Raw genomic sequence first — 144,179 nt, 5'->3', positions numbered from 1 at the left:
TTTGATGGCAGTCTTGTAATTCTTGATCACCATTTGCAGAGGCTTTAAAATTAGCCTGCAGATAACCACCAATCCAAAGTCTAATGGGTGAACAGTTCTGGGTCAGTGGCAAAAGCAGTCTTCTGTCATGTGGCCTCAAACAAGGATGAGTGGTCTTCACTGTAATACCTATATCTTCCCCTAAAAGACATTATGGGATGACACCTTTATTAGGTCTATTTGTTGCAGTTCTTTTTGTCCTGATTTTTTTTCCCCCACTGAGACAGAAAAACAATGAAGACTCTAATACATTGTCTAAGGAGCTCATTTAAAAGAAATGCAGGGGATGATCCACCTGATTTCAGACACAGCGTGGCTGGAATCCCTTTATATGTCAGTAATATATCCACCTGGGATGGATGGGGAAACAGGACAGTATACAAGCTATTGTTTTTATTATTATTTAGATAGTTTTTTCTGCACAAGATTAGTTATGATCATCGTACTGACTACAGAAATAATGTTTTGTTGCTTGCAAGAAGTAAAGAAGAGATGCACGTACTAAGTCAACCTCCTTATTTCAGGACTTGGCTGAAAAGCTGTTTGTAAGTCCAAACAGATGTTTAGAACAATGAAAAGTTTATGGAGTGTATGTTTATCTTTAAAAAGGGAATGTTTCAGAAATCATTCAGGCTCAGGATCCAGTCTTTCCTGGAGGAGCTTGATTTGCCTAGATAGATTAGGAAAAAACTCAATGATCACAGAATGACATTTTTCAAATACCATAGAAGACTTCCTTTTAGTTGGAAAGTAAAGACTACAGCATTGCTCACTGTGGTTTATTTGAAGATCAGAGCTGATAAGAAGTTTTTAAGCCTAAGTTTGTGCATTTTTTACTAGATTTTCAAATATACTTTCTAACTGATTATAGCTCTTGACCGATTTGTAGAAAGTGCAGAATTGTTCCTTACTTAGAAAAAATTCATATTTTGTTCCTGTACTTAGAAATATTTTAAATAGTGTTAATACTTATAGAAATGATCAAATATTTATCACTGAAAGGTCTGCTTTGTGCAGTTCTGTGGTTCAGGCAAAAAATAAAACTACCTTTTAATCCAAATATTATATGCTATTCAAATATAACAGATTAATAGATATAAAATAATAGATTAAAATAATAGATTAAAATCTATTAAAATAATAGATTAAAAATAATAGATTTCTCTGTATATATCTTATTCATATGTATGTATAAAGTGTTCATGTGCCAGTATTGATTTTTTCTTTTCCCACATATTTTCCCTTTATGTGTGATCTTGTTCTAGAGATCCTGCCTAGCAAATATTTCATTCTCCTTTCAAACAATTTAAATTTTAACAAAAATACTCCATCTATAGATAAACATTATTTTGAATTACAATGGCATTAAATAAAGAGTCCTTCTGGCATGATAGCCAGAGTGAGTACTGATAAAACTGTAGAATCAGCAGATCCATCAAATCCTCTCCCCAAAACAATCATTTATCAGAGATTATAGCAGCATCTACTGCCTGTATAGTCTTATATCAGAAAATACAGTTTTCAGAATGAAGTGATTCCATAATAAAAATGTTATTATCTTGGCAAATAAAAATCTGTGTTTCATTGCAGTGTGCAGCAGTTGGACTCTGTGCTTTGTCTTCTGTGAAGAGGAAGCATTAACATGTGACAGTATTATAACTTCTTGAAATGATCTCTTCATTATGTTGCAAAAAAAGTGTATGTGGGGATACAAAGAATGTTTTATCTGCAGAGAATGGGCCCATCTCCGGTGTCAGGGCTGACTATCATGTGCTAGCCATACCCATGCTCCAAGATGGGAGAAGGCAAGGTTCATCTAGAAGGCAGAATTTGTTAGCAAGTAGAAAGATTATTAGCATGAAGGGGTTGCAGGCCCCCTCTGTTTAATAGCCTAAAATTATGGACAGTGTGACACTTGATGTGTCTGATTATTGGGATTCTTAAATGCTTGGGACAGGCACTTTTGAAGTGGGTGGAATGAGTAGACATATGATTCATTGCAATGGGCAAAGACCTGGGAATGCTGGCTGCTTTCTATATCTGAGAGCAGTGCAATTCCTGTGCCACCCTCCCCAGCTCCAATGAGCTGCTTCAGCAGCTTCCTCTTAGTCTGACATGGCTTACAGATGGAGGTGTTGGATTTATAGTGCAGGATAGGACTTGATGTATACTGACCTCAGGCTGCCTTTGGATGAGGTTATGTGAGTAGAAGAGAAAGGATAAAACATCAGGTGGTGCTGCTGCCTCCTTATGCAGGCAAAGGATGTTACATTTTTATATGCATGGCACGTAGGTGACTCTGTCCAAATTACTTTGCCCACAGAAATCCTCAGCCATGAGATGAATACTCTGAAGGTCTCTGTCTTCAGTGATTTCAATACATAGAGAAAGCAAATCACTCAGTAGAGGCAAAGCTCTTATCATTCCAAAGCTGGTGGTAATCCAAAGCATTCTTGGGCAAGGTGCTTAATGGGAGTAACAAAAATACAGCTGAATAGAAGCCAGTAATCCAGGCTCTGGCATCTGTGAAGGGAAAATAATAATAGTATATTTCCTTCTCCAAACTCTTGATGACTGCCAACAAGAATACACTATGTAGGACAGTAATTTAATACTGTGTCATCTTTTCCCCAGATATGTTTTCGTGCAGAATTAACTCATGAAACAGCTATGAAAATTAACAATGTCACACTGTCCACTTGAACCAAATTCAGCCATGAAGTCTGTGTTTTTCACACAGGTTTACAGGACCCTGGGAAAGCCTAGGTTTTTAATTTGACTTGCAGATATATGTGAAGTTTACAAATTCTTGCTTTTTTGGTGAGATTTTCAGTTACTTATTTGAACCAGATATTTTTCCCTTCTTCTTTTAATGGAAGAATGAGGACCCAGAATATGTATTGTAGAAGACTTGGGGAAAAGATTCACAAGAGCTCATTTATCTGTGCAGCTGATTTATTTCCTCTGAGGTGGCCCTTGCCCAGCCCACCAACATATTCTCAGCAATTCAATCCCATTGCTCAACTGCAGATTGCAAACAAACTCAAACTAAGAGGAAGATATAACTTAAATAAACACTCCTCTCTCAAGGTTCACCCATGTGATATATATTATATGTGCCTGGCACAGTGGGAATGGAAGAGAATTCAATTTATGATGGGAACACTGCTTTTAATTCAATAGCCTGGCACATTAATAAAGAATGATTAAATGTCAGTATTTGGAGAAGCCCATGTTATTCTAGAAATGTAACATTCTGGTTGACAGAGTCTTGAACTCCTGTGAAGAGTAGCCCTTTAAATCTTGAAGCCTGACTGCTGTTTGCCTGGTGGGCTGTCTTATCTGATGGATCCACAGCCAACTGAGGGTCTCCTTATTTGACCTCAGCTTTCCTGTTAACCACCTACAGCTTTAACTCAAGATGCCAAGAATTTTCTTGGCATCCTTCCACAGAGTGCTGGGCCAGATTCTGTTTCTAGTTACAGCAGTGTAAACTCTGGAACTGATCTCTCCTCAGCTTCTTCAACCTTGTCTGAATCTCTGAGCAGTTTCTGCCTCCCTATAGATCTGACATCTCTTAATTCATTGCCTAGAATGACTTACAGCAATCTCTCTTTTTTTTTTTTTTTTTTTTTTTTTTTTTTTTTGGTCATGTCTTGTGTGTCTGCTTGGAAATTTTGCAGTGATCCATGTATTCGTGCTGATTTTATGTAGTGGCTGTTCAGTCTGACAGAACTGAGTTTGGTGTGTTTGTATAGTGAATATTTCTTACATTCATAAAGTTTTAACAGGAGTACTTTTTCTACTTCTTTGCCATTGTAGTTAAGGCTGGATAAATGGAGAAAAAATATTCAAATAATACTTTTATGCTAGTTTCCTTCAGCTGTCTCTTTGTCTTTAGTGTCCACAAACATTTGGCCTTCTAAATAAATGGACTTTAATAATCTAATTTATTTGGAAGAGGCTGTAGTCTTATCCATCTTATCCAGATGAAGAAGTACATGACTTATTGTTATTTTAGTTAATCTTAAGAACTAGACTATCAAATATTGAACACCCAATGGGCTCACTGTTTCCAATTAAATGTTAGGCATTTGCATACACACACACACACATACACACTCTCACATAATATTTAAAAATCTAGAATGAAGTAGGTCAGTTTATGGACTAATCTTCCTAAGGCTGTTCCATGGGCAGAAAAGAAAAGCAAATCAAATCAACAGTTATAATATACTTGTTCAACTCTGGTTTAAACTTGAGAATTTCTGTAATTCATTGCTCTGGACTTACTGTTAAAGCCTTTATCAGATAATCTGCAAAACCTCCACTGCCACACTTGCTTCTACAGACTTGGAAATTAGACTTATATCAAAATAGATATCCACTCTGCTATCCAGTGGGGTGCTGGGTTATGAGATTCAAACTTGTGTGTAAATTGATTCAACCTGCATGTCAAATGAAGTTATGCTCTATTGCCAGCCATGGCTTGTTCCTGAGGGCATATCCCAACACCTCTGCACTGCAGCTCTGCCTCAAGGACAGTCTGTCTTCCATTTCATTTGGAGAATATTTTTTTCAGTGGAATAATGTTATCATATCTTCACAAACTGTTTGAGATAGAATTTTATGAGGGAAAAGTTAAAATACACAGTTTCTGTTTCACAGCAGATTTCTGTGGACAGGAATGCTCCTTACTGTTCTGCTTCATTATAACAGCAGAGAGCCTGGTAGTCTTATTTCTCACTGTTGTTATTCCAACATAAATTATTTGGGGGTAAAACATCATGTTCAAGTGAAACCTGAACCTGGAAACTCAGAACTTCAGGAAGATTACAATAGACAGAAACTAAGCTATTTTTTTCTTGGCAATGTATTTGTTGGTTTCATAATTCTTTCTGTTGTGCAAAATAACTTTTTATATTTCTCAGGCATATATAATACTTTGTAAGTAATTAATTCAAACTCTACCTCACTAGACCTGCACTCTATCAACTCAAACAGAATTGCTTCTGTAGAGCTGTTGAAAATGCCATAAAAGTTTGATTTTTGTCAATCTATAACTACGAATAAGTTTTGAAAAAATTGGGGATATTTTTCTATTACTGCCCAGGAATCTCTTCCCATCCTCTTGCAAACAGGAAATGCACAAAGTAGGATTAGAGTTCATTTTAAGGAACAGGAGAGATAAATGTGTTTTTATTGATCCCTCGATGCTCTGAGTCACAATGTTTAAAAGGACTGCTGCCAAAAAGTTAAATAAAAATATCTCTCCCTTCAATGCTTTCTAGCTTTATTACAGACCAGTCCAAGTGGGGCACATGTAACTGAAAATTGTTTGCCTTTTGAAACCATAATAATGGCAAATGCTGGGCCATGTTTATACATGAATGTCAGACTACAGATGAGGGGTAAACAATCAGATTTATGTCAAAGGAAGTAGTTTCCAGTGTCAAAAAATTTAATTTCAAAATTCTAATTTATAGTTGTTGAATCTACCAAGTGTAGTATATTCGTTCTCTCTTAATTGGGAAACACTTTTTTTTTTTTTTTTACTCCAAGATAGTACAATATAACTTTGTGCCACATTATAATTTTAACATATCACATCTTAGAAAAGGGGTGGCCATTTTAGGAAGGGTGACAGCTGAATCTTCTGAGGCAGCCAAAGCTAGATGTTCACAGTAAGGATGAGCTGGTAGTAATGAATAGTCCTTGATTTGTGGGCAGATGGTCTCTGTGACCTACTAAATCCCAATAAATTTTGTAATATATATTTTTTATTATGTTTTTCTGCAGTCTTGGCATGTTATCAGTGAGTTGGTGTATGAGATTAGTTGTTCTTTGGACTGCTCTGAGCATATTTTATTTTTCATCTGTAGAATAATTACTTGACTACGTCAGCCAAAGTTTTTCAAGAGAAGTCCTTAAACCTGACTTCTAAATATATTCTGATGTATTGATATAAGTGTCTCAAGCTTTTAAGTGGAACAGGATTCATAAAGCATCTAAAATCTCTGAGGACCAAGAGAGTTCATCAACTTTTAAGAGCTGAATTCATTCTAAATAGGAAAGATGCTTTCAAAGGACCCTAAATCAATGAGCCTTAGATCCCTCAGTCACATGGACATTTTTGAAAATGTTGTCCTGGATGCTTTTTGGACATGTGACAAAAGAACAGCAAAGAATGAATTTTGTAATTTATTATTTTGAATCTGTACAGGAAAGTTACCAAAGTTTAGTTCGAGGTTCTTTTTCCCCAATTTCATGTTTATTTTAAAATTTCTTTAGAAGTGAATATAAGTATATTGTAGTAAATTAAAAATTGTGTGGGTGCAAGACTGTGGAAACTTTGGTCCAGGAAGACCCAGTACACTGAAAATAAAAACTGTCTGGGACAAAAAGTTTTTGTCTACTGTATTGTGAAAGGAAGATAGCACTTTATAAATCACTTAAAATAATAACTTGATGTGCCATAATGGAGTTAAAATACTGTTATTGTAATTTTAACTGTTCTTTTTCCAATTAGGAGGTGATTAAGAAGCCATTTTAAAAATCTTGATCTCTCTACTTAAAGCAGAGAAAGCTATCATGCAATCATATCCCAGCAAGGGTTTTGTACTTCTGTATAATTTTTGATGCATGCAAAATATGCTTATTCTCCAATTTGCCACCAAACTAAATATTGGGAAAAAGAATCTTTCCATCCTTCATCATATTCTGCTTGCCCAGGGCTTTGTATAGGATTTCTCACAGCTAGTGGCTTCTGCTGTGGCTACTTGCTGTGCCCACCAGTTTTGAACTGCTACAGAAGAAAAGCAGAACCAGCAGTTTTTCAGAAATTCCTGGAGCCCCTTGTAATTCTACATTGCTGTTAGATCTTCTGCTAAAAAACATTCCCTAGAGTTTTGCTGGCTGGGCTTGAAGGCTTTCTGCAGCTTCAGATTCTTCATGTGCTAAAGCAAGCTTGCCAATGGTCTGGGGGCACTTGGAGAATATGTGCAGCTGGAACTTTTGTGCAGCCTCACTGGGGAAAAAGAGAAGGAAAAAGAGAAGGAAAAAGAGAAGGTCCACAAGTGAGCCCTGCTCATTAAACTCCATATCACATTGAAAGGAACATTTTTTCAAATAGTTCAAAGTGCCCACTATGTTTCCTTGGTAGATAGCCCTACCATTGCACTTCTGACCAAACATTTCTGCTGCTAACTACCTGAAATTTGAATTAGTTAAGTATACAAGGAGCTGGCCATGATAAGCTAACTGCTCATGAGTTCAAATTAGGATCACACTCCTAGACAGAAATTCTTGTACAAAGAAACAACCAGCAACATTTTCAGGTGTAGAATAGATTTTACACTTAGATTGCACAGTGGTGTTCAGGTGTATGTGCTGCCCACAGCAGGAATGTTAATTTCAGCATATAATCAGCTGCAGAATTTGGATGGGGATTCATAAAATCCTCATACACCTTTTTTGCCTCTTTTCTTCCTACTAATTTCTTCTCTGCATACTCAAATATGAGAGATAGATTAAGGCATTACATTACCACACTTTCTGACAGTAGCCTGCAATATGGTAAAGGAAAAATTTTAGAACTCTCTGGCCATAATTTCCATATTCTCCCCAGTTGATTTAAACCTGGATCATAGTAAAAAAGGCAGACTAATAAAATACTGTATGATTTATGTTACTCTTCTGTTGACAGCTCTTCTTCCTCTCACAGGCAAGGGTTGAAAGTGCTCATTTTCAGTCATCAAGTAGTTTAAATGTCTCCTGGGTGCTTTCATTAACATTGGTTGTCCTTTGAAATTTTTTCCCTAAGTCCTTGCATGCTGTAAGCCAAGTTTGATGCAAGAAGGAAGCAAGGAACTCAGAAGCAATAAAACTTAAAAACAATAGAAGGGGTAAAAATTACCAAGAAAGCTAAAGGAATGAAATACAGAGTCATGTTTTTGTCTCTGACTGATTCAGCATTGATAGCTGATGGCAGTTACCTTTTTTTGTGATTCTTGAATGCTTGATTTCATCTAAGTGGTGAAACTATAGTGCTGGCCATGATCAGCAAATATAACTTTGTTCTTATGCAGAGCTAGAGGTTTTTAAAATTTTCTGATGTGGCCTCACACTAATTCTGCAGAATGGACACTGAACAATCAAGAAGGCACGGGGAAACCTGGTCTGGATGGAAAAAAAGTCATAAAATTAGTGCACACTAATTAATTGTGCAGCCATGTTTAACTTCCAAATCGTTTTAAGTTTGGCATTGGCAGTAAAGGTGGGGAATGTATCATGTACTTTCCTCCTGTGCAAAGGCTTAGAACTAAGGACAGAGATGGTTTTGCTCTCATGAGCCTTTCAGATTCTGGGGAAAAAAAGACCAAAGTGACTCTGATTTTGTCAGCAGACTTGCATGGAAAAAGGGTTTTGGTATTGTCTGAAGGCAGGCTGGGGTTGGGGGCAGACTGTCTGCCCTGCTGATATACAGCCAGCCTCAGAGATTTTCTTAAACTGAGGTCAGTTCAAGAAACACCTTACCTTTTGGTAAGCTAGGAAGTAGTACCTTCCAGAAAAAGAAAGCATAGTTATTGCTAATCAAAAGAAATAACAATAATAAATGTTCTCACTACTAGGAATAGCTCATACCCATGCTTCAAATAGAAGGTCTATCTTTTCATGGTGTTTTTTTACATGCATATCACACTTCAGCATGCATGGCACCTTAAACCAGTTCATATCACAAATTAAAGTTCTTTACAGTTGTTTATACTCAGAAACAATTGCAAGTTTATCACACATACAAATGCAATAATCACAACATGTCACTGATTAGGTTCAACAATATTCTCCCTATCAGTTGCTCACTCCGTCCTCCCTATTCTCAGTTGTTTGTTCTTGATGTATGATCAGCCACCTGAATCATAGGCATGGAATAATCATTCTGCTGATTAGATGACTGAAGTATATTTAGAAGTATTTTAGTAATGAAAGGCAAATATTTGGTGACAAGCAGAGATTTAGATTATCAGCTCTAGAAACTGGGTAAAATGGCAGATAATATTTCAAGCTATTGCTAGTCCTATATGATCAAGCAGTGCTAAAGTCTTCCCCCTCCCAAGGAACAACAACAACAACAATAAAAAAGGTCCCTAACAGGTTTTCTATATAAAACCATTTGTAGAAAATTAAAAAATATGACTGCAAATCACTAATGATTATGAGATTGTGATTTGTATTGGTGTCTGAGATTAAACATTCTCTGTGTTATGGCTTCCCAATGTTAAGAAAAAAATGGTGCTGTGGGTGGCCTTCTGGGAGTTGATAGGAAAGACTGAGCACGTTCAGGTGTCTCTTGTAAAACTGTTTGGTATCTACATTTTACCATCAAAGGACATTTGTGCGTCATGCAGTAAAATTAATTTTGCTTGTCAGTTTATTAGATTGACTGCAGTGGGAGTCTGAAGGGTCTAATTTCCATCTATCTGACTAATTTTATGATTTTGTTACATTTTCATTATTCTTAGAAGCAAGTAACAAAGGCATATTAGAAGGGAAGCTCTTGCTAGCACGAGTTATTGTCAGGTTTTGCACTGCAGAATGATTCTGCAGATGAGGTGGAAGCAGGGCTATTCTCTGCCTGAAGAAAATTTTCCTCAAATGGCAACATGCACTCTGATTTTTAACACCATGGTATTTGAGCCTCATATTTCAAAGTGCCTTCACAAGTACTCAGATCTGACTATTTGAAATGAAATAATAACAATAATGGCTCTGAATAACATGATGTGTAATGAGAAAGCAAAAAAAAAACCAAAACACTGTGGGGAGCAGATGAGTCAAGAACCTCCTTCAATTAAGGGAAATTTATTTTGTGTGTACAGGGTTGGAGGAAATGCCATGAAAATTTCACTGTCTCATTTGGTGTGTATAAATTGGATTAGCATTTGAGGGTATTAAATTTAAAACTGAATTTAATTCTGTGGATCTATAGAGATCACAAGCAGTACTTTCATAGTGCTGCTAAATCAGCAGATTGAGCATTGTGTGTGCCAGTTACATTTCAACAGAATGATGCAGGAAATATAGTCCTGTAACTTCTTTCTAATTGAGGAGATATCACTGTAATAGTTTCCAAGATTAATTGAAATTTTTCCAAACAAAATATTTGTACTAGAACATTGTGAAATTTGAAACCATAATTATATTTATAGACAAATGTTTCCTGTCTAATAAAATTGGCTTGTGAGGCATTGAATTCCTTCTATGAAATTTATATTGGTTTACATTTGGTACAAGGCACAATGAAGTCTGCAGTGAGAATCTGAAACAGGGTCTAAACTAGGAGGCAAGACAGCTAAAATGAATAACAACTCTTTTCAGCTCTAAGAGAAAAGAGAGGTCCTGAAAAATTATCTGTTGAAAAGTCTTCATGGGCCAGATGCTTCAGCCTTAAGAGAGCAGGTTCACAGAAAATTTTCCATCCAACCATCTGACAAAACTACAGCTTATTCTGGGAGCAAATCCACTAGAAAAACTGCACTTGCAGAGAGTTAAGATGCCTGAGCTTTCCAGGAAAAATTCCTAAGAAAATACAAGCAAGTTCATGTGGACCAAGATACTCAAGGAAATTCTAAGTGTGTTTTCCTGAGTGTAACCAAGGATTCAGTTCCTCTCACCCAGGAATATGTACAACATCACTGAGAATCTTCATATGGTGCAGCCCCAAAGAGGAGCCCCAAGAAGTAATGAAGGTCCAAGGTTTGGTTTTTGATAATCACCAGTGCATGCCCTGCAGCCAACACTCTGCTCACAGAAACATTGCTGCAGTTGACACAGAAATGCCTGGATGAGCTCAGTCAAAAAAGCACATCACATGCTCTTCAGAATGGCACAGTTGATAGAAATGGCTTATCTGTAAGCTGTCCTGTGAATGAGTGCAGTTGTAGTGCTGTGCTTTGTATCAAAACATTCTTGCACTGTGGGGCAGACATGGTTGAGCAGTGTATAATTTCACACATACATAAGAGCTGATGATGTCCCAATTAGGTATGTTGTAGAAGCACAAGATGAAAATCTTAATTTGGAGCTTTTCAAAATTTGTGGCTCACTCTTTTTACTTTTTTTTTTTTTTTTTTTTTTTTTAAGTAGTGTGTTAGTGAGTACTTTTCTACCAGGGATGAATTTTACCTCTATAGGTCCATGGGCTCCTGCATCCTCCTATTCTTAAATGAGAGTGGGGAAAGATACAGTCCCCATCCACCAGTATTAGAGACTGTTTCAGCACTGACTTTGAGAGGAAGGAGGTTGAATTTGGAGGACAGACTGCAAAAGCCATGTAAACTAGATGAATAAGCTGAGGCCAGGCCAGAGGGACACTAAATGTCTTATATAAAGTCTTATCCCTAGATGAAAGCAGTTTCTATACAAGAATATTTTGTTCTAATGGTAAATATGCTTGCTTTTATTTTTATTTTTTTTTAACTGAAGATTTGTAAATTTGAGATTTCCACGCTTTGCATTAGAGAGACCCAAACAGCCAGTGGATGGGAGGATTTGTCAGCTGCATCTCCACAGGGTGCTGCTCTGGGAAACTGCTGCTGGGGCTCATTCTCCTTTCCAGCAGGACAGCCACATGGTGACCTCAGGGGGACCACAAGGCTGACAGACCTCTGGAACATGCTACATGCTGCCCAGCATCCTGAGCAGCTGCATGTGGCTTCCTACAGCAGGCAGTCGTGTACAACAGTGCCACAAGTGAACTCCTGTTAATCTGACCTCTTTTACTGGTGGCAAAATGTTCTTTTATTCACTGTTCCATCAGGACCTGACTGAACACTGAAAGAGGCCCTGATGTGGATATATTTGAATTATGAAGAACATATGTTTTCCATTTTAAGGAATGTCAGTCTAAGCATTTAATTAAGGATTAGGTACATCTGGTGCTTTAACTAAGTATAATGTAGTTGTTATCAGCCTTTTCAAGCAAAAAATTTATTTTTTAAATGGCCACAAATTACAAGCACAAACCATGCCCATAGTGCCTCATAGTTGTTTTAATTCTGAATCCAAAACCATACCATTAGTTTGGGGGTTTTTTCCTTCAGTCTATATTTTCAAAAAGAAAGGGAGAAACAAGCAACAGCACCAGAAGCATACTAAATGTTCTTCCACTTCGCTTTCTACAAGAAAGGATTTTGACTGTTTGAGATCAAAAAAGCCCAGAGCACATCTGTAAATAATAGCTCAGCTGTCCTGAGGAAAATTTGTTCATTGGTCTTATTACCTCAACCCTGTGTGCCTGCCTGTAGGCTAAATGAACAGATAGTTTGCCAAAGTGAAACATCAACATCTGGAATACAGAGTTTGACTTGGTATGCTGTAGATTTTACTCCCAAATCAAGATGGTCTGGTAACCAAGGCTGATAGGACATCTTCCAGGATAAAACATAGTAAAAGCTAAACTGCACAGCCCCTGAAGCTAAACAGACAGACCAGGGGTCTGCATTCTGCCAATTGTTACTAAAAATAAAGTAAAAGTAAAATTAAAATAAGTAATAAAAAAAATTTTTAAAACCTAAGCAGTAGTTTTTTATGGTACTTCTTTTTATGTCATTATTCTCCATCTCCACCATTAAAATTAGAACAAAGCCTGTTTGCTAGAAGACAATCTACTTCATTCCATCCAGAATCATTATAATTATGTTATGTGAGATCCATAATATACATCTATTACCTGGAAGAGAATAGGTCAAAGAATAAGTCATGGCTTTGCTCAGAGTAGAAACTTGACAAAGATTCCCTACTCTCCACAACAAATAAACCTGTTCTCAGTATAGCAATTTCCCATCCTGTTTCTTAAAATACATATATCATTTCACCTGAAATCTTGGTTAATAAACAAACCACAAAATTTCACACAGTCAATGGAAGTAATGTATAATCTGAAGAAAAGCAAGGTCCCTTTTATGTTTATAACTAACAGATGTATTTGGAAGAAAATGCAGCTCACCTCAACGTATATCTTCTAATATTAGATAATCACCTTTATCATTAAGATAAGATGAAATGGAAAACAAGTATCCCAGAGACACAGATTTGGTTCCTATGTTTATGAAAAGGGTGTTCAGGGAGTTTCCAGACATGGAAAATGATTCTTACAAAAACTGAAGTGACTATCTGACTCGAAACTGTATACTATATACATTAATTCCTAAGATTAAACTAGTTACTGTTGTATCCTGAGCTTTTATGCAATTTAATGCAGTTATCTCACATTATCAATCCATAATTTTAAGATACAAAAAATTCAAAAGAAGAGATGCTACCATAATCAAATGATAGTGAATAAAAATCCAATCTGCAAAATGAAACAATCTCTAACAGCTTAATTGAAGTGTGGCCAGTATGTTGGTTTAATGAATTCAGTAAACTCAGATAATAAAGTTTTTATGGATTACAGCTATGAAAACTGCTGTGTCATGAGTACCTCTCTGTCAGTCCAGGCTGGCTTGATGAGACTTGCTTGGCAAGGTGGTAATTAAATCCTAACAGTGACCAGAGCTCACCTGGGGCAATGGGCTGGCTGAGGCCTCAGCAATTACAGGGCTGCAGTGCTGGAGCAGGGGGCTGAGGGCTGATATAGAAGTTGGGTATTAGGAGAAGAGGATATAAACAGAGTGAAGCCCTGCAGAGATGGTAAGTGAGGGATGGTGAGTGTCTTTATGGAAGGGGAGGAGCATGACAGTCAGGTGTGGATTCAGAAGAATCAGAAGTGTGGAGGGTGGTGTTTCAGGTGCATGAGCATCCCAGAGGGGATGGAGTGAGCCCTGTGCTCTGGAAATGTTCTCTATAATTCTAGGTGCATTTTTCCATCTGAAGAGAGAAAGTGTCACAAAGTGTCTCTGAGATACTGAATTGTGAGTGTTCTCATGTTGCGGATACAGAGTCATGAGTCCATAACATGGACAGTGAGTCTTCTCCAAACAGTCTTCACACCTCAAAGACTGAAAAACTTGAACTGAGAAGTGTAAGGTAAAGAAGAAATGTGACTAAATGCAGACACTGAGCCCACTGGCAAAAGTCTGCTTAATCCTTCCAGAGCCCCAGAATGCTGTGAAGGAAGGTAAGGAGAGACTCATATAATAACAGAATCATAGAATGGTTTGGGTTGAAGAGGACCTTACAAATCATTTAGTTCAAATCCCTTGCCATGGGCATGACACCTTCCACTAGATCAGGTTGTTCAAAACCTCGTCCAGCCTGGCCTTGAACACTTCCAGGGAAGGGGCATTCACAACTTCCCTGGACAATCTGTGATGCTGTCCTACCACTGTCAGAGTAAAGAATTTTGTTTCTTAATTACCAATCTAAACCTACTGTCAGTTTGAAGACATTGCCCCTTGTCTTATCACTGACTTTACATGCCATTGTAAAAAGTACCTCTCTGATTTTCTTGCAGGCTCCCTTCAGGTACTGGAAGGCTCCTACTGGGTCTCACCAGAGCCTTCACTTCTCTAGACTGAGCAACTGCTGCTCTTTACAGAAGAGCCCTCTGATCATCTTTGTGGCCCTCCTCTGGGGAAAATGGCAGCTCTAGTGTGAAACTCAGGCTTTCCTGCCTGTGCTGCTGACCTATTTGGATTTGCTTTGTTTTCCTTGCCCACAGTAAATAACACAACCCTTACAGCTCTGTCAGCAGTCACTGGCCAGTCTTGCGTGCCAGGAGAGACCCTCCCATGCATTGTGACCTCTGGGTTTGATTCTTATCTGCAGGAATGAGATGACTAAGCTAAAAATTGCTCAGCTGGTTCATAATTCAGCAGCTGAAGGAGACAGGCTGCTGAGAAGATGGGATCCATAACATCCTGCTCCCTGGAGATGGGTCTCTGTCGAAGACAGCTCTGGACCAAACTCTCAGTACCATCAAGGACCAAGTGACATGTGCTGTTAGCTTTTCTTCCACATTGGATAGTGTTCTACCTGAAGAGTGTGAAGTCCAGTGTGATTTCTGTTGCTGTGAAGGGCAGGGATTCCTCCTCAGCTTGTCTGTGTTTCTGGGTGTTCATCTGTAAAAAGCCAAAATTTCTCTATGCCTCATCGTTTTTATAGCAAAGCACAGTTTATGCTCCTCTGTCGAGCTGCTTTGATTGCAATATCAAACTGACAAAATCTCAGAAGCATTTCAAAGCTGGAGAATAGGAAGAAAAAAGAGATATTATTCTCTTGATGGTGCTCAAATGTGGTAAAAAATTTGGTCCTACTAAAGATGAGGTTGGGTACATGTGTACCTACATTAGCAATTAGCTATTTCCTGCTATGCACTGGACTGAGCCAGCAATTCCCTTCTAAAAAGAAGACCTAGAAGCAATTTGACATGGTAATTTGTTCCAGGGTCTGTTCCTGGATTCAGCCCATGTCAAGACTGACTCCTTCCATCTAGGACATTCCTCCCACATGATCCCATGTGGCAATGCAGCACGTATCCTTGGTGTCATGCTATGAAAAACACAGCTGTGCCAGACTGCATTCAGCACAACCCCCTCATTATTCTAGGCATTGTGAACTGGAATATGATGATGAATAGTATATCCTTGACACAAAGGAATCCCCATAGGAGGAGATGCTTTTACATTACAGCTGCACCCATTACATCCTGGGAAGAATGGTGAGTTGAGTGTTGATTGTCCTGTGGGGACTGTAAATACCAGGATTTCTTGGTCATCAACATGGAAGAGATGGTTGTGAGATCACTTGTGAGATTACCTTGTCAGGAGAAAAGCATCATTTGGTAAGACCATCAGTTTAGTATAGAGAGAGAGAGGAGAACTATTCTTTTCTAGTTTATAGCTGGTGAAAAGTAACTAGAGAATAAAAAAGCATAAGCCAGAAATATCTAATGACACTGCTTTGTAGAATTAATCAGAGAAAAGTTGTTTTCCATAAAAGTTTCCCCATGGATTCTTTTACTAATTTGGTGGGAAAGAGGCATATAATAGTCTATTTTCAATAACCCAACTTCTTTTATAAATCAGACATAACATACTGCCTCCTCATCACTATCCAGTTAAGGATCACTGTAACTGCTTTCAGGAAATGTAAAATAAGCTCAATAAACTTTTTTTTTTCCCTTAAAACAATGTGCCATAGTTCCAAGGCAAGTTTGGGAAAACTGGTGGGTGTTTATAGCAGTAAAATAACATCTTGCAATTAAATTTCAAAATCTCTTCCCCAAGAGATACAAACTCCATATCCATGTGTATATGTATGCACATATTTAGAGATTACTTTACTCATCCTAGAAAGAGCCAGTGTTGGGAACATGGCAGCTGCTGAGTAGCTGATGCTCTCACATTTTACAGGAGGGTTGAAGAAGAATAACACCCTCAGGAAGCATTAGAATTCTATGTCAGAAGTCTTTGTCAAGCATAGAAGCTTACTTGAATCCTGTCAGGGACTACTGGTGGCTCACCTGCCAAACAGAATTGTAGCAAGTGGGTAAGAATTGGTCATTTCAGCATCATTTTACATTTCTTTTTGTTGTGTTATCTCTCTTCAAAATACAGATGTGCCCTTTTTGCTTACAGGTGGGACAGTCAGTTTCACACACATTATTCTCTGAATTCCTGTAGATGTCCTTATACTGGTTTTATATGAATTCCAACATAAAATATATTCTTTGACTGTAGAGTTTATTTTCTTGACAATGTTCTTATTGGCAATAAAACTGAATCCAGTACAGTTTATAGTGATTATTCTAATACTTTTGCAGCTGACATCAGCCAGGACTGTGCCTCTGTAACCACACTGAGGCTGGCCTATTTGTGTAATTATGCTCAGGGAATGCAAGTCTATCCACACTTCACTGAAAATATTGTAAACATTTTTTTTCTTATTTAATGTCAGAATTGTATGTTTTAGATTATGTATTAAAATTTGTGTAGTTACTAGGCTCTTATGGCACAAAGCACAGACCAGCAAATTTCATTAACGTGTTTTGCATTTAGTTTTTGGATGTTCTAGTGGTTTTTATTGTTTTAAAACGTTGGCAAAAGTACAGGCAACAGTATCAAAGCCCTAAAGGTTAGAAAATGCAGCCAAATCCATAAAGCACTCTTACCCAACCAACAAGACACTTAGGGAATATTTTGGCTTACAAAGAAGATGAGCAAAACTTTTTGTATTTTCCCACAAGCTGAACTGATTTTCATTTCAGTCCTTGTGGTAATCACTTACTCTCAGACACAAAAATGGAGCTACACCCTGCATAATTAAATAAAGAAATATTTTTATTTTAGAAGGTAAGGGTCAAGGTTTAAAAAAAATGTAGAGGGGTGAGAAATATGAGGGTTATAATGGTACCAAATAACTACAAAACAAGGTATATAATCATCTTAATGCTAATGAATACAATCTTAAAAAGTTGCATATTGTCATTTTTGTCTACAGCTCCAGAGATGAGAAATAAGAAAACTTGCATATGCAGCTGCATTCAGAGCACTGAGAAAGGAAGCTGGGTAGATTTCTAGGAATGCTGGAACAGACTACTTAACTAAATATATTTCCTAAAGATAGACTTTATTTTGATTTTGAAAACTAAACCAAATTCCTCTTAAGCAGTTTTTTTTTGGTTGTTTGGATTGTTTGGGTTTTTTTTGTTTGGTTATTTGGTTTTGTTTTTTTTTTTTGTTAAAGTTCTAATGTCAAGAACTTGAGGATAATATGAAAAATCTTAATGTGTCAGGTGTATAATTATATATATGGCTTATTAAATTTTCCTACATTTTATTTTCACATGGTGTGTAGCCATTAGCTGAGTGTTCTCTTTGCTTCCCCTTCTTTGGAGTATTCTGCAAGAAGATTTATGACAAGTCACACTATGGGGATGACTGGCTAAGGCATCAAAAGCAATCTTGCCTGGGGCTCATTTCTATATTGCATAAGCTTTGAATCATACCAAATGTTTACCCTTATAATGCAGTCCTTGTTCTCTTTAAACTGCCATTGACTGGTGCTGTGAATGACCAATTTGAGAGCACACTTGCCTTCATTTATGTCAAGAGCAAGCTTGGAATCAAAGAAAGTTGATTCACATCCTCAGATAAAAGGTATTATGTTGCATATGCATGCATTGCCCTTGGTTTAAGGTTAGACTTTATAAAAATTGTGTTTGGATGCAAAGAACTCAAAAGTGAATAAAATTGTTTAGTTGCCACAGATCAGTGTAAAATGCTGTTTCTGTGAAGAAATCCTTATTATGATGTTGCTAATACAAATGTGGCAGTAATACTGTCTGGAGGGTGTTTGAGGAAAAATAAAAATGGTTCAATTGTTTACTTATAAAAGCCTTCAAAATGAGCAAGCAAACTGTTTGATTATCTGATTGCTGAAATTTTGCATCACAGGACTTTGTATTAGTTGTTCTGTCAATAATGTCTTAGTCTGAATGGCAAAATCAGGAATATAGTTTTTTTAAAAAGTTAATTTATGTTTAAATGCAGCAGGTTTAGCCTTATAGATACTTTTCCTTGGCTTGGGTGGGGAGAGGAGGTTATTTGCAAGTTAGTCACCTGATCTGGATACTTGCATCACATTTATTTCTTTCCTCATTATGAACTTTTGAGTTTTGTCTAGAAAGTGTGTGGGCTTTAGGAAATGTACTTTATCAAGGGAGAGCTGTAATTATATGATATGAAGCCACAGGTTTTGTTGCCTTTACTGCTTTTGAGTAGTGAAAAGTTTTCATGAAGAACAATTATTGCAATGTTACATTTTGAGTTTCTGTGGTGGTGTTATGAACAGTAATTTCATGCCTTTGTAAGATATTATTTCTGATTCTTTACATGCTGTTACAAGTCTTTTTTATTTTACTCCTCTCTTTATGACAATTTGTGAATAAATATGCATTTCAAATTTATGGAATTCATGAGTTTCTATAAATATGCAGAACTCCCTTATAAGTGAGAACAGTAAAGGAAAAAAAATGTAGAAAATAGAGTTGGCAGAGGTTTGTGGAGGTCATGTAGCCTATACTGAGCCTCAAGAATTCAGCTCTGCCTGTGCCACCTCTGCAAACATTTGTCTAATTCCTCCTCAGGAGCTCTCAGTGACAGAGGTTTCACAATCACCCAAGGCCATCTGTTCCCACGCCCAGTGATTCTTGCAGATAAAGGGGTTTTTCTGATACCCAACCTGAATTTCTGTAGCTGTAATCTGAGTGTATTTCTTCTTGTCCTCTTTCCAAGGGCATGAAGAAGAGATTATTCCTCTGCTCTTTGCAGCAGCTTTTTCTGTATTTATGGACTGTTATCAGGTCTTCCTTCAGGCTTCTCTTCTGTAGACTAAACAAACCAAATTCGTTTCCAATTACAGTTTAATGTTACTTAGCTGTCTGTGAGATGTAATGTGGAAGAAGTGTTTGCAAAATACACAGCATCAGGACAGTTAGAGTCTCAGAAGACACACATGAAGTGTGCTTAGCTCTGCATTTAATGTTCTTCCATCCAATTTATTTCTTTAATTTAAATTTAGAGCTTTGTCTTGCACTTGTTTTCAAAAATCCAGACTCCAGTCCAGAGCTGAGTTCAGGTTTCAACGTCCCATATAACGAAGAGAGGACTATATTCAAGAATTTTAACTGAGGTCAGCATTTACCTAAGGTAGGTTAAAACTGACAATTAGAACTATCAGAAAGGAAATAACAGTGTCTTAAAATTGATCTGTGGCTGCAAAGGAAGATTCTGTAGTTCAACTTCATAAGAAGTTGTTCTCAGAACAAACAAGAGAGTTCTTTCTATTGACATATTATTTACCCAGATTTGTTTCTTGGGTTTGTTTTTGTTTTCATTTCTCCTGGAAGGAATGAGAGGATTCATAACAAAACTGATATATACATCTAATTTGAAAAGAATAAAAGAGTAAGTCAGTAATCTTCTTAACCATTTTGAAATTCTTTCATATTCATGAAGATCTCAGAAATTGTTACAAAACTTTCTGATATTTCTCATAGAACCATAGGAAACACTAGAATATGCTGAGTTGAAAGGACCCATCAGGATCCATCAAGTCCACCTCCTGGCCCTACACAGGACACTTCAAGAATCACAGCCCGTGCCTGAGGGTGTTGTCCAAACTCTTGAACTCTGTCAGACTTGGTGCTGTGATCATTTCCCTGGGAAGCTTGTTCCAGTGCCCAAACATCCCCTGGGTGAAGAACCTTTTCCTAACCCTCTCCTGACTCAGCTTCAGGCCATTCCCTCAGTCCTATCACTGGTCAGGAGAATGAAGAGATCAGTGCCTGCCCCTGCTCTTCCCCTCTCAGTGAAGCTGTAACTGCAGTGAGGTCTCCCCTCAGTCTCCTCCAGAGCTGAACAGACCCAGAGCCCTCAGCTGCTCCTCACACCTTCCCCTCAAGGCCCTTCCCCATCCTTGTGCCCTCCTTTGGACACTCTAATGGTTTCATGTCTGTATTACATTGGGGCACCCAGAGCTGCCCCAGCACTGGAGGTGAGGCTGCCCCAGCTCAGAGCAGAGCAGGACAATCCCTCCCTTGCTCTGCTGGTGATGCTGTGCTGGTGCCCCCAGGACAGGGCTGGCTCTCCTGGCTGCCAGGGCACTGCTGGCTCATGTCCAACTTGCCATCAACCAGGACCCCCAGGTCCCTTTCCATGGTGCTGCTCTGCAGTGTCTCATTCCCTAGTCTTGTGATTCTTAGCATTTAAGGCTATCTGGGTTCTGTATGAAAGAAAAGATTAGCTAGACACTTCCTCACTAATGTCCAAGTGCTGTTCTTTCTGCTGTTGTTCTTTCTTTTTCAACATGTATAATGAAGGGCTTATGCAGTTCTCTTTGTAAAAGGACAAAACATTTTTGTCACGATCTGTTTGGTTATGGTTAGTGTAAAAAGAACTGACAGGGTGATAGCTTTATATGGCTTCAGGTAAAATAATCTGGAAAATTAATTATGCTCGACTTGCACAAAATATTTTTTGAAAATGTTTTGTCTAAGACCATGTTATCTAATCTATATTGGCAAATAAGGAAATGGTTTGACATCCAGTAATAGATTCAGGGGTGAGAAAATGAAAATTCATAAAATGATATGACTTGTCCACCTTGAGGGTACAAACCCCCCCCCAAAAAAACCAGAAGAGTGTAGAGTGAGGAAATGCTCTTACTTTTGTGCTTTGCATCAGTGAGAAAGAGGCTGGAATTTTACCTTCAGATTTGGTACAGGATTTGGAAGAAGAATGTAAGAAATGGAATCAAGATTGGATTACAAAGTAATTTGTAAAAAGTAAGATTTAGAGGTGGCTTGACTGGTGAATAGGCACGTTCAGAAAACATCATATATTTAAAGGCTCTTTAGAAGAAGAAATGAGAATGCTTTCAAGTCAAAGGCAAATTCAATACCAATTCAAACAGGAAATGAGGCACATATCTTTTGAAATGGGGTAGAAACAACTGAGATCAGGTACAAGAGAAGTGATAGACTTTCCATCTCATTGTGTCAAGAGATGAAGACACCCTGCTGTCCTGTGAGAGGTGTTTCAGCAAGGCACAAGTAACTAGGCTCTGCTGGGGACAGCAGGGTGACATGGATGGGCTTCCAGCATGCAGGCAGGGAGAGCAGATCACAGATTCCTGTGGCTTCTCCTTCTGAGTCCTAGCACTTGGTGCTGAGCTTTAAACTCTGAGTTGTGAAGGCTATGACTAGTAAGATTTCTGTTCAAATACTCCAGATTCTAATTCCCTTCTACAAAGGTGGCAAGTAGATGTTTATCTCTATGCTGGTTGCTCAGTGCCAATTTCTTGCCTTTCACCTTATTCACACAACCACAGTTTTTAATTCTTCTATTTTTTTTTTTTTTGTGAACAGCCTTGCTGAGTACTGGCAAAAAGGATTTGGACAGAGAAAATTCAGGGAGAGATGAGCTGTTTCTCCAAGTTCAGGTGTCAGGCTCACAGGAATGTGTTGTGTACCTCTGTGCACCTGAAGCATGGTTGGTCAGCTGGTGTCACCCACCAGATTCCTCTACTGACAGAATTCCAGGGTAAGGAATGAAGAACCACGTCAAAGTGGCCACTGTTTTGTATAAGGAGGTCTTTTTCCCTTTAATGTGTCCAGTCCCCCAGGCCAAACTGTGTGCAGCTCCTGCTCTAGAAACAAAAGCCACTAGCCAAGTGACAGAGATCAATAAAATGACTTTGTCACCACTCTGGGCAGATGCTTTAGAAAATAAACAAGGAATCCATCAAAGATGTAAATGTTTGTGACACTAAAACAGGAATTACAGGGTATACAAATCTGTCTTGCATTCTCTGTGTTGTGACCATTTGTATAATTTCCTTTGCTAAACTCTTTTTTTGTTTTTTTGTTTTTTTTTTCTCTCCTAAATGCTTTTTTTGGTTGCTGTTGTTTTTTTGGGTTTTTTTTTTGTTTGTTTGTTTGTTTGTTTTTTAGCAAGATACCATAACATGAGTCATTGCTAAAACAGATGATTCTGTGTGCTGAACCCCCCTCTTTTAATCTCAGAAATTCCCTGATGCCTAACACCTGGATGCCAGTTCACATCTCTGCTCCTCAGCAGCCTTGCTAGGGAAAGGAAGCATAACATGATGCCTACTCCTCTTGCTGAAGTGGCTCTTCAAGACAGGATTGCAGCAGAGCTTGGCTCATCCATGGCAATCACAGACATTTTTCCTGTGTGTTAAGTAAGTCTAGAAGATTTGTTTGAGAAAAGAAGTAAGCACTTGGTGGAGTCTCCTTTTACCTTTGCAGAAAGAACTGCTCTCTGCTGCCAGGTAACTCCAGCCAGGCAAAGGCATGAGTGTCTCTGGGGCTAACAAGGTGCCAATCCTCTAATGGGCTGCTCCTCCTCAAGGCTGTGAGGATGCTCGTGGTGTGTGCTCAGGCCACAGAGATCACTGATGAGCTCTTTCATTGCCCAGTGCTCTCATGTTTCTATTCCAGAGCTCTTCATTGCATAACACAGGTTCAGTTCAGGCCACCCTTGCTGTCTCTCTGGACAGAGACCTAATGCATCTGAATCCTTCCTTCTGGGGAATGCTGAGCCCCACATCCAAGGAGGTGCTGTGTGGAGGAGATGGAGCAGCCAGGTTCACATGCACTTCTACCCTCTTCTTCTCTGGACAGGGAAAATCAGCCAGAGGAGACATCCTGGGCAGGAACAACAGCTCCTCACAAAAATGGTCCCTGTAGAGACCATTTCTTCAAGGGGTGTAAAGCACCAATTTTACCCATTTATTCATCTTGTGAAGTCTGTTGATTGTTACCATTCCTCTTTCTCAGGTCCACCTAAAACTCTGTTTCAGGTCTTTGTTGTTGTTTTTTTTCCAAAATAATACTTCAAAAAAAATTATTGGTGTTGTCTCCAGTTTCTGTGTTGCCTCCCCTCCCCCTTTCTCCCCAGCTCTATTTTCTGCTTTTAATTGTGTTTTGCTCTGCAGGAGAAATGAAAGACTGTTTACTGATCCTGTCCCCACCCTTTCCTTTCCTGTCACAGCTGGTCCTTGAAATTCGATGGAATAATAGCTCTGCATGTTTTGTTCCCTGTCCCCTCCCCCCATCTCTTAGAATAAGTTTTGGTATTGTTGGAAGATTCCAGATGAAACTGCCAACCCAGAATATTTTAAAAAAACCCTATTTAAAGAATACTAATTTAATGGCTTATAAAAATATAGTTGCTACTTAATTCTCTATTTTAATAGTGAACGAGGGGTGAAGGATGATTTGGATCATCTTGGATGGACTCAGTAAATGTTTTCTTCTGTTTGGCAGGCTGGTATTTTGATGTTGAATAAATTCCACTTTTTATCCATCTGGAATATTGATGCAAATGGGAACAGACACCTAAGAGAGGAAGCCTTTTTTACTGGGTAGGAGGGATTCCATAATTTCTCCTTTACTCTGGACATTGAAAGTGGAGATTGAAGAATAAGCCCCTGGGAGAGTGGGAGGGATGGAGCTGTGTTAGCAGATAAAGATGCTTTATTTTCAAGTTAAACACACAATTCAGGACATGGAGACTGAGCTATAAAACAGATGAGATGGGGTTTTTACGATCATCTTCAATATTATACTTATTCCATGTGCAATGTTTGCTGAATGGTATTTTAAAAAATGCAAGCAGCTAAACAAACAGATTTTTGGCATCATTTCACACAAAAAAAATAAGGCTGAAGACTAATAAAGCAAAAAAGAAAAGGACAACCCCACCCATTCATATTTCTCAGAATTCAAGTGGCAGGCTGGTTAACAGTTAACCTAGTAATGGCTATAAATGATATATAAATTGATCAAAGGCATACATGATCCCAGTTCTTATTGGAACAGTTGTCTGAGCAACAGCTAGTGACTATGTCCTGGTCTAGCAAGGGGAGGGGCCCTTCCTTTTTGGGAAGGCCATCCAAGGTGTTGCATGGTTACACAGCTTTGTTATTTTACCTGAAAAATAGTGCAAACGTTAGGAGTGTGTCCAAAATCTCCCTTCTCTGTATGTGCCTTAATTTGATGTCATTTTGGGGAGGAAAATGCAATCTTGGCATGTGGTAAGGGCATAATTATCAGGACAGCCTTGTCTCATGGTTAAATGCAAATTAAAAAATCAAATAATGGGTTTTAGATGTTTTAATTGTAATTCAAAACATTTAAATCTTTTTGGCACTGTGAATCCAAACATTGCTTTCAGTTGTACAATAACCAGTGAAAAGCTGAACTTGAGAACATTCACTACTGATCTCATCAACTCATCTCAGGTTTTTATTGTGTATAAGCACAAGCCATTGTGATTTCAAACTCCTTTGTCTACTAATAATTTCAAGCTTACTTCATCAAATTCATACAGCATTGCAAAATTTTGTGTACAACTCAGAGAAAATAAAGAGGTCTTATTTGGAAACCCACATAATTCTGTGACTTTGCAGAAATGCATTTCTGCAGCTGAATTAACTAACAAGGAGTTCTGTGGGAAGCTCAAGGTAGCAGAAGATGGGAAAACTTGTCCACTTTATTATTAACATACCACTCCTCCTTAGCACATGGTGGACTATCTGCTTCACTTGTGTCTGACTTTGGTATTTGCAGACAGAGCTTTACTTCTGCACATGTCTTGTAGCATTCCTTGGAATATTTGGCAGGAACTGCTTAGATTTAACCAGCCTCCATTGAGGAAATTGTGATGAAAGCGTGCTTGTGGCTTGACTGAGGCATTATTTCATCTCCCAGGCACTGTTTGTGTTTACAAATACAAACAGGCTTGACACAGTCTGGTGCAAGATTCATCTCAGGGTCTCCAGAGCTGGATTTTGCTTTTTGTTTGTAAGTAACAAAGTGTTATCACTTACTATATCTACAGCAAAATGGTCTTTAGAAGTTCAGACTACGTTCAAATAGTAACTCAAGACAATGTTTCAAGACAAGCCAATGCTTAAGATACCAAACTTTCTATGCTATATTATATGCTTTATTTATAGCCTAAAACTTGACTGGATAAATAGGCTTTTAGTTTGACTTCACTGTTATTTTTTTTTTAACATGGGTTCTCACCGAGTGTTTATTAAAGAGTTCAAGGCATTTCATAGGGAAGCTGAAGGGAAATGTTAAAGTATTACCGTGGAAAATAACATTAGGGTTAAATTAGGCCAAGGAAAGCACATGTGATTCCTCCCCTTATGAGTGGTGTAGACTTTATCTAGTATCACAATGTTTCTTCATTCCCTGTTGAACTGTTTTATTACTCTGGCACAGATCCAATACTTGTCTTTAGCTATCTGTTTGAACTTCATGGATAAGGAAATAATGCCAGTTGAAATCCAGCTCTAGACCACTGCTGTTGATGGTTTTGTGTCTACATCAAACACTGAGCAAGTTCATTTCCAAGGTTTGTTGAAGTTTTTTGTACCGAGATGCTTTGCTAGGTGATCTAAACACAAGAGAGCTTTGTCTTCATGTGTGTGGACACTTCTAAATATCCCCATGGCTGTTTAGCTGTAAAGAAACCAAGACTAATCTAGTTAACATATTAAAAGGAGGAAAAATCTGTTACACTGCATAAGCTGAACCTTTCTGAAGCTAGTGATTTATTATTCTAATATTAAATTAGTTATGCTAACAATTTTTTCAGAGGGTCCATGCTGTGTCAGAGATGTTCACACACAGGCAACAGAGATTCTATGAAAGAGGGTTTAGGACTTGTTTTAGCAGAAGCTCCTAGAGCTTTTACTGTGGTGGGATTATTGAATATTTATACTTCTCAGTATGAACTTGATGGGCACAAGGCCTCAAGGCTAGAAAGAGATCAGAGCTTGGGACTTAGCTTCTGCCTGACAATTTTGGACAACTAGGGAAACTGGGTCTGTAGACAAAAGGGGAAGACTAAGATTTGGAATAGTATCTCTCTACTTTTTTAGATGGCAGTGGGAGGGCACATGCCCTTTTAGCAAGGTGCCATTCTGATTAGCTTCAATAATAATTTTCATTTCTGGCTTCACAGTGAAAAGTGTAGTGCATTCTACAACGTATGATATGGCAATATTTAGCTGGAAAACTTTACTGCTTGTTAATCAGTCTGTGTCCTCAGAAACCTTCAGCTTGATGACCCCTGGAGATGAAACTATGCTGTTTAAAAAAAATTAAATAAGGTAATATATTTTAAACTCAGAAATGTGTTCAAAATTAAAAATCCTCTTGCTCACCCCCTCTAAAAGACTAAGCCCTTACTTTTTGCCAAATGCTAAACTCTCCTGGCTCCACAGTAATCTGCCCAGCCTTCCCCACTATAGACACCCTTTCAATGGCCACTGCTGGTAATGATATATGCAGCCCTATTTGTTGGAGTATGTAATGCCTTTAATTACTGCCAGTCTTCCCTGCTGCCCAGGTTTGTTCCAGAAGTAACAACACAAGTTGCCAGTTCAAGCACTTCATCTACTCAGACCTCAAAGGTTTTTTTTCTGACTGATTGTTTCATAGCCAAGAAAAGTGTCTTTAGGTTTTGTTTACCTAATTCTAAAATCAGGCATTCAGAGCATGGTATGCATCTTACAGATATGAGACATTGAATCAAAACCAAAAAGTTCCTCAATGACAGTATCTCTGTCTGTATCACAGTTTTGTTCTATATGAACTGTGATATGGTGAAGGCTTTCATTGTTAAGTGTTTTTGAAGGAAATAAAAAGAAGACACCTGGTCCAAAATGTACTATGAAACTACCAGGTAAATACTTCAGAAAGGCTCAACATGAAAGTAAGCCACTAGTGTTTAAAAAGGGTTACTTGAAAGTTCTCAATAGTTTCACTCAGTTATTTCAGATTATATTGCTGAGTGCTTTTCACCTCAGCCTTACAGACCAAATAAATAAAGATTGTGTCCAAGTAAATAGGCACTCCCCTCTAAGAAGAAAACATAACAGATTCAAATCAAATCACTATTCAAAGAGCAAGTATTTTTCTTTTCTATTTCTTCTGAAATACCTTTGGCTTGGAATGACCTTTTTATGCGACATTTATGGCAAAATCCAATATTCAATATTTGAAGCTAGAAGGTGTTCATCCTATCTAACACACATGCTCTACAGCAGTGATACAAATATATCTCAGACAAGCTGCATGACACAGCAGGCAGAGGACAAGGCATCTATTCAGGGGACAGAGCATCTGTTCCTGACCCTCACATAGCTGTGCCATGTGACTGGAGGGGAAACTAATCTCCTCAGGTCTGGTTTCTTTGTGAAAATGGAGATGGATATTCATATCTGCCTTCTGATATGCTGTAGAACCTTGAGGAAAAATATTTTAGCTGTGCTTAAAAGCATTGTGCCCACAATCACATCTAAACTTCTAACTGGAGAAATTAGTAAAGCAAAAAATTATTCATCAAACTCTTTTAGAAAATATACATTCAAGTCATAACCTTTACCTGGTACTGCTTTTCACTGAAGAAAGTAATTGTTTTCCTTTTCAGGCTTGAACTTCTGACCATTCAGATTGACAGTTAACTTGGGATTCTATTTACAGATTAGATTTTATATGTTTGTGAATTACTAAAAGACCATTTATGTGCTGAGAACAGAATCAGCAGGACAGTCGTGAAGGGCAGCCCTTAAAATGCCCTTATTTTTGTTTATGAAGACCTTGTGCAAAAGAAGATATGGGGAGATAAAGATTTGAAAAACGTTGGCATGTCTATTCAGATTTGTATTGATGCATCCTCCAACACCAAACAAAGCCTTTTTTACTTAAAAATTCAATAAATGAGTGATGGGGGCTAGGTCTGCAAGCCAGTTGAGCTCAGAGCTTAATGAAGAAGGAGTAGATGTAACACTAATAAATTGTGAAAAGCCTGTAAAAAGTGTTTTCTATGGATGCAGAAAAACAAATCAAATCAAAACAATACAAAACAAAAAAAGGGGTAGGGGAAGTGTGGAAAACAGTGTTTTGGATACCATCTTGAATAGATATGAGTTGCTGAATTCCTGAAAGCCAGAGAAAAAGAGGTGCTTTGAGTGAGATTGTGATGCCAAAGGATGCAGTGCAAACAAATGGGGGATGCAGACTTTCCAAGGTCACCTGGGTATTCTGTCCTTCAGAAGCCTTTATCTAGATCAATGTTAGTATAACATCTCATTAGAGAAATAAACATATCAAGCTCATTTTTTTTATTCCAATAATTTGCTTATCACCAGAATACAAAATTTAAAATTTAATTGAAACATTGAAATGCATCAAATTATTAATAAGTAAATTGTATTATTACATAGTTCAATGACCTCTTTTGTTTGCCAGCTTCTCCTTTTCTTTAAGCATTTGACTTCTGAATATTCTGTCTATCTGGTTTGGTAAAAGTCTATGTTTAATGCCTTTCTTTTGTTTAGATGAGACAAAACATTTGAGTTGCAGCAAGCCCATGCTGTTGTGTTTTACACTGGTTATATACTGAACTGAAATAGAAATTAATCTCAGATCCTACTAGTGTGACTTTGACGTTAATTTGAAATATATAGACTTCAGGGCAGGGCAAAGACAGTGAATTAAGAGATGAGCACAAAGAAGCTGCTTAGCTGACATCTTTTAATTCACACCCACCAAGCACTGATGTGAGCCATTTCCTTTGGGGTGGTAAAAGGCCTGGGAACCCAAAAGCAACCCAAGGTTGTTCCTGTCTGTGCAAGGTCTTTTGCACAACAGAGAGGAGCAGGAAGCTAGAAGACTGAACTTTTTGGAGTCTCTCCTCTTGGAGAGACTGTGTGGGCACTCAGAGTGAAGTCACAGGTCAAGGCAGTCCTTCACAGAGCACTGGAGACAGGCATGTGAGAACAGCTGATACCATGCTCCAGGGGGATGGAGGGAAGTGCTTCTGCTGCCATAAGGATAGTTTTGCCTTCACAGTAATTGGTGCAGATGGCAGTTAAGAGGAAACTTCTTTTGGGGAAACCTCTGTGTGTGAAGATTATTTATTTGGAGAACCATGGGGATATCCAGGGACAACCAGTCCAAAGACACACACCTGGGGAATGTGCTGCACAGCACCAACCCTAATTCAATGACTGTGGATGTTGTGAGAGCAGGAGGGGAATGGATCACAGGTGGCAGGGAAACCTAAGTGCCATTTCTGTAAGGCATCTCCTGTGCCTGCTTTGGGAGGATCCAGTGCACAGCAGGTAGAGCTGCAGGTAGGTTGTGTTTTAGGCAGCTGGGACTGTGTGTGGCTCTTGTTTGCCTGGGAATCTGAAAAGCAATCAGAATGACCTACTCTGTCTTTATTGTTTATCATTCCAAAGCAGTTGGGAGAACGAGAGTGGTAAAGGACATAAAAGTCACCCAGGACAGAGTTTTCTAAACCAGAGAGTCTATCTAATAATTCATTTAATTCTTTGTTAGAATAAAAACTTAACTGATGCATTTTTCAGCTGATGGCACATAAGTAGTGGCATGAATGTTTCAGTGTCTGTTTCCAGTGTGCAGCTGTAAATATAAAATAAGAATAAGGAAAGTGTTGACTTACAGCACAGGAAAACCAAACCACCTTAAAAAAGATTTTGCTCTTGTGATTCAATTAAACAGCACAACTCTAGCTAGAAGTAATTTTAAGCTCTGGATGTGAAATACCACCTTCTATATGGTCTAATCCCATCTTTCTGTCCTGTGGCAGTAACAGAGAGCCTGAACTGTTTTGTCTACTTTCAAAACAAAAAGTATACATATTCTATAAATGGCATCAGTCATAGAGTAACCAATGGAAGAAGCAGTCTAACTCTTTTGATTATCATTATATAAGTTTTGGATTTCTTTCTAAGTTTTCAGTTACTATGAAACTGTCATCACCTGCCAAAAAGGTGCTGAGGATGTCACAATCATTTTATCTCACAAATGCCAAATGTTTCAGAGTACAGAGAACTGGACAACCCTAATGCTATTCCCTCAAGTTGGAGAAAATTTATCCTTTGTAGATTTGACCTGACATTAAATAATCCAGACATCCAAAAGAACAGAAAGACTTAAACTTGGCTTTCTTTCTTGTCAAAATAAGCACATTATTCAACAATATGGTGCAATGTGCTTGCAGTGTCTGCATTTTAAAATAAGCATATTATTTAACAATATGGTGCAATGTGCTTGCAGTGTCTGCATTTTTGTGAGAGATTATTGAATCAGTTACCTGCATCACAAGTTGAATGAAACTCCAATCAAAGTGTAAACACATCCTTTTGTTGGGGGATAAGCAAATGTGCTGTAGATATTATGTCTGTCAGGTACATCATGTCATAAAGGTTTAACACAGACAGTGAGTACTCAGGTTGCAGTTCCATCCGTGATTATTTTGCATTCACAGCAATCCAAGAAATGAGAGTGTTACCTTCAGATAAAAAAAAAAGAAAAAAAAAAAAAAAAAAAAAAGGGAATTCAAAAAGAAATATGTGTGAACTCCACCATATGTTGTTTGAACACATTTGAGCTACAATCAAAAAGCAGATCTATGAGTCAGTGGGTTTCTGTTTTAAAATGTACCATTTTGGTGGATTCTGAAACAGATAAACAGCAAAAGCCTTAGCTTGGGAGTTGAACAGCAGAAGTGCAAGAATGACTCAGATTTCAATCTTTGCTTCTGGTCCTAGAGATACAATGCAAGTCAAAATTAGACACAGAGTTAGAGGGAGAGATTGGTGAAATCAGTCCCTGTCACCTTATTTCAATGCTCTGACATAAGGACAAACAGGAAAACTCAGAGCTGTGTGTTTAAAGTCCATGCATTTAAAATGAAGTGTCTGTGTTGAATAAAGTAGCATCTCTTATTTTCACTCACACATAGATCTAAGAATGATGATGAGTGCAATCCTTCAAGGATCAATTCTTCTTGACGTGCCATGCCGAAATTTCATGTCAAATTTATTTGTATTAATATGACTGTCTTTAAAGAAGAAATTATATTTATTGTCATGTTCTTGGTGATATTCTTGAATTTGCAATTTCCTGTGTAAGTCATGTATAGATAAGATCATGATAAAAGTTACATGTGCTCTGTGTGTCTTTCCAGATAGGTGCACTTAGATCTGGCAGGGATGAAGCTGTAGTGGTCAGTGGTACCTAGGGGTCACAGAAAGCATGGGATGAAAAAGAATCTGGAAAAGAGGAAGATTTAAGTTTCCAGTGAGGAATTTCAAGGTACAAGCATTATTTACTCCATCTCTCATTTTTCTACACCTCCATGTAAAGTGAGTGCTGCCATGTGGTCCAAGGATCTGTTTTTTTCTGCTCTCTCACATCACAGTTGGTGAAGAAACAGTTGGTGGTGTGATCCATGCTCCTGAGATGTGTTATGGTATCATGATATCCTGGTTTTCATAGCAGAAGTATTTCATAGTAGGAAAAAAACAAACACACTGATGGTGAAAAAGCATTGCAATTTGAAACTATGTATAGTCTTCTATTTGTAAAAATACTGCATCTTCCTAAAGAGGCTCTTTCCTCCTAGGTAGGTTTAGCAAGGAATGTGTATATATATATACATGCCAGCTTGCTTCTATGTATTTCTTCATGTAGTAGCAAATCAAAGAAATTATTTAAAACACAAACACACTAGAACTCGGTTTTGCAAGATGCTCTGATTTCACTGGGTTTATTCCAAATATCATGCACAGTTTATCTCTCAACATGCCTGAAATGCTTGCTAATTTGTAGCATTCATATTTCATGAGGGCTTGTTATAAGGAGAAAAATGTTACATCCCAGTGAATTGTGGAAACAGATTACTGAGAGATGTTAGGAAATGTTAAATCAGGCAAGATGTGGAATGGAGAGGTAGATTTCTGAAGGCGAAAGAAACAGAAAACAGAAAGAGGAATAAAGTTAGTGGCACGAAATTTCTCTTGGGGGTTTGATTAGCAGTGCTGATTCATGTTACTGAAATTACTGTGGCCATCAAATTTTAAAACTTTTAAAAAGTGTTTTCCATCCTCGCAGAATATCTTTTATTTCAGCAAAATTGAAAAGGATGTCAAGCATGGAGCTGTTAAAATAGATATAGTATCTATGTCTTAACCATGGTGTAGGTGAGCTCTGGAAACATTCTTAGTATTCTCTCTTATCCTGGAGGCCAGGGTCCTACTGGAGTGTACTGTAGATTCTGATCCTGTAACAAAATGACCTTAAAAAAAAAAGAAAAAGAGGCAGAACAAAACCAGGTTTATAAAGCAGAGCAGGACTAAGTCTGCATCTGCCATGTGGTCTAGGCTCAACTAGATTGACTTTACGGATTGTCTTTCTACATTTTATGTTTTGGTTTGCCCACCTATTAATAAAGAGGAAGAATGGAAAATATTTAATTATTAAAGAATATTAAAGAAAATGCACTAATCATGAGCTAAGTAAAATAATAAATGCTTTAAGATGAACTTATTAATACTATGCCAGTTTAGTTCAGTTGTCATTTAGTTTGCTTTCTACAAAAAATCCTGATGCCTTTAGAACTGCCTGTTCAGCTGAATGGTGTGTGTCAACTGTCTCTTTCTCTAGGAAAATTAGTGGATATATTTTTATGATTATGGAACAACTTTGCAATATATATTTATTTGGTGCAGGAAAAAAATCTTTTCATCTGAATTGTTTTCATAAAGATTTTTTTTTTGGTCCATGAGCCAGTCTCAATGGGGAAAATGCTATAAGTCTTTTGGCAGTCTGGGAAAGAGTCTCAGAAGAAATATTTGTAATAAACAATATTTGGTTTGTATCTATTGTTGGCAACATATTCGCCAAAGAAAATTTCCCTCCTGCGACACAACCTGCACTACTATTTGCTCTGTAATATACTGAGGACACTTAGGGTGACATAGTTGAAAAAACTGCCAATATTTACATCTTCCAGAATTTATTGCTACAGGATATAGAATGTTTGAAGCTGAGGTGATTGCTTCCTTAAAAAGGCTTAGAGGTTTAAAACATTTTAATAATTTCACTTGACATTTAGGTAGGTCTGTGCTGCCCTGATGGATTCAGTTTACAGTGGGGGTTGTCTGTTTGAGCCCTTTAGCTGCTATTCACAAACATTGTCTATAAACTGATTCAAGCAGATTTTCTTAGACATGTACTTCCATTAATTGCTACAAAAAGTAAAAGTAGGCATTAAACTTTGATTTTTAGTGAGTTTGTCTAGAACCCTACTGCTGGTGTTGGCTTAACTGAAAAGCAACCATTTACAAATTTGCCCTTTTGTTCTTATTTTCATAGAAGCCAAGCTGACTCAGCAAGAGATGACTGAGACAACTTTTACACAGATAAGAATGGCATAACACTGTTTTTCTTAGCCTACCATTTTCTTTAGTAAATTTTCTTCCAAAAATGTAGGTCATCACCAGTAAAACTTTCTTTTTTTTTCATGCTGAACTGAATTATAGGGTGCTTGGCTAGTAGAAAAGAGCAGTATTTTAGACTTGTGCCTGCAGAAGACTAGACGTAAATACAGATGTGTAGAAATAATATCAAATATATTCAAGCATTACTTTATGTTCTTTTCAAGCAAAATCCCTAAGCTTTGGCTGAGTATCATTGCACTTTATTTTAAAGTGTCCCCTGTTCATTACATTCTTCCCCACAAGAATCCTTTAGGTCTGCAGATTTTATGCTGTGAAGACTTTCCAATTCACATCTTGTGAAAGCTTTCTCTGAAATGTGAATCTTTTGCAGCATTTTGTCACAAGCTATTGAGTGGACCTGCCATCCACCTTGGGCTTTTACAGAGCCCTGCATGTCCTGCCTGACTAATGGCCATGAGACAGTGGCATCCAATGTTCTCAGACTCTGCTCTTCTCTCTGGAAATTATGCTAGCAGCAAGAAATGGCTATGGATGCCCGTGACATTTTCTCCTCACACCTCAAAAAGGCCATGAGATAACTTGGTTCCTACAGGAGCTAGCTGTGGTGAGAAGGGAAAGCTTGCCTGGGAATAGTGAAGAGATTGAGTCATCACCTAGCAAGCAATATGACATTCATTGTTGTCTGACATGATAATTGATTGTGACTAACAAATCCCTGACCTTGACACCCCACTAAGTTTTATAGGCTAAATAGAAAAAAAAGCCAGAAAACATTCTAAGCCAAAGAAAAATGGAAACAGAGTTTGTTGGTGAAATTCTTAGGGTTTTAAATCCTCTTCCCAATGTCAGCCAGTTTTGGTTTTCCAAATGAAGTGCCAGATAGGTTTTCAAATGGTCCATTACCCACATGGTTGATATAAACACACATGTTGGTGATCCAATGAACTTTCTCCTTTCTGTTACAAGTGTGGGCTGAGATGGGTTTCTTAGGCAGAATTTTTACCTGCTGGAAAAATACTTTTGGCTGCACAGTCTTTGGACTACAAAGAAGGTCTGCTTTACTGTTGTAGAGCTCTCTAAATACCTTTCTAGCACTGGAGAAATAAATTATATTATGTGACTGGTTAGCTCAAAAAGTGAAAAATTGACATGTTTACTTGTGCTAAATCAATACATCTACTGGATTTTGAACTTTTGTAGGGCATACAGAGCAGATCAGGAACTAGAAATTTGTGCAGAATTGAGCTGGTCATATTTATTTTGGGGTCATATCATTTATTTGAATTTCATTTTATTTAAAAACACCTGTGTATAAGAAAAGAAGTCACAAGAAGTAATGTAAGAGATCTCTGCATTTGGCAAACAAACTCAGTAATATTATCTATGGATAAGACTGCTTGATGTTTCTCATCATCAGAATCTTTTTAACCTTACTTTTAAAGTTGCTTTTAATTTTTCCAAGCTAGGACTAAAACTTTCCGTTCCATAGCTTTGCCTCAGGTTGTGTTTTATATTTTATGTTTGGAAAAACTCAGGCTTGTCTGACGGTGAGATAATAATTCTGGCGTTTCTTTCCATTTGGGAAGTTTTACTGTTCTGTGCTTTAATGAGGCTTGAGGTTTGTCTTTTATGTACACCTCATGATTATCTGCCCCAATTCACCTTTGAGATGTTGCAATTTACACACAGCTGGGGACTTTTCAGAGCTCAGCATTCTATTCTTCCCTATCAGGAGTCAGCTCCTTCCTTGTTCCTAGGAAGGGCTGGAGTTAGCACATGCATATTTGGGCATATTCCCTTCATATTCCACTAAATTCATGCTCCTCTTGAAAATGATATCTGATGTATAGTCTGGAGATGAGTACTTTGTTTGAGTGTGGATACTGGGACAGAAAATAAAACTAATATCTCTCACAACCACCTTGCCCCCATGGTGGGGGCAGAATCCAGTGGGATTAAAAACAGGGAGGAAATCTGAACTGAGGAGGAAAAAAGTACCAATGTAGCAATTCCCCAAGGAAATTCTTTCTAAGGAGTTAAACCTGGGTTGTTCATGATGCACAGCAGTGAGCACAACATGGTACCCAAGGGACAGTGGAGTTGAACAGAAAATGATTGCGTGCATTCCTGTAATGAAAGCCTGTATTGCCTGATTAAGTTTGTCCAGGCAGTTTTCATTCTGGCTTTTCTCAATCTCTGAATGCTTGGCTTTGAACCAAAGAGTTCTCCAAGTTCTTCTAACATATAAAGTGTCATATAAAAATGGTGCCTTTGTTTTGAAGTTTGTCACTTCACTGCTTCCTCCTCTTCACTGAAGAAAAACAAGACACATTAAAGATAGTTAGAAGCAAAAGAAAATATATTGGTAAAAAATAATTTGTGCAAAACTTGAAGTTATATTGGAATATATTGGAATTCTGAGGCTGTTTTGTAGAAGCTGAAAAGAAAATTACACTTTTGACATGAAGAACACGACAGCTGGACTCTTCATCAAATCCCTTTGCTTTGATATGCAGAAGTACTTGCATGTTAGCTCCACAACAGATTGGACAAAGAAGCTGCTGGCTTACTCCAAGCTTTCTCAAAAACACTTGAAATGGTCATTCAGAAATGTTTATTTAGGAAGAGATCAAAAAGCCCAAATCCAGACAATTCTCTTTTACAAGCCAGCCATCAAGGACAATGAGAAAGAAATAACATCTGGCTGAATGGGGTTTATGACAGCTGAAAAACAGAGTTTTTTGGACAGTAATTGAGACCTCACTTCAGTGCTGTCTTCATTTGCATTTGTGCTGCTCCTTATTTTGATCAGTAAAAATGTGATCCAATCCACCTGCCCTTTCTTCATAAAAAGAAGCTGCAATGTTTGTATATTCATTCATTTACTTACAATTCAAAGTAAGTTGCAAGTTCAATAGCAATTAAAAGACAAATTGTTCTGATCTGGGTAGTCAGGAATCACTTTTATAAGAGAGTAAACTTGTACTTGGTTCTTCTTTTGCTTCTTTTTGTTTCAGTACACAGTGTTTAGAGAGAAGAAACAAACAAACACAGCCCTAGGCATACAAAAAACAGAGAAAAAATCCACCACTATCTGCTTCTTGAACTAGAGGGATTCCTGATCCAATGGAAAATGGGCTTATTTGGGACATCTATGTATTGAGGGACCCCTTGACAAGAAAGACACAACAGTCCTGAGCACAAGAAAAGAATCACCAGTCCCCTACAGTGGGAGGTTGTTTTTTAGACAGACACACAAACACAGTAGGGGCACGACAGAATAGAATGGAGAGACACGTTATTTCCTGTTTAGTGTCTGAATCTTGTTTTTCTTAATTTCATTTTCCCTGAGAAGAACATTTGGGAAGAAGAATGAAGACCAGGTTTTGTGTCAGAAGACAGCTGAATAGACCTGGATATATCATTCCCTTTCCAATTCCTCTTCCCCTCACCCTGTTATCCCTTCCATTTTTACAAACTAATATTGTCCTTGAGTGAAGTGTCCAGTTGTTGTGTGTATGTGTTGACCCACCTGTGCACACTTTTTATCTCCCAGTCCCTGTGTTGACTCACCCTGCCTATGATTCCTCCTGTTTCATGCTGTAGAGCTGCATGGCTACTGCTGTGATTCAGATTTGACCTCCTCACTGTGTGAGCTTACTCTTCCAGAAAAACCTTTGATCTACCCTCAGAGTTCTCTGTTTATACTTTCCTAATCCCAGAATATTAGCTTGTTTTTGGTAGCTCTTAGTTTGTTGCCTGTAGCAATCTGTGAAACTGTGTCTGAAGTGCCATGTCTTCAGGAAGGTTTGTATTTGAAGGATTTCCCACTTGAAAAGAGGCCACGCCACAAACAGATGGATATTTAATATGTCCCCATGGGCTAGAAAAACCTTATAACTTTATCTCATCAGCTCTCAAACAAAAAAAAAAAAAAAAAAGGCAAGTAATCATTTTTGATACCTGATAAGTGTATGGGGACAGTTTCTAAAGTGAGATCTTGGACTATGCTTGAACACATCCATTGGAGACAGAGCTGTAAAATGCCTTTTCAGCCTTCAGGACTTCTACACCTGTACAGACCAAGCTGAGAAAGAAACTCTCATTGAAGAAGGTAGAAATCCAAGGAAAGCCTGTGTCAAAGGGGAATGATCCATCTATATCTGTCAGAGGTGAACATGTAGTGTTATATTGTACTAGCAAGAGCAGGCAACTGTGGTCTAGGGAGTTATCATAGAGATCTTTGTAATTTCTGACCTGCTTAGTCATGTGTGCATGATATATCTTTTTAAGGGACCTAAACCCCACAGTTTTATCTTTTGTTTCAATCTTTAGACAAATGCACTTCCAACAGAGTTTTAGAAAGTGTCACTCCCCTCTAGAAGACAGAACAGGAAATGTTGCATGTTATCGTTTTTATTGGCAGTCGTGCTTCCACTTTTTTCTGACAAAGCAGACAGTGGAAGAATAAATAAAACAAGTGCATTCTTTTTCTGTAGTACCAACAAAAATATCTGTTGGAGGTGGAGAGCATGGTCTCTACTGCTTTACGTAAATGTGGAGCTGTGTATGTGATAGGAACGGGGGTGGTTCTCCAGAAAATTTCTTGTGAAGGTAAATCCTCTGGGAACACCTGCAGTGGGAGAAGACATGTAGAAAAAGGTCTACATAAATACAGATTTGTCTATGGTTAGAGGAAATCTGCTCTAGCAAAAATACCTATTTAATCCGAAGGTGTTGGAAAGTTTGGCAAAATTAATGATATATGTGGTTTTTTATGCCATGGAAACAAGCAAAGTAAGCTGGAAGGGAGCCTCATTGTTCATCTACCCAGGATTAGAACAATTTATGGTGTTTCCATGAGAACTTTGCTTGACTTGATGTCTTGGAGGATTTCACACTTTTTCTGGGCAATTTAAAACAGTTTTTTATTAAGTTCCTTGGCAAGAGATTGGGGAAGGTTTTTCATTTGTTACTTATCTCTTTCAAAAATATTGAGAAAGGGTGTTCTTACTGAAGTATCTTGTGCTTGATGTCCTAAATAAAATCCTGCATGCTGCACTAGAAAGGTAGTTACAACAAAGGGTTAAAATCTGTCACAGGAGAAGTGTTTCTTACTTGCCTTCAGATATTTACATGTTAAGTATAGGCTTGTTACCCTTGGCTCCCTTTATAGAAACAGGCACCTTTGAAGGATAATTAATCTTTCCTTTTCAGCCACTCAACCTTTGGGAGGTGGAAACTCGTGATTTCCTGCAGCTATTTCTTTGAGGAAAGCCACTCCACTCTCTTCTGTTTCATGCTTGTTTTGCAGGAGTATGCAGGTAACAAAGTTTGGGATTTCTTTTTTCATTTTTAGAAGCAGTGAATTTTAAACACTCACAACATTATTTATTAGAAGTTTAAGGAAAGCATGTTTCAGAGTCAAAAGGAATTGTTATTCAGATCAGGTGCCTTAAGCTGTCAGAGAGCCAAAATGTTATAACGTAATCTTAATGTTCTATCATAATTTACTTTAATGTCAGATATAAAACATGTTCTATGAATCCTGCCTGAATAATGCTAAAACCAATACACTTTTCTGGCAAATTATCTCAGACAAGGGATTTGTTTGAGAACACTGAAAGCTCTCATGAAAGGAGACTGCATTTTCATTTTGGAGCTGCTTCCTTTGTCTGCAGCAAATTTTCCAAGACTCCCAAGTGGACATTTAATGCCTAATTGAAAGAGAAAGAAAACAAATTGAAATATTTATCTTTGAATTCTCTATATGTATAAGCCAATACATAATGTGATTTAGATCCTGATTATCATTGTCATTTTTCCTTTTTTTGTAGCTGAGTGTACATACTTCTCCTCTTTTTTAAACAAGTCTGGAGTCTATAATGCCACACAGTTGTGCAGATTCACCCATGTCAATCATTGCTTCTCACATGGGAAGTTTTTTTTTTTTCTCTCATGCTTATATTCTTCCTATTACAGTGTGAAAATGTCCAAGAGGAGAAAGAGTCAAGCACTCTAGCAGGTCTACAGTGATTTGATCTTAAAATCCTGTCTAGAGAGAGGACCTCTTTTAAAACAACTGTGGGTCATTATTTGGAGTTTCTTCAGTGTAGATTTTAGTTCATTAGAAGATTTTTATTGCACATGAGTAAACTTACTCTCAAATGCTACCAGCTGTACAAATCTAGCAGTCAAACCCATAAGATATTTCACTCTCCAGATACTTGCTTATCTTCATTTACTGACACTAGTATTTAATAATTTGATCATAACTCCAGTAGTTTTATTTCTAATGGAGCTTAAAATTTTATGTGCAATTAATAATATACAATCATAGGAATTTCAAATTTTATGTTTAGATTATTTTTTTGCCACCAACTTTTCTTATTACTTTCTATATTTCTTTATTCTCAAATTTAGTACTATGATTTCTTTACTCAGAACATTAAATGATGAAAACTAAAATAACATGTAAATTGAAATTCATTCAAGATTTTGATAATGTTTTCTAACATATATCAAGCTTCTCTTGCATACACCTATTTTTTTCTTACTCAAGGAGATGTTTCACTTGTGGTGCTGGTGTATTTTTTCTAACATGGAGAAAATATAACTAAATGCTGCTGAGAAGAATGTTGCATAAATAAAGAAGACAAGTAAAGCAATTCACTAGTTTTTTCTCTGTATTTTCCATTACTTTTTCTTTATTTTACAATTTCTGGTCTCATGATATAGGTCAAGGCTGCTCTCTGGAAGCTCTTGCAGCACCAGATGCTTTGAGAAGGTGAAGGTTAATAATATTATTAATGGAAAATAAATTTCAGGATGTAGCAGATTACACCACTCTTGTCAGAATGGGTTGGACAATTCCCCAGGAAAGGGAGGAGAGAAAAGTGCTTCTGACCAGTTTTACTGTATTAATCAATAACATTTAGAGAATAAAAATGAAATATTTGTAATGGCTCCATAGGTCTACAAATATTTAAAGACAAAAATATAGCTGAAAATGTCTGTCCAATAATGTCCAGGAAATTATGCTTGCTGGTAATTTTTCCAGCTAGGAGAAGAAAACAGCTGAATTCTTGGAAAATGATCCATTGTGAATATGCTGTTTTGGAGGAAAAAAAGTGCAAGGTTCAAAAGTAGTGCCTGTGAGTAAGATTGAATTTGGCCTGATTTTAGGTGCCATATTTACCTTATCTTATCCTGTTTTGACTCAGTGCAATGTTCATTCATTGGTCTTTATACTCACAAGCCATGTTTTATCTCTGGTAATTTGGAACTAATATATTCCTTGAGAATTCCAAAACTATAACATATTTTCTCTAATGAAAGCACTGGTATGGAAAGTATTTAGTCTTAGCTGCTACCACACACCAACAAAGTACCAGGAATAGACTGGAATTAATCTCCTTTGCAGTCCCTGTGTGTTAGCACTGTTTCCTTGCTAAGCTGCAGGTTGCCTTTTGTGTGGGTTGCCTTTTTCTTAAAGAACCAGCCCCAACACTCCCTCTGGCTGCAGTATTCCTCAAACTAATGAGCACAGTGGTGTGGGAGAGGATTTCAGTGTGACATCTCCTAAGAAACACCAAAGAGAAGAGGATGCTTGTGGGTTCCCATGGCTCTTTCACACACATTAAGGAACAATGATACTGCAGTGAATAATGTACTGGAATTTTATACTCTAACATATCAATATCATTTGCATATAAAACTTTTTCATTTGTTAAAATTCCAGCTCCTTTACTCTTTTTGTGTTCTAAGCAAATGTGATTGATGGTGCTAATTATTTCTGAAGATAGAGTCGGTGATATCTGTGACAGAGTAGCTGGAGAACTGCAGAATACAGGTAATTGATTACAAGTATTTGGATAAAGTATTGCTGTTTGGAGCCTGAGCCTCTTACTCACATCACTTGCTACAGTTCTGCTTTACAGGAGGCTGCCAATACTCCCCACGTAGCTTTGCTGTAATTTCAATGTAATCATATTAACTTCCTATCAAATAAGGATTGTAAGTGGAATCCTGGCTAGCTCTTACTCTCTGCTATAATTGCAGTCTATTAATATAAAGAATTATAGAGTGTAAATAGAGCAGTAGAAATTTCTAGCCAAAACTGGAGTTGCAGTCTGGGTAGTTTCGATGTGCTCAGCAAGGAGAGTTTATGCAGAGTTGCCTGCTATGCAGATCACTGTTTTATCTCATCTTGGCACCAAAATGATTCAGAGGGCAGAGCTAAGTTTATCTGCCATCCCAGGAGACCTAGCTTGGTGGAGTTTTGAAGCCTAGTTTTGAAGGCTATTGATTTATTCCTTACTGGCAGAGTTGGGGTTTTATTGTTGTTTTATTTTGGGTTCTTTGGTTGGTTGGTTGGTTGGTTATTTGTTTGTTTGTTTTGTTTTTTTTAACCTGACAACTATAAAGCCAATCATTACGACTGATGGTCATGTTTTGAAGTCAGCATTTTCTGTCACCTGTCATTCTGACCCTTTTGGTGACACCCCAGGATGCATTTCCTTGTTCAGAAAACGCCTCTTTCTGAGGTGCTGCCTCACCTCAGGACAGCAGTCAGGGCTGCAGCAGGCTCACCACTCTCTCCACAGACAAATTTCACATTGTGCCAGCTGGGCCTTTTCACAGGGAGAATACTTGCTTTGCAGGAGTACATCCCAACATTTTAAGACATTGATGTTTGTGATGTGAAATATTAGCTAGATGTATTATTTTAAACCCAAGAGTGTAATGACATATTTTCTGCTCACTCTCACATGGTTCTGATTTTCAGGGCCAGCTATGCATTTTGACCATGAGTGAAAAAACTGTAGATAATATCTTTACTTTCTGAACATATGGAGGCTTGCAGTAAATAATGGGTGGATTAGGACCAAGGAGACTCTAATAGAGAGTGTGTGAAAATTAGGAGTAAGATGTGCCTGTTGGTTTGAACGAGGTATGTTCATTGCAGCCCACAGAGCCCTGACCCTAACCTCATGGCATCCAGCCCAGAGAGTGAAATGTATTCCAATAATAAATCTCCAGATTTTGCTCTATTTGTCTGTGTTAATGCAAGTCTGCAAAAGATAGGACCACCAACTATGTTGTTTCTGTTGCATATCTGCTCTAACCAAATCACTGCTGCTTTTTATAGGTCAAATGTTACTGAGAATGACTGAGAACATTATTTAGTAAGCACAGGTCTGTGCTGCTCATCACCCAACAGTCTGTGCTTGATTTGCAGTGCACCCTTATCTAGTTTCCTTGGGGAATGTCTTGAGATATTGAAAACATATTTTGCTGCTTTCACATCATCACAGTCCTTCAGCTCTTGCTATGAAAATTCTAACCATCATTTCCAGTTACTTAAAAAAACCTAAACCTTGAGACAAAGCATCATTTCAGCTTGCCCTAAACGGAAAGATTACAATTTAAAGAACACTTAATTATATTGAAAGTTTTCCATTGTTGTAGCCTATGTTTTGCTGGACCAGACTCTTTTCCGCTTTTAGGTATCTTAAGAAACATTTTTTTCCTACAGCTTGTAATACTCCAAACTCTTTTTGGTTTGTTTTCTTAGTGTGAAAAAGAGGGCAAGAGGTCAGTCTTCAAAAAATTAAATTGAATTTCTTAGGACTATTAAGCATGCAGCCAAATTTTTCAGGTGGGGTGAAAAGAGCAATACTTTCATAGAAAATGTACAATGTTGAAGATTTACACTCTTAAAAAAAAAAAAAAAAAAAAAACAACAACAAAAAACCAAACAACAACAAAAAAAAAATAAATAAAGAAATTGATTCCTGAAATATTGAAGAGCTGGAGTTAATTGAGAAAGACTGTGGGATGAAGAAGGCAACCAAGGATGTAAAGGTTTGGGGAGCCTGATCTTTAATAAACCCATCCTGCTAGCTTTTAATATCACTGAAAAGTGAAGGACTCCTGCCTGTGCTTCTGTGTAAGAGCTTGTACCAAACCTCTGAAATGTCTCTTCCTTACAAAATAAAACCAGAATATATCAAATATTTTTGACATTGTGGACCATGGGTTTCAATGTCTTCCATGTTACTGGAGGGCACCAGTGTCATTTTTGCTCCTGAAACAACTATGCTTTCATTCCCTTAACAGGGAGCTTTTATGGGATTTTTTTTTTCACATGCTTCCCACTCATTTTTCTCAATGATCTTTCAGATAAATTATTCAAAGGAGTTTTGGCTGTAGGCTACTGTTGCCTTTTCTTGGAGTGGTGTTGCTAAAACACATCATGCAGTCCCTCAGGACATTTTCATGTGCCCACTATATGCAAAGACCTTTATTTAGCCTTTAAAAAGCCACTTGCACAATTCTGCAACCAAGGTCTGAATGCATATGTCTCAATAGCTCTTATTTGAACAAACCATGTGTGCATGCAGAGCAGGTTTTGTACAATAATAAGTCAATAGATAATATTTGCAGATGTGTCTCAACCTAGCAAAAGCTATCACTAGAAATCAGCACCCACTTTCTAATGAGATCCATTTATGAATCAGAGCTGCTAGTGAAATGTCACAAAAATATCTGTGAGATTGTTCAGCTGACTTTGGGCTGGTTAGCAGGAAAATTTTGGCTAACATCAACTGTGATGCAACATGAGCACTTTTAGGGTTCTAATGTTCTAATCCTTGTGCTTGTTTGCTTGGTGAAAAAGTTTCTACCCACTGGAATGATTGCTCTTTCAGTGCCTTAAATCAAACATACCTGGAGGCCTCAAGATGAGAAAAATAAATATTTGAAAAAAAACCTGTCTGTTTGCAAGGTTCCCCATAGCCTGGTTCCTCTCTGACACTTTCATTTTCCCCTCCAGAAACTTAAAAGGAATATGCAGAGGTCCTGGGCACCTAAAGCCAATACTAAAGAGGCTGAGAGGCAGGACCTGTGAGTTGTGGGAGGAGATTATAAGCAAGAACAGGGCAGCCTTTCAAGGGTGTTTTAACCTTTAAACATGCTTGACTGCTTTGAGCTCATCCTGTTTGGTAGAAAGAACAAAAATTAAACTAAACCAAAAGGGCAAAAACTTCGTTACGCTGAAAAAAATGTTTTAACAAACATTGCCTGTTTATTCCTTGCTTGGAGAAAAAGGCTACTATTTTATAAAATATCTTGAATTCTATTTTCACTGAAACCAAGAATTGTAAAACTCAACAATGTTTGCCTCAGAATGTTTAGTCATTTGTAAGGAGTCTTATACCCAGTAAAAAAAGAGAGATACCTTCAACCTTGCTTTTTTAGCTGCTATTGTTAATTTCACAGCATTTTACAGGAACATAGATGCAGAAGGGATCTATTTGGATCATTGAGTCCAGACTCATGCTTTTCAGCCAATGTCACTATATGTGCATAATACCCTTCATAAAACCTGATGAAAGTCTGTGAATAGTAAAGAGTAAAAAACCTATCTGAAGTTTTTTCAGTATTTCAATGTCATAATGGCTGTGGCTACAGACTTTTATCTAATTTCCAAGCTAAGATTTTATCTTTTCTTACTAGATAGTCATCCATTAATATATACTGTGAAAGAACTAAATTAACAGAGGGATATTGTAACAATTTGTGAATCCAGTCAAATTCTCCAGAGCAGAGCATACTGTGCCAATAGAAATATTTGCATGGTTCTAAAAATTAATGTATGTGGAAGAATATAAATCAAGTAATTCAGTGTGAGCTTTTAAAGCTTCCACATGATTTTCACATCTTGCTTGAAGAATGTAAAAGATATGCTGGTAGTGATCTCTGAAAGTGCTACCAGGCACAATGTTCGTGTGCAATAGGTTATATTTTAAAACACATAGTGATAGAAATGACTATTTGTTTATTATTGTCATTTATGCACAGCCAGTGTAAAACTATTACTTTTATAGAGGCTTGGAAATGTAAATAGTTTTGAAGGGTTGGAAGCATATAAATATGCATGTGTGAGAGACTTCACCCTTTGATGTGGCAATGGCCAAGTCCTGCACAGACTGTGCTCCTTTCACCAGCCATGCAGGCTCAGTAGGGCAGGGAGCATCTCATCTGTGAGGGCAAGCACTTCTCAGGCTTGTGGGGAATGTATCTTGATTTCTGAAAGAGATAAGATAGTCCCGAATACGGGGCTAGGCTTTCTCTAAAGGGCTCCTTACCCTTTTCTTCCCTGCCTCAGGGAGGTGAGTCATGAGATTTGCTGGTGTTTATCCATCACTCTCACGTTGCTCAGGGGCAATTGGTACATTACCCTGTGCACTGATGTATCTACCAAGGTGACAAAAATGTGCCCTGTGAGGGGTATTGCAGCAGACTGGTCCTTCTCCTGGAGTCTTCTTGCAGCTGGCTGACTGGCAGAAAGGAAGATGTGGGACAGAGTAAAACGGATTTTTCCATACTTGGGATTCAGGCTGTGGAGTGATGGTACACTTCAAATCTGGGGGCAGCAACAAATGTGAAATGTAAGCTAAAATTGGGGAGACTGCTCAAATAGTTCACAGTCTGGCCACTGGAACTGTCATCCATTTTAAACACTTCCCTTTTTTGTGATGGCTCTGTTAATGTTTGCTTATGTATTCAGAGAGCACCTTCTTTTATGCAAATAATTGTATTTGTAGAACAACAAAGTGCAGAGGATCCCAGCCAGAGATTGCACTTGTGCTGCAATGCAGGATGCATTCCTGAGAAAGGAGAATTCCAGGGACTGGTCATGAGCATTGCTCACACTAAGGTCATATGTCTTGTTCTACTCTTCAAAGAATTATGGAAGTATCCCTTTGTGATTCCTTGTTTGTTCATTCTAGTAATTTCAAGGTTGGAGTTAATGATGTTCAGCAGTTTCAAGCCATCACTATTCTTCACCACTGCAGGTCTGGTTCCAACAAAATATCTTATAAAACCCAGGCAGGTTCCTCTCCAACCCTTTTGTTATGATTGTTACTGAAGTTTATGGCACTATTTCCAATCCATGCTAGTTTGATGTCCCGAACCTCTGCCAAGTAGCAGAGAGTTATCTTTTTATCTCCAAAGGCACTATGGTGTGTGCTTCCAAAACGGTATTTTGTAATCTTGACTAAGAAATTAATCCTCCTGTACTTGTAAACATACAGCTTTGAAGGAAAGCTGGGTAGACAAGAGTTTTTCTGAAACATTCAGGTCTATTGCCATGATTGTACCACATCCATGCCTCCTTCTTCTCCTCTGTAAGATCTTCATGCAAGTAGAGATTTGTTCATGCAGGTATCTACAGAGACATAGTTTCTTAACAAGAAAAGTTCTTCATCTAGAGAAATCACAGTACCTTGCAAGCTTTTGTATCTATCTTTCCTGTAGTGTAAAAGTCTGCTTTATCTGAATGGGATGAAGAAAGGGTCACATAATACAGACAATTAGAAACAATCATGCTAAACAAAGAGGTAAATTTTGCCTCATATCCTACAGATTGCATATTCAATGCAATAGTTATAGTTATTATATAGTTATTGGGATAGTTATTATTTGCTTGGTATAATTATTGGTAATTATTGGTATAATTATTCAGTCTTCACAAAATTCCATAGGTCTATACACTATTCCAGAATATAGGAATTTTGTTATAAAATGCATTGCCAATGAATAATTTGATGATCCTTTTGAAAGACACAGTCTAACCACAAAGATATGTATTAAAATGGCCACAGTGTATTATTTTCCATAGCAGGATTAAACAGATAAAAGATTGATATTCATAGCAGTATTTGGGAGGTTTGGCTGTCAGTGATCTTGCATTAGTGATGTGATAATAGGAAGTTCTACAGAGGAAAATTGAGCAAAGAGGAGGCTTTTGATGCTGACATAGAAAACAGGCTAGACTGAGTAATGATCTAAGGAGATGGTTGTCACTGCCTAAATGGGAAGGGGGAAGGATCAGGCTACTATCTGTCAGCCTAGAAAATCTTGCACAAAATTGTACTTCAGCTTTCCAAAATGTTTTCAAAATATTTCAAAGTATTTTAAAATACTAGTTCAAAAATACCACCTCTGACCCATACATATCCCTTGGCTAATGATTTCCTGCCACCTCCTGTTCTTGACCAGGACACCTCAGAAGGAACAATGAGTACTATTTTCTTGAAAAGATAAATCCTTAAATGAAGCACTTGCAGTCCTTGAAGAGCCCAGTAGGTCCAATCTCTCCTCTGCTGTGCCTGCTTTTTATTAAGATGCATTAAGAAGACATAAAAATAGGTCATAGATATGATTGCACAGATTATTTCCTTTACCTTTTATGTAAGGATTTATAGAAAATGATGCAGATTTACATAAACTAACCATGCCTAGGAAAAAAAAGAAGTTAAATTTCCAACTCTTAAGTCCTTGATTCTTAAGTTTTCTTGGACAAGATTGGACTAATTATTGAGGTGATTCCCTAGTATTGACAGTTCAATCCTGTCAGAATAGAATTAAGATGGATTGCAATTGATGGAATTTCATCTTTTCTCAGCACTCTCTTCCTTCAGTTGCTTTTTCTTCCTTCTTCACTTGTGTACAACTGTAGAGGACACAAATCAAAGCCAGGACTATTGACCTTTTAGTAAGGAGTCCCTGGAGATTTTTGCCTCTGAGCAAAAGGATTCTCAATTCATTGAGTTGTGGCTAAATTTGCAAACCCAATGGGGTTTGGTCTAGGGCTTTGAACAGTGATATAGTTTCCATCAAGTAGGTGAGGGAATGCTGTAATCTTTGTGTGTGGAACATGTGAAGTTCCTTGTCAGCACTAAGGAAGGCATAAGAAGTGAATAATCTGATTTAAACACTTGAGTGTTTATGGACAACCTCAAATGGTTTAATACAGAGAAGTGCAATTAGAGGCAAAAATAATTCCAAGTACTTGAATCATCATATCCAGCTTTGCTGTGATATTTAGATGCTCCTGTGAGCTACTGTGATACTGAAAATCTCAGAAATAAAAAATTGGACTAATATTTATACTAGCCTTCAGAGAAGAGTAGTTTTCAGGGGAGATTATCTGAGAGCTTCATAGTGGTAAAGGCAAAATAGATAAAAAAACTAAATGAGAAAAAGCAGCAGGAGAGGGAATACATGCCTCTTTCATTTGTAGAGGTGTTAAAATGCTGTGTGAGATCCTTTTTGTACTTCACAGTTACACTTGCAGACCCCTGGGAATATTTATAATCAATGAAAGCCACAGCATGTGCAGGGAATTTCTTTCCTATTTTTAAGTGTAGCTGTCTAGAATATTTGAACATGATTTTGTGTCTCTCCCCTTGTTCTCTGGTGAATAAAATGAGAGTGCTCAGCTGTCCTGGCCCTACACTGCTGAGTCTGCAATAAAAACCTCTTTGAACCAGGGGATAAGAAGAGCTCCATTCTGCTGGAGTTATCACAAGTTCTGAAAGGCCTTGATAAACAGCACAGACACAGAAGTGCATCCTTTTTGACATACAAGAATGTCCTTGTTACAAAGTCTTGTACACAGTCTTGCCAAGCCCTGACTTTATTTGTAGGTTTCCAGATGATAATTTAGTAGAGATATTATTGAAGGATAATGTTTGAAGGACCTCTGTGTACATGCATTTTACCTCACTCTCAGGCAGTCTGTATGTAAATATTTAAAATTTTTAGAACCCACATTTAAGCCCCTCAAAGCTAGAAAGAGATAATATTTAGTTTAAGAAAAAACAAGTTATATATCTTCTGGAATAGTTACTTCTCTGAAAAAGTTTCTTGACCTTTACTTATGTCATCTTAGCTCTGCTTTCAGTGTGATCTTTTAGGTTTCAGCAACTATCACATATTTATGGTACAGTAATGCCTGAAAGCCTCAGTCACTCTCCTGTGTATGAGGACACCACATACCTGCAGTGGGAAACATCTGAAGAGCACCCTGAAGACCTTGGGCTCTGAAAGGTCAGGCAAACAGGGTAAAAAGAAAATAAAAAAATCTTTCAAAGTTTACTGTGGAACCAGAGGACAGACTGATTAAGTGAATTGCTCAAGATCAAATGAGAAGGCTGTGGGAGAATTCAGATTTTGTGAGTCCCTGAATACCAGCTTAGCCACAGATTTGTCTTTTGTCTGCTTACAGGCACTCCACAGACATGTCCAACTTGCAAATCCTGGACTTTTGGGGCTGGATCTGGGTGCAAGTTCCATGCTGGGGCTGTACCACATCACTGGCAGTGGGACTGTGTTGATGCTGATCCTATGAATACTCAAACCTCAGCTGTGATTTGGTGTCTTCAAAGGACCAGCTAGGCTGCTAGGCTGGCTTTGCTTGGACTCCTCCAGGGAAGCTGTTCCCTCAACCCAGTGCTGTCCTGCTCTAGAGAAGTGAGGCTATTTGCAGAGATATTCTCATTCCCTGCTTCTGGACTATCCAATCCTCACTTGCCCAGCCCAGAGGCCCCCAGTCCTGTGTGGAGTTGGGATGTATGTCATAGGGCTAGAAGTATGTAAATTTCTGCACTGGGCTGGATTAAATATCTGACATTGCCTATAAAAGGAAAAACAACTTCTGCATAACTTCATAAATTCTCTGGGGATGGTTCTTTGAATATTCCAGGGAAATGCTGTATGTCCATCTCAGTTTCTTATAGCTTTGTAGGTCCACATACTGGACAATTCCCAATAATTTTCTTTCACCATGCAAGACTCTTGGCTCCTTCCTTGTCTGTTCTGTACCTTCCTTTGACATTCGTGGGAAGGTTCTCTCCCTCTCCCTCCTTAGCACAACCTTTTACTGGGAGCTTTTTATGGATGCCACGATCCTCTAACTGCTGTACCATGCTAGTGAACAAGAAAGCAACATTTAGGCAAGAAGTCCTACAGTCTGCAGCTGTCTTCAGCAGCCAAGAAAAACCTCCCCTACTATTGCCCACCTGGGAGGGAACCCAGAACAGCTGGGAGGAGAGTCCTGCCTGCAGGGATGGGGACGCACAGGGCTGCAGCACATCTTAGCCTGAGCACCCACCAGTGAAAGTGAACCAATTGCACACTGGTATTAGTGGATAAATCATGATGGGAAATAGATTGAAATGATCCTTGCTTTTCACATTTTCCTTGGTTTCTTTCTTGTTTTCTTTCCAAAGAGTTTCTGCTCCAGTTGCACTGCTGAAATGCTTTCAATGATGAGAGAGTAAGAGGTTGCATGAAACACCCATTCTGCCCCGAGTTCCCTGCCCCTCAATGGTTATGGGGGAACCCAGAGCACAGAAGATGAAAGTTATAAGATCCCATCTGTATAGTAGAGGCTGAGCTCTGATTAAAAATTGGCTCTTAGCACAACTCAAGTCCAAAAATAGATGACGTATATTTATTCATACTTTAACTGAAATTAGCATGCCAAGACCAACTTTGTTGTAAAAGCATAACAAAAAATGTATTTAATTTGCTGTGTGTCTTTGTCCTATCTATGTGCAATTGATTTCTGGTTTACAGAAACAAGACTAAACAAAAAAAACTAATATGAGCCAGTATCAACAGGATTGTCCTGATACAATATGTTCACATCAATAAATCAATTTAAAAGTGTCAAAGATGGAATATGCTGTGAACCTTTCTTCCTTGTGAGTTTGTTTTTCAGTAAAAATAGATTTATCTTGATTCATTTACATAAAAGCATCTTCTGTTGAAAAATTTCCTCTTTTTTTGGCCCCACATTTTTCTCAGTTTGGGTAAGTAAGCTTTTTGGACTTTCAAAGTCTTCAGTCAGAAAAATATTCTGCTCCTATTGAAGTATGTGGAAAATCCCAACAATTCACCACTGTAGATTCTGTAGATTCCAGCTGCAAGTTTATTCCCATCTCACTTGAGGGAACACATGTGAAGTAGGGCAGCAGGATAGAAGAAGAGAAAGGCAGCTTTTGTGCTCTGTGGTTTATTGGCTTCAGAGTTTTTCATATTTTTTTTATATTTTGAGAAAAAAAGATCATCTCTGGTTTCAAGGTGCTTTGATTGTTTATTCCTTAAACAGGGGAAATTACAATATTTCTGAAAGCTGTCAAAAATGCTGAAGAAAACAGGGAGGGAAAAAGACTATGGTTTCTTAGACACACTTCAGGTCATGTTTTACCATATACCCCAATCTATAAGGCAAAATTAAGCCTTTAGCATTAGTGTTTGAGTACCTTGCTGCTTCTGAACCATGTAATTCTGAATATTGTAATCAACCCAGTGAAGCTCAACTTCATAAAATCAGTTGTCATAACATACTAGACAGCAGAGCACTGTTGAACACTGAAATCAAGACATTTGAAATTCGTATCAGGCTTTATAAAATATGTAAATCATACCCAAACAAACAACACTATTACCAAGCCTGTTCTGTGTCTTCTAGACAAAGCATATATTTTTAATATAGATTAAAATATTGAGTGTCTCACAGGTATGGTTTCCATCTGGGTTAATTCCTTCTGTTACAATATGAAGGTATGGATGATAAATAATGCATTTGTTTCCAGACATGAGAATTTCTCCCCTTTGGAATTACACAAAAGCAAAGGCAGGTTCTGTCCCACCCCAGGGCCACTGTGTGCTCTGCAGTCTGTGCACTGCAGTGGCAGAGAGCTGTGACACCCCACACTCACATGTTCTGTCACTGTGACCTCATCTGACCCTGTTTGTAGGATGGTTGAAAACTCTGCTTCTTTCTGTAAATGCAGCTCAGGCCGTGTAGAGAGGAATTTGGCCAGCCATGGCAGCACCACAGATGTAAATAATTCTCATGTTTTCCCGTGACAAACTTGTTCACTGCATTTTTGGACAGGATTCCACTCAGCGAGAGTGATGTTGGCTTTTTAAAAGCTGTTGGACACAAAGTAACACTTTTTTTTTTTTCTTTTTTTTTTTTTCTTTTTTTTTTCCCCTTGATTTTCTGTGCCACTTTCCTCTAATGGTATTTCTGTTAGCAGTTCTGGTTGTAGAGGTTTTGAGGCAGCTATCTCGTAATCTAATTCATGTCAATTAGCTGTCAGACCAGACAAAAGCCCTCTTATTCAGTTTGTGTAACTAGCTCCCAATAAATCTTTCTTGTGCTCTATCAGCACATATGGTAGCTTTTTTTTTTTTTTTTTTTTTTTTTTTTTTTTGAGTCCTCATTTTGTAACTTTTATCAACAGCTCTTCTCAAGAGACCAAAACCTCTTTCCCACTCTGGCTTTATTTTGCATGTTATTACCCATGAGAGTAGTGTAAAAAGAGGAAATTAGTGATGTTGAGTAATTACACAAATCTTTCTTTTAACTAACATTTAAGAAAGATTTTATATCTATGAACCACTATGTACCACTTAGCTCTATTCAGGATGGATCAAAGTGGAGATGACATGTTCCTCCATGGGATTAAGATACTGAAGAAATTTGTAGGGACCCATAAAACCAAAGAAACAAAGAATAGAAATTTAGTTTCTTGGAGCTGAGTTTGCCTCATTAAGTAATGGTGTTTGGCTTGCCTGGGACTGTCTCATGAGTGAGTCTAAAGGTTTTCTGTTTGGGAAGGCACAGGGTGCCCACATTTTCTGCTTTAGTTGGTGGCCTGATCATTACTGTGATTAACGTGGGGGCAGGATGACCTAAGTGAAAAGAGGTTTAAAATGAAGCTTCAGTACAGACAAGTGCTAACAAGTTCAGCAAACAAACCAGTGTTATGGGAGAGCTCAGGCAAGAAGACTTTGAAGAGTTTGTACGAGTTAGGGGAGGCAGAACCACAAAACACCAACAGATAGTGTTGCAACCTCACTGTCAATTTTGCCCTTTCTTTTGCATATGTGGGGTCTGTTCCCATATGGTACCTTGTTCCTGGGTAATTTTGGTTAATTTGGATAATTTTGCTTTGGATAATCTGAGAGAGGTTTTGGGGATGATCTGAAAGAGATGATTCTTGTCTTCCCATCTGAATATAAAAATCAGATATGAATCAATAATCCTGAAGGTGAAGAGTTTCTTAAATAATATTAAGACATTTTTGCTGTGCTGTTATTGAGATGCCCTCAGTATGGAATGATGTTTAACATGGATGCTGAATGCAGATAAAATCAATTTAACAAATACTGTGTGAGTAGCTAACTCATGAGAAAGCTTTAGATCAGACTGACACATGTTGATGTAGCAGAAAAGACAGAAGTGTTGGCAGAGTTAACACATTCTAGAAGGTGCAGTAGCAAAGAAAATAAACTGTCCTGTATGCCGTCCAAGGGCAGGACAACTACTAATAGTTACTTATTTAGCTAAATTTTCAACAGCTGAATCAACTGTGTAACCTGATAGTCTGAAGATTGCAAATATTTCTTCTTATATTTGAAACTTTGATTTAAAAAAGAGCTTTCTAATAGAAATAATCACATCAAATTCAATCTAGACATCGTGGAATAATAGGTAAGTACTCAAATATTTTAAATAATGCTTTAATCTAGTCTGTTTCCATTCTTAGTAGCCTTGAATATTCAATTTATTTTCTCAGTTCTCCATATGCAAAATAATTATAATATTCCTCTACCTCATAATTAAAGTTGGGAGTAATTGGCATCTATTCAGACTCCTCAATAAAACATACTCTGTGCACAGGTTAGCTGGTTAAATCACAGTTTCCCTGCAGTTGGAATAAATGGACCACTTGTGCCTATTTTTGCTGGTGAGAAAGGGGTGCTTCTGGGCAGGTTGTACAAACAATGTTAACTGCCTCATGTTATCTGCCTGCCATGGAATCGTGTAGAACAGTGGATTCACAGAAATCACCCCTGTCCTACCCAGCTTGCCTCCTCCCACTGTTCAGATGTACCTGTTCTGGTTATCCTGGGTGCCCATCAAGGAGAATTCAGATGGGGAGGAAGTTTGTAATTCCTGTGTAGAAAATGTGTCCATGACATCTGGAGACTTTAGGGAAGTTTTGGAGGCACAGAGATTGCAATCTGGCAGCAGTTGCTGTTTGAGCACTCTTCAGAATGATGCCAGCTGGAGGAGAATGAGGAAAAAGGGCAGGCTAATACTGAGAGGGGAGGATTCAGGTAGAGGCCACATCTTCTTTATTAGATCTCAGCCAAAGAGCATATATTTATGTACAGAACCTTTAGTTTGTCTAGGACTTGACTCCTGCTGTGACATCAGAGAAAATCCCCTGTGCTGGTTTTTAGATCTCAAACGAGGATTCTCAGTTTGTGAAGGCTGAATTTCTTACATAGCTTTGGGATTATATAACATGGAAGTTTTGTTCTGCAAACCTTTTCACGTTTCACTGGTGTTATCATAAGCAGGCATCTCATTAAATAACACATACTGTTATTGAGTCAGGCAGTAGAATCAGTCGTTTATAAAATGGACCACATATTGAAAAAAGGATTTAAGGCAGTTTGCAGAAGTGGATCAGCATTTGTGGAACCTAAATTGAAACCAAAACCAAAAATCTGCCAGTATCCTAGCACCCAGAGCCTGAGCTAGTTCCAGCAACACAACAGTAATTTTTGTCTTCTGTGTGCAGAACACAGCTTCCACAGAATATTCTCTGTTCAAAGAGACCCACAAGGATCATCAAGCCAAACTTTTACATGAATGGCCGATACAGAGATTGAACCCATGACCTTTGTTTTGTTCAAACCATGCTCTAACCAACTCTGCTAAGCTCAGGGGAAGTTCATAAGGAAGCAGCTGCTGCTTGAAATAATAATCTTAGTAGCATTGATTAGGTTTCTTCCCTTTGGCCTGAGAGTTGGTAAATTTAGCTATGCTAGTGTTTGGTACTTTTTTCTCTCCAGTTCTCCTCAACTCATTGTGTTTTGAATGAATCCCCTGGTTATTTCATTAAAATGAGTAATCAGAAGTTGGTTGTGCCATTTAAACACACCATTTCTGACTCTTGATTATGGAATCTACACTAAACACCAAGAAGTCATCTGGAACAGATAAAGTGTGCTAGTAGCAGTGCAAATAAGACCAAAGCTATGTTTTATGAAATTTGTTTTATAGGAATACAGAAGACTGAGAACTTTGAAAAGCATATTATTGCTCTCTGCAGCTTACTCTGCTAGAGATCCTCAAAGACCTCTCAGGTAAAAAGTAAAAATAAAAATAAAAATATAAAAATAAAAATAAAAATGGTTACTTCCTTAAAGCTTCTGTGACCAGAACTACTGAGGAATCACTGATATATAAATGAATACATAAATTCAACTCATGAAAATCAGAGTGATTTTACAGAATTTGTATTTGTAAGAGTAAAAGGATTGTTTGAATAAAAGCTTTTATTCTGGCCTATGCACATCTTATCTCATCCCATCCTGCTTTAGTGCCAAGCTCATTGAGATGCACCAATCACAAAGTACCTTCCAAATTTGTACCTGAGTGACAAAGTGATTCCATTCTAATGCATGCTGATTGTATTTTTTATATGGTGCTCTAACTGATCTGAAATGGATGAGGCTGGATTTGAGATTTGTCCTTTAATGCTGAATGTCTCAGTCTCAGAAGTAAATGAAGGTGACCTTTCAAGGTCGAGTATCTTGAGGAGACAAGTACTTTAGCTATAAAACCAGCCTTCTGTAGCAGAACAAGTGGGAAGAGTATTTTAAAACCAGTGAAGAGTATTTAAAAAAGTATTTTAAAGTTTTCTACGTGCCCCTGAAAAAATCAATACCTATCCTTCAATATGTTTTACTACTTTCAACAAGTATTTTAATAAAAAAATAATAAAAAAAAAAAAAAGAAAAAAAAAGAAAAAAAAAGGTCAACATAATTTTAATTTTCCCCTACTAAGTTAGAATACTTATCTCTAAGGACAAAATTCTGTTCTCAAATGTCTAGGTGGTACTAACTGCATCTTTTATAAGACATTCATAGAAAATCTAAATTTTGAATTAAATAGATTAGCACTTGAACTGTTTATTGTGAGAGGAGTAAGCTGTCTAGCTCCAAACCACATGTTTTTATTCTGGTACTTCTCATTGGCCATCTGTTCCTTGTTGTCTGTCCCAATTCCACCATCTGTCCCAAAAATTATACTCAGTATGATGACTTCACCTACAAAACTGCAAGAAGGCAATAGCTCTGTCAGTCAAAGCTAGTAAACAACCATCACTTCCCTTGCACTTCTCTTTTTCTTCAGTGCTGGAAATAAGGAATGCAGATTAATGCCCCAGATTTTGGTTCCAATTGTGTATTTTTTCAAACTCATCTAACATTTTCACATGGTGGTAGGAAGAGAAAAACAACGAAGAGAGTGAAAAAATCAGCTGATGGAGTTGATATAATGGGCAGCATTGCTTTACAAGGAACTCTCTGCAGCTTGCAGAGAAAAAAAAAAATTGATCTGTCAAGGGAAAAACTTCTAACTTCCTTTGTTTGTTTGTTGCTTTTCTGAGTTGAGTTCAGAAGAAAATGCAGATGCTTTGTTACATAAATTTTAGACAGCTCATATTATATGAGAGAAATCCTGCTCCTAAAAGCTATAATAAAAGTCTTCTTCCTTTAGGCTGTGGATTTGCACATGGCAGAAGACTGTGTAGATGCTCCACATCTGAGCTTCTCTGTTCTTCCCACATGTAGAACTAGTTCATCTTCCTTCTTGTTTGGCTGAATCAATTCAGCATTCACCTGGCACCTGCGTGCAGGCCAAGGAGCATCTCGATTATGAAAGGAGAGGGGTCCTGACCCCAGGAGAAGATAACTGCAAGGGATGTGAGAATCTATTGAGCAAGACATAGCTGGGCTTTCTGGATGTGAATGGTATCAGTGCATGAATCTGACAAAGGTTAGAGATAGCATGGTGAAGGGAGGTTGGGTTTCACAGATGTTTAAGGGAGAGTTGATGAAGAAATGTCTGCACAATTGGAGGGAAATGTGGGTGACCTTTTGGGCACAATTCATGAAAAGCTTTCACTGTCTGGGTTACCAGATCAGAAACATCATAGAAAACCAGGAATGTCTAGATAATGGTATCAAACCATTTGGGTATAGGTTCTGCCAAACTGAGACTAAGGCAGAAGAAATAATTGTGGTTATTTAGTTGTTAAAAGGTCAGAGGTGATAAAAGGAAGGCAAGAGCACAGAGGTCAAGACACAGGAAAGGATATGCAGAGGTATGTAAGTGGTGTAATTGGGGCTGCCCAGGGCTACCTCTTGCTCACCACATCTTTGAGCAGGACAACAAACCAAACCTGTTTCTGACCACATCTCATGTTGAACCTGCTCCTTTTGTCAGGAGGGCTGAGTACACAAGTGGTAGCACCAGTACATACTCCAGGAATGACAGCATCAATGTCCTCCTGATGTCCTGGAACACTGCACAAATCCTTGCACCCTTGCTATTTAAAGTGTTTGTGGGTGAGGAACATGAATATCAGTGAGAAATACCTATAGGTTAACTTTAGTGTCCTGGTGAGATCTTAGTGCAGACACCTCCTGTTTGCCTTCTGGAAGCTAAGATATGACATGCTTTGCTGTCAGAGAGATGTTAGGACAGTAACGAGGTCCTTGCTGGTTTCTGACTTCAGTGGGAGGAGGAGCCTGGTGCCTCAGAGGGCTCCCCACAGAGGGTTGTTGGTGTGGGAATGCATCTGGGGCTGGCCATGGAAACAGCTGAAACATCACACCTCGCAGGGCGGAGGTGTTTGAGGTCAGCAGCTCATCACACATTTCTGCACACTCAGAAACCAGATCCTGCAGTCCCTGGCTGGAGGGTAAATGCCTTGCTGAGCAGGGCTCTCCTGTTACCTGAAGAAATAGCTGCACCCATAGCAGGCAGTCATTCCGAAAGGGAGAATATGGGTCCCCTGACCTCTTCAGGCTGAAACACTCATACCCCACCTCCTGGAAAAGTCCTGGCTTGGCAGATGGAGCAGGAGGGTTCTCAGGGAGATGAGGGAGCTCTCAGCTCAGCTGGAGCCCTCCACACAGGATAACTGGGAGGGAAGGCAGCGAGGGCTGTGAGAGCTCTCAGCAGCTGCCTGGCTGGAAGAGCAGCTCTCTGTGTGATTCGGGGCTCTTTGGGCCACTGACGCACTCTCCCAGGAGGAATCAAGGATTTTGGGACTTTGGGGATCTGGCAGCTCAGCCTGATCACCCTCTGGCTGAGGCTGAGCCCATCTGCTCTTGCACAGATGTTGATGGGTGACTCATGCCCAGCGGCAGAAGTCAGGAAATCAGCCGGGTTTTGTTTAGTTGCTTTTCTCCTCCAGTCCAGGTGCTTTGTGAGCATCCTTATTTGCTAAGATTAGGGTGATTCCCTTTGGTGGATGAATCAGGATTGATTTTGTGTTGGTGCTGCCTCATTCACAAGCTTAGTTGTGTGGCATGCTTAGCATGTTTTTTTAATAGGACTGTCACTTTGTCTTATTACAGGAATAGAAAGTTCATTATCTCACAGATATCATACTGTGTGGAGAAGAGAAAGAAAAAAATTGAGCTATACAGGCTGTATTACAGAAGCTAAATATACTGCATATAACTTCATGCTTCAGAGACCTTCACTCAAAAGTTGCTAAAAGAGACATAAAAGCTCCCAAAAGGAAACCTCAAAGATTTATTCTCAAGGTACATTTTCATCAAATTATGCAAAAGGCAACAGTTGCACCCAGCAAAACAAGACACTGGCATTTTGCTTCCCAGGGGAATGGGGCAGGTGCTTTCTTATTCCTTGTTTATATTCAATTTCTACTGATTTTGTACCCCATATCTATCTTGTGTGGTAGAATATACAAATTACACAGTAAATCTCTTTCAGAGATACTTATGATGACTTATGATACTTCTGATCACAGATTATTTTCCTTGTTCACTTGTTATTGTCTAGGCCTTGCTATAAAAATACAAACTTGTGGGTTAGCACTTTTGAAATAGGCATAAATATTTACAATTTTTCTCACATTTGAATTATTTTTTTTCACTACTTTTGTAAGACATACCATCTTTAACCCATCTTAGGAAGTACTGAAATCTCCAGTTGTAGCAGCTGACCAGAAAGTCTGTGAATGGTGTGTGCCTGTTCAGGGCAAGTATTCTACCCTTATATGATGCTCCTTCTACCACTGTGAACCATGTCAGCCAGTAGAAAATTAGAAGCTCTTACATTTCTATTCATACTGAGACTTTAAAAAATGCAGTTTCTCTGAAAATATACTTACCTTTAAAATCCAGACCTACAGCAGGTTTTGCAACAAAAAACTTGCCTGCTTATAAAAGAATGTCTCCTCTCTCCCTACACAAATGCTAAATAACCTTTGTGTTTTCTACTAGCAGTTAATGTGTGTTTGCTCCCTTTTTATCTCCATAAAGAAGACATTTCTTTTATGATTTCACTTACTCATCTTTATGGTAATAGGAGAAGTAACATAATAAGTGCTGAAAATGTTTGAACAATTTGAGAAAAAAAAAATTCACGTAACTGATATTAGAACTCCACAACAATGCCATACATTTTTCCCATCAGAAAGTTCAGTACCATTTTTTATTTGTCTGTATGGGTTTTTTGGGGGGGAGGAAGAGGTTTCATTTATTTTTTCATTTTAAAATTTTACTTACAAGAAATTATTTTGCTCATACTTTTATTCTCCACTAATGAAAATTTGGTTTTCTTAAACAAACAAAGCTTACAGTCAAGCCAGAATTCTACATGCAAATATGACATTAAAATTTCATTTTGTGTGTTTATAAATGTTAAATTAGCTGAGAAATATGTCAAGCAGCTGAAAGACAATGAACTTAGCTTCAGAGAGTTCATTTAGACATTCCATAATATTTGGAATGAAATTAATAAAACTCAGTCAATACATTTCCACTTGCTGGATTTCCATTCTTTCCATTTGCTTACACAGCACATAAGAGAGGGGAAAGAAATGAGCCTGCCAAGGTCGTGATAGGAAATATCACCACACAACTCAGAACTGAAATATTTCTCTTTCTGTGAACTGGTGATAGTTAAGGTACTTACAGATCTGCTGGTCAAAAGTGCTAAATACAGAGTAAGATATAATTTTTAAGTATTCAAAACCCTTCTGGTTTAATGGTATGGGGCAATCAGTAGAGAAGGTCTTTTCTAGAACTCTGTACAGACCTAACAGAATTGCTTTAAAATGCATTTAACCTTCACACATGGGAAGTGAAAGGGCCCTAAATGTAGTACATGGTTTTAAGCAACTGTTCTGTAACTAAGAGTGTCTGTGCCAGGTGTGTAAAAGGATGCTGGATACCTACATAAGGCTTGAGGGGCCATGTCTCACTAGGTACAGGTACTGTCTCTCTGAAGCTACATTGCCATAGGTGTGTGTGCCAGATTTATATATACATACAGATCATGTTTCTGTCTGAGCTGGTTTTGGCAGGATGACACTCTAGTCTCCTGGGCTGCTTGCAAGCCTCAGGAAGCATGGAGAAGCTGCAAGGGATGTGACAGACTGGATGGATGCAGAACAATACAGAGGTGCCAGGGGTGTAACAAGGAAGGCAGCAGAAGGGAAAATCTTCCAGAGCTTATTATCTCCTTTTCAGCCTGAGTCCAGGCAGCTTATTAAGAAGTGTGAGAAAGGAGAGAGACCTTGGCATTAACCTTAGCCTTAGCCTTAGCCTTTGCCCAGAGGCTGGAAGTTCTCTGGATGTGCTGGTCATTCTCTTGTTCTCCTTGAGCTGGGATATTATATTTTACACTAGTGAGAAGGAAAGAATGCCTGAATTTTACATCTGAGTTGTGAAATTAAAAAAATTTAAATTCAAAGAGGAAAGAAATTCCTTACTGGGAAAGTGAAATATCTGCATTGGTGGTGAATAGAAATGGGATGGATTTTGCTGCTGTTAGTGGTCTCAGATATAGGTGTCTGTGATCATTCCATGGTCAACCAACTGTGATATCTCTCCAGATACCAATTAATTTTATTTTAGACTCATATTTTCAAAGGAGATCAACGGTATTGTGATGTATGTATCCCTTTGTGATGATTATAGAAGGAATCCAGAGCAGTAATTTATCTAAATGCTTTCCTTTTGGATAGCAAACATTCATAGAGGTGAATCTGGCCCTTGATGAGAAAATGAGGCAAGCAGATGTACATGTCAAACCTTTTGGAGGCTGCATCAATTTTCAGACTTGATTTTGAGCAAGCATTACTTCTCGTGGCTGCAAAGTTGTTTTATAAAGGAAGTCTGCTTTCTTTGCTGCTCAAATATAGAAACTGGGTCACGTTTTAGGTCCATAGAACAGGGAGAATCTGTCTTTCAGTGCTAAAAAAGAAAAAAGAAAATCAAAACCAAACCCACAAAAAACCCCAAAGAAGATAAAAATACGTCAATTTTCTATATCCACTAATCAAAACTGAGATCTAAAAATAATAAAAGATAATATAAGGAGGAAGCAGAATGAAAACAATGGCAAACTATGCAATTTTATGGCTGACACATGCAGTTTACTTGAGATGTACTTTTGTCTGTCATCTTTGTCTGATATCTGGGAGAAGAGAAACCTTCTAATTATATACACTTGTAAATGGCATAATTATTAAATACATCTCACAATTTGAGTTTCCTACCAGAGGACTATGAAATTGACATTGACTAAAGCTCTCAAAAAAATCCTGAAGAATTGAAGGAGAGTGAATACTAACATTATTCAGCAAATAACTCAGTTATTCCATTTTAACAGTTCTGAAATTAACAAAAAAAAAAAAAAAAAAAAAAAAAAAAGAAAAGTTCAAGCCTACTTAGCAAATAAGTACTTGATTGATAAATGGCATGACTTGAAGGAAAAATAAATTTTTTGAAAAACCTGCTTAGGATACAGTAAAAGAAGAGCTTCTTAGTACTTGCAGTGCTTATGAGCTGGGCAGAGCAACCTGTTGATCTTGTGGAAAGAGTTGTTTCTCCCTCTTTAAATCAATTTTCAAAAGCAAGCATCATTGTTAATTTTATTAGTAATATTTTCTGAAGCAAGGCTGGAATAGAAAATGGTTTTGAATTACGTTTTCTTTTCTGTTATTTTTAGAGACATTGTTCATTTTTTTCCCCATTTTGCAGCTCAAGAGAAGAGAAATCCAGCAGGCAATTGGTGTACTTCAAAGAGTGGAATGAATTTGATTGATAGCAGACATGACATAAAGAATTAATAAAGTGACAGTTTGTTGGCATGTGTGGGAACAGAGCAAATGGTTGTTAACCATTTGAATGCCAAGAGCTAGAAGGAAAGGGGAAATGACTGGTGTGTAATTTTTTCTGCAGGTCTGCTAGAGCAGTCCTTAGAGGGTAATGCAAGACAGCAAAATCTGGGGAAGCCCTTAGGTCTGTTTGAATTGGTACTGGTATGCTCTGTTAAAGTTCTCTTACGTCCTACATCATATCACTTTTCTGGAGATAGTGAAGCAATTCAGGCTTCTCCTGCTATCTTCACATTGCTGTGCATCACAAATTCGATTTTTGGATCTTAGAATCATTGAAACATAGAATGGTTTGAGTTGGGAGTGACCCTAAAGTTCCAGCCTCACTGCCCCATCCAAGCTGACCCTTGCCATGGATGGGACATCCACAGATTCTCTGGACAACCTTTGCCAGTGTACCACAGCTCTCACAATAAGGAATTTTTTCTGCATATGTACCCTGAATTTCCTCTCTTTCAATCTGTACTCATTACTCCTTTTCCTATCACTGCAATTCCTGACAGAGGGTCCCTCTCTGGCTTCCTTGGATGCTCCTTCAGATACTGGAAGGTTGCTATGAGGTCTCCACACAACTTTCTCTTTTCCAGAATGAAGAACACAAATTTTCTCAGCCTGCCTTCGTGTGAGAGTTGCTTTAGTCCCCTTATGAACTTCATAGCCCTTCTCTGGTCTTGCTCCAAATACTCTGGAGTTATTCATATAAAGACTTGGGAGGATGCTGAGCAGCTGGGGAAAGAGAAATCTGCAATGTAAGGATGCACAGTACCGTGGCATGAACACTGTGAGCCTGTCTTCCACCAGAATTTTAGATTTGTGTAACAGCACTGTTGGACACTTTTCTCATCTTTAACTCACTGTGAAGTCTTTTCCCCAGCCTTTTCATTGTGCAGCCCTGACTTTCACAGTCAGAGGGGTCTGTGTTAACCAGTAAGGATGATAGAAATAAATCTCACTGGCTTGGTTATGTCAGTGATGGAAGGGGGTGTCATGGCTGGGAGAAACATCCCTAGTCATAGCACCACACTGTTCAGTAATTTCTGCATGCAAGTATAATGTTCAGTCTTCACTGGACAGGGAAAATTAAAGAGCAGTAAATTCAGTGAATAAATCCAGGCATTGATCTGTAATCCTTTTAACTGCAGGAAAAATATGAGTGACAGACAACAAAGGCATGAGACTAGCAGGATTTCATTCAAGTTTTAGCCTATTTTGGCTATTCTTAGTTAATTTGATACTCCACTTCCTTGTCTGAGTGATCAGAATTATTTTGGAAATTGCATTGTTCCTCTCTTATCAGAAATGGTTTTGTGAAAAGCCACAGCTTGACAAGTGACTTGATTCTAATTGTTTCTATCTTTGATTTTAGGCAAGAAAAATGAACCAAAATCTCTCAAAATACTCACATTTCAGGGAGATGAAATACTCCCATCTAATAAATTATCACTGTAATTTGGCTGTGGTTGTTTAAATGATAAATCACTTCTTTCTGGCAACAACTTACATATTGAAAATAAATTTTCTTTGCTATTAACATAAAAATATAATAAATCATACCAAAGATCCTTCAGAAATCCTTTTAAATATCATTACATTTCATTTAGACAGTCTTCTGTATCATTAATAATAATCACTATCAGAGTCTTGTGTCTTAAAATGTTGATGACATACTAGTGCTGAGCTCATTTAACTCCCACAGGGTAATTTCTCAGCATCGTTTGGCTTCCCTTTATATCATCTGAGCTATACAAGGTAAGTCTGCTGCCCCAAAAATTTCTCTCATGATCCATTTGGATCACTGCAGGGCTGTGGCAGGAACCAAACTGCAGCAGAGAGCCAGAAGTGGATTTTTGAAGATGACATTTTTTTTCTGCCTCAAGCATATCTTGTGAAAGGAGAAGAATATATCCCAGTACTTGATCTGTTGTTAGACCATGTTTTGCTTCTCTTTTCATATTAGGCAGAATTCATGGCCCTAGAGATGTAAAAGACTGGACTTTGGTCTTTTTGTTCCTTTTGTTCCTGCAAGGAATTTTGATTATGTTTGGAGAAAATGCAATGTTTAAATAGGATCTCCTGATTTAAGATTACCTTAAAAGACAGTAGCAGGTTACAGCTCTTGAAAGTCTTTTAATAATTGCAGAAACAGACGTATTATTTAAAAGATGATCCCTTTATTTGGGAAATTCCCTCTTTTAATCTCCCAAGAGTCTTTGAAGAATTCTAATCTTTACTTTATCAGTTTTCCTTTTCTAGACTTTTTCTCTGCTACTTATGTGTGTATATACTGTTATGTACACATCTAAAACCAGGTACTGCTGATGTTTTGTGCCTGTCTATAAAACATACAGCTGATAGGCACTCCTGATGCAGAAGCAAAGGTTTTGCCCCAAGTTTTCTACAGGATGGAAAACGTTTTCCATGTCTATGGTGGTGCTGAATGTGGTAATGGGGAATAAAGTGGTCCTTGATTTCCCCCATAACTCATCCACAACAGCTGAGAAAGCAAAGTGAAGCACCCATGGCAATGACACCTCAGTTAGTTGAAACATTTTATTCCAATCCCACATTTTGCGTTTTCCGAATAGCATAGCAGAAAACTACAGCCTGAAAAAGGCTGGGGAATTTGTTTAGTGACTTCTTCACTGCCCTCCCCCACAGTATTTATTTAATTAATGAACAGTTTCAAGGCAATTAGCAGAAATCCTGAGAAGTAAACCCAGGTCCCCAGTGCCTTGAAAAACAGCAGATTTTGTAAAGTTTGGTCAAGCCCATGACAGTCACATTGCTGCACATACATGCAGAACAGATAGAACTTACTATTGACATTTTAATTGCACTCTGTAGAATTTATGTTTAGGAAAAGCCTCAGCCAGTGTTTTGGCACATCTTATCTGCAGGGCACTGCAGCAATAAATCCCACAAAATGCAATCAAATGTTAATAGAAAATCCTTTGTGGGAGACATCTCCAACAGCGAGTTTTTCTCTCCACCCCCTTTCCACTCCAAAAGGCTGTTTATCTACCCAGACAGATCTATACCTGCCACTTGTAGCTGTGCTGCACTATGTTTTGTGGAGACAAAGAGTGACTTTCAGAGCACAGAGCTGTGTAGACTTCTCCTAGGGACACGCCAGTCTCGGCTATGGCAAGGTCAAGGCTGGGTCTCAAAGCATCCCCCACAGGACGTACCCCAGCAGAAAACCCCTCCACCAGGGCAGAAGAAATACAGAAAATAGACTCTAATATGATGGAAAGGTTTTGGACAGGATGAGTCACTGGCCAGGCTGCTTTCTTCAGCTGTCCCAAAGTACGTAGGTACTGACGAACACAGGGCATGTTTTGGCCACAGCTGGGTATATCCTTGATCCTGTTTGCTTTTCTCATAGCCTCTAGTTAAAGTAATTAAGTTTCTTATGTGTTGCTGTGTGTCCAGTTGCACTGAAAGCTGGTCTTGCTCCAGGTGCATTGGGAACAGGGCCCAAATGGAAATTAGAGGGAGCCTGCAGCTCTAAAAACCTTTAGGACCTTTCAGTCCAAGCTTTTCTGCCTACAGCTACAGCAAGGTGTCCCAGGCACAGGGGATGGGAGCAGGAAGGTCCACCTGATGTGCTACCTGTGGCCATAAGCAAGCAGGAGGTAGATGCCTGTGTGTGCCAGGGCGATGGAGACAGGACCCACAAACCTGTGCTCTGGTGCTGAAACAGCCACTGCCTGCAGGACAGTCTGGCAGAGGCCACAGCATGCCACAGGGTCACAGCTCAGGTTCCAAGTGCTTTTCCCCCAGCTCCAGAGACAGCTTCCAGCTCTGGTTTGACTGCATGCACATGGAAGAGAAGAGGTCCTTCAGCCCCAAGCCTTTCCTCACACAGAAGTGCTCACTGCAGCTCAGACTTGCAGATCTTGCTCTTTTCAGGCAAAGGAAGGGATGCTCATGGAGAGGCTGCGTTCATCTCTCAGGGAAGGTGATAGACCAGCACAAAGTGCCAGAAGATTAGTTAGATCCTGGTGACTGTGGAAGAGATGTCCATACCAGACAGTGGAAATAGTCCCTTCTAGTTAGCAATGGCTTATTTTTGTTTTCAGAATTTTTTTTTTTCTTTTCCCAGTAGTAAAACAAGACTAGGACATTGGGTGAGTTGCTATTTTAGGTCTATCCTGCTATTTCCTAGGTGTAGAACTAGGAGGATGACATGCAAGTGTCCTGTTTGAAACTACAGTGACTCAGATCTGCATTCCAATCACACATCTACCACCCATTGCACATTTGTTTCAATGTTATTTTCTCTCCTTTGTAATCTCTCCATGCAAAAATATTTTCTTATAATGAAATATGCAGAAAGAAGGCCATGGTGATAGATAGACTGAAATAAAACTGATAGGGCACAGTCTGGAAATTCCTGGCAACCTCAAATCCCCATTACAAAATAAAAAAATCTGGCTTATGAATGCAAACTAGAAAGTTTAACCTTGTAATAATTTTTTCAATATTTTCCTTAAGTTTATATCAATTTACTTAATCCAGGAAACACTGCAAAGTGCTGGTAACAAGCAAAGAGACAGTCAATAAACATTACAGCTATTGTTGGATTTTCAAAGCAGAAAATGAAAAATTAGGTGGTTTATTCACTATTGTTCAGGGCCTATTCACTATTTTTTGTTCTGGTGGAACAATTTAGGCCATTTTTGCCCCATAGCTCTTATTTAATCTCATTTAGACTAACCCTCTGCTCAGCTCATGCAGGGTGTGAACACTGTCTAGTGAAAACTAGTGGCAGTAGGACACTGAAATATTATTATCTAATTAGACTGCTTTTCCCTGGTAGCAAGCAGTTCTCTCTTGTTTTAAAGACATAGGCTTTTGTTGTGCTGCTGGAGAGGTTAGCAATGTTTGTGCAGATATCTGAGAAAAACACAAAGGGAAATGAACTAAAAATTTACATCTCAGTACACATTTATATTCTCTACATAATTTGGACTGAGCTGAGATTGTCTGCTCACAAAAGGCCTGGTACTGGGAACAGCAGGACTGTTATTATAGGCAGAATTCAAACACATTGGCAGAATCTGTGGGAAAGTTTGTCCATTTTAGCCCTGGTTTTACTGGATGGTGAAACATTCCTTGAATAGTCAGTATGTTGGCCCAAGGCCTGAAAAAGTCACTAAACCCTTCTTTTTTTCTTTATCTTTTATAGTGCAAGCTGACAAGTAGATTAACAAGACAGGTTAATTACAGCAGGCATTTTCCCAATCAGCCACAAACTGGTCGAGGTTATCAGGCTGGTTCCAAGCAAGGAACACAGGAAAGTGTGTGATGAATAAAAAGGGGACATAACACCCCACATAACATCCTTCTAGCTGGGTGTAATCCCCTGCAACATTTTCCCCCTCCTTAGAATGAATTTGCAGTAACTGGAGTTTACCTCCAATTTTGTAAGATATCATCTCCAGGGCTATGACATGTAAACAGAAGGGTTGCTATCATCTTTCAAGAATGTGCAACTTTTTCTTGTTTTTTTTCCTTGCATGATGAACGGTACATCATCAATTCTGCCTTAAGGATTATTTTCTCTTAAAATGCTTGTCCTCACTTCTGAAAATTGAAAGAATAATAAATTGAAGGGAAATTAAATATGTCTTCAAACCACCCTTACACTTTTTTCTTTTTTTGCTCAAAAATTTTAATGGTAGTGTAACTCTACACTGTGACTACAAACTCTATTTCGGTGACCAAGTGTCTGAAAAATATCTGGTTCTTTTTCTCCAGCTTCTCAATGCTTATCAAATTTTGCACACGGGAAAACACTGAAATTTAGCTTTTTAGAGGGGTCATTGGGTTAGGAATGGCTTTACACTTTTAAAAGTATTTGCTTTTATATGTATATAAATGAATGTTATTTTTAAATTAAAATAGAAAAATAGACAAGATTTTTAATAACAAAAACTTTAAATTCTGCAAGCTGTCATAAAAAACGTCTTCTTTTATTAATTTGCAATATTTTTGTCTTCCTTTATAAACTTTTACTCTTTGCTTCATAAGCTTTCACAGCTGAGCCCACCTGAGAAACAGATGGGAATAGTGAAATTAGGGATTCAGAGTTCAGAGCTCTTTTTACAGCTATTTCTAAGCTAACTACAATGAAACAAAATTCATCTTCACTCAGTGTTCATGTGTCTCTCTAAAATCCAGGATTCTTCTAGTCCACCACTATGTTTTCCCCAAACTAGAGGTCTTTTCATGTGTGTGAGAAAAACATTGATAAACAGTTATCTTTCAATTCAACTTTTCTGTCAATATAAGGGATCATCTCCAGTAATTTTCACATAGAGGAGGATTTTATTGTGAGACACACTATTTGAAATGCAGCATTATAAAATAAAATTACAGAATCTTGACCAGTTTACAAAAAAAGAATTCTTTTTCACTGAGAAATTATGTTATTTCCTCATTTATTTAATCATGAGTTAAAGCAAACCAAATGTCTTAAAGTCTTGGAGGAATGAAGACTTGGAAAACATTAAAATGTTTTGACAGCAGTTTATGATTATGTTGACATATCATAATATAAAATTATCCACTATAGTAAATACTATTTTTACTATGCTATGTCAAATTGGATGTCATAAAACCAGCTGAGGAAATAATAAAAAAAATGTTGTATCTAAATAAAATATTTTTGTGCTGTCAAAGCATAAGGAAAAAATGCAAATATTTTGACACTTGCAGATAAATGCTTAAAAATCAACACATTCCCTTGAGACTTCTTATTTTGACGGAAATTAAGATTTCTGCTCTAAAGCTCATCTGTCAAAATGTTTTCACCTAGTCTGAGTGGTACCATACTTGCAGCCAAACTTCTGTCTCAGGCTGAGCTTCCACACCAAATATCTCTGTACCTCACTGTCTCACCTACCAGAGCAGGTTTGATCCAGAGCCAGTCTGAGCCAAGAGTCACATTTTTGTCAAATTAGCTGGTGCACGTGACACAGTTCTTTGTGCTAGAGTTGGGCTGATGGAGGGAAGAGAATATTTAATCTTGTTTAAAGCCTGTCAGGACAGCCTTATTGCTACAGGATGTTTTCTGACACAGTTCCACCCTCTGAGTTTGCACTTCACATCTTGAAGGGATTGTGTTTCTGATCTGGTAGCCACAAGGAGGGATCTCCTGGGGAAGTGGCTAATGGCTAATGCAAGTTGATATTCATGGGAAGAAGATATGGAGCCATGGTTAACACTGAAATGACTCTTGAAAAAACAATGCTTTAACAGATTTTAAATGGCAGAGAAATTCAGCTGTGATTTGGCTATTTTTTCCCAAGAGTCATTTGTGTTTGTTGCCTGAGATTTGAAAGATCAGAAAAAAAGAGGTTAATCTTGTTTCCTGTAAAAAATGTCTAGTTCTCCACACAGGTGGTCAGAAGAGAGTGTGATGTGCATGGCTTTCCCCAGACCCTCCCACAGCTCTCACTATTGCTGTCTTTGGGGTATTCTAAGATATCCTAAAGCTGTTTGCTAGACTTACAGCCAATTCCATTTGTTTTATTCCTCTGGTCAGTGAGGAATGGCACTGTAATCTATACTACACAACCATCTGGCACAAGTCCTGACCTGGAAAACAGGATATTCAGGAAGGTGGGTGAACAAATGGTAACAAACAGGAAGAAATTACCATTCTCTTTTTATGTTTACTGTGCAAAAGTGTATTTGAGTTAGCTCATCTTGATTAAGCTTTAGATAAACTCTACTCCCACGTCTTCATGTAAATTCATAAATATGGTTTTTTTTCTGTCATGCATGCTTCAAGAGAATTTCAGCCATTCCTAAAGAAAATGAGTGTTGCAAATGGGGGTGATTCAGCATTAAGTACTTGTAACTCTTTTAGTTATAATTCATTTATAATTTCTCTATAGAGCAAAGAATGAAGAAAGAGGCCTAAGCCAAACATCTGTTGCAAGCATCTATGCTGTTTTATTTCTGTAGACCTTTTCTTAGGAGTGCTGGTAGAAATGCAACCTGCTAAACACATGGGCCATTTCAGCCAGCATGGGACACAGCCAGATGGTTAAAGGAGACATGAAGATGCCAAGCTCATGAGGTGTGGCCTCTTCACTTTTGCAACATACTTCCTTCTCTGTTGAGTAGACAAGCTCTTAGTAGCTGTCTGTCACCCCAAGAATTGAAATGATATGATCAGGAAAGAGCCAATACACACACACACAAACACACACACATACCTGTGTCACCACCAGCTTGGAGCACTCTGGCTTTGATCCTTTTTCATATGGAATTTTTTTTCAGCTTTTCTGAAGCAGCTCCTGATTTATGTTCCTATAAAGTATTATGTCCAGAAGGCATGGCACATGTTCTTATACTCTCATATTTTGCGGTTAAGGAAAGCTTTTGGCAAAATTTCTTTTAAATACTTGCCAATTTTACTCTAGATAAACAGATATGGTTTTCTCACATAAAATACCCAAAGAATACAGCAACTGCTGTGATCATGGTTTTTTTTATTTTTCAGGGTCACTTGATATGTTTTATAGGCAACCATTAAGAAGAATTTTTCCCACTTGAAAATACATAAATAAACCTTTTTTCTGATTTGGTAAAATTGTCTTAAGTGAATTCTGGATTTCATTCTAATTTTGTTGATTTATTAGTATCTCAACATTTCATATTTCCCCATCTCTGAGTCTTTAATTCTCTTTTCTTCCCCTAATGAGGGTACATGCATGTACAAATTCTGCATTGGCAACAAAGATGTCAATAGTGCTTGTATCATGCACAGTGGTGTTTGGAAAGTCTTGGGATAATACAAAACTTTTCAGAGATGGGAGAGGACCTTGCAGTGTGCCCTTCTTGTGCACTATTAAATTGATCTATACAGGAAAAAAATACTTAGGTGCATTTTTCTAATCATCTTTCACCACGTTTGGTATACTTTGTTCTTCGGATCTAATATCAAGTAGACTGGGTAATTCCAGAGCAGCAATTCCTGCAGCCAGGAAAGGGTTGGGTGAGGGACTGAGACTCCTTATTCTTTCCCAGACAAAGCATTTGTCTAGGACAAACATTTCAGCTTTGTGATTGAGGAATCACCTCCACTCTGAATTGTGAGTGGGTTCTGCCACGGTTTTCTGTTCAGTCACAGACCTGGTGACTTGAGGTGTTATTGAACAAAGGGCTGCTGCTTCACAAGCTTGGAAAGGAAAGCAGGGAGCTTCCCACCGTCCTCTGGAGCTGTGTACTTGTGTCTGTGCTCATGTTCAGTGGGAAGCTTGGCTCCTCCAGGACAAGTGTTTCAGTGCTGGCAGATAACAGTGGAGCAGGAACAGGCTGCCTGCTGGTGTTGGGAAAGGTTCTGCAGTTTCAGTTCACTGTCTCAAGGGATCTTGCCTTCAGTGCTCTGGTGACTGAAACCCTGTTCTGACCTTTGACAAGGAACAGCTACAAGGGAGTCCATCAGACACAGATATCCAACTTTCCTGGTATATTTTGGCAGAAGTAGCTCTTCTTGTTGTCATAGATGGCAGGTCCTACATCACTCTAAAGGGCCATAGAGGGTCATATTCATTACCAAGGCAGCAAGAACATATAAAAGCTCTTGGCATCTCCTTTTTTAAAAGAACTGAGGTATTCTGAACATAGTAAACACCACACACTTGACCACTGATGTAGACTTTCATGAATTTCTCTTCATAGCTTCAACATAATCTGGACTTAATATATTAAATAAAAAAGTAACTTTCTTCTCTTAAAAAAAATCAGTCTTACCCAGAATTTTGAAAGTGAGCCTTTGGCCTTTCTGGTTCACATCTCAGCATTAACTGGAAATAGCACAACTTTTCAAAAGTGTATGTGGAGAGTCCTGTTTACACTCCCAGAGTGCATTGCCTCCAATGTCAACAGGGTTAAACAATAGCAAAAGCATCAGCAACTAAAGCAAGCCTCTTATATCTTCAATATAAACAGAAAACGTCATTACTTAGCTGGCAATAATGTTTTTAAAAACCCAAGAGCAGTTCTCAAGGCAATAACATAAATTAACAAATGGTAAGTACATGTGCATTTCTGTGCCTTCCACACTGGGTTATGTACTGTACATATGTTGATGAAAATAATGCTATGGATACTCTGCTAGACTTCATAGCACCAGGATATAGGATGGTTTTCCCAGACACAAACTTCAACATATGTAAAACTCTTCCTGCTGATACAGAAGGTGTTATGCTTGTGGCTTGTTGCTGTCATTGAGATTTCCAGGTGGTTCTTTTCATCAATCAAATGGGAAACTGATGGGAAATGGAGGTTAAAGTGCTGAAAGGAGAATCTACATAGAGTGGACTCCTGCATTTCCAGATAGCTGACAGTTTGGGTAGCTTGGATATTATATTGCTTCTGAATTATCTATTCACACCTGCTGAAGGAGGATTTATTTTTTTTCCAGACTGAACCAAACCTGTAAATGTGGAAGTTTTACCTCTTTTTCTGCACATAACCCAAAAGTTAAAGCTGAGTGTTAATAAGGATTTCCAGCAAATAACTTTCTACACCCTGCTTGAAGCAATAGCTGCAGTTTTTGCTGTTGAACACTGAAATTGCCTGTAATTAAAATCATTAGGAGTCTCTTTAAGCAAGAAGACATTTAGCATTTCTCAAATCATGTCTGCATGTGTTAAAGCTGTGTGTGGAGCAGACTGGAAGGCATGGATCATGTTTTAATTTAGTGAAAAGAGCAGCAAAAGTCAGATTTGATGTTAGTGGGAAGAATGTCATCTCTGCTGCCCGGCACACATGAACAAACCACATTATCACAAGAGAAGTATCATTGGAACCAGTGGAAACAAAGATGATAAAGAGCCATAATGAAAAGCAATTGCTTACAGGCATGTTTATGTTTTTTGTGTGTTTATACAAACTAAAACACACGCTTTGTCATACATTTTCAGCCTTTGCCAGCTGCTTTTGCCTTAGTTCACTCAACCTGGTCTTTGCTTTTAAACTGGGTTTGCCGAAGAGAGTCCTAAAAACTTATGCATTAACAATCATTATCTTGTAGTGGCAGCAACTCCTGCAGTTATAAAAGGTAATAAATGTTCAGTGAGTCTCACACATACATGATGGGAACTGTGGTGCCATCTGTGGTGCTGAGCTGGAAGTCAAGGCAGCAACACCCAAGTCAGTCCAAATGAATGGCTAGATATAACTTGCTGTAGTAGAAAATCTCTTCTCTAAAAGGCTTTGGTACAAATGCTTTGCAAGATTTCAGTAGTTATTGAACAAATTTTAACAATTTTTTTTTTTTGTGTAGAACTTGGAAAGTGATAGCAGGAATTTGAAGGAAAGAAGTGTCTGCTCAGATTTCCTTTCATTGTAATATCTTTTCAGCTGAATTGGTCTTTTAAAATGCATACAGCTGCTCAGGAGGAAAACAGGCACTGAAGGACTGATGCCAATGCCTCTCAACTCTCCAGTTAAATCACAGTAGTGTTGGGGAGTCTGTGGTTGGTTCATTCCAATCAGAATTTTATTCATCAGGCCCCATAGAAAAAACAGATTCATCTGTCTCTGGCTTTTAAACTCTAGCCTTTCCCAAATCCCAGTGAAGAAAAATAAAATAGGTTTCCATGGGGCTTCAGAGGAAGATTAGAATATTGACTAAAGAGATTTAGAAAGCTTTCTGCTGCTCAGGACAATATGACAAACCCTTAGGCAACCTTAAAGTGGGACTCAGGAGAACATTCCCTTAATAATTATGATGCAAAGAAAAAGAAAAACAAGTAATTCTCTCTTCCCAAATACAAACAAACTTCAGAAATTTCATGAGAGCAAGTTTTCAATAAAATGTAAGATGGGAAATGAATGATTGTTTAAACAAACTGTCGAACTTTAAAAATGTATGTATCTCATGGTAACACAGATGAAAATAAATCTAATTTCTTTTTCTTTTTAATCATTAAGCATCGTGTCAAGGAATAGAGATGTGGAAAACAGATCAGCTCAAAGGACAGAAATGATCTTCTCATAAATTCTTTTGCTGCCAAATGAGAAAGAAGAAAGAGAAGATGGACACCATGCTGAGAGATGGTACTTTTTGTTTGAAGAAGAAAGCTCTGATTACTTATGAGGTTGCAGTGCCAGTTGGTTAGGTTAAATTATTACCAGACTCTGTGACACAACATTTGGCAGGATTTATCAAGCTGTTTGTGAGCTAGTTGGAGATAGGCAGTAGAGCCTTCACTGAACTAAGCCTTGATAGGTAATTTCAGTGTATACAACATGACAAATAAGAGATTAATCATAGAATTTTAGAATAGTTTGGCTTGGAAGAGACCTTAAAAATCCTCTAGTTCCATCCCCCCTGCCTTGGGCAGAGACACCTTCTTCCATACCAGGTTGCTCAGAGCCCCATCCAGCCTGGCCTTTGAACAGGCAGGGCTGGCACATCCAAAATTTATCTGGGCAACATGTTCCAGTGCCTCACCACCCTCACAGCAAAAATTAACAGCAGCAACTTTAAAATATCAGTTGCTACAGAAATAACTGGAAGGAAAGAAGCTCTGTTGTAAATGGCAGGGGAATGTGTAGCAGCAGTTCTACCAACTGTGCACTTATCCTTTTGAGAGCACTATTTGTCCAGGCTATATCTCTGCAAGAAACAGACATTCATTAAGATAAGTCACAAGGAAAGACAGGAGAAAGTCATTTTCCCTCATGATGATTAAACCCTCACATCTGAAAACTTTTAATTAAAACAGGTTTTTATAACATGTCCCCATATCCATAATAAATTATTCCTTCCTTCTAAAAATGTAATCTTCTCCCACTGAAAATACCATTACTCTCAGATATGCATTTTTCTGCAAGAATTTTGTTTTCATTTGAAAATATTTTTCAAGGATAAAGATGATGTAGTATCATACAAAGGGGAAGAGTAAAACAGACACAAGCATGAGTAATACCAAAAGTTATTTTATGTTTTCTGTTCTCATCTTAATCAGGATCTGTTGATTGGAATGCAACTGAAAAACCATAGATAAACATGTAGAAATTACTCGGTTTCAGGTTCTTAGTGTTTATTTAATGGATTTAGTGGCATTGGTTGAGGGTGCCTTAGGAAATTTAGAAAATAGTAGTTACAAGTGGAAATCTGAAAAACAATATTTTTGTGAAAAAGTTAAACCTGGTCTGTAGTGACTAAGAGGATATTTAGAAAATAGCCCACATAACTAAGGAAATCTCTAAATATCTGGAAAGTTTTCTTTTTAGTTTGTTAAAAGGGATAAAATGAGAGGAAAGAAAGGCTGCAAATGCATCATATAGTGGAATGGAAGTATATGGCTCTTCCATACCTACAGCTGAAGACCTGCAATTGTTGCTGAAGAATTGCACTTTACCAGACACAAGATAGCAAGCAGGACAAAATTAAATCTTGTTTTTTAAAGGGGATATACTAGACAACCTCATGGCACTTTCTATCTATGATTTTCACTATTTTATACCTGAAACCAACAGAGTTATCCTTGAGATCTGAAGTGGTGTTATTGGGACACTTTGTTCTCACAAATGGGAATGCTCTTTTATGACAGCTGAGCAGCCTCTGTCCCTCTCTGTGGCAGGAATATTGGACTAGATGGTTGTAAAGGTCCATTCCAACTCAAATCATTCTATGATTATTAGCTTAAAGTGAAATACAAAACACTTATGGAGTTCAGGAGCTACTGATTCCAGATAAAGAAATAAAGTTGCTTTTCTACAATACTGATATTTATTTGGGGTTGCAATGGCAAAGTTGAACATCATACATGATAAGCTACCATAGACTTCTTAGCACTATAGCTAACTTGGCAACATGCTACCATCTGCAGATTAAAATTTAAATCTGCAATTTAAAATAGACTTAAGATATAGCAGAATTATAAAAATGCTGTAGGTGGCAAGTAGTTGTTATTTTCATATTTTAAAATTCATTTTATAGAATATTCACCCAACAAAAACAGTGCATGTTTTAGAAATCTTATAGGAGACTGTACTCATCATCATTTTTTTCCCCAGGCAATTTTGAGCATTAAGGAGTTTAGAAAAAATCCAGCAAAGTATTGAAAGTTTTTAATACTTTTATGAAAGACACCTGTATCTGGATTTTATTAATTCTTATTAATCTATGTTGTACAATAAATTTGCAACAATCTTTCATCTGTCCATTGAGAAGATTTGACAAAAGAAATAGAGTTTTATATTGATTTACCTTGACTAATAAATGTGTCTTTCACATTTTCAGAAAGAAAAAAAAATATGGAATGAAATTTCATTAAACAATGAGACCAAATTTCAGAAGAATGCTTAAGTTCTTAAAAATATCATCAGTCTAGCTTTTGAAACTAATAATTTTTAGAAGAACAGATTTGTCACTTTCAGACAAGAAGGAGGAAATAAAAATGTACTTATCTAAAAACCTGGATAAAGTGAACTGGTTATCTGTCGTTTTACAAATTGATATGCCCTTATGTATGAGGAGTATGTATGAATGTATGCATATTCATAAATACATTTCTGTGGTCACAGAATTAACTATCAGACTATCATGTGTTCTAATTGTTTGAACTGGGTTAAAAAACAAAATAAAACTGAAGAGGTGGTGGAAGAATGTTTTGTATGCTGGCCACACAGCAGGCAGCACAGACACCACTGTTTAAAACATCCTGAGTTTATTGATCATGCAAGATCCTGGTTGACTGGGACTGACACAGTATTTACTGAATATGAAATGCAAATGCCTAAAGCTGGAGGCTAGCTCCACACAGAAGTTTATTTCATTCAGTTTATGGAAATTTTATTGCTGAATATTACTAGCAAAAAAAAAAGTGTAGACATTTCTACTGGTTTATGTTCTGTTTAGGAAATTATAGCACACATCCATGAGATTTGCTTTGCTCCAAACCTTCCTGGGCAAATGGTTTTCTCACTTGGGGAATGAGGTTTTAGAAGGAAAACATTGCAACTGAAATAGCTCCCAAGCATCTGTGTGGAATGAGAACACTTTATAACTGATGCATTTAGCATTTCATCAGAAGCTTGTAAAGTCAGATTTGGCAGGGGAAAGCATGGTGTGATAACCTCAAACTCACCCTGCTTTGGGTGTGCTGGTAGTAAGCAAATGTACCAAAGGCATGAGAACTATTGCAGCATCCTGGGCAGTGTTGTCAACAATAAAATTGGTTTGGCTTTCTTTCTCTGTGTATGGATTTCATAGCCATTTAAATTTATTGACTAGAATGAAATTAATTCTCATCTACTCACCCTCATGCAAATCTAAAAAGAATAAGGCCCTAACTGGAAATAGGGAGCAGCTTTGGGTAGTTCTGCTTTGTGCCCTGACATTCCACCTTTGAATCGACAGAGACTCTTGGGGTAACTGCAGGACTATTTCTGCTCATCCTTAGCTCCCTTGCAAGTCTCCTTTTTAGTGTTGGAAATACATATGTTCTAAACTGAGAAACTACCTGCATGGTTGGCAACAGTTTAATTGTCAGCACTTCCATTTTCTATGATGCTGAAAGTGTAGGAGTCCTGGAATAACCTAGAAATAGCTCTTCTCAAGGATGCAGCAGAGGTAGCACCCAAGTGATCAGAGATAATTGGGAAGAAGAGACAGAAATGGCTTAGGAGAAAGGCACTGAAGCTTGCAGACAGGCACAGGATGGAATCCTTCTCAAATTACCTTGCTGGTTTAATGCTCAGCTTGATAATTACATATCACTAGCTCACAACTGGGAGTTACCAGGTATGACTCTTTTAACTTACAATGATGAACAAACCATTTTTAAAATATTTTTTCCTTGAGTTTGAGAAGCCTGGTATTGAGAACCAATACCAAGCACACACATCTACATAATGGATAAAAGGGAAAGTTTGCTTCCTACTGTTTAGGGTAGGAAAAATCTTCTTGGAGAAGTCAGGAGAATGCAGGAGTACAGAGGTATGTGTACACATGGAAAACACATATCTTTCTGGATTATGACAACTTACTTTTATGTCTCCTGCAGCACAGTTAAATTTGGAAATTTTATCCCACAGGAAACTTACATATTTTAAAGTTTGCTTTTTTCCTCAAAGCAGGACAAAAAATATTATAATGAAAATTCCAGAGAAATATGAATCTGGAGACAATCTGGCATTTCTTAAGTTGAAGCTTTATATCTCAGCTAATTCAAGTAAGTAGAGATGCTTTAATTTCTTTATTTTCAAAATTAAGCTGCATTTTCCCAGTGACAGCTCACCTCAAAGGGATGGGAGTTCAAGTCCTGAGCAGTGCTTCTGTGCTGGAACTGGAGTTGTCATATCCATCCATGCAGGCAGCACACTTTGCATTAGGCTATTGGAGATTTTAGTCCTGCATGAAGCCTGGCCTGTAGAAGCAGACACTAGGCTTTCTTCTAACAAAGTGATTTGCAGATAGTGGATTTGAAACAACATTCCTGAAGCACTTTAGATAAAAAGGCATATCACAAAAAAGATTTGAAAAAATGTCTCACTTGTTTTTCAGTACAAAATCGTGGTCTGTTTGACTGGCTTTTTTGAAGCAAGCATTTTCCTGAACTATGCAGAAACAAAGACTGCAGATATAAAAACTCTGAGAAACCTTCTTCTCTCTTGTCTCTCTTCTCTCTTCTTCACTCTGCAAGTGAGGTTCCTGCTCACTGGGAAGCCACATTCTGTGAGAGCCATAACCTAAAACCTTCACAGCAGCAGCACAGGGGCATCTCCTCCAGAGGAGAAGCTCCTTAGCTCATGAGTATTTATCTAATTTTTAGCTCCTGCTTTGATGATACCATGTCATAAGACCCTCCTTATTTCAAAGGCCACTCCTGTGCCTTTGTGAAGCCTTGGTTAGCAGCTTTTTTGATGCTAGAAAAATTTCTTTTTGTTCTACACACATACACGTGCTCCACACACACTGCATGTGCAGAAAGGGATGTGATGCAGGTTTTGTGGCCTTGTGGCTATAGACCAGCACACTAATGGTGTAGCCTTGGAGCAAGATGTACTGAAGATTTCATGGACAGCTTACACTCTCATATATGGATGAAGAGGATGTAGCAAGCATCTATGTCTTATTTCCATGGTTTTGTAAACATGGCCAATATTGTATTACCTGAAGTTGGATATTAGTCACCACAGTTCTTATACATTTTAGTTTTTATCCATAGTTGCTCACAGTTTTTTAACTCTGTGTGAGGTCAAGACCTTCTCTAGTGTAAATTGATATTGCCATATTTAAATTAATTGAGCTATGTTAGTTTATACTGTCTAGGAGCTGGTTTTCATGCAATTTTAGTTGTTAATTGCCAGGGCAATTGCAAATGTCCCTATTTATGAAAAGTTCTGACAATAAGATCAATTTCTTTGTACTTGGAATTCATGTTGCGTTTGATTAGATTTCAATTAATTAGACAGAAGCTGATTGTATAGACATGTTTGTAGTTAGTATTCTAATTAACAAAAACAACTCTCCTCTGAAAATGTATCTTCCCACCTCCCCCAAGGAAAGGAATTGTCCTTGCTATTTATCCTGTCCAAAGCATACAAACCTTTGGGATAGGCAAATAAGCAAATCATTTGGCTATAAATGCACTTTTGTTGTTGTTTGAGCCAAACTAAATGTGCCTGCACACTTCTATTGTAGAGCTGTATTATATTTAGCTATGGAGAATTGTTAGAAAACACTTTTCCTGAAGAAGTGTCAGTGTCTGGAACTGCTTTCCAGGATGGTCTATACTTTGACTTTAAGGTTTGAAATGAGGATGTATATATTCTGGCTGCTGATGAAACAGACTGGCAGCTGTTGATGGTCACAGCTGGGGAGTGAATGAACTGTAGAACAATCTCAATTCATACTTTTTAGAAATAGTGCAGGCAATTGCTCCCCAAAATAAAATCTTTCTGAAAAGGAGTAGCTTCTGGCTCCCAGGTAGGACAAGTTTATTTAAATATTGTCAAAGCCAAATCACTTCTATAAGTAAAGTATTATGCAATATAGGCTTATTTCTAGCAGTACAAGATCACTTCTAGCTTATTTCTGGCTTTACAAGATGCTGTGTATGACATGCAATCATCATATCACATGCATCCCATTTTTATTATTCTGAAACACTGGAATAAACATGAATACTTTTCATTGCTTAAATGATTCTAAAGCAAAAGTTTTGTGATTTGTCCATCTTATTTCATTAAAAAACAGTTGGACATTCCCCACTGAAAATGTGTTTATGGTTTACCATGTTCCACTGGCAAAATTTTGAAGGGAGTGGATTGTTGCACCATCGTTTTAAAGAATTTGGACAGCTAATTTTCAAGAACCCTGGAAAAGCTGTCTTGGAGGCAACTTTTTTAATCAGTAACTTTAACATGTTTCTGCCAATGTAAATTATTCTGGTCTACTGCAGAACCATCAATAAATTTCATCAGTTTAATATTTAGTGTCCACCCTCTGGAAGAGGCAATGCCATTAGCTAAAAAGAAACACTCAGGATAGTTACAAGTACTTGAGAAATATCTTCAGATCTTTCAACAATTGGACAAGTTATCCACATTCTTTCAAAATGCTTAAAGTTTATTGGCATGTGAACTGCTTAGCTGAATGGAGAGATGAAAAAAAAAAGAGAAATATTTTGCAATCACTTTGGGCAATTTCTTTCTCCTTATTCCGGGAATGGTCTGGTTAATTAGCATGCTTTAAACACAACATTTGGCTGTCTGATCTGCACAGATGTACAATTTGTGCTCTGCTGGTGATCCAGCTACAAACATGCCACACTCCAGCTGCTTTCTGTGTATTGGCAGAAGCAGTGTCTTTACTGCTGCACTTTAATTTTTTTTAAGTTGTATTTTAATTTATTTTTACTTCTATTTTTTTTTCCTTTACTTTATCAGTCACAAGTCATTGAATCATTACATTTTAATACAAAACTATTTTACCTTAGGTGACTTTTCTAGAGATGATGCCATTAGTATGATACAAAAGACCCTCATGAAACAATAGCTTTGACAACAAATCCTAGCAATAAGTAAAAGAAAATCCATTGGCACAATTTCATGGAGTTTTAAAAAATTGTTTAACATAGTCTGATTTCTGTTCTTCCTATTTTAAAGAGTTAAAAGACTTTCAAAGTGTTCCATAAGACAGAACATGCTCACCCATATTGACAGGGTGTAACAGCTACACAGTTTGAATCAGAGTCTCAAGGATCTAATGGAGAAACTTTCTTTAAGATTAGACACTAGATTTAACTACAGCAAAATTACATACCCTTTCAACTTCACATATATTAGGTGTTCCTCAGAGGGAGCTGACCAAATACATTGCTGGATGTCCTGTCCATGGCAGTAGATGGTCATTGTCTGTGACATTATTTGCTCAACTACTTGTTTGAGTTTCTTCTGTTATAAAGACACAAATTTCAAGCTATGAAAAAAAAGAAGGGCAGAAATAAAGAAACACTACAGCAACAGAATTCAAGGCTAAGTGCAGCAGTCACAGAATCACAGAACTTCAGGCAATTCTTCTCTCTCCAGCCTGTCATGGGCCCTGGTGTATTTGTCACTCCTCCCAGCTTTGTGCCATCAGCTCACTGACTGAGGGGCCATCTGCCCCTTCATCCAAATTGGATGGATGAGTTAAACAATACTGAGCTCAGTATTGAACCTTTGGGAATACCACAAGTGACAAGCCTCCAGCTAGACCCCATGTCTCTGTTTAGGATCTTCTAGGATCTGTCTTTTTGCTAGTTCTCAATCCACCTCACTGTCTACTCAGCCAGTCCACACTTCCTCAGTTGCCCCATGGGGATGCTGCAAGGCTCCAAACAACTTGCTCAACTAAGTTTTTAACAGGGCTTATGATTTTTCATGTATTCTGAGTTGGATGTACAGGAGAAATAATGACAAGCTTTTCTGAAGAGGTCAAAACAGCAGAAAATACTTAACTGGCAACTTCAGAAAACCAGAGAACTTTGGCAAAGGGTTTAGAACAAAACTCAATCAACATAAAACACTTCTCAAAGTATTACCTTGGCCCATTCAACTTAGTAAACTTTAAGTCTATTTGATTTCAAGTTGCTCAAGAATTCCAAATGGTAGTTAGAAGAAGAAAGGGAGAAAAACAGAAAAGATTTAGAAAAGCACACATATGGCTATCACATTCTGGGTTCCAATGATGGCAGGAACTCCAAGAAGAGTTAGGGTCCAGACAATGCATTGACCTTGTGTTCAGCCTTAAATAGCACTTTGTTGTCTTGGGCCCTTCCCCAGGTGGGATTTCCAGTCATTTGGCCACTCAGGAGCTGGGCTAGGGGCTCCAGGGGCAGGTGTGGGCCACTGCCTCTGGTGTGCCACGACTGGTAGCCACTGCAGGGTGGGATACAGGCTCCAGGGGTGAGGGGTAGGGCACTGCCTCACATGGGCAACCTGTGAGCAACATGCCCAACCTGTCCCTTTCCCCACACATATCCATCCCAAAATGTCTCAAGGCGCTAGTGTTTCCAGCCTCTCACAGATGCTGTGAGAGACAGTGTTGAAAGCCTTGCTAAAGTCAAGATAGACAACATCCACTGCTCTCCCCTCATTCATCCAGGTAGTTGTTTCATCACAGAAGGCAATCAGGTTGTCCAAGTATGATTTACCTGTAGTGAATCCATGCTGACTATTCTTGATCATCTTGTCATCCATGTGGATAGAGATGACCTCTAGAATGAGGTGCATCCTCACCTTTCCAGGTGTTGAGGTGAGGCTGGTTGGTACTTCCCTGGGTCCTCTTTCCTGCCCCTTTTGAAGATGAGGATGACATTTGCTTTCTACCAGTCACCAGGCACCACCCCTGATCTCTGCAACCCTTCAAAGATGACCATGAGCAGCCTCACTGTTGCCCACCATCTCTCTCAGCACAGAGGATGCATTCTGTCAGGGCCCATGGGCCTGTGCATATCAAATTTGTCTAGTTCTCTAACCCAATTGTCCTTGACCAAGGGAAAGTCTTCAGTCTTGAGGCTGACAGTGACTTTCCTGTGCAGAAGTCAAATTTTGACTAGTAATATATCATCTCTGACACAGAATTGTTATAACACTTCTATGAGCGCACCAACAGTGTTATTAATCAAACTGTTTATATACAGAAAGCCTTTATCCATGATACATCTGTTTTCTTCTAAAAATCGTTTGTTTTCTTCTGACCACGGTTTCTGGTATCCCAAAGGAGCACCTGTTCATTTTTCCATTTTTCTTCACCCGAAGAAAGGACAATTATTACAAAATCTATCACTTTAAGATTAAGGTCATATTTTATTCAAAGAATTTAAGGGAGTAAAATCACTTTCTGTACAGAAAAAATAACCTGCAGTAATATCAGAACTAGCAGAAGTAATGAAATTTTTTGTCATCTAAAGTAGGCCAAAATTTCATATGAAATATTTATGCAATTACAGAGTTGATAGTGGAGTCCCAAGAAATGATAACTGCAAGGTCTATTTTCTGAAAAATGATGCCTCTGAATCTTGTGCATGTAGGAGTAATGCTTTTAGTATAATTTTTTTATGTTATCATAAAATAGCCTTGACAGGCTGGACCATAATGGCAGCTTATAGAAAGCTTTTATTAGACAGTATATTTTGGGGTCAAGATGGTCCCCCATATGCCTCATTGCCTTTGTGTGCCTGGGCATCACTTAGACACACAGAGAAGTTACAGAAGAGCAGGAGGAGCTCTCTGCTGTGATTAAACCCAGTAATGGTTTTAAACTAAAAGAGGGTATGCTTAGATTAGATTTAAGAAAGCAGCTTTTTTAAATGATGGTTGTAAAACACTAGAATAAGTTGCCCAAAGAGATTGTGGATGTCCCATTGCTGAACATATTCAAGGTTGGGTTGGATGGGGATGTGAGCAACATATTGTAATTGAAGATGTCCCTGCTTGTTGCACAGGGGTTGGGCTAGCCGACCTTTAAGGGTCCTTTCTAGCCCAGCTACTAAACTATTGTGTAACTGTATGGTTCTGTGATTCCCAGGATAGCCATGGTGCCATGGCTCTGGGGCAGGGTGAGACTGCAGAGAGGTGGGGAAGCCAGCAGGGCAGCTGGATCAGTGTGCTCACAGCCTTAGGCATGGGATGAGCCCTGCCCTGATGCTAGGGTGCCTGCCTGGGGCAGGCATGGCTGATAAACAAAAGCAGGGCTATGAATAAACCAAGCAAATCTGCTCTGCCTCAGAAAGAAGAAAATAAGGATTTTTTACAATTTAGAGGGGTAGAAATGTGGAGAGTGGTCACACTGGCTTTACCTTTGCTCCCAAGAGGAAACATTATAGTATAGTCATAAATGTCAGCACTCTGGGCCAAGCAATAACTTTTAATGTCATCGTAACCAAGGGGCATTTAGAAAGTTTGTGAGGGAAGTTTGGGACTCAGCCATATATATGCACATCAGCTCATATATAAATTCAGTCATTTCTTAGACTTCCTCAATAAGAATTTATTTGTAGTACAAACTGAAAGTATGAGATTTATGACTTCCAAGCACTGCTTAGCTAGAGCATGTAGCAGCATGCCTGCTTTTCTATGCCATTGGAGCATGGCATTTCCATCCTCTCACCTTGCCTGTTCACATTTTAGCTTCTCCTTGGACAGCACCTCCTGCTTTAGGGATGGATACTTGTATGTGAGTACTGGCTTGCTAGGCACTGTAATGAGAGCCACAGCTTCTTTCTCTGTGGCACCCAAACATCTGTCTGATGTAATAATGAACCTTCATGCATGATTTGAGACAAGTTTTAATAAAAGATTTGGAATTAAAAGCCTTTATTTTCCTTATAGAATTCCTTGCTCCTTTCCATTCAGACTTAAGCACACTTGTGTGCTGTGGCAGAGCCTTGTAATCCAGTAATTAGCCATGCTGGTGATTACCCTGGAAATGATAGTGGTGGGTAAGAGTTACTTGTTTTTTGAGTTTCTTCTGAATGTACCAGCCTTGTGGAAAGTACAAGTCAGTTTGATTCTCAGTGATCGGAGAAACTGATGTGGAGAATTTCGTGTCCTGGCAAATCAGTAGGAATGTACCCTGCTAAACATTCAGCACTTTTGCAGCAGAAGAATTTCTAAACAGGAATTAGACCCCTTGAAAAATCTGGGTCCCTTTAAAATCAGCAGTGGAGGGTTGCCAATATCTTACAGGTCAGATCAACAATAGCTTTGTTTTGGACCTGTTGGGACAAAACTCCCTTCTGTGCTAGAGAAGAGAGACAAGACAAAGGTGAACAGCTGAGGAGATGCAGAAAGAGCTGCTGACCACCTTGAACTGAGCTCTCCCTTGTTGTATATGTAAGCAGAGATACTGATCCTTCTCTGAATGCCATAACCTGGCCTCTGAGTCATGCTGTTCACAGCTGCACAGAGAGTTAGCTCAGTTGCCACTTCAAAGTCCTTTTGCAGGAGGATTATGGGGATGACTTTGTCAACTTCTACCCTTATCTCATTTATAAAAAAATCACAATCAGTAGAAAGAAAGGGGAAGTATTGTCTTCCAAGTTATTGTGTATGCAGTCATAGGGGAAAGAGCATATTGCATTTCACTAATTATTTTTATTTTTTATTCTAAAACCAGAAATATGGTTGTTTTACAACCACTAACTTTCTTTTCCTAAATGTTCTCCAGAGTCAGCTTGTTGTCATCTATAACTCATTTCTTTGTTAAGTGTAATGGCAGAGGTAATGTGTTGTTGGTTATAACATCAGAAGTGTGAGCCCTTCAGTCAAGTCTGGTAAAGTATTGTTTGCTTGAATAAAAAATGAGCTCTTATAGCCAATGGCACCTTCACCTAGGTATCCTAAGGGAGGTAAGGGCTAGAAATAAAACCACTGGCAACAACAGATACATCTAGGCCCAGCCCTGAAGAAAACAGTTTCAAGTTCTCTACTGAGTCACCCCCAGGTTCAGTAGACTGACTATTAAAGTGCAATGGGGCATACTGAATACATTATACAGTTCCTGCAAAATTACTTACTGAAGCTGCAGACCCTGGAAACTCTCCTGGCTGTCTGCAGACAGCTTCACTGACTCAGAGCTGCTGGACAGGGAGCTCTCAAGCCTTCCCTCAAGAGGTCAGGTTTTACATGTCCACAGACATCTGCTTAAGTCCTCTGACTCCATCCTCTCTATACCTTGATTTAGATAGATGTAATTTTAACTTCTAAGTTTATTTTGATGAGGTGTTTCACTCCCTTGAGTGACTTTTTGTGAAGCAGACAGAAGAAAATTTTATAAGTTAATGAATTCTTGAAAGAATACATACACTTACTTCCTGAAGACAGAAATAAATAAAGGCTCCCAAGAAATCTAATTTCTATAACACTGCCTTACTTTTCCTCTACTGGGACTTCTTTGGTGAAAGGTTAGGAAATCTTTTCCTTTGCTGTCCTTTCAGTACAACAGCAAAATTAGAAAAGATGAGTTGTCCCATCTTCCTTTACCTCAGGAAATTGTCCATCAGGAACAATCAATAAAATCACAGAATCATCTAGACTGGAAAAGACCTGCAAGACTGTGGAGTCCAGCCTTTGATCAATCACCACCTTGTCAACTAAGCCATAGCACTAAGTGCCACATCCAGTTCTTTCAGACAAACTCCCTGGGCAGGCCATTCCAATTCAACCTAACCCTTAATTGTGCCAAAAACAACACCATAACCAGACCAAGTATGGGATTTTTCAGATATATGCACCTTTTTTCATTAAAATATTTTAAAATTTCCCTTGATGTTTAAGAAAACTGCATTTGAAGATACAAACCTACATAATCTTTAAATTTCTCTCATGCAACTCAAAGTGCTGAATAAAATGTGGGTGTTGTATGAACCACTTAATTCTCACAGATAGTCAGTACAGAAAGTTTAAGAGGCTCATTTAAATGGAAATAGACCTCTAGACTGATCTAAGTACTAGCAATTATAAACTATATCTCATGATATCTCTTTCAGACACTTTATTAGTTATCTAGGTCTTTGAGCAGGAAACCTGATGTTGAAATGATAAATGGAATTATCAGGGAAATACCCACCTGTTCAAAAACATAGACACTGAGTAAAGCTCTATAAAGTACCAGTTTTAATTCCAAAACCATCTTTTATCTTTATTTCAGTATGTTGTGTGTGAGCTGTGCCAGCCTCTCCTTCTCTCTTTGTACCTAAAACGTGGAAAATAACAGTAAGATTTTTTTTTTTTTTTCTATAAACTTCAGCTTTCAGCTGCTTGATGTACCAGAAGAAAGATGATATTTGGAGGATCATTTCAAATTTCCTGTCAGGGCTTCAATTCTGTTGATGTTTGTCCATGACAAAATCTAAATTTTCTGGCTTATATTGGGAATAATAAGGCAAGAAGCTGGCTTCACTGACTTTACTGGGAACAGTCCTCCATCTCTGTGCTCATCTACAGTGAGCTGACTGGACATTAAAAGAAAGGGGTTCAGAGCTGAGGACAAAAAGTGTATCTCAGTCTAGGCTGAAATGGGATCCCTCCTTCCTTCCTTCTGCCCCCATTCCTGTAAGTTTTTTTAAAGAAAGCCAAATCCTCTTTGAGACCTTCTCCCTGAATTTGATGGAAAATTGTTGCAGTAGTCCAATATGGAGATAATGTGTGAATTGGCCAAAGACAGACATTTCATAACACTGTTAACATTGATAAAAAGTTTTAAGAAAGTCTTCTGGCTGTGTGTTATCTTGGCAATTTAAACTGTTTGCCTTCAAGCTCGAACTGCTATTGCCTCCCAAGCAATATCACTTTTCCTATATTTGACTAGAAATTGAAATTTCTTCTTTCTGTGCTGGTATTTATTTCTGTCAGGCGTTGGCATCCCTGACCAAAATTTTATCTGCTGATGGGCTATGCAAGTGCTTTGCAAAAGCACTTTGTATAAGGAGGTTGGCATAACTTTGCCAGCTTGGGCTTGTGGTTGTTCATGGATCTGTGTTTTTAAATAAGAGATGTATGTGTTCATTCTGGCTGTCTGAGTCTGTCCAAAACTAAAAAATTAAATGAATCTGGTGTTTTGCAATTAGTTACCTCTTTATAGCAGGTAAGCATAGCAGAAAAGGACCCCAGGTGGTGTAGAGGCAGCTATTTGCACATGGGCTGGTTACTGGAGTGTTTGTACTGATGTTTTGTCACTTGTGGCACTCTATTTTAGGAATTTTCTCTTATTCAGCAGTTTAGCACCCATTTTCCAGGTTTTGGAGTACATATGCTAAATAGAAAACCAATATTGGTTCACATTCATAGTCAAAAAAAGCCATATTATTGGAATTCTTTACTTGCATGATGTATTTCAAATCGTCCTTTCTAAGAGTCATAACTGATCCCAAATTTCATTTAAAGTTAAAATTAAAATTGCCTTTTCTTGACCCATTTTGGTTTGGGTTTTATTTTTGTTTGTTTGTTGTTTTTTGTTTTGTTTTGTTTTGTGTTTGGCTTTTTGTTTTGGCTTTTTTTTTTTTTTTTTTTTTTTTTTTTTTTTTTAATTGGTTGGTTGTTTGGTTGGTTTGGTTTAGGGGTTTTTCTGACAATGGAAGCTTCCTAAACAAGAGCAGCAGTCCCTGAAAGTAGTTTTGTATTTACATTGTCAGTTTTGTCAGATCTCAAGAAATAGTAACACCTTAATCTTGTTGTTAAATTGAAAGAAAATGCCCTGTATTTCTCCTTCTGTTGACAGTTTTCTCTGCATTTGTGTGCAGTTACACAACTGGAGTGACATAGGCTTTAGGATATACAGTGGGATTTATTTTTGAACATAGTTTGCTTAGGGACCCTGGCAGAGGAAGAAGTTATAGATATCCAGTGAAGTTAAAATACTTTTGTTTATTTAATTATTAAATAAACTCTTGGGCTGCTTCATGACCTTGAGTTACCCAGTGTGTGTATTGACTGAGTTGGTGAGAGCTTGTCTTTCTCTCTCACTGCTCTTTGTAGTTACACAATACATAAAACATTGCCATGTCTGGCATGTTACAACAATACAAACATCTTTTTTGGCAGTGTTGGGATGCAGGGAAGTATTATCATCTCTTATCAGGTCTTTTCTTAGCCGTGGTCTCCAACAAAGGATCACAGTGGATGAAAAATCCGGTTCTCCATGTGTCCATTTTTATCCATTACTTTGCTAGCTGTCACATCTTTCCCTTTTTCTGAGCTCAGAAAGCTTCAGACCACATGCACCTTTCTCTCTCTGAGTTGTATTTTCATTGCTCCTTGTCCAGATTGACAAATCTGAATCTTTTTCTTTCAAAAGATACATCTAAATGTGCAGAAGACACATCTAAAGGTATTTCCAGCTCTACCACCTGTTGCAAATACTGTACAAGGAGATACCCTTTACAATTTTACTTTTCTTCCTAAATACTATTATGAAATACATTATATATTCTCTCTCTCTCTTAATCTTGACAGCAGATTTCTAGTAAGAATTAATTTTCTTTTGAACAAAACAAGACCTATTGTGTCAACATAGCACAGATGTACCTGCTACCATCATGAACAGCAACTCAGTTTATCAATCTAAACATGGATAAACTACATAGGATAGTCAATCTTTAAAACCAATTAGTATTGGTTTGAAAATTTTTCATTTGGTATAATTTGGAATTAATTTATAAAAATATGGTTTCCCTTAATGTAAAGAGTACAAACTTTGTTAAGTGTGGAAAGAGCCTTAGATAGAAAATCAAAGGTTTGTAAACTGTGTGAGACAACACTGAGTTAATAAGGAGCTTGAGAGTGGGAAGGCAAATGTATAGACAAGGTTCTTCTCCCTCCTAGTCAGACAAAAGGAATGGCCATTATTTAGTTCATAAAAGGATTTTGAAACATATTAACATTATTAGGGGTACAATGCTGGGCCAAGTTTTGTTAGCTGTTCTAGTGGCACCACAGCAAATTCAGTATGATTTGCACCAGAAGAGATTCTTAGCAATGCAATGTTAAGTACAAATGGAAAATAGATTTTCCCCCATTAAAAAAATCATAAATAATTCCAAATATTTTGATGGTGTCACGACAAAAGCAGCTGCTGTCTAAAGCTTTGCATGTAAATAGTCTTAACAAGGGGAAGTGTCTTTAACAGATGGGGTGTTGCAAAATTTTAAAGCAAAAAATCTTCACAAGCTCTTTTTAAGAATTTAATGATAAAATGGATAGATCCACACTTTTTATGAGATGAAGGGACAAGGGATACTGCCCTTTCCCTCAGGCTTTCTTGTTTTTGGTTTCTACTAAGGAAGAAGGCAATTGTAAGCAGCAGACTCTTAGCAACAAGTTGAAAGCTGTACTGACTTGTTCTAGCCCTCAGTAGTTGCTATGTACCTAGCTTTTCTTCTCAGGAAATGAATGGCCTCACTTACATCAGAAAATGCTGTTAATACATCAGAAAATGCTGTTAATACATCAGAAAATGCAAGTTCACTTAAAAAAATGAAATTATTTGGTAAAAATTTTGAAAAAATGGACAAAGACAAGTTTGTAGATAAAGTGATGCTGGAGGAAGATTTCTGCCACATCTCCCATGAATGCATTGGCCTCATCCTCAGGGTTCAGTGACATTTTGTGTTTCCAGAAGGCCTTTAAGTGTCTCCTGAGGTGGATGAACCCATCACCAGCAATCAAGAACAAATCTTCCAATGGAGCCTACAGGTGGTTGTATTTGACTTTGGGGAGAAGTTTTTCCCCACAGTGTACCGAATGCTGGTTCCTAGGCAGAAGCTGTTTTGTGTGATGCCAGGAAACCCGAGCTGTGTGCCACCCACACCTCCACAAGTACCTGCACTGCGTCAGCACTCACATCAGTATCCAGGCTCCAGCTCTGATACGGTGAGGCAGTGCAGGCAAATACGTGGGTTTGCTCAATCCTGGCTCCAGGGTCACCCAATGTGGTATACTCAAGGCTAGGCTTTCATTGATCCTGAGTCTGTCACTATAATTATGTTCATTATTTGCCTGCTGTTGAATTAAGCTCTTACTTATTTCAAGTGCTTGAGCTTAGCAGAAAAGGTGTTTTGAATCTCCTGATGGGATCAAAGGTTGTGAAACTCTTTTCTGAAAACTCAAACCTTGCTACATTAATTAAATCTTCCTTCCTCTGTCAGCCATTCTTTAATAGGCATTGAGTCATTAACCTTCCTCTTTCTTTTTCCTTCATAATGTGAATAAAACTCTTCAGCCCCAAATTTCTTCTTAAGACAATGATGAAAGGATCTTACTGTTTGTTTCAGTTGTGGCATAAAGAATGGTAATTTTATATCTCTCTGGCATGCTTAGATCTGCTAATCATTAAATGCTTCCACATCACCAATGGCTTTGTTTTCCTTTTTCACCTACTTATTTTAACATAACTTAAACGTCTGGTGCTGTCTCCATCCGGCTTCCTGTAAAGACTGTGTTCTTCTGCTTACTGTTTTATAAAGGCCCTTGGGAGACAAGCAGCCTGTCTCCTCCTCTGCCCAATTCTATGTCCTGAAATGCTTCTAGGAACTCAGGGCACCTTTCACTTTGCCTTCGTTGGCACTGTGCTGCTCCAGCGGCCAAGCAACTGTCTTAGGGAAAGGAGGATGTGTCACTAAGGCAGAATTTCTACAGGAATACAGTGGTTTTACAAGGTACTGCCTGAACTGACCTGTGATAGCTCTTCACATGTGTTTTCATATAACTGATGAACACTCACATTATTTAGTTTTGCATACTAACTGATACCTTAACAGAAACTCCTATTATTCATGAAGCAAGAATTCAAACATGATGGTTAGGTACATGCTTTCTTCCATTTGGGTGTATGATTTTGTTGAATGAGAACAACTAGATGACAGGGATTTTTTTCTCCCACAGACATAATCAGAGTTTCTGCTTTCACATTGAATAGCTGTCTAGAGCATTAAAGGGGATTTCCAGTGCAGAAGGCCAGTCTAAAGTCCTCTGCACCACTTTGATCCTGTGAGGATCCCACACCAGAACCAGGTGGGACAGCAGCAGAAAAGAGGGAGAAGGGGTTTACTCTGGGGAAGGTCACTGGAGTCTGCCCATGGCTCTACCACTTGGATCAAGATTGACAAACCCTTACCTACAGCCCCTGATGTTATAATGTCTGTTGCACCCTGAGAAAATCAGCAAGTTTTTAGCAAGTTTTTGCCTTATAGGAAAAAATTATGCAACTCATTATAGGCTTTGCAAAATTGGTTGTAAGAGTGAAACAACACACGTATCCTGTCTTTGCTGAGGCAAAGATTGATGGACTTAGGTTGTCATTTGCAGTTTCTAGGTTTCTGTTTGTGCATATAGCATGACAGAACTCTGAGAGGTTTCTGCCTTGTACCACACAGCTCAGAATTCAGCTCACTCCTAATTTGTAGAGCAATTAATAGTGTTCAAAGTGTAATTTAAAGCTATCAGTTGCTGGAATATTGTAGTGACTCTTTAGTTTGTTTCTGTGCTTTGTTCATATTGCAGCATTTGTGCCAAGACTGGATTTTTTTTTTTTTTCTGTTGTGTTTCTGCTTTTTGAAATCTCTCATAGAGTGCTAAAAGAAGTATTTTGAAATTGTTGCCATCATTATGTTACAGGTGCATAGTATTTAGTCTTCAGAAGGAAGACTTGAGCTTGATAATATAGTCAGAGACTGTGATTGTATTTCAAGTTGAGATTCTTCTTTTAAAGTCATAAATGTCTCTAGTTTCTCCTGCATGTCATAGTTCAGCCTATCATCTGAGGACATCGAAGAAAAAAATGGTATTTTGCATCTATTCTCACTCCTGTGTCAGTAATATACACAAGTTATGACATCTAGAAAAGGTTAATATTAATTTCAATATACTGAAACTTATTTTTGTCCTCATAGGATTATTTTTAGCAAGAAATATTTAGAGAAAATATTTAATTTGCCAGCACAGTTGCTGCATTCAGCAAGACAATTCAATTGCATTAAGATGTCTCCAAGAAAACAACATGCTTTGCTAACACATAATACATAGTGAAAGCTGCTGCTAGCAATTCTTGTCAAGCACTGAAAGATGCTATGTCAAAATAAAATTAAAAACTAAATTAAAAAATCCAGTTAATATATGATTTTTCTTACATTTCTTTTTCTATAATGCACTGTCACCCTCAAGACTCTTCCTCTCTCCTTTGCTCCATGCAAATTGGACTTTCAAATACATATTGAACCTCAGAAAATTAGAGGTAAGTTGTATAAATTAGAGCTAAATTGTATAAATTGCATGTGTTGGGAAAGGGCAAAACAAATTCCATAGCTCTGTATTGTGCAGCTTGCAGCAAGCTCTGACCATAAGGTTGTCTGCTGGCAGCTGGACACTCCCTCACCTGATACAGTATTTGGGGGGGACTGAGGAGGAGATCAGCTTGATGTCCCTTAGAAATGGAATTCAGGGTCCACAATCCATTTTGCTGATTCACTCAGATTTCAGGAAAATTCTTTGTGCTGCATTAAAACTTTCTGGAAGATTAAAGATGTAGAAGGGAATGAAAGCAGGGACGAGGAAGAGGAAGTCTTGGATATTGGGCATATTGGGAATATTCAAGGCTTCTCTCAAGGCCCTCTGACCTGCAGAGCTTTTTGAGACAGATTCCCCAAATCCTGCTTCTCCTGGAAGGCCACTAATGTAGCTGTGGATCTCCATGGTCTTCCTTGTGGAGGGATGGATCTCCAGTGGCATCAACAGCTCCCACCTGGGCATTACTGGGCCATGAAGAGATAATAGGATGTGTCTTAGTGCATTTGTTTCTGCTCTGCAATACAAAATTCTGCACAAGAAAAGTCAAATCCTGGTTTAGCTACAACTATTTCAGATTCAAAGCAAACCTTGACCTTTCATGTAAATGAATGGATAGAATTTGATCCACACTGTTTAAATTGGCCAAAAAGAGAATTACTTACTCGATTCCATTTTTGGGTCCAATTATGTTTTCTTCCACAAGGCTTATGGGGAATATAGAAGAATAAAAATAGAAGCAAATGTATATTAGACAGATCCTTGGAGTTTTATTTGCTTTAGTTCAGGATTTGCAGAGGCTAACTCATGTTGGTGTTAATCCCTTAATATGGTTGCCTCTGCTGGTCTGAAATTGATGACTCAGAAGTTATAGCACTCTGAGGCCGTGAAAGATCAATACATGTGCATTTTTTCAGTGCCCTTCATTATTTTTTGTGGTTTATTTCCCTCTTGATTATTATATGACTAAGCCTCTTGGATTGAGTTCCTTGCATGTCCACCTTGGCAGCTAAGTAATTGAAAACCTTGCTGAAGGAAGAGAATAAAACTTGAAAATATGTTATTTATAAGAGTTATATTGGTCTGAGCTGCAGCAAACTTCTTCACAACAAATAGCTTTACATTATTTAAAATTTAAAATACCAACCTGCCTGAAGAGCACTTTGCTCAGAGACATACCTGTGTCTCTTTCTGACATACTAGTAAGACATGACAAAAGCTGGTAGATGATTGGTAATGGTAATCAATGTATCATAGCTGCATAGAGCAAGATGTTTCAGGGTAGAACAAGGTGCTTCTGGTCTACTAACAGTGTCTGACATGAAATATAGCTGTGGAGAGCTGGGAACCCATCCCTTCTGGGAAAATAAATCATACCACTACACTTGGTAAAACTGAATATTCCAGAATGAAACTGATCAGGGTAGTATAAATATTAGCAAAAATTGCAACATTTATATTTTTTATGACTGCATGCTGTAGTGATAATAATATTCACAGAGACAGCTCTCATCTTATTGGGCTCATTGCAGAGCACTGTCAGCTCACTCTTCAAAAAAGATTTTTAGTTTAGTTAAAGGAGCTATTTATATCAGGTTTGCTGCTTTAAATAGTTTAAAGTAACAGCACATTTCTTTTGACAGGGGTGATGACAAAAGATTTGTACCTGTAGAGAAGAGATACAGATTTCTTTTGCTGAAATGTTGAGAGAAAGAGAAAGCTGGCACTCATACAGCTCCCTTTAAAAAATGTACAGACCTCAGTGGGCCCAAATGAGGGTAGCAATGAGCTATCTGTAGATGAGGAGGGGTTTAGGCACTACCAGCTCCCCAAGGTTAAAGGCTCTGGAGCCCCAGTTGCTGAGGCAAAGAAAACTCTTCTCCTCATCCAAACTGGCAGCTGCTGAGTTTCTTTTCCCTTGTCCCAGTAAATGATCTTGCTGTGATGTCAGTAAAATTTCTCTCCAGTTTTAACAACTTGTTTAAATAAAAAAAATGTTATAAAGAGCTGTTGACACCTCAGGGATATCTCTGGAAAACTTTGTGTTTTGAAACATTTTTGCAGATGCCGTATTAGAAAGACTTTGGCCTTCTCCACATGATTTCTGCATTTTATTTACAAGAGATGCTTGCATAGAAACATGATCATGTTTCAGAATGTCATTTCTTTCGCTCCTGCTTATTTCATATTTGAAATTCTCACTTTCCAGCTGACTTTACAGCCATTATGTGATTGACTCTGCTGTGTCACCAACTGCAGCCCTCTCTAATGTGTTTATAACACCTTTACTAAATACATTTTTGAGTGGACATTCCTATTAGATGGAGGACTATAATTTTTATTTATCATGGTAAGTGTATCTGTATAATATAGCTGCAAGTGTATAGCTGTAAACAGCTATAGTTGCATTAGTATGAAGGATGCCTCTGTCTATAGAGCAATGAAATATACTGATATAATAATAGCTATAGCACCACCAAACTGCAGTTTTTGAACAATATTGGTTTGGCTGAAGAGACAGCACTGCAGAGAGGCTCAAATTGCCAGGATGATGGAGATTGCATAGTATTTTTCTTCCCATGGTTGAAAGAAATTTGTTCAGATAATTTTGTTTTACTTTTCCACAACTATAAGGAAACAGCAATTTTTCAATAAGGAGGTCAATTTTCTGCTTGGTACAAGCCCTACCACGGGAGGAAGGCTCACAGAATGGAGCACAGGAGAGGAGGCAGTGGGGCAGTGCTCCCCTCAACCAGTGCTGCACCAGGGGGAATGATTCATCTCCTCCCCAGCATCCAGTCCTGCCCTGCCCTGGGCCCTGTCTCACGCCTGTTTAAGCTATTGTGGAGCAGCAAAGAGGATCAGAGCACTCACTGCTCTGCAACAGCTGCCTTGTGCCTCCAGTACTAATTTTCAGCCACCTTGGCATTTTGATGCAGTGCAGAATGAGCTGGGGAGGTGAGCAATGCTCTGGGCAGCACCCATGGCTCAACCTGCCCTTCTAGCCATGGCCCAGGGCATCAGCTGGCAGGTCAGCACTGGAGGAAGAAATTTGGATTCTGTCTGATTTCTGAATTTTCAGACAATAGAGCATATTTTCTTCTATAGTGCAGTTTAGCTTTACAGAGCAAAGTGTTTGGTCATAGAGGTGCATAACTTCCAATTGTCACTAGTACAGGAAGAAAAGAAAATGTATGATCAGAGTTTTTCTTTCAGGAAAATTATAAAATCATAGACAAACAACAGGATATATGAAAGCTTCCCATAAAATTAACTTGCATGACTTTCTACTGGCTTGGGTGGTCAGCACATTTGAGTTCTCTGTGTAGGCTTCAGCACAGCAGAGTGAGCCACGTGAGGCATCATGTGCTTGGGACTGTTGGAACTTTAACAGGAATGTATTTTACCAGCACTTGGAACAATGAGTTCTACACACACCCCTACTACATACACCAGGAACAAATGAAATAATGAATGAAAATTTTATAAAGGTTGTTTCTTTGTTTGTTTTTTTTTTTTTTTCTCCAGGATGATTACGCCAAACCTCAAATTCTGATCCCGGGGTTTTTTTCCAGCTGAGAGTGAGAAAACAAGATTGATTCTGTGAAGATGTTTGAGTTGATTGCTCAGTCTTGCAGCAGGGTTTTTCCCAGGAGCTATCAAACCTTAAAACTCTGTGAAAAGCAGAAGGGAGAGTTTTGGTGTAGGCTCCTTTCTACTTCTAAATAAATAATTGTATAAAAAACAATCCTAAGTTTGACCCATTTTCTCTGTATGCTCCTAACCAGATTTTTGTGAAAGGAAAATTGTTCACTGAAAAGGACTCAAGTTTTTCCTAACCCTTTGGACTGTAACCAAATGCAAATAAAGGGGATATAGTAGTTTTCAAACATTTCTCTTGAAATAAAAATAAATAACTTGGACATTCCTTCATGATGCTGCTTATGTCACTGTTGGTTAGTCATATTTCTGTAATAAATGACTTAAAATTTCTACACATGCTTAATAGTGCCAGTGAAAATATTCTCTGGTCTTCTATTTAACTCTGGCATATTATGCACAAAAGACCTATTCTCCTAAATTAAATAAATAAACAGCAGTCTGCTCTTTGCAAAACCATTCATTAAAAGAAAAAAATTACTAATGTACTGGTGTTTACAGTTAGAAGATCTTGTAGTAAATTAGATGTTTGTGTAGTGCAGTTGGGAAGAAACCTTATATTTACCTTTTTATTTTTTAATATGTGTATTTATTTAAAAGTCAGTCATACTGCTGCATCTTAATTCCTGAATTTGGTAAGATTTTTATGTCACAAACATGTTAAAAAGAATGAATCCATGTAAGACTTTGAATTATATAAGCATGTTAAAAAAACCTGGTTTTTTAATAAGAAGATAGTTTATGAGTTTTCTTAAGTTGATTATTCATTCATCTAAAAAGATTATAATATTATTGAGAGAACAAAATGAAGATTTTTATTTCTTAACTGGTTTTAAAATACATATTTTAAAACCTTTTTTTCTGCAGACAGTAAGGTTTCTAGGTGTATATATGATGACAAATAGAAAAGAAATCACAACAGAAAAATAAAACTCTGATTTATTTGGCATATACACCTTTGTATTGAATTCTTCTACCTCTTCCTCTTTTACCTAATGCTACACTCCCTCTTTTCATTCTTCCTATACTAGTAAATATGGGTCCAGAGACTTTGAAGCTCCAGTGTGGCAGCAGTGTTGTTATAAGTGCTATTTAAAGGTACACAGATTCCAGCCTTATTACCGTAAATCTGCCGTGCAACCTCTTTTCCACACATTAGCATCAAGCTGAGAAATCTTTCTTTATGGCCAGGCTCATGAAAAGCATACAGTCCACTGCTACTTTGACCATTCAGAGTGAATGGAATACCTTTTGCAGAGCTTTAAATCTCGCAGTAGAGACCTCCCTCTCTGCCTGCATGGCCACCCTCACCTTCTGTATCTGGAGAAAGCCTTTGGCACCTGGCTTGCCACCCAACTTTTGTGCTTTGTCCCTGGCTTAAAAACCCTTCATAACCCCGGCTTTGCATCCAGAACAAGAAGCAGCTTTTATGTCATCAGTTGCAAGATTGTCCTCCCACTAGTCACACAAAGTTTTCTAAATGGCTGCACCTCCCAAATACAGACCCTGCAGCCCTCTCACCAAAGCAATTACTAAGCCATGGGCCAAGTTCTCCCTGGAAAGCAGGCTCAGCAGAAGCACAAGATCAGCCCTTGGTACTTCTCATGCTAAAAGTTTCTGAGTTATTAATCCAACATCTCTCATGTGGGCAGAGATTGGGACCCTGGACCTGCCACAGTGTGCAGCAGGAGAATTTTGTAGGGGCAGTGATGACTGCCAAGCACCTCATTGTCTCCCAGCACACCCATTTCAATGAAAGAGAATAAGCTAAATTTATTTACCTTCACAGCCACTCAATGTTTACACTGGGGAGTGGGGTTGAATGCCATGGATGAGCAGCTCTGCATCACAGAAAATCCTGCTACCTGCCTCTCAGTGGAAATAATCCATGGGATGCCATACCCTGTCAAGCTGCTGGAGAAAGGAGAGAAGAGCTCATAATGACATGAGTAAGTGTGCTAAAGCAGTGTGCTGCCAGCAGTGGCTGTGTCTGGGCTCCCAGGAGAGCTCTCCAGTATACACCTTGGCCGTCCCTAGCTCCACGCTGGCGTGAGGCTGCAGGGCACACCAGCCCCCATGCCCCAGTTTCCTCAGAAATTAAACCCTGCGACACACAGGAGCCTTTATAAACACCCAGCTTGGCCTCAGCCTGGACAATTGGAGACAACCTGCTCCTGCTATGATGCACAGCTGGAGATTAGTTTGGGTCTTTTTTTTTTTTTTTTTTTTTTTCCTTTAAAGGGAAGAGGCTGAGAAAAGCTCAATTCTCATCTGACACAAATCATGATGTCTTCACTGCGCCTGATGGGGCTTAACTGATTTAGTTTAACTAAGGATCTGGAATACTGTTTAGTTGCTGTATAAATAATCTGCAGGATTCCTGTATCGAGACAGATACTGCATTTCTGAACCTGGTGGCAATGCATCATATAAACAAGCAGTAGACTTTAACCACCAGATATAAAAAAATCATTGCATCAAGGTTATTAACACAGGCAATAAATACCATGGCCTTTGACTGGGATTTTAAAACCAGTTTATTTTACTGCCCTAATATGCCTTAGTGGAACTGCAAATGACACAGAAATATATTTTTTATTTAAAAGCAAATAGCATCAGCTTTAAATTCAAGAATTTGCATTTGTATAACATAGCAGGGAAAATCACCAAGTTTATGATACTATTTCAGCAGCAAAATGTACCCCCTCCATTTCCCTTCAGTGGTGTAATCTTCACATGTCTTCATAGTCCATCCATTCTCATCTAGGAAAAGTAACAGTGCTGTAGGTGGCATCTTTTACATCAGATTAGGAATCTCTAGAATAACTAAAATAAATGTTTAATGATTTCCAGCAATTATTTTTTAATAGTGTGTGTTGCCATTTTAAGAGTGCTACTGAGTACCAATGACACTTTCAGATAAAATTGCTCCCACTTCACCCTAAACTGGTGCGTCAAAATTACATCAATACTTTGCAAGTTGTTGCCATATGTTCATATCTGATTTTAGTGAAATTAATGCATGGGGTTTTTTTTGTCTACACTGTCCCATAACCTCTCACAGATGTGAAAATTTTAGCAGCTTTCAGAAATTTTCAGAAATTTTTCAGAAATTTTAAGATGGTGTTTTTACTTTGTTGGTTTTAGTTTGTTTGTTTACTTGAACTACAGAGCACCAAGGAGATTTTGTAAAAAATGGTTAAATTTCGAGTTCAGAATCCTTATTTTCCATGCCACTTTCCATGTTCATATAAGGGTTCCTTTAAGCAATTCAGTGTTCATACCACAAATTTTAAATATGCCTGATTCTGCCCACTTTATGCCTAATTTTGAGACCTAGTTTCATCTTAGAGAAAATGTGAAATTGCTGGTAAAAAGAGGAGAACCATAGTTAAAATCTACTAGCTAGAAAATAATGCAGGAAGGCATACATTAGCTGTAATTATTGGAAGATTCAGCTAAGTTTCTTTATTGTGAACTAATGGGGGAATGATAATGCTACTCACTTTCAAAGAAATCAGCACTGATTGCCAATTAAACAACAGCAATCAATGGGTCCCTCTGATCTGTACATCCCTCAGCCCAGGCAAGAAAAATAATGTTAACCAACTTACATGTGTAGAATGAAGCAGGATATGACATTTGTCTCTGTAGAAACACTCTATCATATTAGTAATGATCTGTGAAATGACAAAAGCTGTTGCTGGTACTCAAAAAAAACTCTGTTGTGCAGTTTAAATGAAGACATGTGCATAGGGGAAGAGCAATAACCTACAAGAGGAAAAGAAAAAAAGGAGAGATTGATCTGTTTATTTCTTGCATTTATTCTAATCTTCAGTCTGTGCTTCTGAAACTGCTGCTATTTTAGTTTAGATCATGTTTCAAAAATTCTGCTTGTTTTTTTCAGTTTATTTGTTTCTCCAACTACCTGGATGAAATTTGAACATAAAAGTTGAAATACCAAGAAAAAAGCAGCTGTTTAAATTTCTCAGAATTTGCTTTGCAAAGCTACAGTTGTGGAAATACAAGTTTCTTGCCTTTTTTTCCCCCCACATAGTGCACTAATTGGGTACCATTTCACTGTGGCTATAGGACAGTGTGTCCTACTTTTGATCTAAATCTTCCATACCTGTTGTGAAAATGATGATTTACATGTTGCAATACAGTTAAGTTTTATGGAAATGAACTGGAGTCAAGGTCTCAGCAACCATATTCCCAGTAAATGCAGGAGGGGAGCTGGCTCCACTGTAGCTGAAAATTGCCTTTAGATACTTCTGATTATGGTAAAGAGCAAGGACAGGAAGAGGGTGAGGGTTTGGGGCAACACTTGGTAAGGATAAAACTTTCACAGGGAAACATCCCAAACAGCAGTATTTGTGACTGGCAATAAGCAGTGAGGAAAGTGACACCATTTTTCAATCTGTATAAATACACCTTTAGAGAATTTTACTTTTTCCACGTACAGTTATGAACTCTTAAATCTTTATCAGTGACACCAAATACAGAGCAGACTGTACTGATTGCTTATAAATCCATCTTTTCCTACATTTCCTGCTCAGGTGAATCATGTTTGTTTAGCTCTTTCTTGTCTCAGAGACTCGGTTATGTAACAGTCAGTGATACACTTCTATAAAGAAGCTTATCCTCCATGATTTGAAAGTTCAAAACATGAGTTCTCCAAGATCTGGTTTTAAGGACAACCTTATGTCTAATTCCCTTGATAATTTTCACCTCCCCCAAATTTTGTCTGTACCCTTCAGAGGAAAATAATTTTGTTCCGGACATCACCTGAATTTGCTCTGGAGCCCGGATCTGGCTGGAGAAGAGGACCTGTTTTGAGACACAGTGATTGTCACACAGCCCCAGTCTCACATAAGTTCACTGGGCAGCCCATTCTGGTGGGGTATAAAAATTTTCAGGTCTGTGAGGCATAGGCTGAAGAAATTACAAAACCACCTTTTAGAAATCCTGAGACAAAATATATTGTGAATAAACAGTTCTTTGCTAGTTCATTAATAAATCCTTTCTCATGGTAGCTGTTTTGCCTGAGGACCAAAAAGTAGGGCAAAATGAGCAGCATACTGAAGAACTTGAAAGTGAATCCAAATCTAGATATCATACCATTTTTATAATAGTAATCAACTGTTGAATACAAGAATATCATGCTATTGCTCATATGCAGCATTTTCTGTAGTGTGAATACTAGTTAGCAGCTCAATTTTTCACTAAAGAAAGAGGGATAATTGGTGCAATAGAAAAGACTCACAGCCAGGATGTTTAAATGCTTTGAAGGACATAAAGGATCTGGTATATGCATACCAGACCTGTGATAGCTGCAGCTGATGCTGGGAGTGCTGTCTGCTCATTTTCTGCTTAGGAATGGGGAATAGAAACTAACAGGACAAAGAGGTATTATAGACGAGCCAAATCACTAAATAAGAAGAAACTTCACAAAGTGAATGAGGTAAAAATAGTTTCCAAGCAAGGTGTTGTGAATGCTGCTGCAGCAGGAGCCTCCTGCCTCCCCAGCGAGGGGCCAAGTGACAGCGCCTAGAAATTGGCCTGCGAGTCACTTGGTGAAGTGATAAACTGGGAACATTACTGAGAGTCAGCAGGGAGGAGAGCCCATTTCACTCTGGTGCTCTTTCTGAGACGGTAAAGAAATATAAAAGTGCTTTAAGCCCCCCACGCAGCGCTGAATCAGAAGTTTGGTTGAGCACTAAAACAACTGGCTCCTGGGTAGCACTCGCCATCTGAGCAGAAAGGGGGGAGGAGCCCCAGACAGGCTGGCCCCTGTGCCAAAGGAGGGGCTCTGGCTTTTATGGGAGTGGAATTGAACGTTAGGCAACTTTGAGACATCCAGCTTCGGATGCCATAAATTTTGAAGTAAGTAACAGTGAGATGGAGACACATAATGCCTTGGGTCAGAAACCAGTGGAAACTTAAAGGCTAGACATAACCTGGGCCAATGCTGAGCCTGAATAATACTTTATCTTGGGCCGAGTGAGGACACATCAAGATTGGTCAGGAGGAAGATTTAAATGGAGCAAGGAGAAAAGGAGCTGAACAGTGGTACATTAATATTTTAATGTATGCACTTCAGGGTGTCTACTTAAGTTTTGAGTTTGGTGTTGGCCAGACTTTCATAAGGCTATAAATTCCTTAATTGGCACTTTCATTAGGTTTAATTTGCTCATAAGGGAGTGCATTTAGATCAGGACTTCCCAGTACAAATCAGTTCCCTGCAGCCCTGCAGCAGTGCTAGGGGCTGTCTCAGAGTACGTCGGAGACACATTTTAAAAGTATCACCTGAGACAAGGATTTTCAGACAAAATAGCCCCTTCTCCCTCCTCTCCCATGTCTTTGGAAAATGCATTAAAGTATCCTGTCTTGAGATGTGCAGCTGTGTCTGCTGACTCCTGAAAGTGATTGAATGTGACTGGATTTTCTGAGCCCTATGGGGCTGCAAAGCGCTAAGGGTAACTTGACTCTGTATATTCACATTGCTTATTGGAGGCATATTCATTACCAAGGGATACAGTCCCCATCTGTCTTACAGCAGACAGCATCAGCACCCTTCTCAGTCAGACCCAGAGCTGTTTTCTGTGTGGTAAGAGTGACCTGACCTTGTTTCCAGGGCAGAGGGGGGACCTGGGTGCAGCTGGTGTCAGCCCAGTGTTCCAGGTCTCTTTTGGTGGGAAAGCACCATGGCTTTCCCTACAGCTCAACTCAGCTCTCTTCAATCCCATACATGAGCAGTGGGCAGCTGGTGAGTGTGGATCCAGATTTGCACTCTCACAGTACACACAGACAGCTGAACAGCTATGTCATGCTGGTGCTATAGGGACCAGGAAAGAACTGAAATACTTCTGAAAAAAAAAGCACAAGACCTGAAGTCTTCCCTTCTTGTGGGTTCCTTCAAGGGCTAGTGGAAGAAACACAGCTCTGCCTCCTGTGCAAAGCTGCAATGGATTTTTGGTGTTCCAGACAAGGAACCTTCCCAATTCAGACCCCATTTTGCAGATCTCTTTAAATCATTGCTACCAGCTAAGTCTCCAACTGGCCCAAATTTTGCATTTCAAGGGAAAGATCTCTATAAGTTAAGTTTTGTTTAAAAATGTATGTTTTAACACAACACATATGCTTTCAATTTTTATAAAAATGTATTGGCATATTTGTTCTATTTTACTTGCTTCATAGCTCTTTTCAAGTCAAAGCTTTCTTTTTCCAGAAGAAGGAAAGCTGCTCATATCATCATCTACTTTATGCTAGAGCCGTTTACTTTTTTTTAAAATATCTTTTTTCACCGACTCTTTGTGGGTGTGTGCAAATTTCATTTTCTAACGCAGTAGTCCTAATGTGCCCTCATCTCCCTGCTTTGATATTCAGCTGCTCTGCTTCTCTGAGCTTTTTGCTGCTTCCATATTTATCACATTTAAATATACTGTCCTTCCTTTCCCTTTCCTTTGACTGTCTTTTAGGGCACTTAATTTACCCAGTTTTGATTGCTGGTATTTATGAATTATTATCTTCTGGAAGAAGGAAGAGAGAAATACCATCAAACCTCTGAAACTCCATGTGTTTGCCCCTCACACTCTGCTGATATATCAAAATCTGCACTAATCCTCACAAAAGAGCCCAAGGCCACAGCCATCTGCATCTTTTGCCTCTACTCACAGCTTCCTCCAGATCATACCCTGTGTCTCACTTTTATATGCATTTTGCTCTGGTCTTGCCCTGTGCACCCTCTGGAATAGGAAGGGGATTGATATTGCAAAAGAGGTATAGAAAAAAAGGATTAATAAATGAGTGTAAGACAGTTCATTTCATTTTTTCAAACTGTGCCTGTAGATTAATTTAATTGTACTTCCAGGGGAAATATAGGGATTGTGCATTGCTGTAATAGAATTTATTTTTTTTTTACAAAGCAAAAAGCAAAAGGAAGTAAAATAAGAAATGAGGACATTGCAGAGGGCACATTTACTTCATTTTTTGAAGGCTGTCTCATATGATAAGGTATGACATGACATTTTAAAGCTTTTGTTTGAGAAAATTCAGCACAGTTCTGCATGTATTTTTAGGCTGATTACAATATGCACTCCTATGAGAGTCTGAATGTGCATCTGTTAAAGTCACTATGTACTAAAATCTTGCTAAAAATTCAGCACCCTCACAAAAATACGAGGGCTGGGAAGCAAGCCCAGGGAAATGATATGGAGTCGTTCTTTTCAGTGATCTTGGCACAGGTCAGCTGGTCAAATAGTTTCCTGATTAAGATAAGCAGATGAAGAGGCTTCCTACTTTTGCAGATATTTAATCTCTTTCAAAAGGGTTGCAAGACACTAGGGTTAAAATACTTTTGGATATTTTTACCTCAGAGCTTTAATCATTCCTCATTGTCATGGGCACAAAGACAGAAAATCTCAACAATTTAACAAAGGTCACCGTGAACATAACTTTGCTGTCAACAGATACCATTCTGACTTGAACAAGGAGAGAAACTAGCCTTTAAAATTACACCTTGGCACAATTAATCCATAAGTGAATAAGATTGTGCTGTGCTGCAATTCCTCCCTGGCAGGTTTCTTAGCTCCTTTCTGGCCAAGGACCTTGCTTCTACTGCAGAAATGAAGCAAGGTGTGCTTCAGTGGGAACGAGTCCTACCAAAGCCAGCTGGGACAGTTCAGTGCAATCACACAGGGGGTGTTAGCAGGAGTCAGTAAATTGAAGTCCATGGGGTTCATCACTTGTTCCACATGCAAGGGTGATTAGAGACTTATCACTGGAGTCTAGTACTGCCACTGGCATATTCTGGCCTTGGTTTTTAAAACAGGAGATGACTCCCTGAGGACAATGTCCAAGAAGCAAGCTCTGATGAACAGCATAGGATTATTGAAATGTTGGTGTCCTCTATACTACATGGTGACTCATGAAGCACAGGTGGTTCAACAGCACACCAACAACAGCTACTGCACCCATAAGCTGTGACATGCAGGACAGAAAACAAAAAAACAGGAGCCTGGGTCTTGCAGCTGCAAGGCTCAGCCCTGCAGCAGTGCAAACCTTTCACCTCTTGTCACTCAGCCTGGTAGCTCAGCAGCAAGTGCCCTGCTGAGGCTGTCCAGGTGTCTGCTCAGCATTCCTGCACTGCCAGCACTGCTGGGGCAGGCATCACACTGGGACTGACACACAGGGAGCCGGGGCCCACACCTCTGGGGATGCAATACCAAAAAAGCCAGGAAATATCTCAAAGTGGCCATCTCTACACACCCATGGAGCTGAGCTAGGACTAAAAAACACTGAGATAATAGAAAGTTCTGTGTAGAAGTACCTTGGTTTTTATGGGGTTGGATAGATGGGTCCAAGATAATACCTAATCCTAACACTAAAGATGAAAGCAGGCTCTGTAGCACACCAATGTGACCACTAACTTGTAAAGTGCACAGTGGGAGAGGGACCATCTTATATACAAACCTAGATGTCCATTGCTTCCCTCTTCAGGAAGAAGTTCATGTTTCCATATTCCAACAAAAGGTCTTCAGTCACAGGAGCTGGGCTATAGACTACCTGAGATAGGAATTACTGCCTGATGCTCCTTTTGGAAAGGTGCAGAAAAGAGCATGAAGCCTGTCTGACCTGGCAAGTGAGAAAAGCAAAGGGGTATTTCTGAGTGGCTGGCCCAGCAGGCTGCTGTCAGAGTTGACCTATGTCTCTGTATATAACAGGCTATTGCTGTGTTATGAGGATTGTTTTAGGCCTGCCCTGAGTGCAGGGGTCAGTAACACCCTGTCACTGCAGTTAGCTCCGTGACCCACAGATCTTGTGTGGCCAAAATGTTGTACCCACAAGACTCTTAGAACAGTGCTGGATGAGAGAGACAGTAGCCCTGTCCTCTGCTCCTAATGCAGGGGTCTGCATTTTTGCAGCTCTGAGGGAGGAAGGAAATGAGGTGACACTGCAGGCCCATGATTCCAAAACACAAGTTTCTCCATATCCCTGCAGCACCTGGTCCTTTCCAAGCCCCCTTGTGCAGCCTGATTTTGGCTGGGTAGTATGCAGAGGGATTAGGGGGCTTTTCCACAGCTATTGATTTTCTTGTGCTGATGTATTCAGGTGTCCAGGCTTTGTGCTATCTCTGAATGTTGCCATTCAAAAAATGAATTAAATAAAGTCTGTTTAAAACCAATTAGAAATGCAGTGCATTTAGTAATAAGCCATATCATAAAATAATTAAAATCTTTGCATATTTAAAACTGTTGCTGACTGTGATTTTTCCTTTAGAAATGTCTGTTAGTAAAACCCTTTTTGTTTTTCACTCTCTTTGAACAGTTCAGCAAATTAGAACACTCTCCTGTGGAGAGTTGTGTATTGATTTGCATCTTCCTCCTACTTTCCTCATCTGTGCTGTCTACCTTGCATCATTAAAAACTGTCCCCTGAGCTCAGGAAATACAGGAGAGTATTTAAAATGGGAATATTCTAGATTCTGGGCTGGAGTCAAGGAACAGAGACAGTCTTCACTTATTGAACACTTTTTTCCAACAGTAGAAGGGCAATTCGTGAATCATACAAATGCTGGCAAAAATAAATGCACTTGATCCAATAGTGATGACCTCACTCCCCGCCATTCCGACATAGGATCTTTTCAGCAGCTGCCCTCCTGTGAGCCTGAATCTGGCCATCTGCAGGCATGCAATGCTGTTTGTAAGGCACCATGACCTCCCTGGTGGGAGCTGTGCAGTCAGAAACTGATGGGGAATGCTGATACCCTCAGCACCCAGGGAGGAGCCTGTGCTCGGGCAGATGGAGATAGATGGGGTATGGCATGGGATGGAGATGGGGTATGCATGGGATGGAGATGGGGTATGCATGGGATGGAGATGGGGTATGGCATGGGATTGAGATGGGGTATGGCATGGGATGGAGATGGGGTATGCATGGGATGGAGATGGGGTATGGCATGGGATGGAGATGGGGTATGCATGGGATGGAGATGGGGTATGGCATGGGATGGAGATGGGGTATGCATGGGATGGAGATGGAGTATGGCATGGGATGGAGATGGGGTATGGCATGGGATGGAGATGGGGTATGGCATGGGATGGAGACGGGGTATGCATGGGATGGAGATGGGGTATGGCATGGGATGGTGGGGCTGGAGATGGGGTATGCATGGGATGGAGATGGGGTATGGCATGGGATGGAGATGGGGTATGCATGGGATGGAGATGGGGTATGCATGGGATGGAGATGGGGTATGGCATGGGATGGAGATGGGGTATGGCATGGGATGGAGATGGGGTATGCATGGGATGGAGATGGGGTATGCATGGGATGGAGATGGGGTATGGCATGGGATGGAGATGGGGTATGCATTGGATGCTGCCCCAGCCCTGTCAACAATCCACCAAGACTGCACCTCCCACCCAAATGGAATTGTGGGTGGTGCTGCCCCACTTCTGTATGAAAGGTAGTCCTGGGGATTTGATGGACACTGAAATCATTTCACTCAGGAGCTCAGTGCTTGCTTCCAGTCAAAACTTGAATTTCCATGGATGGAAAATGTTCAGACTGGCAAAATATTGATGTTCCGTGTAAGGCATGACACAGTTGTGTTACTTGTTGTATATATTGTTTAATAACATTACATCTATTTGGACTTAAACTATATAAAGTCCTTAATTTCCCTCTTGTGCAAGACGGATTACTGTAATCCAGCAGCATTACAATAATCACTCAAAAGTGACTGTCACAAACAAAAAGAAAACTCTTCCCAAGTCTTTATTGTTCCAGGAATTAATATAATCTCATCCCCTTTTGGACTAACAAATTTTCTTATTTAACACTGTTAGTTTTAAACTGCAGATTAGGAATGTCAGAGTCTATACACCAAATAAGAATGACACATAAATTGAGAGATGAATTTCAGCATATAAAAAATATGTTAGTTTTTATTTTCAAAGTAGTATTTCCAATTTTTATCTGAGTACTTCTTTACAAAAGAAAAATAAATGTAAAGAAAAACTATCCAGATCAAATTATTTTGTTTAACTGAAACATTTAATTTTGGCTCATATGGTGAATTAAGAGTCAATTCATCCAACTGTTCTGATGATGTTATAATTTTGTTAGTGTTCAAAAAATAATTGTTTGGGATATTTGAAACCTGAGGCTATTGATTCCCTGATTACTAGAAATGTAAGCCAAATTATTCCATAAGGATTGCATTAAAAACCTTAATTATCCAAATTTCTACTGTGACAAAATATATTATCCTCAGCTGACATATGGAAAAATGAAGACAGAAAATCTTAAGAGAGGGTTGCTCAGGACAAATGAGTTAGTATTTCAGCACAGATCAGGAAACAGTGTCATTCCTGGTTTTGCTCTCATGGTTTTATTCTTCAAGACTGTGACATATCTCACACTGTCCCCCTCTTGAGGCCAAAAAGAATGGATTAAATCAATAAGGTAGAGAGAAACCACAATAACAGGTAATGTTTCATTAGTTTAGTCTGTGTAGGGAGAGGAGAATAAACACCTTGGGAGAGACCATGATCTCTATGCATGAGAAAGCTGACAGCAAAATTCTGGAATATGTAAAGAAATGCTCTGTTAAAGGAAAAGGTTCAAAGTAACAAACATTACTTCAAGCAGAATACAAAAAAAGGTTCTGTTTTTTTGGATATCTTTTATCAAAGACTGTTGAACAGGAACAAAATCTGTTTCAAGTGGGGAAACTGATTAACCTTACTACTGGCATGAAGCTTAAACTATCAAATAGAGACCAGATGGAAAAGTCAGATGAACTTAGGAAATCACTAATGAGGTGGTATAATTCAGTACCATTTCAGTTGAAATTTTCACTAAGAGCAAGAGAGGAAAAAGGGAGCAATTTTGATCTTGCTGCATGAGTAGCTGTGTGTTTTCTGAATACTAATAAAGCAAACATTGTAGTTAGTTTGATATGCATACTTTTTAAATTATGTTGGTCTTGTACTTCTGAAAAAACCTACATGCAGTATGTCTAGTATGTAAACTAGCATTAAGAAATGCACTTGGTTGAAAGAAATTACACAAAAAAAGAAAAATAAATTGACTGTTCTGTTTGGGTGAAGAAAAGTTTCTTCTTTTTCTGACTAATCAATATTTCAAAACCTATACAAGGAAGTTAAAAAATGCAGGCAATTCTTTTTCAACACAATGTCTGTAAAGTGGGTGTTATGGTGAATGTGTTAGTGAAAGCCCAACTACTTTTTCTACTTGAAATTTTCACAGTATGGGATTATTCTTTACAGATACCTCAAAGTGAGTAATTTTGTCTCAGGTGGCCATCTAGCTGCTTCCTGGAGCCAACACTAAGAAATAATCACCTCTACAGGATGGCTCATCCTGTATCTGAGCTGTAGGGGAGGAGATGCTCTCTGAAGTGTCCCTCCATCTGCATCATGTTAGGTAGAATTTGGAAGTTCAGATTTTAAGTTCTGAATGTCAGGAGAACTTCTCTTGAAGAGTGAAGACTTAATGTTAGGATTTGTATTTCCTCGTATAATCTCCAATTAAGGAAGTGAATTTGTGAGTAAAAGCTTTTATTTAGTTAATTTTTCCATCTCTCTTTGGGAGATCAAGTTCAACAATTTTTATTCTACAATTCAAGCAACATTGGGAAAATTTTTAGGTTTACAAAGCAGAAAATTATGTTTTAGATAACAATATGCTCCCATCACAAAATCATATAAACACAGAATGGGTCAGGTTGGAAGGGACCACAGTCATCCTGTCCAACCTCCCTGCACATCCCAGAGCACATTGCACCAATCAAACCCAAAGGAAAGTAAATGGAAGTTTCAAGAAACTTCTGTCCTTATTTGATCCCTGAGGCAGCATTCTTTTGCAAAAAAAGAACTGGCCAAAATCAAATAAAAATATAAATTCACTACATATCTAGCCTAAATTTTCATATTAGCAAGAATTTGTCATAAAGTAATATGAGTAAGAACATGTATTTGCAGTAATGAATTTTTGATCTCTTTCTTGAAATGTCATTACTGTATTTTAGCACTGGTCTCAGTAAAGCCCAGATCTAATTTGCTGAGCAGTCCAGTGTATTTTTAAAAGTTCTCAGTATTTATATTTCAATATGGATTCATAGTGCAATTTTATCCTGCACTGTTTTAAGAAGTCTGAAGTATTTTATATATGAATAACTGTGTTGAAAAAGCTTCAAAAAGCTTTAGAATTTTTTTACACATAAAACAAAGGAAGAATAAGTCAAGCTGAATGATTTGTTCTGATTGTGACAATGTCTGTTTTTTTATCACTGTTTTTTATATTATATTTACCTGCCTCACATATAGGAGATCCCGAATCACAGGTCAGTTCTCACAACACATCTCTCCTCTATCTGAACAATCCATGTCTTTATAATGCTAAAGGAAGAAAAACATCTTAGTTAAAATGTAACTGCTTATGAAAAAAAAGTTTTGTGCTTCCAAAATATACTGCATTGCATAATTGAAATTTTTCTCTATTATTTCAGAATTGGCCTATAAAATGTTATTTATTGTAGGGGGAGAAAAGGTCAGGTTAGTAAGAGTTTTTCTAATTGAAAAAAATATTCTTTTGAAGTTTCCTTTAAAAAGCATTGATTTTAATAGGAAGTTAAGACTAAAACAAAGTTAATATGTGTAAAAAAGAAAAAAACTGCCACCAGAGACCACTTTATTAGGACATGAGCTTTTACTTGTTAAATGATGTTAAATGAGCATAAATCTAATTGAATCTACTCTGTGCATAAATGTAATCACAATTCCATTCCAGTTACAGTAAAGTGGATGTGCTATCTCCTCCATTTTCAACTGAAGGTCTTTACAGATATCTGGCCTCTTTGCAAAACTTACATGCAGGTTATTTAAATTACAAATCCTTATTTCCTTGGGCAGAGAAAGGGGTTGATAAGAACAGGTTACATGTAGATATGTATAGATATCTAGCAATGGCAGATAAAGAGATTTCTAAAGCTGTGGACCTACTTAATTTGAGCTACTCCTGATAGTAATAAGAATTAGAAAGGAAGAAAAAGTCTTTAGTTGACCTCCACATTTGTCTTTGCCTTTTATCAGTGCTTCCCTAAGGATAGCCACAACAGCAACCAGAAAATACCTCTCACCTGGTGAGAATAACTGAGAAGCATTGGTAGTGCTCACATTTTAAATAAAGGAGAGAGACATTTTCAGGATATTTTTTGTGCCACTGCCAAGGTGTTCTTAGAAACAAAAGTAGAGACTTTGTGACCTTAGTGATTTATTCAAGAGTTTTGCAAATATAATGAATACCAGGGATGAGGAGACTGGAGTTTGTAGCACAATGCAGTTCATGACATCTCCCATCAAGAAGTTATGAAGAAGGGAGGTAGAAGTGTCAAAAGTTGCAGAAGTTTCTAGGGCAATCTCTGTCCTATTTCATAGGCTGTGGATGAGATAGGGTCACCTACAAAACCAGCAGGAACTTCACAATTGAAAACCACCTACCCTAGAAAGCAATTGCTGGCAGTTTGTTGACAGTTTGTTAAGCAGGTTGCTCAGATCCTGCATGGAAACTCAGCACTTGGCTTGTTAGGTACAGGTGTGACAACTGCATGGCTTGGCAAGGTCAGTCATGGTATCTTCCCAAAGGAAGGGCTGTTTCTCAAGGTATTTTAGCTTTTTGCCCTTTCATTTACTTTATATGTATAGAAATTTGAAATTTCATGATAGCAAGATTTGTCAAATGTCCTGTGGACCTTCTGGTCATTCATCTCACCTGGGCAACAGGTCAATTAACAGCAACAACAGCTTCAGAAAAATCTGTATTTGTCTTTTGCTTCAAGGGTTCTAATTTAGACAGGGGAATAAAATTTTGTGTCACATGCAAATATGTTTGGACTGATGAAAAGAAGAAAAAAAATATAGTAAAAACACGCTATTTAAATTCTAATTATTTTGTTTGACAAAGCAGATAATCATCTGCATTTGTGGGAGCCTCAGACCTGGAATGAAAAAACCTGAGGTCTTTAATAGAGGTAAAGAAGTCTGAAGGGAACACTTCAGTTTTTACTATCTTGACTCTCTCATAGCTCTGCCATGTTTTCTTCATGCTATGTATTCTCTAACTCAGACAAAGTAGGAAAGGCCATGAATTCCCAAACCTTTTGTTTTCTGAACCATTGATCCAAAAGTGTCATTTGGGGTGGCCGGTATTTCTGTGTGACAATGTGACTCACCAGACTGGGACCTCTAAGCAGCTACAAATTGTTATGATTTTGTGGCTTTTTAGTGTTTAGTTACACATGATTACACATGACCCAGACTATTTTAAGCTATTAACCTACAGAGAATGGACACCTGTCTCTTGGGCTGTGCTGGACACCTCTTCAGTCAAGTGAGAAATGGCAGTGTCCTCATGTGCAGTGATCAGCAGAGATAAGCAGTGCTGTAGCATCACCACTGAATGCTGAGAAACAGGATTTGATAGCCAAAGCAAGTACTCTACTTGTACCCAAACTAACAGCTCTCAGCTTCCCATGATATTTCCATTATTGGAACTCCACGCTTTCTGTTCATTTGGGACTTAGAAGGGCAAATTTACCTTTTGCACTAATTGGCATCTGATAACACAGTAGTGCCTGAAGCAGCCTCTCATCAGGCATAATTCTACAAGCTCCAGGATTGACTTGTTTTCCTCAGCTGCCTGTTTCTATTTGCAAGAACTTAATATTTATCAAACATGTATGAGTGTACTCATGCTTTTTGCTTTGCTAAAGAGATCAAAAAAAGGGGTAGAAATCCTAACTAGCATTAAAAAAAGCAACCCAACCAAATCAATAAATGAGAAACAGAAAGTGAACAGCAAGAAAGAAATCTGGTCCACCACTACAGAGAGCGGAGAACCTCTGCCACTGTATTCAGCAATAGAAATGGGCCCTGTGTGTTTGTTACTAAATGCATAATATTTCATGGATATACTTCAGATTTAAAACTGGCAATACACAAAATGGAGTTTAGTTGTAAAATATATATAGGTATGAAGATGCAAAAGAAATATAAGCTTTAGCTTGGCAGATCAGTGTCTGAGACCATACTTTCTGTTTAGCTGTGAGGTCTTCCCTCACCACCTGGCACACAACCAGCCTCATCCCAAGCATCCCAGCATCCCAAATCAGGGCCAACCTTACAGGTATTTTCCATTTTTCTTGCTTTTTCAAGGAAAAGAAATTTAGTAGTTTTAATAAGAACTGTTCTGTGCCTGTTGATTAAAGAATGGGCCTGGATCTGTTTGATTTTCTAGTATAGATATATATTTATTTTTAAATATATATCTATGCATTAAAGTTCTCCATGTATACATGGGGCTTAATGTAGGACCTGTGTGATAGAAAAGACTGATTTTGCTTTGTAGCAAATACAAGATCATAGTTGTGCCAGTGTTGGAGGGGTGAACTGAATATAGTATGTCAATCTATAGTTTTCTTCTGACAGTTTAGAGACTCTGAGAAATTCATGTGTGAGTTTAGAGATGTCCATGGTGGGTAATACTGTAGGAAAAAAAAAGCCAATGTTAGTCTTGCTTTATTGCACTCAGCACTCTGGAAGAAAAACACATCCCAGGGGACATCTGAAGGATTCACAGTGAGTTGCAGTCTACTGACTAAAAAAGCCTTTCCTAATCACTTTTCATGCACCCCATAGAAATATTTCCTGTCATGTTTCCATTTGCTTCCACAAATTTTCAGCCAATTTTAAAATTTTGGAGAAAGTTAATGATTTTTGCCTAAATGGACCTTGTTTTTAAAAACGTTGTGTATTACTGAACAGAAAAAGAACAGTGATTTTTTGTGTAAATGAAAGGTCATTTTTGTGTATGAATCTCACTCTGGGCAGCTTGGAGAGGCCATAGTCTGCACCATGAATTGCATCCTTTTCAGGGAATTTCTCAATTTTTAGTGAGCTCAGAGAAAGCAAAAAGACATCAAGACTTTATAAGACCCCATCTTTTATTTTGGAAAAGCATCAATGTTGTGACACAGATCAGTTTTACTGAACAAAAAAATTGGTTATGAATATGATAGATGCCCCTAATTTGGCTAATGCTTGGCTCATTTCAGGATAATGTTTACACAAATTATAATAACTTTCCAAACATCTTGCATCTGTTGCTTTCTTCCTTTGAGGATCTTCTACTTCCCTCTGTTACAACAGTAATTGGGAACAAATCAGCAGGAAGGAAATATACTCCCTGGTTTAGCTAAGACTATAATGCTTGTTTAAGTTAGTGATGCGTGAGTGGTTTGCTAAAGATTAATTTTAAAGGTCACTTCCTACTTGGAAAGGAGCCTGTAATAAGCTTTTCTTCAAGTGAAGAGAGCTTTTTCTTCAAAATTCCTATTCTGGGTGGTCTGCTCTATTCCCAGCTTCCACAGAAGTCAATGGGAAGGGATGTTCTGTTGTCACCTGGGGGCACTTCTGGCTCTTTGTGAAAACAAAGAGTGTATTTCAAGAAGAGAAGATAGGAATGGGAGTATTGTATAGTTCATACATATATAACAAGGGCCACCTTTACCAGTCTTGTTAGGACAAAAATAATCTATATCCTTTAATTATGCACAGCCAGAAGGAATTAAATAAAGCTTTGAGAAAATGGATGAACTGGATCAGCTAACTGCCCAATATTTTTCATATTTTAGGTGGAGCATAGCAGGACAGCTCTGGTGGGTATTTGTATCTCACACTCATTGTGGAAAGCATTGCTTCCTCAAATTAGCATTTGTATTTGTTTGATAACTAATGGGCCTCACAGGAATGTACAGCACATATTCATTGCAAGAAGGATGAAATTCTAACATACTCAGATTTGCAAAAAAATCCCCCAAAAAACCTTCTCAAGGGAATGGCTAGAATTTTTTTTAGTTAATTTTTAAAAGAGTGAGCTGTCGAATGACATTTAATCAAATACAAATTCTGAGATTCCGATCTATTCTTTAGAGAAAGGGTTTGTATAGTTGGGGCAGGTAGATCACAGTGACCTTGAAACTGTTGCTTCATATATCTGTAGCACAGAAAGGGAGCACAAAAGAACCAAACCTTTGTCTTGGGGCAAAGAAAGGGCGTTCCAGCAGGTACTAAGCATGTGTCAGCTGGGGAGGTATTTGTAGGAGGTAAAAAATTCCAGATGGAGAGCAGTCTGTGGTCAAGATTTACCCATGTATCATCATAATATTTTCTGCAATATTACAGGACTTAAATCATCCAGTCTGCACACTGTATCCAAAATGCTGGATATTGTGAGTACTCCCTTCTCTTTGATGGTAGTTTCTATATTTCCCCTTTCAATGAATGGGCTAGTGTGTGGTTCATTCATAGATTTTGAGTATTTAACTCTCTCCAAGCACTGCACAAGGAATTTTCATCCCTATCTCAGAACAGCTAATTGCTGGTAATTAAACAACATTTTGCAGTTGTGAACCTGAACTTTTCAACACCTAAGCCCATTTCAGACCTGGCTCTGAATAATTTTTGAAGTTAGAATTCAAATTATTTATCTGTTTCTTAAAGTACTATCTTTGCTCCAGTACTTTTTTACTGTCTAAAAGGCTTGAATTTAACATGGCTTTTGAACTAAGGCACTTGTGCTTGCACAACTTCATACTTGCAATAGCAATTATGGACACAGTGACAGAGCTGTTGCAATAGAAAAGCCTTAAGTTTACAATAAGTCCATTTACCAAAATCAGTGAGGGTTTGTGCTATGGATTGTGTTGTAGAAGTATTTATGTGTCTTCTATTGGCATGGGGTGGCTTTTCAAGTTCCCACGTCTCTCCTTGACCAATTGATTTATAGACTTTATATTCTCAATTGAAATTCAAAAAATTTTTGTCACAAGAATTTTAATATGCTTAATAACACTTTTAATAACACTTAAATTTTAATAGTGGTCATAGCACTATAAAATAGAATGAAACACATATAAAATCTCTGTTCAAATAATGTTGGTAATATAAAGTATACAAAGCATATTGCTAACAAAAATATATATTATGGTACTATAGATAAGTATACAAAGTATAGTGCTAAAAAAAACCACCAAGATGTTTAATTAACCCCAAACTCTTTGCTTTAAAAATAACTGGGTTTATATGCTGGAGATGCCAGAGTAATTCACTTTCAAAAGTTCAATTAGATGAGTAGCATATACAAAGCTTCCCGTGCTGTGAAAACCACTAAGAATCTACTGGTCTATTAAATGGCAGGAGTTTTAAATAAAATACTTCTATTTCCCATAATGAATTTGAATTCTCTCACTGAGGTGTTTCACCTGAGGATGTAGCTGAGCCCTTGGAGGAGGTAACCTGCATAGGAAAACAGTCATGAACACAAGGGTTTGCTGAAAAAATAAGGAACTGCTTCGTAATCTCACACCTGCACAGCACTTGGCACCAGCCCAAACCTCTGCATATGACAGTAATTCACTATTTCCTCTTGTCCTTCCTGCCCCAGAGCCCTTAATCCTGACCATTTGCATTCATCAGGCAGGAGATTATTCCTAGCCTGCACAGCAAAAACCCCATAAACAAATCTCACAAACAACTAAAGCTGACTGTGTAAGTAGTTGTCTAAGCCTTTTCACCATTTATTGCACAATCAGAAGATTCTGCATCAGTGGTTCACTGTTTTGTAAGCTCTTATTGTTCCTCCTCTATAAATCTTGTACCTAAGAACCTCTCTTCCCCAGACAGACACAATGTATGCTCAAACATGACAAGACACAATTATTAGCAAGGGAAATTTACTGTCTCCAACTTAAAACTGCTGAAAGTTATGGAAAAATATGGAAATCAAATGCTCTGTTAGCCAAGGTTATTGTTTCAGTATTTTAAAGTGTAATACACAAAAAATTATTTGACTACATTTGAATGTATGTGTACAATTATTCTCTCAGACTGTAAATTTAAAATTTGTCATGAAGAGATTTTTGTTAATTCACTCAGCAAATAATCTAAAGCAGTGAACATAAGAATTATTTTTTTATAAGAATATTCAATTCTGCAAGGAAAAAAGCCCACCTCCTCTACTATCTCAATCCACCTAATATTTAGAAATCGATAGAAATGTGGTGAATGCTAACTCTGCCAGGGGAACCTGATAGCAACATGCAAGGACCTGTCATTCACTGTCAACTAAATCTCCCCTATTAAATGTTAGATTTTCATTTGGAGGAAATGCTGAGCCATAATAAACAGCAATCATTTGAAATAAGAGAAAGAATATTTCACATCTTTTTCTGACATCTCAAAAGTTAGACAATTGAAAAATATAACTAATTTTAAAGAATTACCATTTTTTTTAACCCTGCAGCCTCATGCTTTCCTTGCTCTGTGACAGATTCCCTATTGGAGGTGTAAACTTCAGTGACAAAATTTGAACTTGAATAATGAATAATGATGAGGCATCAATTCCTGTTGCCCAGGCTGACTACTTTTCAGTGTAATAGTCTGTTATATCATGACCTGCAGATATATTTGTGTCTTTGCATAGAGAGCAAGTTCCAGGAGAGACAAAACTCTTCCACTCACTTAAGTGGTCTGACAGGAAAAAGGAACATATTTGACAAGTATGTGCTAAAGACCCTGGTGAGAGATAACTGTGCTAAACATTTTTGACTACTAGATTTTTTAAAAAATTTTTGAATTAGTTTATCTATTCTTCTAATCAACAATCCTCTGTCTGCAACCCCCTTTGTCTGTCATTGTCAGGGAGCATAAATATCTGCCTGCCGTGCTTTCAATGGCATTGCCATGGTGCATCTGTGTAGGGATCCTCTGTTTTCATCTGATATGAGTCAGATGCCATTAGCTCAACCAGAAAGGATCTTGACAGCTTGCTGCTTCCTGCAGGGGCCTTGCACAGTGACAGGAGAAGCCCACAGCCAGGCTGAACAGGGAAAAGAAGTGATGTTATTCATCTCATGCCTATGTGGACATGAAAGGGATTGTCTTGGACTGCCCTTGAGACTAGATTTTTCCACCAGAATGTAGGGTATTGTGTCAATTTAATTTCCTTATATGAATTTTGAAGGATTATATAAATCTGTTTTTCTGCATTCAATTTTTAATAAAAACAAGGAAGGGTTCTGGAGTTTGTGAAGATTGGTAGCAGCATAAGGATAAAAAAAGAACTGACATTCCCTCAGCTCCACCGCAGCCTAAGTGAAGAAAATTGTTAATATCAGAGTTCAAAATACAGAACATACAAGCTCTGCAGGGTTTGCTCAGCTGACAGCAAGAACAGCCTGAGCATGTTTGTTAGAGGGAGAGGCAGTCTGCCACGGGAGATTAGCTTGTCAGCAGCGAGCAGGCTACAGCCAAACAGGGCAACATTTCCCTTCTCAACGACCAGAAGAAAAGGATGCAGGGTGAGGGCAGCTGTGGCCACAGTCCTGCAGATGTTGGTGTTCTGGGTCACACTTCCAGGATGCAGGACCCCAGCTGCAGCAGGGCTGCCATAAACGGGGGGTGGCAGCTTGCTGCTCCGGCATGGCTGGCTGCTGGAAGTAGTGTTTTTAAAGACATGACATAAACATCCATTGTTCAGCGTCTGCTTGTCAGTATTATAGTCAGGAAAAAAAAAAATGAGATACATGTTGTACCTATTCCAATTCCACACCACATTTCTTCAACTCTTTAATCAAAGCCTTGTTACTGAAGACAGCAAAATCAACCATTTTTTGTACCATTTCCTCAACTTTCTGTTCTTCTGTTTTTCAATTAAGCAAAAGTTGAAATAGTTTTCATTTTGCATTTTTCCATTGCCATTGCAGAAAGCATGTTTTTCCCCCAGAGATGCAGGACTTTTGTAACTTTTCTCTCTTATCTCACAAAACCTGACCCTACAGTAATGCTTCAAGGAGTGTTCCAAAGGGGGAGCTGGACTCTGAGCAGTATGCACCCTATGGCCTTTTCCTAAAGCTAACATACAAAAAGTGCAAGGTTAACTGTGGTCATTTCTCAGTTGGGAAAATAATATTTTTCCATTTTGAAAGTACATAGTGTTAGAAGCAATAAATGTAGAGTGGAAATAAATGTGGCCTCCACCTCGGGAATTTAAGCTAAGAGATCTGAGCTGGAGCTGGGTCTATAGAGTCACAGGGATTTTACACCTAAAACCTGAAAGAGTCAAACCATATTTTGTCCAGCCCTACAGTTTTATTTTCATAGTATAGTAGCTACTGTGATTTATAAAATCATCTCATAAATCATGGATTTTATGATGATTCATAATCACTGGAAGCAGGATTAAAGCCTTCTTGATAAGTGAATTAATTCTGTAGGTTGCTAGGAATTGCTGGTATAAGCTGCTTGAATCTGTCATTTTGTTGATTGTGAATTGGTATTTAAAAATCAATGTGTGCAGGCAGAAAGGAAATCTCAAGTGAGGTCTTCATGATTATAATGCTGCCCCTGGCTATGTTACAGTTAGAGTCAAGTGTGTGTTTCCACCATGAAGGGTGTTTTTTCTTGTGTATGTACTTTGTGACATAAATACAATCTTGAGTGCTTCTAAACACTCCAGAGTGTTTCTCAATAATAATAAAAAAATGATAATATTTTAAACCTTAGAATTAGAAAAGGATTTTTAGGAATTAAATTTTTGATGAAAAATTTGTCTGGTACTATACAGTCTACATATAGAATGTATAAAATCCAAAATGTATTGTTTAAGATGCTTTTTCACTCTTGAATAGCTCAAAATGTATCCATTTTGAAATATTTATTAGCTCCATGTGTACTAATCCATTAAATGTTTTTGAACCAAAATATAAGCACAATGAAATAATTAGACTTAAATATATGCTTTACCCCCATCCTTCCCCCATTCTGTTAAGGCTCATAATCTGGACAAAACTTTATGGACAAGTCTGGTCCATATTTTAGCATTACTGATACATTTCTGTTGATGTTTTGCATCCATACAGTGAGAATTTGTCCCCAGGGTTATGTTTATATTGCAGCCAAATGTTTAACCACAGAATTTATAGAGTTTAAACTCTTCAGCCTGCGGAATAATCCCTGTTCTGATGTGTCAGTGCAGACCTCAGCTCATGTTAATCTTAAAAACATGTATGTAGAGATAGCTTTGTCAGAGCCTATGGAAAACCCAGTGCAACAGCCAGACCTCCTGTTCCCCACACTTGCTGTGGTGAGTATGGACCAGATGAGTCTACAAGTGCTGTACCCAACACTTGGATGGAAACTACCATCTAATTCTGTTAACAAACACCTCATGATACACTTCAAGGAATATTTTTATATAGTGTATTGCTCAGCTATTTCTGAGCATGACTAAATGTGCAATTATGATGTGAGGCATGACTGATAAGTTGTATAAATTTGAGGGTATGGAGGAGTTGCTGCTGAGCCATAAATATGTTTATCCAAATATGCATTTATCTTTGGTATGAACAACTAAAATATTAATATTTTATTATTAATAATATTTTATTAATATTTTATTATTATCATTGTAATTTTAATATTATACTTTTGAAACTGGTTTTGGAAACTTGGGAAAAGTATTATGAGCCAATGGTTTAAAATCATGGTACATACAGTGTAATTATAGTGCATGGAAATGGCAATGAAAAACCTCCCCATACTACCAGTACATATCTAAATATACTGAAAATGTCATCTTCTACTTCACAGAAGTTATAATTCATATTATGTCCATTATATGAATTATTCTCCATTGTCATGTGTTTGGTCAGGCAATGTTTTAAAAAATATAGTTTTTTGTGGGAGCACCTCATGCTCTCTTTCTGTATCCATAATGTACATAAATGTGTGTGGACAGTGGCCACTGTGTCCACTTTCACAGGTAAATGTTGGGTACCTGTTTCAAGAAACCAGCACACTAATGAATTTAACACAATAACCACTTGATATTTCAGCACCCATATTTCTAATTTCAACAGCATTTATTTAACTTTTCCTAGTTTTTCCTTGACAGTTGTAAGAGTTTTCCCTGTCACCTGTTTTTATCCCCATATGGATTTAAGAGATGGCAGTGAAAGAAGACAAACTCTTCAGTCAAAGTTTGAAATCTCAGATTCAGAAACTCCCCTTTAGAAATTCATAAGCATTTCCATTATATATTGTTTGACACCACAGGTGATGAAGAGCTGCTTGACTCAGGGAAAGTCCTGGCAGGGCAAACATATCAAGTTCATAAGAGCAGAGTTTATTGTTTTTTTTCCAGACAATGTTATTTTCTAAACTCATGGGAACTCATTTCCAAATAGCTGCCAAAATTTGAGTATGATCCAAATTGAATTCTGCCTTTGGTGGGTCTAAATAAAGATGTAGACATTGCAAATTTTACCCATTCCTAGAAATATTACATATTCATTTAATATGTCTGTGTGTCTTGGAGAGAGAGTATCTTCTGGAAATCTGGCCACTGATACTTGGCACACGTGTGTGAGAACCTGGGCCAAATTACACTATTACCAGTTATTATCTAATGCACTCAGTGAAATAAATAATGGATTAGGAAAACTTAAGCTTTCTAATTCTTGCTCTTTTTATAGTCAGTTTTCTCATCCTATATCCTAGACTAATACTGAGAACAAGTACAGCCAACATATATTTGTCTGTGAGAATAAGCAACAATTATGCAACACATGGATTTGTTTAAAAAACTTATCTGTGTCCTAAGGAATAAAACACAAGTAATAACTCCTAAGACAAGAGAAAGTCTAAGATGGGGAAGAAAGGGAAGGAGAAGAAGGAAAGTGTATGAGTATTTCTTGGCTGATGTGCTGATGTTGACACTTTTTTTCCATAAAAAGTGCCTAGCTACTTCTCTATCCCCTGTGCATTCAAACTGGCTCAGTTTAGTACAGTGGCTTGCTAGAAAAGTTGCTGTACCTGACTTTTCCAATGTAAACTATGATAGGGGTGACTCTTTTCCCTCAATATCTTAATGTTAATTCAACAGTAAGGCATTATTCACAAGGAAATTCCTCCTGGTCGATAACTGAAAGGTGTTGTTAACTGAGGGTCTAGCCTATTAATGACTATTTGTCCTGGTTACATGGGGGTTGCTAGGGGGAAAAGAAAGAATTCAGATCTAAGAAGCTTGTAAAGTGCACCAAGGTGTGAAGTTAAAGAGCACAAGGACACTACGGAAATTTCTTCCTGCATGAGAAAGTGTTATAGTATTTCAAAACATATTCTCATATTAAACCAACTTGCAACTCCAAAACACTTAATAGTCTGGCCTTCTGTTTTTTTATGTCTCAATGGGATTTTTTGTGTGTGTGTGCAACTTCCTTCAACTAAGAATGCATGATAATTGACTCAAGCTAATAGGAAAAGAAAGAAGAAGGAAAAACAACCTCTAAATTTTCTTTTGATGCTCTTCCATTTAGGATTTTGCTAATTTATTTTCCAACATGCTGCACATGTATGAACAAGCAATGCTTTACAGGCAGTGTCACCACCTGAAAGTCAAGAAAAAAATCTACTAATTTTGGCTGTAATGTGCTTTGTAAGACATCTGAGCTACACTGAGAATGATAATTCTCTGCCATAGAGCTAAGATTACAATAACCACTTATGCAGAATGAAAAGGTTTTTCTTCACAGTAGCATCAAGGATACAGTATAAAAATCTGAGTTCTAATATACTCAGTGAAAGCATGGAAAAATAGCTTGTGTCTATAACAGGAAAAAGAATATGATGACCATATGTATAAATAATTAGAAAGGGAATTTAACTAAGGCCCTGTATTACACTTTCTCTTTAAACACTGAAAATCCATTTGTCATGTCTGAACTCACTGATACCACATGCTCAGATTCACACTTGGCTATGTAATTCCTGAACTGAACATCAAATCAACTTGCTCTGAAAAAGAAATAAAACTGATAATTAAGGTCAGCAGTAGTTTATCACAGACTGACAGTTGACATCTATCATAAACTAGAAAACTGAAAAACTGATATTCTTTTTTATTGCTATTCTTTACAGCTCAGCATGAACATGTTTGCTTTTTCCCAGACTGAATAAAGACTAGTCAATTCTGAAAACTTTCAATGTCAAAATAATCCACAGTTTGTTATATAATGAAAAGGATCCACAAAAGGGTCGGGCACAAAGGGTTTTAGTGAATGGGGTGACATCAGACTGGTGACCTGTCACTACTGGGGTTGTTCCACAACGCTCCATCCTGGTCCTGTGCTCTTCAACATCTTCATAAATGACTTGGGGGCAGGAGTGGAGAGATACTGAGCAAGTTCACAGACAATATGAAACTGGGAGGAGCTGCTGACTCCCTCCAGGGTAGGGAGAATCTGCAGAGAGACCTGAACAAATGAAAGGCTGGGCAATCACCAACCACATGAAAATCAACCAGGGAAAGTGCTGGATTCTGCAGCTGGGATGGGAACCCCGGATGTACAGACAGACTGGGGAATGAGATACTGGAAAGCAGCACCTGGGGGTCCTGGTTGATGGCAAGTTGGATATGAGCCAGCAGTGCCCTGGCAGCCAGGAGGGGCAACCCTGGGGGCACCAGCACAGCATCACCAGCAGGGCAAGGGAGGGATTGTCCTGCTCTGCTCTGAGCTGGGGCAGCCTCACCTCCAGTGCTGGGGCAGCTCTGGGTGCCCCAATGTAATACAGACATGAAACCATTAGAGAGTGTCCAAAGGAGGGCACAAGGATGGGGAAGGGCCTTGAGGGGAAGGTGTGAGGAGCAGCTGAGGGCACTGGGTCTGTTCAGCCTGGAGGAGACTGAGGGGAGACCTCACTGCAGTTACAGCTTCACTGAGAGGGGAAGAGCAGGGGCAGGCACTGATCTCTGCTCTGGGGGGACACTGACAGCACCCAGGGAATGGCCTGAAACTGTGTCAGGGGAGGTTTAGGCTGGATATTAGAGAGAGGTTCTTCTCCCAGAGGGTCTTTGGCACTGAACAGGCTCCCCAGGGCGGTGATCACAGCACCAACCCTGACAGAGTTCAAGAAGTTTTTGGACAACTCTCAGGCAGGATGTGACTCTTGGGGATGGTGCTGTGCAGGGCCAGGAGCTGCACTATGACAATTCTTGTGGGCACCTTCCAACTCAGCATATTCTGTGATTCTGTGAAAAAAGCTCCTTTTTCCAGGCAGAGCTGAGAAGGCTGCCAGTTGTTGACAGATATTCCAGAGTAATTTATCAGAGCAGGCTACCAAGACCTGCTGCCTGACACACCACTGTGTTGGGTTGAAGATTGGACCTGTGCCTTAGAGAGTGTGACCACCTCATTGCAGAGCAAGAACTTGTACACATTGAAACAGAAGTGCTAGGGGGAAAAAGTGGGTTTACAATCCTGTCCTGTTCTCCTTTTGATTTGTTTAAAAATTGATTGAGTTTGTAGTTTTGTTTTTTTGGGGGGAGGGGGGTGTTTTGTTTTTTTCTTTTTGTTTGTTTGAGTTTGGGTTTTGGTGGTTTTTCTTTGTTTTGTTTTGTTTTGTTTTGGTTTTTTTTTCTGTATTCTGGGGAAGTCTAATCCCCTACCACTTCTAACAGTGACGTTATAGCAAAATCTGCCTGAGGAAATTATCTGACAGCAACACTGGGTTGGAAGTGTTGCAGCCCACTTTCTGTAGTTTTATTGTCAAGTTTGTGACCTTATTGGCTCTCTTTGTGGTAAGTGTTGCTTCTATTCATTTAAATGATTTTTTGCAGCATTGCCTTTGGGGGATACAGCCTGTATTGAGAGTATGGAAACTATTTCCCCAGATGGAGCCAATGAATGTTCTGAGGCCTAATAATATATGTATCCTCTTGCAATTCTCAGCAGATTCCAGTAAACACTGGCCTTCCTCTGAATGCTTGAATGCACCACTTTCCAGAGCTCTTGGCAGGAATGACGTGGGTGTGAGGAGAGCACATCCATATCTTGTCATTTATCTGTGGAAGAGGAATCCGTGCTGGTTTTCTGAACCTTACTTGACCACTGACCACATCAGACACTTTTGTATTTAGCTCTGCCAGAGAGCTACAAAGATTCATTTTTCATCTGCCTTTTTTCACAAGCAGGATCCAAAACCTTCTCCAGCCTCTGGCTCATGATCTCACTCTTTGCACTTTATATTTGGGCCCTCTGACAGCAGTAGCAGATACAGAAGAGTGACATGGTTTAGATAACATCACACTGCAATTCTAGCTCTGACTTGCTGACCTTCAGGTGACCCAGCATGTCCTTTGACTCTGGTATGCTGGGAGCAAACAATTTACAATGACTTCAATTCATAAATATTGTTATAATTAGTTTAAAAAATGAAAATAGAAAGCCAGAATGTTGCATTATCAGCCTCTTAAAATCTCAGAGAATTCTCTTGTAAACATATGTAATAGAATTTTAAGTAGTGATAAATTATGTGTCCAAAAAGATTTATCCTTAGATTCAAACTTTGGGTTGTTCAGGTGGTCAGTTTGCCTTTTGCTGATCATCCTCTGTTGGTTAATGACAGAGCTATAAGTTGACTTTGTTAAAACATAAGATTTGTTTATTAAGCTAGTACATGGGTGCAACTGCTAAAACAAATTTACTACAACTTGGTAAGCAATGTATGCTATCCTGTGCAAATCCCTCTGTATTGAGAACATGAGACTGTTTTTTCTGCTGGAAAGGTAAATAATTTCTGCTTTCAGACAAGTGCTCTTGGCTTATGCTTAAATTCTTCATTATGGTAGGCCCTGTATCTTCAATGAATCTGGTAGGCTCCTTTTTTTCTATGTAGTTTGCCTTTGGCAGACAGCTTGAATTACAAATCTTCTCCCTACCTGTAGCTTTCCACACAGCTTTGTGACAACTCTTGGACCTTCTGTTTTCCTCTCCTATACAATAACATGGAGTGTAAGTCATGTTAAAATTTTTGCTGTGTGTTAGCTTGCAGGGATTAGGAATAGTATATATTTGTAAACCAAGTGAAGAATAATTAATTGGCTATATATGAATGTATGGGCCATTCCTTTATTGCAGAGAGGAAAGTAAAAAGAGCAGATTAAAGTTTAAGTTTAATAAGACTTATTTCATTATGCCACATTAATTTTTGCAAGGTGGTGCAATTTCTGTCATGACTCCTTTCATTATCCTAAAATGAAATAATTGAATGTAATATAAAGCAATACAGTGTTACAATACAGTTGCACCAAAATAAATGTCTCTTCACATTCAATTTAGATACAGCTCAGCTGCCTCCAACTACATTTTCATGAGAATAGTGCTCACACTTTATTTGTCTTCCTGCTCTGGGCTTCAGTGGAACGAGTTCCTGTACTTAATGGCTTTACAAGTTTGTGATATTTATTCAACGTGTTTGCTAAGCAATGAGCACTTAGCATTTGTCATCTGGCATCTTTCATTTTCTTTCCCCAGAACACTAAAAAGGCTGCATTTTGTTTGGGGAAGGAAAAAGAAAAAGGTACCTTGGCATATTCTGTGAACTTTCAGAGATACTATGCATTTAGTCAAACAAACTCTTGTAAATTTAGCCTCTTGAAACAAGAGAATAGATCTTCTCCACTGTCCTCAGCCACCATAGCAAGTAGATATATTATCTGATAAAATCAGAGTAAAAGATGAATCAATATCACCACTCCTGCTTTTCAGAGAAATGTTTAAAATTTAATTTAAAGTAATACCTGGTACTATCTGCACACTAACAAAGTGAAGACCCTTCTAGAGGGACATCTGTTTCTGCTTATAAAATATCCATGCCTATTAGCCATGGTTAATGGTCCAAAGTCTGAGCTCCCATGAGACACTTCATTCAGGCTGCAACACCTGGCTCCTAGCAACACTGCTCATTCATTTTATTGTCCGGAAGCTGATTTACATTTTAGAGGACTATGGACACAGCATAATATACTGCTTAGGAAGATATTTAAGGAAGATGGAGAAATTAAATATTTATTACTGTCTTATGTAGGAAACAGGTAAACAAACAAATGTACCTTTAAAGGTCCATAAAATATGCTTTTGCTACAGCCACTGTTTTGTAGCTGAACCCTTTGGTACAAAAATATGAAAAAGTTTTCTTTTTGTTTATACTGATTAAAATTCAGAGTCTACATTTTATGCATTTCAGAAGGCTATGTCCCTTGATCACATTTGGAATGGGATGATGAGGTCACTGAGAGTATTTTTGTAATTCTGTGTTCTATTGGCTTCATAGTGGGAGGTACAATTCCCTTTACAAGTCTCTGTTTTCTGGGGTCCAGATGTTCTGTTCTTTAACCACGAATGAAGCACGGGGTCAAAGTCTACATCCTGATCACTGTTACTATTACCATGGATTTTGGCTCCTAGATAAGATTCCTGAATGAAGAAAGTGTACTTCTGATTTTGCTTCATTACTCCTAGTGTCCTGAGACTATCCAAAAAAGTGTTTGATATAATTTTATGAATTAAGACAGTAGAATGCAGAAGAAACACCACGTTACACAGAGGACTTTCAATTTTATAGAATAATGTACAACCTGGGAATTCAAAGAAGTATGTCTTGTTCTGCTGATCCTGGGCTAAATGTACTGTCTTTTTATTTTCCTTCAATTTTCTTCCTTCATTACTCACCAAAACCATTCATGACCAGCTTCCAGCTTCCCAGCTTCCCAGCTTTTCCAGACAATTTTTTTCGCTTCTGTTAGTTCCTTATTACATTTCTTATTCTATGAGCATTGCTTTTGTGGTTCAAATGCTTGAAATTATTGAAATGAAAGAAGTCTGACCCTAAATGCTATGTGGTATCATATAGCATGTCTAGACTGCATCAATTTAACAATATAATGCATATTATATATTATATACCATATATATATATATTATATTTTGTATGTTATATTATTGATATAACACTATACAACAAAATGCTAGGAATATCATTACCCTCATTTATTCAAGATTTAAAAAAAATGTAGTTGTATCTTTTGAACTTTGTAGTGATCAATTATAATCAATTATACTGGTACTCCTACTTCCAACTTGCCCTCTACTTTGGATAAACTGTCATGTAAAGTTTTGGAATTCTTGGTGAATTATTATGGGTTATTTTTTTCTAGAGTGTCTTGTCACAGCAGGTTTTCTTACTTCTAGCTGAGGGTAAATATAGACCAGGTTTTCCATGCTTCTGTCTACAAACCTTTCTTTGGTTTTTGTTTTGTTTTGCTGAAGCTGCCCAAGATAAGGTTAGAGATTTGGCCTATTGGTAAACCTTTCTGTAATTCTCAGTAATTACAGTTGTGAGCACCACTTGTAGACACTGAGCTAGGAATAGCATGTCTGTGTGCTAAGTAACTCATATTCTTTCTAAAAGTAGTAATTAGGATCTTCAGGATGCTTGAATAAATTTTATAATGTGCAAGACAATGAAGGTGTGAAAAAAGTAAATTCTTCTGAAAGCATCCTTTATAATCAAATTATACCTCTCAGATTTGAAATATGGAACATTTAAAATAAGACAGTATTCTGTTAAGTATTCAGTATTTAACTTTTACCTTTTATACTTTGCTTTTTCTCTCTGCCTCTGCTTCTATTGCCATCTATGTCTCCTGTAAACAATATTTGATTAATAAATTGTGCACAAGTTAGAAGGATTTTAATGAGAAGAAATCAAAGGAGTTTATTCAAGTCCTTGGTTTTAAAAAGGGAATATTGCTTGAAAAAAAATGTCTGATGAGACTAATAGTTTTAGAGAATGGAGTAGAACACTTCAAGTGAGTTTTGTCCTGAACTGCTTTTCACCTCTCCCTGAAAGCTGTTCTGTGGTCAAACAACATTTTATCTGCATATTTCATAACTGGTCTGTCTGTACTTTTCCCCACTTTCTTACACTTTGATCTGATAAGTCCAGGAGCAGTCTGGTTTTCTGGGGTTACAGTCTTCCAGCTGCCCTTTGGGGAGTCAGCACTGTTTCTTGACTTATCAGCCATTTATTTTAGTTAAACCCAGTTGAAATCAGTGCTGGTGAGGAGGTGTTCAGTTGATGGTGCAAGTTGAGAAGAGCAGCAAATGAAGCTGTTCTGGTTCAGGTGGCTGCAGGTCAGCCCCAACCATGCTCTGGGATAAAAGGAAAAAAAAAAGAAATATCTTTTTAGGGAACTCAACCAATTCTGAAATTAACAGATATATTTAGTACATTTTGTAAAGGTGGTGTTTTACAAGGTGCTTGTTGCATTTTGAGAGTACATAATACTTGATGCAAGCATAAACAATGGCAAACCTAAACATACTTGCTTGGCTTTAGTTTTACAGGTTGAGATAATCTGCATCCCTCAACATCCCATTCACTGCAACAAAAAACTTTTTATTACCTTGAGTTTATAAAAAGACTGGATAGTTTTCATGGATACACGCAAAACTGGCTCTCACTGTAATATCCTATTTTATACTAATGAATTTTGATTTGATTTATATGATTAAAAGATCCCACATAAAATACAGATTTCTAATGAGCTCTCAAATAAAAGTCTCACTTTCTTCAGTTTGTTTGAAGTAACTCACAGAAGTCAGACTGCTGAACAACTGTAGTTTTCTGTGTTGCTAATTATGTTCTACTTTGGCTGAGAAAAATGCAGTCCTTCCAGTTCTCAATTTCTTTTGTTCAGTACTTCCATGAGACCATTTCCTTTGAAGTGCACAAAGGTAGAATACATTTTGCTCACAACAATCTGCTGAAGCATTCAGAATAGCCAGAATTTTTTTATGGTTTACAGTATGGGAAATGGATAGAACAATCTGGTTGGTGTATTCCTTCATACTCAACCTTGATCCTTGGTTTTGCTTTTGAGTCTCAGAGTTTATTTTTAGCTGCATATGTACATTACATAAATTAAATGAGATGAGTATAGATAGCAAGAGGGAATTTTTGTTATAACAGAATATGACAGAAAAATTATTTGGGGAAAAAGGAACAAAAATGCAGCTTTTCTGACTCTCTAATAACAGTGAGAGACCCATGTTCTCCATTTCTCTCCTCTTTGTTCAACTCAAAGTTGTGTACCTGGAGTTTAATATCGTTCTCTTAATGAGCTAGATGTTCATTTCTCATAGTGAGCCACAGGCAAGGGAGCAACAACCCTCAGGACACAGGGGACATAAGGAATTTGCCACATCCTCCTTTGTTAGAGGTACTTTTATGGGAGGCATTGCATTTCAGTTTCTGTAGATGATGTATCTGGTGGGTTGCCCAGCAGCAATAAAAATACCCACTGTAGTGTGGCCACAGATTCTGCAACAGGGTATGGAACCCACTGACAAACAAACAATAAATTATTCCTATGGAAAGCATGAACAATAGAACAAGACAAATGTCCTGGTGGATTGGTTTGCCCTGGAAAATCCAGATTCAGTGAAGTGAAATCATCTTGCGGGAGCACATTAATTTTGCTGAAATCCCTGACAGACTCCAGTCTACCAGACAGGCAAACTGGGCCTCCCTGCTGGTTTACAGGGCTCCCCACTCCCAGCAGCAGCTAAATCCATGGTCTGGTGTGATTTCTATCTAAGCTATTTAGCCAGCTGGCTCTGTGGCTTGGATTTTTTTAAATATTCCATTTCATTCTCCCAAAAGAAAATATTTTGAAAATTTACGTTCCATGGAAAAGCTCAAATTTATGAATTTTGTTCCAATTTGGGGTAAACACCTTTTTATTGGAAGGAAAGTGTATATCTGTTTTCTCAGAGCCCCAAAAAGCAAATGGTCTTGGCTGCAAGTGACATCAGCAGGCTGATTTTACAAATCCCTTATACAGCTTTATGAGAAAAGTGCATACTTGTCACCATTGTATAATCTTACTTTGTACATGCAGCAAAGCTTGAAATTAAATCCACTCAGAGGAAATGTGGATTTAAACCTAGGAATTAGTTTTTACCTTTTCAAGGAAAAGAATAAGGAGTGTTCTCTTTAAATGTTCATGTCATGAACTGTACTGAGACCATTAATGCTGTATTTTGTTTTCAATATTGACTTCAATTCTCCAGCTCTGTTTTATTAATTCCATGTGAATGGTGACATTCAGGGAGCAGCAAATCTTCTGCAGAAAATCCCTCATTGAAAGTCATTAAAAGTAGTAGTGGCAGATTACTACTTTAATTGCTAAATTTGACAGTGGAATCCTTAAATCCACAATGTCATTGCAGTCTATTCTATCTCAATTGCAATGTAAAAAGCCCTAAGGTTTTTCTACTGCAGTATTTCATACATTGCAAGACATGGCAAGCTTGCTGATACCTGGAATTCACATTTTTATCTTTTCTGAAAAAAAGAAAAAAATAGGTTGAGACAGACCTTCAATAAACCAATAAGTCTCTGAAGTTATATTTCCCTCATCCATGGTTTTATCTCTGTCCCTTTAGAAGACATAGACAGGACATGAAGACTCCCTCAGAACTAAGGTCTAGATTAAAAAAAAAAAAAAAATCTTCCTCAAATCATAGAAGAAACAAAGATAATGAAGAGACTGAAAAATAAACTTAGGAATCACATTTGCTATATTTTTTAATCCTATTGGAATTAAACTTTGATGTTTTCCTGGAGTTTTTTTCACATTAGAAGGAATACCTTTATCTGATGTAGACATAGCAATCCTATTTTTTTGGTAGAAACAACACCAAGAAAAAACACTCACAAGAATATTCTATGAACCAAATTATAGTTTGATTAAAATAAGAGGAGAATATTAATTGGAAAGCAAAAACAAGTTGAAAAAATAATAGCATTGTTATTTGCCAAATCATATCTCCCCCTACCTAGTTTATCATAAAACTGTCAAGCTGCCAAGCCTTCTTTCTTTTGTTTTCCATAGCTACAGGAGAGTTCAGTCCCTGACCAAGATGCTGTTATCCTCTGGCTGGAAAAGTTCTGAAGCTGCTCGATTCCTGTGGCTGTTTAAAAGTGATACTGCTCAATTCCTACACAGGTTCCAGGCAGATGCAACCCATCCCATCCTTGCTACTGGGATCTGATCTCAAATAGCTCTGAAAAATAATGTCAGGTGCCCATCCCCATTTTTAGGCATCTGTTAAAAGGATGAAAGGCCATGCACTGCTTTAGTTCTTGGGCAGACGCTCTAGAAGGGAAAAGTTTGGGCTCTACTTAGGTTAAATAATACTGGACATAAATATTATGATTACAAAGATAATAAGAAAAAAACATCAGCTATGTCTTTTCCATAACGTACAGAGGGAATTGATAAGGTATGTAACTAGTAAAGTCAATCCTCTGGTAGTAATAGAACAAGCATTTAAAATGGGATTTAATGTATGAATGCTATTGACTCTCTGTCTCCATCTTTGTAAGAACATCTCTGGTAAGAACAGCAGTTATTTTAATAAAAAGAGAAAACAGAAAAAAAACTATTTAGAAGTGGAGAAACATCTGGTCTGATTCCTCTGTCATTGGTACATGCAATCCTGCAATGCAATGCTGCTGACTGAATGATTTTCCTTCTGTGCTAGAATAAAGAAACTGAGAATATGACCCAATTAACCCATCATTTGTCTTTGTTGGCTCTCCCCTTTAAAGTATACTTGATATACTCTTTATAACCTTCATATTGGAATGGAAGTATAGGAAGCAGAAAGGGATTGAGGAAGCATCAAGTTCAGGAAAAGAAAGGAAAGGCAAAGTTGATTTATTTTTTTAGTAACCATGAATTAGTTTTTGGGTATTTTTCTGATCATTGACACAATTTCTTCATCTTTGCTGCAATAGGTTTCAAGCTGTTTCTTTTCAAACCGGCGTTAAGTTTAATATGCTGGAAAAATTACATCATGTCAATTAAAGCGGGACTGGTGGGTTTAAGATTTTGGGAATATGTCTGTTGTTTGGGACACTTTAGAGCTTACCTTGTTAGTGCTTGTTAAAACTGGAGTTGATGTAAATTCTGGAAATAATTTCAAACCTGACAAAACAAATTAAATCTCTGAAATGATTCCAGAATGAAATATCAAGGAAGAGATCTATTTATAAAGACAGTAGAAAGAAGCTTCTTATGATAAACAGCAATTGTATGTGGATAGCCTTTCCAATTGCATTCAGGATTGTCAGGAAATTTGTTGCTCTTTGTTACTTTTCTCTTTACTTACACATTGGTATCTGAATATCTGTAGGAGGCATGGGGAGGGCCTTGGGGTTGCTCACTGCTTTCTCAAAGCCTGTCAAACCTATTCATCTGAGGAGCTTAGCAGGGGGCTTAAACCTTTCATATCTCATTACTCAATTTGTGGTTTTTGTGCCACTTATCCAGGATAAATTTTCCTAAGTTTCAGACAATTGGATTGCTTAATTCTTTTGCTGAGTAACTCGTATTGACAAAGGTGCAATTTCTTCTATTGATGCTGGTTCACAGCCAGGACTACCAGGATGTCCCAAATGTTATGAATGCACACAAAAGTTGCATATAGGTTTTGCCTAGTCTAAGATTCTTGTTATCTTTGAAAATTTCTCCCTTGACAGGTCACTGTCTCTTAAGTCAGTTATTTAGGTAGAATACTTTATTTGCATGTGCTGATGATATAAAGTGTTAATGATATGTCTCATGTTGCTGCCTGACAAGATCAGAGGCAAGTAGAAGGGCATGGTCACAGAAAAGTGAGGCTGGTAGGAACATCCAACCCCTCCTCAAGCAGGGCCATCTAGAGCTGGTTACCCACGTTCACATCTGGATGACTTTTGAGTGTCTTGAAGCATGGAAACACCATAACCTCCCACTTGTGCCCCTAGTTGGTCACCCCCACAGGGAAAGAGTGTTCCTTGATGCTCAGATTGAACCTCCTAAATTTCAGTTTGTATCCACTGTATTCCTCAAAACAGTTCAGTGTGGAGGCTTACTACTTCTCTGGATTATTTCTGAGGTTTCTTTTCTGTAGATTGTTCTTTATTCCCTAGAGTTAGGTCAGTGAAAGATGTCAGGAAGAGTAATTCTAGAAAAAAAAAAAAAATCAAGAGTACCTTTAACTCTTCTTTAACTCTTCCATAGCTCTTTACAGCCTGATGGTGATGAACCCCAAAAATAGGTGTATTTGTGGAGGGTTTGCCACAGGTGCAGTATCTCATATGAAAAACTAATTCCACATAGGTTGCCTGATACCTAAACAATCAAACAAGTGTGCTATAGAGTTGGTCTGTGTAAACATGAATATTTGTGTTTAGAATGTACTGGATGCATTGCTCACTTGTTCACTAGCTTTGTATCTCACATGTTCCGAATTTCCCAGAAAATAATCCAGAAGTTTTAGGGAGGAGCCATGTTTCCCATGGGTGGCAGGTATGCATCCAGAAACGGGACAGCAGCAATGAATCACAAGCTGCTGTGAGGCCACTCTCTGCATCAGGAAATGAGGTGCTGATGGTACATTAAAGTGTACTTCATCCTTAAGACACCTGAAAGTCTACAGATTACAAGGATACCCAGAAACACCAAGGACAAAATATATTTGGCAGCTACTGTCTGGCTTGTTTTACAAAATAGAGATTCAAACTTCATTGTTACAGCTGGTGTTTCATGGGCTACCTCTGAGATTCAGTGCTGCCTACTTTAGATAATCATCCTTGGCTTCTAGTGATAACCAAAATATTCCTTACAGTAGAGAACTGAGCTGGGCAATGTAATTTTAAGGCTACATGTACCAGCATCAAAACAGCATGTCCATGAATAAAATCAGAATGGCAGTTTCACAAGAAGTGCAGTAAATTTGTACAAATTGTTTACTAGGCTCTTGTTAATTTATTCTCTCACATTACAAATAAATCTAATAAAACAGATCATGGCAAACAGTAAAAGCCCAAATTGTCACTTAGCTCTATCAATAAGTAAAAAGATTACCATTTAACATGTAATGTAGGACCTGACATAATCAAACCAAAGGTAATTCCTCTTGTGTTCAGACATTCATATAATACTGATAGGATTTGCTAAAATTATTTAGTTTACATTCCTCTCTCACATGCATTACAATAATTTTTCTGCATTCAGAAAATATATCAGTCTGGAAAACTAGTTAAAAATAACTATGTATATGCAGATATATATGTATTTTGAGATTCTACCTTTTTTGAGATATGCAATTTTCAGACAGGACTGTGACCTTTTAGGAAGTCTGGGTACCTTGTTTCATTTTCAAATCACTGCCATTAACATTCTTCCACTCAGCAGATGCTCAAAGGTGATATTTCAAGATGAGCAAGTAAAGCTTGCTGTAATTCATGCTACAGTGCTCTGACCCTGGAATGCACTGCAGCACAATGTGATGTGTCTTCATCCTGAAGGTAAAACAAAAAAAAAAAGCTCCAAAAGAAAATGGTAAGCCAAGGGTAATAATGAATTATGATGACAGGAATACCTCTGATTCATATCTTCAAACCCACATAAAGCCCCAAGAAAATTCAGTCAAAGTCCACTTTCTTTCCACAGTTTTGTGGAATTATTTTTGTCAACAGAATTTACATTAAAAAGAATAGGAAATGAATCTAGGAGTCAACTAAAGAAATCGAGAAGGAACAGCTTACCCTCTGATATGCTGTAGATGTTAGCAAAAATATTTTATAATTTTGAGCAAGAAGTCTCTTGAAGCTATTGGTTTATAGCAGGCTTTCCAAAACATAGACACTGAATGTCAGGACAGGCTGCTGTCACTTGAAGTATGCCTTTTGTCAAAAGGAATGGGTAAATTAAACAATTGTTTCACCAGCATCATAACTGTGACAGTCCTTGTCTCCCCTTGTAGTCAACCCCCAAGCATTTTGAACATAGATGGTGATGAAAGCTGTAACTGAAATTAGATTTCTCCATGGGTGGGGAATATTTTGGAGGTTCTGCAGCACAAAACCAGGCCCATTTCTGCTGGTGTTGGAAGAATTTGCCTTCCTACCTTGTTCTGTGCTGCCTCAGAGTGAGACATTGGACATGGGCAGTCAGCTGCTATCAAAATAAATCTCAGACTAGTCCTTTGTCCACATCTGAAATCTCAATATGACCATTCAAGAATCAATTTGCATCCTTTGTTCCCTCTGCTTGTAGAATCACAGTCTGATTTGCCTGTCATCATGACTTTTATGTTTTGCACCACCCAAGATGAAGAAATCATTACTGGAAAATGATTCCCTTAAAGGAATTCTCAAATTTGAGGAACCATGATAGGTGAAAAACACATATTACATTTGTCTTCAATGTTGTAAAATTTAAGGAATAATATGGTCTTTCTAAGGTATCACAAACCTTTACATTCTGTACTGTGCTGTACATTCTGTTAGCAAATTGTATAATAATAATACTGCATTGTTAATTCTGTAAATTATTGAACTGTAAAGTTCCAGTATTACATGCTATTCCACAATTAACATCATCTTTTTCGTTCCTTTTCCTTTTCTGACAAAATTTATTTTTCCATCAGCAGACTGGCTCTGCTCTGTAACCACCCTGATTTGGACCAAGTTGACTTTGTTTTACCCTTCTGTGTCTTCATGAATAGATGAAGAGGCATTGGGGCATTGATCATGTTTAGTGACTATGTTTAAACCTCTTGTTAAGAAGAAACATCTGGAAAAGCTGAAAGTTTTGGTAAAACTCAATGTTTGGCTGTTGTTGGCAGACAATCCTGTTTACAGATAAAAGTCGTGGGTGTAACTTTCCATACAAAATTATTTTCTTAAGAAACTGGAGACAGCCTATCCCACTACATGGGTATAATGGCCTAGGGATCTGATTCAGTATTGCACTGCATTTAGGACATGTATGTGGCACTTGTTCTGCTGAGCCTGAAGCTAATTCTTTGCCACAGCTTCAAGAGTACTGATATGTTTGCTGAGTTTTCCCATAGATTGCACAGACACTTGCCCATCATATTAATGTGCACAGTGAAAGACAAGTCACTACTTCTCATCTGTGCTTGCATGAGAAAAAGTAGAGTGGGTGTCTGGGTTGGTTCATTTTCTTGCCCATTTTAAGTAATGAGTACTAATTTTGTTCTTAATCCTAGTATGATATTGGATTTGAGAGGATATTATTTTCTGTGCTGCATCTACTTAGCAGCAGAGCAACATTTAGGGAAAACCTCCAAATATCTTAACAGGAAGCTTGAGTTTTTCCTCCAAAATTATCATTTATTTCTCATAAGATATAATTAAAATTGCCTGTGGGAAAAAAAAAAAACAACTTGTAAAACTGAAACTTGCTAGGGAAAAATATAATTGGAGAATTTTCAGACTGACCAGCTAGTTACTTTGTTATTTGTCTCTCTGAAGTAAGGAATTGTTTGAGCCTAAATTTGTCAATTGTTTTTTTGGGTTTTTTTGGTAGCTTTTAACTAAATTCTGCATCATGGTGAAACAGCTGCTCTGTACTGATTACCTGATGGGCATCTGTTTCATTAACACAAATATAGTTTTTAAAAAACAACTATAGATGAGTTTAAGGAAAAAAAAATAAGAATCTGCATATATTTCTTCAGAGAGCACATCAACTTGTTGAAAAAAACTGAAAACTGAATAGTATGAATTAATTTCTCAGCTCTTACAAGGCTAACATTCAGCTTTGGGAATACATCATAGTTACTTTTCACTCTAGGGGAACTTAATGTAGTTATTCTCCCAGCTGATACTGCTAAATCAGTGCGGGGGTTAAAATAATAGCTCTGCTTTTAAACTAAATTTTCCCTGCTAGTATGCAATTTACTTCAAGTGAAGGTTCATTTTACAAAGCCATGTAATAGATAATTTATTACAACTTCAAATCTAATCCAAACAGTGGTTAAGACACCTTCACAGCCCAGATTTTAATGCTGGCTTAATTGATTTTTATTTAGTCTGTGATCCTCACAGGACTCTACCTTCACACTGTGCTAGTTCATATTACATTTTGTTGTTTCAGTCTCCCTTTAGGTGCAAATAACCCCTTGATCAATCAGACTTCAATATGCAGAAACATGAGAAACTGCAAGATATTTAGTTGGGTCAGACAATTTGTCACATATCTAAATATCTGCCACAGTGTTTATGGCACCTCAAGCACCAGCTGAACATATAATTCAGGTGGATTTTTGAAAGACCAGTGCATATTCTGGGAAAACAAGGAAGGACTATGAGCAGTCAGATGTTTTGTTTTTCTGTTTTAGTGGTTGCTTCTGTGTACAGCAGAGAGCTAGAAAATGTAAGGTGTGGGTGTTCAGAATGAAAATTAATTTTATATTTTAAAAGTAAGCTGTGAACTTGGGGTCTCATTACTGATGCTTTATTCCATTAAAAGCATTAATAACTTAATGGAATCTATGTGCAATTATGCACTGAATTTGAAGGAAAGAGTCAGCTTATGAAAAAATAATAACTTCTGCAGTATTATAATAGTTTGAATCAATATTGCTTTATTTTCCAAGGAGTTACATATTTTGTAAAGGAAAAAAATGTATGATCTTAAGAGACTGTCTAGAGGAGGAGGTAAGTAGAAATTATTTTTCACTGAATGCAGATAAGATACAAAGAAAGAGAAAAAACCCTAAATTTTGTCTTATATGGAAATTTCTTTACCTAATCATGTAATGCTTCCCTTAGTAACATTTGTAGTCTCAAATTAATTAGTACATATATAAATGTGGCTTGGGAGCAGAGGGAAAAGCTGCAAATGTGAAGACTTAAAGGACACAAATGTTCACAAAGAGCTGCAAGGTGTTACACACATCATCAGCTCTGAATGGAAAAATAGGAACAGAACAACCTGAGGGGATTAAGAGGAAAAATAAAATAAAAAATGGGAGATGGCTTTGTAAAGAGAGAAAGAGAACTGTGTGAAGGATAGAGGAGAACATTGAGAACAGTCCAAAACTACTGAATGCTACAAAAATGAGTGAAGTTCTGTGTGTGTCCTAGGACTTGAAGGGGCTTGCTTAACAAAGCTGAGCAAATCAAAGGAAGGAAGGAAGGAAGGAAGGAAGGGAGGAAGGAAGGAAGGAAGAGAGAAAGAAAGAAAGAAAGAAAGAAAGAAAGAAAGAAAGAAAGAAAGAAAGAAAGAAAGAAAGAAAGAAAGAAAGAAAGAAAGGAAGGATGGCAGAATGATCCACCCTCATCTCACCCCAAAAATCCCTGTAACAAAAAGTTTTCATTTCAGAGAGAAAGATTGGACTCTGATAGATGTAATTGTAAGACATAGGATGAACCCAAAACCAGGGTTCATATGTTGCATATGGAAATCTTTGAAGAAAAGCAAAAACCAAAAAACCCCTCAGATAGAGTAAATGAGATCTGCATAGTGACCAGGTTTATCTGTTCCTTTACACAACTATACACAATTTTATTGCATATTTGAAAAAAGCTGATTAAGATGTTCTCATTTGCTTTAGGTTGTCTCTTTCTTGGGACTTTTATTTGATTGTAAAGATAATGAGTTTCATAGGGTTTTTTATTTCCAACAGAAAAGTTCTAATAGGTCTTGAGTCAAGGGTAGCCTGGTGTGCTGGGAAATTCAATATAAAGTGCACTACACATAGCTAGGAGCAGAGAGAAATGTCTATATACAGGGAATATTGGCATGGTACTAATAGAAACCCACAATATCTGTCTGAAAAAAAAAAAAGACAGCATGGCCATTGTTTTTATTTTTTTTAATTTGTTGCTTTTGTTCCTGTCTGTTACTATCTTCTAATTTTTATGTGAAATGTTGTGGCAGTGAATTCTTAGGAACATTTGGCTTTCCTATTTGTTTGCTGGGGGAGGGCCATGTCTCTTGTATTTTTTATTTTTTATTTTTTTTAATCTCTCTCTACCCTTTCACTTGCTTTTGCCTTTGCTAACAAAGAGGGCTCCTGAATTCCAAAAACACCTGTGTTCACATATAGAAAGACTGAACTGTAGCTCGATGGAAATACCAAGTAAACACTCAAAATCAAAATTGAGCTTCTTTACTGGGGGGACTTCAGTGATACTCACAGGTCAGATATAAGCAAAGTCATCTCCTGAAGTGGCTTTGTTCATGTGTTAGTGAATCAGGCAGAGATTTACTCATTCCATTTTTCAAACACAGTAAATTATGCGTATTCATCTGTCCCTTAGAGCTGCAGCATGATGCAGGATATTTAAATAGCTCTGTTTCAGGATTTCTTTCACACAGGTGGTGAATGAAACTTCAAGCAGCTTTAATGCTTCACCCCAATAAAACCTGCATTTTCCAGCTGAGGGGTTGTGGATTTCTCTGGGTTTTGCTTTGGTTTGGGTTTTGTTTGTTCGTTTTGTAAGGGCTGTTTATTTTGGCTTATTTATTAATCAATAGTTGACCCAATTACTTCCAAGAGAGCTATTCACTGTGGGAAGAGGAGTGTACACACTGAGAAAATGTTTGCTGTTAATATTAGATTATTGTCAGCCAAGGTTAGCTAAGATATAAGATTCCATCTACAGTTTGTAGTGCTGGTTCAAAGAGATGAAGATTGATTGTTGCTATATTTAAACAGATTATTATTTTCCCCATTTTTTGTGTTGTCAAAGCCAGGAATTCTTCTAGTCTGAGTTCAGCTAAAAACTTTTAACCTCTCAAATGATCCTTGGCAGTACTTTCCGTAATTCAATTGCAGTTGGCTTCCAATTTTTTTTTATTTTTTTTTTTATTTTTATTTTTTTTAACATCCAATTAAGCTGCTGGTGTATCTGACATTTTCCTTTTTCCAGAATATGTGCATAAGCATGGACACATGAATGTGTATGGAGATCTGGTGTCAGTGTGGGCTCAGGCTGCAAGGATTCTCCCAGCTGGGAGAAATATCCTCAGCTCACACTGACCTGAGTTTCTGCACGTGTCTCTGGGGGCCAGATGTGGTACAATTTAGGAAATTTGGTAAGCTTTCAAGAGGTAGGACACTCTTGTATTTGGAAGCATAAAGCTTGCTGTAACTAGGGAGGGAGGAAAAGAGGCAATGTTACACATAGCTCACTCTTCCTGTACTCTTATCAAATGGAAATCATATGGAGCTTCCATCTCAGTAATCCAATTTGCACCCAAATAAGGCCCAAAAAATATCTGAGTTTGGAGGACACTCACCTATTGTCCTCCCAGGATACTGGTATCAAATTGTAAGCTGACTGTGATTTGACAATCAAGAATCTTTCTCCCCTTTTCTATAAGAGGTCTACATCCCTTCAAAAATAACTTTTTGGAGGCTATCAAAATTTTTAATTTGTCTTCTAGTTCATGAGACTGTACTGTGTCTCCATTACTGGTTTCTTTGCTGGTCCACTAGCCAATTTCATTCAAATCTGATAAGAGGGAGAAGTCTCAGAAACATTCAGATGCTTTTAGTTTAAAGAAAAAGATCAGCATGAATAGTGAAGGCATGCATTGCTCTTGTTTAGCTGAACAGCTGAAAGTCAGGAGTGGAAACTGGGATGTTCTGGTCAAAGATACAAGAGGGAAGTGACACAATGTACAGAGATTTTTTTAAAGGTATTTGGTAGAGAATCCAGAAATGGATGAGACAGCACAGATGTCAACAACTTATTGATGCAAGAGTTTTATTTGTTCTTCTGTTCTTGGAATAATTTTGTCTTTAATATCATCAATGGAAATACATTTTCATGTAATTCTTTTTTTTCATGCTAAGAGGATGACTTTTATGTATTTGTATGTGCAACACATTTATGAGTGAGTTTTTCAGTAAAGATATGCTTTTAAAAAAGAAGCTGAATCTTTCTACAAAGTCAGATGGTCTTTTCCAGAGGGGCTTGATTTTAATATGAATATCTTTTTTCAGTCCTAAATCAGTGAAATGATGGAATTATGTCACTAAATCTAAAGAGAAGTCTTTGTTTGTTTTAAACTGCAGCTTATTAAGGTAAATTCTTTCAGGTCCATTTATTTTCTGTAGTGTAGGTCCATGGAAATAGACAATATTTATGATAATAATTAGGAAAATAAATCCTCATGTTGTAGTATCTTGTAATGTCTCTGTAAATGCACCTAACATTAATTAGTCAATTAATAATGTCTTTTAAAAAAAGCAAAATAAATTGCTTAGGCATTTAACAATGAATCTCCTAATGATAAAAATTTAACATTAGAGTTGCTAGTTGTAAGCTAGTTGTAAGTCATTGTTCTAAATTCAAGAATTGAATAGCTTACCCTGATGGCAATGTGAAGGTAAATTCATTATCTTTGTGCTCCACATCATGAGTGTCAGGA

The sequence above is a fragment of the Oenanthe melanoleuca genome, chromosome 3, assembly GCF_029582105.1.
Source record: "Oenanthe melanoleuca isolate GR-GAL-2019-014 chromosome 3, OMel1.0, whole genome shotgun sequence".
In the NCBI taxonomy this organism is placed as follows: Eukaryota; Metazoa; Chordata; class Aves; order Passeriformes; family Muscicapidae; genus Oenanthe; species Oenanthe melanoleuca.
This window is presented reverse-complemented; position numbering follows the sequence as displayed.